This window comes from Mauremys reevesii, linkage group 1, assembly GCF_016161935.1.
Source record: "Mauremys reevesii isolate NIE-2019 linkage group 1, ASM1616193v1, whole genome shotgun sequence".
Lineage (NCBI taxonomy): Eukaryota > Metazoa > Chordata > Testudines > Geoemydidae > Mauremys > Mauremys reevesii.
The window spans coordinates 221,153,649-221,297,827 of NC_052623.1; the positions used below are offsets into that span (position 1 = coordinate 221,153,649).

Below are 144,179 nucleotides of genomic sequence, written 5' to 3' on the forward strand. Positions count from 1 at the left end.
CCAGATTCTCAAAAGGAGTTAGACATCTCAATTCCCTTGAGGCTTGGGGCTTAAGTGCCTAAATCACTTAGGTGCTTTTGAAAAATTTACCTACAGTGTTTAAATACATGATTACCTATTATTTATTATGCATGTCTACAACCTCACTGAATGTGCAGGGTGGACATAATTTGTGGCAGAGGATTCTGAGAATAGAGAGGATTTTCTCTTCTGAGTTAGGGACTCTGCATTGGGACTCGGGAGAGCTTAATGTTAGTCCTAAATCTACCCCAGATTGCCTACATGATGTTGGGTAAAATGTCAAAATGCATATGCACAATGGGGCCAAGTTTGTACAGGCAACCATAATTGGGGCCTTTCCTAATGCTTGAGTGCTTGACTTTGTAATCTTAATTTTTTTTAGCATGGTTCATTTTATATTAATATGTATACAAGACTTTTTGTAGTCCATGATTCTGTGACTGTTTCATATACGCTGGAATCCACACCTTGCCTTCCCCTTACTGCTGAACTGTGCTCCAGAATGAAAGCTTTCATTTAAAAGAATGCTTCTAGCTCTGTGGGTTGTGCAGATGATCTTCAAACTGTGAAATGAATGCATCCAGTTCAATATGATATTCCTGAGGTAGCAGACCACATTCAGCAATAGCTTTAAGATGTGTTAACTGCCCATTCATCTCAATAGGCTGTTGACTCTAAATCCTAATGTGACAGTTGTGGGTTGTTGAAAATTTTTCATCAGATCTTTTTTCCAATAGGAAAATTGGTAGTTGGTGAAATATATTTTATTGACGTTCCAGCTTTCCTTAAAAAGTTTTGATTTTTATCAGCAAACCTAACATCCCAAATCCAAATATGTTTAGCTAAAAACCAAGAATTTTTCACTTTTTGTCTGGTTTGCTTCTGAGACAAAGATACTTAAATAGTGAATAAAGCATTTAAATATTCTAAACATCAGACTTTGGTGATACCATGATATGCTTCATTATTGTCATCTTAATCCATCAAGATGAAAAATCATTTGTGCTGGAGCCGTGCACCTTTAACATGAGAACTTTCTTCGCGATTTCAGCTAGTATATTGCAGAGTGAATCATTGGCTCTCAACTTGCACTCACCCTCTAACAGATGAGTCAGACTATTTATTTCTCTCTCCATACCATCATGCTAAGATTTTTTGTGCAGAACAAGGTTAATAAGAATATAAGAATGAACATATTCAGACAGTGGTCCATCTAGCCCAGTATCCTGTCTTCTGACAGTGGCCATTGCCAGATGCTTACAAGGGAATGAACAGGGAAATTATCAAGTTATTGATACAACTCTTAACATTCTATTCCACCACTCCAGCTCATGGACCTCAAGACATCTGCACAAGTATCATCACTTGCTGGGACTTTGATCATTACTGTACATTAAAGGATTACCTGTCTAATTCAGGAAAGGAGTGACAAATTTATATATTTCAAAAGATCTCATATTCAACTATAGCTTTTGTATTTTTATTTGTTTTGTAACATTTAGTACAAGTGTCAAATCAGATATTTGCAATCCATTATTTAGTATTTTACACTGTAGCATAAGGTTCTACATTTGTAACTGTGTCTGCTTTTCATCATTATGTCTAACAAGATAATCACTAATGAGAGAAGGCAGAAGATGGGATTAAACTTGATATTAGTAAAAACAACGAGGAGTCTGGTGGCATCTTAAAGACTAGGGATATGTCTTCACTACCGGCCGGATTGTATTTGGTTAGGTGCTGTAGGATTCAGGCACCTTCTTATAGAATCATAGGACTGGAAGGGACCTCAAAAGGTCATCTAGTCCAGTCCCCTGCACTTATGGCAGGACTAAATATTATCTAGACCAGTGGTCCTCAACCTTTTCGTCTGGCGGGCGCCAGACGAAGGACCACTGCGGCGGTGCAGCACCGGCTGAAATGCCGCCGAATTTTGGTGGCATTTCGGCGGCAACGCCTCTCGATGACGCCACTTGCCATCGGCAAGTGGCATCATCAAGAGGCGTCACCGCAGAAATTCAGGAGCAACGCCTCTCGATGACATCACTTGTTGGCGACAAGCGTCCTCATAGAGAGGCGTCCCCACTGAAATGCCACTGAAATTCGGCGGCATTTCGGCGAGTGCTCTCCCGAGGGCCAGGACGTGGGCTCATTAAAATGCCCCCGCGGGCATCATGGCTAGACCATCCCTGACAGATGTTTGTCTAATATGCTCTTAAAAACCTCCAATGATGGAGATTCCAGAACCTCCCAAGGCAATTTATTCCAGTGCTTAACCACCATGACAGTTAGAAAGTTTTTCCTAATGACCAAATTAAACCTCCCTTGCTGCAATTTAAGCCCTTTGCTTCTTGTCCTATCCTCACAGGTTAAGAAGAACAATTCTTCTCCCTCCTCCTTGTAACAACCTTTTGTGTACTTGAAACTATCATGTCCCCTCTCAGTCTTATCTTTTCCAGACTAAACAAACCCAGTTTTTTTCAATCTTTCCTCATATGTCATGTTTTCTAGAATTTTAATCATTTTTGTTGCTCTTCTCTGGACTTTCTCCAATTTGTCCACATCTTTCCTGAAATGTGAAGCCCACAACTGGACACAATACTCCAGTTGAGGCCTAATCAGTGCAGAGTAGAGTCGAAGAATTACCTCTCATGTCTACACTCCTGCTATTGCTAATACATCCCAGAATTATGTTCGCTTTATTTGCAACAGTGTTACACTGTTGACTGATATTTAGCTTGTGGTCCACTATGACGCCCAAACCCCTTTCTGAGGTACTTCCTAGGCAGTCATTTCCCATCTTGTATGTTTAGTGGATTCACATGAAAAGTTTCTTCCATTTTTAAATATACAACTGGTTTGAGCAACCATATTTCCAAATGGAAGACTCTTTTTAAGTGTGGCCACTGTACTTAACATAGAATCATACAATATTAGGGTTGGAAGAAATCTCAGGAGGTCATCTAGTCCAGTCCCCTGCTCAAAGCAGGACCAGCACCAACTAAATCATCCCAGCCAAGCCTTTGTCAAGCCGGGCCTTAAAAACCTCCAAGGATGGAGATTCCACCACCTCCCTAGGTAACCCATTCCAGTGCTTCACCATCATCCCAATAAAACAGTGTTTCTTGATATCCAACCTAGACCTCCCCTACTGCAACTTGAGACCATTGCTTCTTGTTCTGTCATCTGCCACCACTGAAAAAAGCCTAGCCCATCCTCTTTGGAACCCTCCTTCTGGTAGTTGAAGGCTGTTATCAAATCCCCCCTCACTCTGCTCTTCTGCAGATTAAATAAGCCCAGTTCCCTCAATCTCTCCTCATAAGTCATGTGCCCAGCCCCCTAATGATTTTTGTTGCCCTCCGCTGGACTCTCTCCAATTTCTCTACATCCCTTCTGTAGTGGGGGGACCAAAACTGAATGCTATACTCCAGGTGTGGCCTCATCAGTGCTGAATAAAGGGGAATAATAACTTCCCTCAATCTGCTGACAATGTTCCTACTAATACAGTCCAATATGGCAACAAGGGCAACAAGGGGACACAGCAGACTTATATCCAGCTTCTCATCCACTGTAATCCCCAGTCCTTTTCTGCAGAACTTCTGCTTAGCCAGTTAGTTCCCAGCCTGTAGCGTTGCATGGGATTCTTCCTTCCTAAGTGCAGGACTCTTCACTTGACCTTGTGGAACCTCATCAAATTTCTTTTGCACTTGTGATCTGGAAGCGAGTGTAAGCAACATGTTAATAAAATTTGAAATGATTCTTAATAGTTCTGAATCCTAGCAAAGTGAGGGAAATAATTCAAAAGGACAAAGAGATGTTAGCAATATGCATGGGCAATAACCAAATGAAATGTAGACAAATGTATCATCCTTATGCAACATGCCCATAGCTCAGATCAGCTGCATTCAATCTGTTAATGGTACTTAGTTATAATCTCCTGGGGATGCTAGGCAGGCCAATTTCAGTAGAGAGTCCTCAACTCTAAGTTGCTAACCTTGTTGTTCTGCTAGAGCCTGAGTTTATTGACCATTGGGGCATGGTGCAGAGCTAATTTTGTTACTCATGTTTTAGCTTGAGGGGAGTCTTCTACAAGAAAGGGCCTGAGACAGTGTTTCTCTCTATTGCACCACTGTGAGGAATAAAGCTGTCTCAAAATGGGGAAACTTTTGCTTAAACTTTCATAATACATTTGTTATTTTTGGGGAGAAAAAGGTGAAAATTTACAGCCACATCTGTATTTTTTTTTAACCCACTGCTTTAACAAGTACATTTTACTGAAAAAAATGGTCTCTGTTTTTCATAGAAAAATCAAACATTTCAATAGTTGACTAACTCTAGATATTAGTTGAGAAAGGAATTGTCTATTGGTAATGCCAGCTGCGAGGATATTTTTATGTTTTTGTCTTTATTGGGTTTGCAGTGTAACCAATTAGAACTTAATAAAAAATTCTGATGATGATGATTGATGATGAAGGACAAAAAAATTCAGATCAACCATTCTTAGTTGTATCAGCACTATAGTGCAAACAGGGCTAAAGCACAATAAGAATTTATTTTATCCAGTAAGGTTAAATATTAAGACTATGAATATAAATTGCAATCATATATGCTATGCAGGAAGTAGCCATATTTCCAGTGTCATTTTTCATAGTTCAATTATACTTTACATGTCTGGAGAATCTTCTCTCTGTAGTAGAAATTGTGTTTTGTTTTGTTTTGCTTTTTGTTTGAAGCTTTCCTTAAAATTAGAAAATCTTTCTAAGGTTGGCTTTCATACAATTTATTCCTTTAAGGTTATTTGTTCTTCTTTTTGCTTAGTTTCACATATAAATATAATCTTAATACCAAATTAGCTAGCTCTCAGACTCATGACTTTAATTCAACCTGTTATGCCATAAAACAAGTCATATTCTCCTTTCCTTGTCATACTAAATTCATATATCTGGCATGTCAGTTATTTATCGTCTCCCTTCATCCATCTTGCTCCATGAAAACACAATATAAACCTCCTATTCTGTGAACCGCCAATAAGAAGCAAGCAGATGGTTGTGAGGGGTTCAGTCACAGACACCCCCTTGGCACTGTCACCTGATGTGCTGAGACTACCTCTGAGCCCATTTTCTCTGCCAGTTTGGGACTCCAGAACCCTGTCTTGTTGAGCCAGACACTCAAGCCTGCTGCAACACAGATCCAGGGTCTGAACCATTGCCCCAAAGCTGCAGACTTAACTGAAAACAGCTCAGCAAGTACTCCTATCTCCAGCACCCAGACACCCAGCTCCCAATGGGATCCAAACCCCAAATAAATCCATTTTACTTGTATAAAGCTTATACAGGGTAAAGTCATAAATTGTCTGCCCTCTACAACACTGATAGAGAGATATGCACAGATGTTTGCTCCCCCAGGTATTAATCACTTACTCTGAGTTAATTAATAAACAAAAGTGAATTTATTAAATATAAAAAGTAGGCTTTAAGTGGTTCCAAGTAATTACAGACAGAATAAAGTAAGTTACCAAGCAAAATAAAACAAAACACACAAGTCTAAGCCTAATACATTAAGAGACTGATTACATGTAAATCTCACCCTTAGAGATGGTCCAATAAGCTTCTTTCACAGACTAGACGCCTTCCTAGTCTGGGCCCAATCCTTTCCCCTGGTACAGTCCTTGTTCCAGCTCAGGTGGTAACTAGAGGATTTCTCATGACTGGAATCTCTTTGTTCTGTTCCGCCCCCTTATATATTTTAGGCACAAGGCGGAAATCCTTTGTCCCTCTCTGGGTTCCCACCCCTCCTTCTCAATGGAAAAGCACCAGGTTAAAGATGGATTCCAGTTCAGGTGACATGATCACATGTCACTGTAAGACTTTATTACCCACTTGCCAGAACACAGGTATACAGAAAGACTTACAAGTAAACAGAGCCATTTACAACCAATTGTCCTGATTAATGGGAGCCATCAAAATTCCATGCTACCATTAACTGCCAACACGTTGCATAATTACAATAGGACCCCAGAGTTATATTTCATATTCATAGTTTCAGATAAAAGAATTATATTCATACAAATAGAATGATCACACTTAGTAGATTATAAGCTTTGTAATGATACCTCACAAGATACCTTTTGCATAAAGCATATTCCAGTTATGTCATATTTACATTCATAAGCATATTTCTATAAAGCATTATGGAGTGCAGCATCACTGAGGAGTTGTAATAGATGTTTATAAAACAATGAATGGGACAGAGGAAGCGATTCTGCAGTTCCTAATTACCCTTTCCTTGGAAACAAAAAAAAATGGGGTTCACAGTGAAATTTAAAATGCAATACATTGTAAATGGATAAAATAAAATATTCCATGACATGACATAAAATTAACCTGTGGAACTCAGAACTCCATGATATTCTTTGGTAATCCACTGCTGAGAAGTAACCCCTCTAGCTCACTGAGATTAAAATAAGAATTAGACATTTATGGGCTAATTCTCCTCGCATTTACACTGACCTCAGTGGAGTTATACCTGATTTACATCTGAGTAAGGCCCTTTCAACAATGAACTGCATCTTCAGTGAAATTAGAGTTTAAATTTCCATGATCATCCATCTCCATTTTTCAGGACATCAATTTATTAACAGCTGGGCTGGTACAAGGCAGTGTCAGGGAGAAATTTCTCCATGGGATAGTAGTTCATAATAAAGTACAAAGTGAGTGATGTAAGACACAGTTGTAGGTATTAAACAGTTTTATTTCAGCCCAATGGAGGGATTAATTTACAATAAACACCCCTTGAGTCCAAGACAGAGTAGGTGCAGCCTCTTGTACTGTGTGCCTTTTAGTGTAAGGCCCTCTAGGCAGAGTGTTTCTTAGGCAGGGATCCAGGCAGAGCATGCTCCTCTCTAGACAGAGGGGGTCTTTCCCATACTCCAAACATGTCCCTTTAAAAGGCTTAACTCTCTAAAGAGTCCCAGCTCATACCCTTCCATCCAGGACGGACAGCTCATGCACTTAATTTAGGGCAGAGCAGACACTTTTTCTTCCCTACAAGAAGTTCAGTAACTCCTGGAGCTATGATATTATATAGATGTGTAATCATGAGTTTATCTTTTCGCTGTTTATAGCTAAGTACAAGCAGTAGGAATGGTGTATTTAAAGATTTACAAGTGACACAGTCCAGGTGACATGTATTTCTCTGTTAATAATTTTGTGATTTACTCCTCCTTGGGGTAAAATGCATTAGATATAGAGCAGAGATGGGTCCAATCTAAAATTCATCTCATCATGCTCCCTATGATAAAAGAACAAAGTTACTGCTTCACTCCATGTCACGTTTAAGCTATGTCTGCGCCACAAGGTAGGTGTATGATTCCCCTGCTTGTGTACACATACTCGCAATGGCATTCATCAACCTAGCACAAGAGTAAATAGCAGTGTAGCTGCAATAGCAAGGATAGCTGCAGTGTAGGGATGGCTTAGCTGTGCCGAGTACATACCCACTGGTATGTACTCGTACTGGTATTTCAGGTGGCTGTGTACTTGGCACGGCATAGCCATGCCTCTGCAGCCACTCTCCATGCTACCATGGCTACACTCACACCCCAGCTCATAGTGTAGACATAGACTTAGGCACCACAACCCTGAAACTGTCCATTGATCTGCCTCAGAGGCTGACCCTCTTCTCTCTGTTTCCATTCTCCTTGACTCTGTTTGTTATATCCTTGGGGGCAGCTGGTTTAGGAAGGAATCACTTGAGGCCAGAGAGCAGACAGCTAACAAAACTACCATTTTATTTACAGACACAGAGCTCAACCAACCAGCCGAAACAGGCTGAGCTATCCCCTAATAATCTAACTCAGTTGCCATAGCAACAAAAACCATGACAACCAAATACAAAACATATTCCTCCCCCCCTAAAGAACATCCCCTAAATAAAACACACACTAGACTAGAGAAGGAGGGTAGACTGCCTCCATTCCCGGCTAAACCCTGGGGATTATTTTGCCCCATAACTGTGGGTTCGCCCTAGCTAAAGATCCAGCCGATGAGGAGGCCTTCTGTCTCTAGGTGGATTACGGCAAACTTCTGGTGTTGTTGCACCCGAAAGTACCATGGGCTCAGGGTCCGCAGCACGAACAGGTGAGGAGGTGGTATCAACTCGTGCTGGTCAAAGGGGTATCTCAGCCGCCGGCAGTAAAGGAGGAGAACAGTCAGGAATAGGTGATTCGTGATTCGGTGTCTCACCGGAAGAGGTGAAGTCAGACCCCTCAACTGCAGATGTGTCCTGAGGACTGGCATGACCTGGCAACAGCTGATCTACATGTCGTCGCCAGGTAAGATTCTCTGCAGTCCGGACTGTGTAGGAAACAGGTCCTGTTTGAGTGATGATTGTGGCAGGGACCCATTTAGCTCTGGAAGTATAATTCCAAGCCAAAACTGGCTGTCCCAGGCTAAAGGTTCGCTCTTTTGCTCTGGGTGCCTGTCTGATGACTTGATATTGCTGCTGATGTTGCACAATTTGTCGGGGTTCAGAAGGTTTCAGCAGATCAAAGCAAGTGCGCAGCTGTCGTCCCATCATTAGAAAGGCCGGGGATGCCTGGGTCGTAGCATGAGGTGTGTTTCTGTAGGAAAGTAAGAAGGTATCCAGATGCTTTTGAATGGAGTGTTGTCCCCTTGCTGATGTCAAAGCGTTTTTCATTGTCTGCACAAATCTTTCAGCTAATCCGTTGGTGGATAGATGATATGGTGCTGACGTGATGTGGTGTATCCCGTTTGCCTTCATAAAATTTTGAAATTCCTGAGAGACGAACTGCGGTCCGTTGTCGCTCACAAGTTGTTCTGGCAGACCAAAACGACTAAAGAGTCCTCGTAGTTTTGGGATAGTACTCTCTGCAGTAATGGACTGCATTATAGAGACTTCTGGCCATTTAGAATGGGCATCTACTGCCACCAAGAACATGCTTCCTTAAGGGGCCAGCAAAGTCAACGTGAATACGTTGCCACGGGTTTTCAGGCCAGTCCCATGGGTGTAGAGGTGCCCACTGGGGTGCATTCCTCACACCCTGACATGACATACAAGCTTTTGCCTTCTCTTCAATAGCACTGTCCAATCCAGGCCACCAAAAATAACCGTGCTTCTAATTTCCTTCATGCGCACTATTCCACAGTGACCGGAATGTAGCTGTTCTAACATTTGTGATCTCAATGGTGGTGGAATAATGACACGTCTCCCCCACAACAAACAACCAGATTGGACCGATAACTCCGTCCTCCTGGACATGTAGGTAACAAGGTCGGGTGAGACTGGAGAGGTTTGTCGAGATTTTCCATGCATCACCAGGTCCATAACTTGGGACAATACTGGGTCAACGCGAGTTGCCTTCTTTATCTGAGTAGCAGTGATGGTTGTATTCTCTACCTGTTCAAAGTAGAAGATTTCCTTTTGGGCACTATCTTGATGTTTGACTGATAAAGGCAATCTTGAGAGGCCATCTGCATTGCCGTGCAGAGTGGATTTCCGATATTTGATTTCATATGTGTGTGCTGAGAGTAACAATGCCCAACGTTGCATACGACTAGCAGCTAATGGGGGAATGCCTGTTTAGGGTCCAAAAATTGACGTCAGAGGTCGATGGTCTGTGAGAAGAATAAACTTTCGCCCAAACAGGTACTGATGAAACTTCCGAATTCCAAAAACAATTCCTAATGCCTCACGTTCGATTTGGGCGTAGTTAGTTTCTGGTTTGCTTAGAGTGAGTGAAGCAAAAGCAATAGGTCTCTCTTCTCCCGAAGGCATAATGTGTGACACGACTGCTCCCACTCCATAAGGGGAGGCATCGCAGGCCAATTGCAGGAGTAAGGATGGATCAAAGTGCGTTAGAACTTTAGAATTTAACAATGCATCCTTAGCTTTGTTAAATGCAACATCACAGGCTTCAGTCCACTTCCAGGCCTTGTTCTGCCCAAAATGCTCATGAAGTGTTTTTAGCAGTGTGGCTAACTGAGATGAACTTTCCATAATAGTTCAGCAGTCCTAGAAACGAGTGCAGCTGGCTTACATTTCGAGGTGGGGGAGCCTCCACAATAGCCTTAACTTTTGCAGGGGCCTTATGAAGACCTGCAGCATCAATGATGTGTCCCAAATATTCAACAGAGGGCTGGAAGAATTCACACTTGTCTTTGCGAACTCGTAGGCCATACTCTTCCAGTCTTTGTAGGGTAGCCTCTAAATTCTTTAAGTGATCCTCTTCATTCCTTCCAGTGACCAGGATATCATCCAGATAGCACTGAACTCCTGACAAGCCACACAAGATCTGGTCCATAGCCCCCTGGAACAGGGCAGGAGCAGATGTTATTCCGAAGGGTAGGCGACAGTATCGATAAAGCCCCTTATGAGTCACAATAGTCAACAGCTCTTGGGACTTTTCATCGACATGCATCTGTAAATATGCTTGACTCAGATCAATCTTACTGAACTTTTGTCCCCCAGCCAGGCCTGCGAAGAGGTCATCGATGCGGGGAAGCGGGTATTGCTCTGCACACAACACAGGGTTGACAGTAACTTTAAAATCACCGCAAATCCGGAGAAAGCCATCTTTCTTCACTATTGGAACAATAGGAGTGGCCCATGAGCTATGGGTAACTGGTATTAGGACTCCATTGGTGACCAGGCACTCCAGGTCTGCTTCAACTTTTGGCCTGATGGCATATGGCACAGTTCGGACTTTTAGATATTTTGGTGGACTGTCAGGTTTAATGTTCAATGTCACAGTGATTCCCTTCATACTTCCCAAATCATCCCCAAAAACAGCAGCATGTTTCCTTAGAATAGGGGTTAGACTGGTTTCTTCTTTAATCATCCAGTGCACTTCTGCCCAGTTCAGTTGAATCTTCCCAAGCCAAGACCTACCCATTAAGGCTGGGTAGTTACCTCTCACCACAAACAGTGGCAATTTAGCAGCCTGTCCATTGAGCTCCACCTTAACATCAATAGTGCCCAACATGGGCACAGCTTCTCCCGTATACATCTTCAGAACAGTTTTTGTTGCCTTAAGTGGAAGATGCTGTAGCTTTTCTTTATACACAGTCTCGGAGACCAGCGAGACGGCTGCACCGGTGTCCAGTTCCATGCGTATAGGTTTGCCATCCAACAACGGGGTTACCCAGTATTCATGTGAGCCCACTGCCAAAGACAAAACATGCAGTGGCACTTCCTCTTGCGATGAGGTGTCACCTTGATCATCCTGGGTCTGCTCTAGGGTATGCAGGGTTCCTCTTTTTGTCGGCCAGACCACAGGCCTCTTTTTCTTTTGTTTACAGGCACACTCAATGTGTCCCTTTTTGCCACAGTGTCGACACACCAGGTCTTTACACCAGCATTCTGATGCCTGGTGACCCAGCTTACCACAGCGGTAACATTCTTGACTCTGCACAGTTTTGTGGGTTGGTTCTTGTGACACTTTTTGCACCCTAGGGGATGCACCGATGTATTGCGCCTCCCTTGTAGCCAGTTCCATGGAGACAGCAATATCAACAGCCTTCTGTAATGTAAGCTGAGCCTCTGTCAGTAGGCGCTTCCGTATAGTTTCACTGTAGAGGCCACACACTAACCTGTCACGCAGGGCATCATTTAACATCTCTTTAAATTCACAGTGTTCTGCTAGCTTTTTTAAAATTGCTACAAATTGTACAACTGTTTCATCTTCCTTTTGGTCTCTTTTGTGGAACCTATATCTTTCAGCAATTACCAGTTGTTTGGGGGGAAAATGGGACTGCAGGATTTCCACCATGTCACTGTAAGATTTAGTCTCAGGCTTAACAGGGTTTAGTAAGCTGTGTAGCAGGGAGAAGGTTTTAGCCCCTACAACACTTAAGAATATTGGCACCTTCTTCGCTTCTGTAATGTCATTTGCAATACCTAAAAGCTCAAAACGCTCAGTATACACATGCCATTGCTCTATATTCTCATCAAAAGGTTCCAGTGGCCTGGTCAGAGTAGCCATGATTTTTAGTTTCACTTTCACAGTCAATGCAAACAAGCAGGTTTTTTTGTTTGTTTGTTCCTTACGTTAACTTCTCTTCCTTCTATTACTGGAGCAGCACCGGGATCCCATCCATCATCGACACTTGTTATATCCTTGGGGGCAGCCAGTTTAGGAAGGAATCACTTGAGGCCAGAGAGCAGACAGCTAACAAAACTACCATTTTATTTACAGACACAGAGCTCAACCAACCGGCCGAAACAGGCTGAGCTATCCCCTAATAATCTAACTCAGTTGCCATAGCAACAAAAACCATGACAACCAAATACACAACACTGGTGTCACATGATCTGGGCAGAGAAGAGACTGAAAATGATGATGGAGTTGGTGTTGGCCCTACTGGTGCGGTGATGTTTTGCTGGGGCTCTGGGCACACCTGTTGGTGACACTGAAGCAGCAAGTGCCGAGCCTGGTGATCAGACAGTCAGAGAAGTTAGAAATGAGACAATCTTGGATCATCAGCCTATATCCCGGGGGCAATGCAGGATGTTTCCCTGTAGCACTTTCCTAGTGCTGTCCTGTCACTTTAAATATCCAAAAGTCTGGGGCTTCAAGTACTTCCCTAGTGGAGACTCTTCCAAGAGATTGAGAACCTAGGAGCATGTAGTGGGGTGACCACTTGCTCCAGCCTGGAAAGAGTTAGAAAAGCCCTGCAGAGGGCTGGGACTGGGCAAGGTAAAACCCTGGCTGATTGGGGGAAGTGGCTGCAGCTGGGCCCATGCCCCAAACTGAGCAACAGGGCCTTATAAGAAGACCAGGGAAGCCAGGAGCAGAAGTCTTCCTCTGCCTGTAGAGGGAGATGGGCCTGGCTGCAGGGAGTTAGAGACAAAGTACCTGAGGGGATCAGGGCTGGGGAAAGGTGGAGGAGTTCGGGAGCTCTAGCCTGGAAAGCTCCAGGCTGTGGCCTAGCAAAAGGCCAAGGGGTACTAGGGGTTGCAGAGGGCAGCCCAGGGGTAGGCCAAGGCAGCAGGTCTAAACCCTCCTTGCCAGTGATGAGTAGGCTGATACTGCAGTCTGCCCCAGGGCGTGGGGCTAGACGATGACTGGCAGTAGCCTTATACTGAGGCAAAGTGAAGATAGTGGGTTGGGGGTTCCCCAGGGGAGGGGAGACCCAGATTGGTGGGGTACTGCCAGGGGGCAGCACCCCAGTTAAAAGGCACCGGGGTCCAGGGAGGGACACGGGGACCAAGAGGACAGGTGGATCACCAGACTGCAGAGGGCGCTCTGGATGCTGGAATGAGCTAATTCCCTGAGAGAGCAGCAGGAGGCGTCGCAGGGGTGAGTCCGCTCCTCTACAGAGCACAAAGTGTAACACATTGTTTGGCCCAGCTACTGTGTGTGTCATAGGGTAGGTCTACACTTACCTGCTGGGTCGATGGGCGGCATTCGACTTCTTGGAGTTCGAACTATCGCGTCTAGATTAGATGCGATAGTTCGAACTCCGGACGCGCTCCTGTCGACTCCGGAACTCCACCAGAGCGAGTGGCGGTGGCGGAGTCGACGGGGGAGCCATGGACTTCATTCCCATGGCGTCTGGACAGGTGAGTAGCCCGAACTAAGGTACTTCGACTTCAGCTACGCTATTCACGTAGCTGAAGTCGCGTACCTTAGTTCGACCCCCCCCTTAGTGTAGACCAGGCCATAGATACTATTGCTTACTAACTTCAGCATTTAAAAAGCTGTAAATTAACTTTGAAGTTAACATCATGGGCCTAGTCACATCACTGTAACTCAGGATGAAAGCCCCTTTATTCTGAGCACTTTGGACTGGGGGAGATCTTCTCAAATCAGCAGCCAATGAATTTCCTGTGCGGTTTCAGATATAACATCATAGAGTAACTAAAACTTCCTCTTTTGGCTTGCATTCTCCATCTTCTGTCAGGACAGCCAGAGGGACCCATAATTACTTCTGGATATTCATATAGAGAGGACCAGATCAGACACAGAACAGAAAAGTCTATTCCAGCTCTCCTGCATCTTCCCAAACAACGAGAGGTGCCCCCCCCCCAAAAAAGTAGGTAACATTCACTTGTGTTTACTAATTCAAGAAATGAGTGAAAGTGTTTACCATGAAAGATATTATATTGATGTGTAACTTTGATTTTTATTTTTTCTTTCATTATAGTTCAGTACAAGCAGTAGGAATGTAATATTTAAAGACTGACTGGTGATATAGTCCAGGTGACATATAGTTCTATGTTTATAATTCAGTGATCTACTCCTCCTTGAAATAACATGCATTAGATATAAAGCAGAGAAAAGTCTGATCTAAAATTCTGGATTTGTATGCCATTTCTAGTTATTTTTACCATGAAAACCAAAAGCTACAAGGTCAGCATCAGACACAAAAGGTGGTAGATGGGATATAAGTAGTTGAAAGCATTTGATATAGTCTTTCAAGAAAACATATTTGAAAAAAGAGTTCATATTAACTTGGCTTGGAGTGAAATCATTTGTCCTGAAAACTGTTGAAGGCTGTTACCAAAGGGGAAAGATAAAAGGCAATAATATGAACTTGTGAAGGAGGTGACTGGTGGGGTATCACAAAGGACTTTGTTGGGTCTGGGTTTACCTAATGTATTTATTCTTAATTTGTAAAAATGAATAAGTAACACAATAATGAAATATTAAATCCCCAGATGTGGGCCCCTTGCTGAATGAGGGAGGGAACCTAGTGACAGAGGATGTGGAGAAAGCTAGTGTACTCAATGCTTTTTTTGCCTCTGTCTTCACAGACAAGGTCAGCTCCCAGACAGCTGCATTCTGCAGCACGGTATGGGGAGGAGGTGACAACTCTGTGGAGAAAGAAGTAGTTCGGGACTATTTAGAAAAGCTGGACAAGCACAAGTCCATGGGGCCGGATGCGCTGCATCCGAGGTTGCTAAAGGAGTTGGCCGATGAGATTGCAGAGCCATTGGCCATTATCTTTGAAAAATCATGGCGATCGGGGGAGGTCACAGTTTCTAACAGTGAGTGACTATGCAATAGCTTTCTGAATGAGTTGCTGAGAACACAATCACTTGATATACACCTGTAGCCCAATATGATGCTGTCCTCGGGAGCCAAAAAAATCTTACCACTTTATAGGTGAAACCACATTATATTGAACTTGCTTTGATCTGCGGGAGAGCGCAGCCCCGCCTCCCCAGAGCACTGTTTTACCATGTTATATCTGAATTTGTGTTATATTGGGTCACGTTATTTCATGGTAGAGGTATATTTAAAAATGGAAAGGATGAGTCCTGATATCACAAAACACTGAGTGACCTCAAATTCTATTAATATCAGTGGTATTCAGCAATATAAAAAAGTTTACTCAGCAAATTGTAGGAGCAAGCAGAACAGTATATATATATGTACTGGCATTATATGGATCTCTGAATAGGGACTTGGGCTGCATTGGTGAAAAGGAACGCATTATGCAAAAGAAAAAAGAATACCGACCTATAACTAATATTGCTAAAAAGGCCAAAAACTCTTGGTCTAAGTGCAATAGACAACAGGAGTTGAAATGTTTCCCTTTTTCTATATATTAGTCAGTATCTTTTAGGCTTGGTCTACACTGGGGGGGGAGGGTTCGAACTAAGGTACGCAAGTTCAGCTACGCGAATAGCGTAGCTGAACTCGAAGTACCTTAGTTCGAAGTACTTACTCATCCTCACGGCGCGGGATCGAAGTCCGCGGCTCCCCCGTCGACTCCGCCACCACCGTTCGCGGTGGTGGAGTTCCGGAGTCGACGGGAGCGCGTTTGGAGTTCGATATATCGCGTCTAGATGAGATGCGATATATCGAACTCTGAGAAGTCGATCGCTACCCGCCGACCCGGGCAGGTAGTATGAACGTACCCTTAGAGACTAAATGTGAATGAGGTCTTTTATTTGACCAACTTCTGATGGTGAGAGAGACACGTTTTCAAGCTTACACTGAGCTCTTCTGACCTGAAGAAGAGCTCTGTGCAAGTGTGCTTGTCTCTCTCACCAATGGAAGTTGGCCCAATAAAAATTATTACCTCTCCTAGCTTGTCTATCTAATATCCTTGGACCAACACGACTACAACAACACTGCATAGTATCTTTTAGAGACAGACCATGCAGGTGACGCTTTTATATGACTAATTATCATTAATTAACTTTACTGAAATACTGAATTGAGAAAAGACCTACAGAACAAGGCTATCTTGACCATTATCCCTTGCGCACATAAACACATCCCTCAGACTACTGGATTGTCTCCCCAAAGTATTTTTTTTTACATTCCATCTTAAACAGACTCATGCAATGGGGTTTCCAGCACCAATTTTTTTTTATCCAGTACCCTTTTGACTGTCTCCTTCAAGCCTCTTATAACCTGACCCTAACTCTTAATGATAGCCTCTCACTTTTTCTGCTGATGGGTAGCACTTTGGAGTGCAAAATATTAGATTTAGAATCATTATAACTATTTAATATTTGTATTACAGTAGATCTTAGAGGCAACACCCAAGCTATGAGCACCATTGTGCTAGACACTATGTGAACACATAGTGAGAGACAGTCCCAGCCCTGAAGTGTTTGCTATCTAAACCACTGTGAATAGTATTAAAGGTGGTCTAGGTTAATCCATTTGAATATCCAGTTTTCTGAGACTCAGAGGTAACCAGAATATATTGTGATTATAAAGTTAAACAGAGGGCAAATAATAGAAAAAGATGATAGGATGCATGTACTGAACTCAGTATGCCATTTAATCCTGCATTTCTTTTCCTCTTACTACAGACTGTTGTAATGGAGTAAATTATAACCAATCATTGCAATATCTTATTATTTTTTACCTGATATTTCTAGATCCATTCGTTTTTCATCAAATGCCATCATCCATCGTAGGCCACTAAAGGAAAGTCTACAGTTTCCACACTCACCATCCTCTAGAAATGAGCGAGCAGGAAGTGACTTACACAGAAGTGAAATGTCACACGTCTGAGCAGCAGAGGAGCCAAAGACCCAGGAACTCTGAGAGCAAAGGTATTGTATGTTAACTAGCTGGTAACATATTTTCTGTTTTACTGTCTATGGTCAAACATCTACCCTTATCTCTGGAACTGACACAGGATTTTTGGAATAGTAAAGTTAGAATGCTCATTTGGTATGTTGCCCAATGCCATGCTACTAAGACCATAATAGCATCTACAACCAATCAGGTTGATGGTCATTGGGATTTGAGAAAAAGACTCACAGCTCTGGCAGTCATGAACAGTACTCAGGAGCACAAGAACCTTTTTTTCACAGTTCTTTCAAAATGGATAATCTGTTGAAACTGACTCTTTCCCATGAACAGTTTCAGGTGTGATGACTTGACATTTTCCAACCAAAAATGTTTTGATGAAAAATTCACAACCTACTCTAATTAAGAGTCCAAAGTCCCATCCATCCCCAGTCTCTTTGTTCCAAATAAGGTGCTTTCTGCTCCTTGTGCTGGTCATTGGTGCTTGGCTGTGGTACAAGCTCAGGGAATCAATCCCTGCCTCTGCTGCTCTGCCTGGCAGCCAGCTCCGTGTGCTAGTGAGAACTCCTGGGTTGGATCTAAGGTGTGCCTCCAGCCTGCTCCTTGGGGCAATCACCTAGTCCAGGGGTAGGCATGGCACACGTGCCAAAGGCAGCACGTGAGCTGATTTTCAGTGGCACTCACATTGCCTGGGTCCTGGCCACTGGTCCAGGGGGCTCTGCATTTTAATTTAATTTTAAATGAAGCTTCTTAAACATTTTAAAAACCTTATTTACTTTACATACAACAATAGTTTAGTTATATATCATAGACTTATAGAAAGAGACCTTCTAAAAATGTTAAGATGTATTACTGGCACGCGAAACCTTAAATTAGAGTGACTAAAGGAAGACTCGGCACACCACTTCTGAAAGGTTGCCAACCACTGACCTAGTCCCATGTCCAGTGAGAGGTGGGCTGGCAGCAGGGAGTCAGGGCAGAGTTTTATTCCTATTCATCTAGCCAACATCTCTCTGTGGTGAGCTCTCCTCCACATATCCCCTCATCAGTTGCAGCTCATGGGGATGGGACTGGCCTTTTCTCACAGCTGCTGCTCTGTGGAGTTGGGGTTCCACCCTGTACTCTCTGCTGGAGATTTCAGTTTTGTGCTTTTTTGTTTGTTCTTTCTCTAAAATAAAAATCATTTTAGACTAAATTTATGGCTGGTCTTTGTGTTTGGAAAAAATATATAAAAAATATAAAATAAGCAACTACCAATCAGTTGCTTAAACTATCAGTGAAACATTATTTTAAGAGGCCAGTTAGTGTGCTATCAAGTTAATTAATATGGTACTTATATAACTGTAACCCTATTTGGAGGGGGTACTCCTCAAATACCACACAGAGTGTCTAGGGTACTCCACTCTGGACTACAGCAGCAATGGTGGCAGAAGTTCAGGATGCTGTTTCCCACATTGCCAACAGTCCAGAGCAGAGAGAGAACTGGGGAGCAACACAACCAGAATCAATCATAAACCAGAACTCGGAGACAAGGGGTTTGGTTTTACTTTTGTTTTTGGCTCTATTTGGAGTGCAACAGGGAAAGAAGCATCACAGGGAGGACCCTTCTACCCTCCACATTCCTACCCCAGGGAAGACATTGAGTCCTTTTGGGAGTTCTGGGACATTGAACAGTGTCATCTCAGCAGACACCAGAAATCAGGGAGTCAGAGGAGAGTCACATCCAGGCTACCAAGAGCCAAGCTAACTATACAGCACAGAGAGCCACAGGGACGATCTTACCATCCTTGGTGTGAATACTTTTAAGAAATGTCTATTTATTTTTCTATTTTATTTTAAGATGGACACTGACTTCAGTTCTGCACCACCCGTCAAAGACTGAGCCTAAATTCACTATCTACTTAGGCAAGTGCTGGAAGGGAGCACATGGTGGTTTTTAGCATCTGTGAATGGTTGGAGGGGTATAGTTTATGTATTGTTGTTTTTGTCTTTTATTATCCTTATCCCCTTTTCTACTGTCCCTTACCCTGAGTTCCAAATACCTAATAAAGCCCCAGAGAAAAGTGTTGCATTGTAGAACTGCTGTCAATATTTTTCAGAATTGCTGGTTATTTATGACAGTCAATGCTGGGACTGTAAACTCGAATCTTTGGATTAGTACAAGCCAAACTGTTAAATTGGATTGGTTTATTAGTACTGAGGACTAAATCAAACCATGCAAATGTTAAGATAAGGAATCTTGGCTGCTAGAATATTTAACCTGGTAAATAAAATATGGATTATCACAGTTGTCTTGCAAAAGGGTAAACCAGTCCATACTGGGTTTAGTGGGACATTATCACTTAGAATCATAGAATATCAGGGTTGGAAGGGACCTCAGGAGGTCATCTAGTCCAACCCCCTGCTCAAAGCAGGACCAAACCCAACTAAATCATCCCAGCCAGGGCTTTCTCAAGCCTGACCTTAAAAACCTCTAAGGAAGGAGATTCCACCACCTCCCTAGGTAACCCATTCCAGTGCTTCACCACCCTCCTAGTGAAAAGGTTTTTCCTAATATCCAAGCTAAACCTCCCCCACTGCAACTTGAGACCATTACTCCTTGTTCTGACATCAGGTACAACTGAGAACAGCCTAGCTCCATCCTCTTTGGAACCCTCTTTCAGGTAGTTGAAAGCAGCTATCAAATCCCCCCTCATTCTTCTCTTCTGCAGACAAAACAATCCCAGTTCCCTCAGCCTCTCCTTATAAGTCATGTGCTCCAGCCCCCTAATCATTTTTGTTGCCTTTTGCTGGACTCTTTCCAATTTTTCCACATCCTTCTTGTAGTGTGGGGCCCAAACCTGGACACAGTACTCCAGATGAGGCCTCACCAATGTCGAATAGAGAGGAATGATTACGTCCCTCAATCTGCTGGCAATGCCCCTACTTATACACCGAAAATGCTGTTAGCCTTCTTGGCAACAAGGGTACACTGTTGACTCATATCCAGCTTCTCGTCGACTATGACCCCTAGGTCCTTTTCTGCAGAACTGCTTCCTAGCCAGTCGGTCCCTAGTCTGTAACAGTGAATGAGATTCCTCTGACCTAAGTGCAGGACTCTGCGCTTGTTCTTGTGGAACCTCATCAGGTTTCTTTTGTCCCAATCCTCTAATACGAATGAATGATATAAGCTTTTTCATAGAAACATAATCATTAGAGGGACATTTCTAGAATTGTAAGGGGGGTATTCCAGAATTGTAAGGGGGTATAAGGATAGAGGAATCAGGGTGGGGGTGGGGTGAAGACAGGATCACTCGCTGACTCTCTGGCCCAATGACCCATTATTTAGTCAGAGTGAAACAAATTTGACAGGAGAGATTGAGGCTAAGCTGCTGCTCCTTAGTGGGAGGCAATTTTCTGCAGGGTGGTGTGAAGTGGTCAACAGGGCCTATTACACTGTGAAAATTCTGCACTGCAGAAACTGTGAGAAATGACTGATTATTGGAGATGGAAACAGAAAGTCCATTCAGTTGGGGGAAAACTACTGAAAGACACTAAAACACAAGGGTGTAATGATCTCTTCCCAACTATGATTCTCCAGTACCAAAGATTTTAAGCATACATAAAAAGATCATGCATGGTGGAAGTAGATAAGAGAGGAGTAAGAAAAGCCTGATAATTATATCTGAGTCATCTTAACTCTTAGAGTCAAATATTGCTTTGTTCTGAGCGCTCTGTGTAAAGGCAGGTTATCTCAAAATAGCAGCACAAGTCTGGCACTTCCTGTGCGGTTTTAACCAGAATATTAAAACAAAATTAATATTTCACCTATAGGCTACTGCTGTGCTTCTTGTAACAGGACTGTCAGACTTTAGTCCTCCCACAACAAGGTCTCTTTAAGTCAGACCTGGTTGTGGGCGGATTAAAGGAGGTAATGACTGAATTCTACTCTCCTTTCTGAAACCTACTCATACCAGAATAAAGTACAATTTTCTCTCTGCTTTGTCTGATTGTGATAGCCAACATCATGAAGTCATGACTGATCCTTAACTGTCCGTATTTATTTACCATCCCAGAGCCTTAAAATCTTTCCTGTGCAGTGGAGGAATGCCACTGAGCATCAAAGTAGTTGAGCAGTTAGTATTTGAGAAGATGACATTTAAAAAGGCTTTTTTAAAAAAAACAGAAATAAAACACAGTCCCCATCTAGAAGAGTGTAATGCATAGTATCTTGCTTCCACTGAAGTCAACTGAACTACAGATATTGACTTCAATGGGAGAAGGAGCAGGCTTTATATTAACGAAATAGCCCTGGATATGTCAAATGAGTTCATAAATATGTGTTGTGCATCGCAGTTCAATTTGTTTTGAAGTATGTAAAGTGAAATTTTACATTTCAAGATTGTCAGAAGCAGAATGTTTGAGTCATACAGGTAATTGAGTAGATGCACTATCTGAACTGGTTAACTAGTGATTTCCACAACTTGGCTTTTTTAACTGTAGTTTTCTGATTACAGAGCATACACAAAGGGTTATATTAGTCACTTGAACATCTTTCAGTGTAACTTAACATTTTGAGGTAGGACTATAAAGAGGATTCAGAGATCGGAGGGAAAAAAGTGATAAGATGCATGTGCTTAATTCACAGTTGCTGGTTGATTCTGGTACACTGACAGGCTTCTGCAGACCATTGTACTGTGAGACTAAATTTTTTAGTACAAAAGTCTTGCCATGCCCTATGTACTGAAGCAGCAGTCTCATAGCTCTATTGGGTGTTAATCAGAACCCGCTACTTTGTCAGTGCACTGAATGGAATTCTCTGTTTCTATGCCATAACTCACTAGAATGAAGCAAGGGGGTGGTGACCTACACAGAACTGAAATACCATAAGGCTTATGAGCAGCAAAGGAGACAAAGGACTATGAACCCGCACCCATCAGTGCTGAGGCAGGGCCAAGTAAATCTAGACCATACCTGACAGGTGTTTGTCCAAACTGTTCTTAAAAACCTCCATTGGTGGAGATTCCACTACATCCCTTGGAAGCCTATTCCAATTTTTTCCTAATAACTAATGCAAATCTTTCTTGCTTCAAAGCTCTCTTGATTACTTGTCCTACCTTCAGTGGACTGGAGAACAATTGATCACCATCCTCTTTATAACAGCCCTTAACATATTCGAAGACTGTTATCAAGTCCCCACTCAGCCTTCTCTTCTCTAGACTGAACATGCCCAGTCTTTTCAACCTTTTCTCATAGGTCAAGTTTTCTAAATTTATCATTGTTGCTGTTCTCCCCTGGACTCTCTCCAGTATGTCTACATCTTTCCTAAACGTGGCACCCATAAACGGACTCGGGACTCCAGCTGAGGCCTCATCAGTGCTGAATAGAAAAAGGGCAATTACCTCCTCAGTCTTACATACAACACCCCTGTTAATATATCCGTAAATGATATTAGACTTTTTTGCCACTGCATCACATTGTTGACTCATATGCAATTTATTATCCATGATAAGCCCGCAGATCCTTTTCAGCTATCCTACCACCTACCAATTATTTCCCATTCTGTAGCTATGCATTTGATATTTTCTTCCTAATTATAGTAATTTGCACTTGTTTTTACTGAATTTCATCTTGTTGATTTCAGACCCATTCTCCAATTTGTCAAGGTAATGTTGAATTGTAACCCTGTCCTTCAAAGTGCTATCAACCCCTCCCAGCTTGTTGTCATCCATAAGTATACTCTTCACTCCTTATCCACATCACTAATGAAAATATTGAATAGTACTGGACCCAGGAGATTGAAGCATTGAAAACTACTTTTTGAGTATGGTCTTGCAACCAATTTTGCATGCACATTGTACTAATTTAATCTAAACCATGTTACCTTAGTTTCCTTATAATTAACATGGGACTGTGTCAAAAGCTTTACCAAAATCAAAATATATCACATTTACAGCTTCCCTCCTATCCAGTAGGTCAGTAGCCCCATCAAAGAAAGAATTTATTTTGGTTTGGTATAATTTTTTGTCTTGACAAATGTTGTCTGTTATTTATCACCCTATTATGCTCTAGGTGCTTACAAATTGATTGTTTAATAATTTGTTCCAGTATCTTTCCAGGTATCCAACTTAGGCTGCCTGTTCTATAATTCCCCAGGTCCTCTTTGCTCCCCTTTTTAAAGATTGGTACTGTGTTTGCCTTTCTCCAGTCCTATAGACTCCTCCAAGAGTTCTCAAAAATAATTCTTTATGGTTCCGAGACTGCTTTAATGAATTTCTTAAGTACTCAAGGGTGAATTTCAGCAGGCCTCACTGACTTGAATACATCTAACTTATCTAACTAATATTTATTTTGCTCTTTCCCTGTTTTGGCTTTTGTTTCTTTCCTTTTGTTGTTAATTGCATTTAAGTATCTGGTCAAAAATTACCTGTTTAATGAAGACTGAGGCAAAATAGGCATTAAACACCTCCGCATTCTTCATATCATCTGTTATTAGCTCTCCTTTGTGCTAAGGACCTACACTTTCTTTCATCTTTCTCTTGCACCTAATGTATTTACTATAGAACCACTTCTTATTGCCTTTGCTAGGTGTAACTCATTTTGTGTCATAGCCTTTTCTGATTTTGTCCCTACGTGCTTGGGCTATTCTTTTGTACTCATCCTTAGCAATGTCCATGTTTCTAGTTTTTGTAGGTTTCCTTTTTTGATTTTTAGGTCATTAAAGAGCTCCTGATAAAGCCATATTAGCCTCTTCCTATCTTTCCTTGACATTGGGATAGTTTGCTGTTGCACCTTTAATACTGTCTCTTTGAGATACTGCCAGCTCTTCTGAACTCCCTTTGCTCTCTGACTTTCTTCCCATGGTATCTTACCTACCAGTTCTCTGAGTTTGTTAAAATCTACATTTTTAAGTCCATTGTCCTTTTCTGTTGCCTTCACTCCTTCCTTTTCTTAGAGTCCTGAAATGTATTATTTCATGGTCACGGTCACCCAAGTTACCTGTCACCTTCAGATTCACAACAAATTCCTTCCCGGTACTCAGAATTAAATATAAAATGTCTGTCTTCCTGGATACTTGCAGTTAATGCTGTTGGTCTGCCACCAGTTTCCTGTAAGATGGGGTGATCAGGTTAGCAGCACTGGCTACACAGTGAAGCCCTGAACAGTAGAAACAACTATAAACTATCATGCTGAAAGCCTTGGCTGGCTGGCTGGCTGGCTGGTTGGTTGGTTGGGTAGTTTTTTTTTTCTTTTGTTTCTTGCTTATATTTGAAGATTCAGAAGTTGAAGAATGCAAAAAACACTGCAGAAGGGCCCTCCTAACTGATTTTTTGCACCTGCAATTTTCTAATGTTTGCTGTTACATGTACACAAACACACACACATTAAAACATTGGATTGATTTTTGTAAACAAACATGAGTTAATATGGAAGTATTAAACTGTAGAATTTTACTCCTCTTCACCTTTCATTTTTAACTAGCTCTAAGTGCTCTGGTTAGTGTGCAGAGCTTCTCACTTTCAATGTGGCTTAAGCCAGTGCTTTTGCAAGACATTCTCATTTCTTCTGTTGGCTGCTACTACCCTACAAAAGAGGCCAGACAGACGCTCTCTCTCCCTTGGGGATTTATATACAAGGAAAGAGTAGCAGAGCAGAACCAGAATTGTTTTCAACATGAGAGAGAGAGACAACATTTGTTCACTTTGACATTTTTCAATTTTCTCACCAAATACTAGCTCAAGGGGCACGGTCCCCACTTTGTAACAATGTTGCATCATGATGATTCAAACATCCAGGCTCTTTTCAGAACTTCAGGCTGTTTCCCTTGTTAAGATTCAGGAAATGCATGTTGGTCTGAGGCGTGTTGTCTGTGGAGTGGATCCACATCTTTCCTGGACAGTGAAAGCTAGTGGGAGGTTTCCATTCTAATACTGAGGAAAACACTCAGTGCCTCAGTCGGAGAGGGAAGGACCCCACCATCATTATGTGTGTGCAGGTTTGTCTTAAAATAACCTTCTCATCATGTGAACAACTTGAGTAAGTACCAATTTGTTTTAAACCTTCCTTTTGTTGGAGTAGGCAATATGACCTTCATCTCCCTTCAGCTTGCTTCTGGGATCCCACTGATCTTTCATTTGCACTCCTGGTCTCACACATCTGAGCCTCAATAACTCTGGCAGCCAAAGAGTATTTTTGGAGGCAATAGGTACTTGTTGTACCTGCCAGTGGTGTGAGCTCCCATCTTGAAACCTCCATGAACATCAACCCTATTTGTCACCTTCCCCCCACCCCCATAACTTGATGCTGTGTGACATACAGAGGGACATTTTAAAGTATAAAGTCAGAGGCTTATTAAGACAGTACCTTTGCTCTTGGTTTCCTTGGGTCTTTATTTCCTTTGCTTTTTAGAAAGAGTGTGACATTCCAAATTTGTGTTGCTCAGCTCCCAATGGCTCATTTCTGGTGGTTTATAATGGTGGAAATTTTAAAGTGGATTTTAGAGTTGTGGCTAGCTAGAGTCTGGATTGGATCTGAACTCCCTGAAATTCAATAGAGTTTGCTGCCAAGTTTTTGGATTGGAACCATTTCTAAAGACAAAGTATAAATTCACTAGAGGAAAATGACACACAAAGCTTCAAGGAAGCAATTGTGTGCTGCATGAGCTGCTTGAAATAACAAATCCTTTAATATGCCTTTCCTTGTGCTTGGGCTAAACTTCATCCTTTTAAAATTAAAAGTTACACATCTATATAATCTTTTTCACTGTAAGAATTGTCATTTATTCCTGAATTATACAGCACAAGTAACTTTTATCTACAGCAATGAACAACTGCTTTAAAAATAAAAATCTGATAAGCATTTGATTATGCAACCATTAACTGTACCCATAGGTCTTTGGAAAGAACCTGAAGTCCTAGGTGTATGAAATGGCAAATCTGTCCTGGTCCTATAGGTGAATATCAAGGGAAGAACAAGTCTGATAGCACCATCAGATTACCCTGATAGAAGCAAGAAAGCTAATACAGGAAGAACTATTTGCTGTGTGATGTTTCAGCTGAAACTGCACAGGAAGTTTGTACCCCAACCCAAAGAGCTGAGAGCAAAGGGGCTTTTATCTGTAAGAGTTAAAATGGTGTTAATCCCAAAGCCTGGTTGGAACATACTGTATTTATTGAGTACCAGAGTCTGTAAAATACACAGTCAATGGCACTACACAAGCTCCAAGAATATCCTTTTTAAGTTTTATGGTCCTATTGCCTTTCTGTTTACCACCCAGAATGGGCTTTCTGTCATCTGTTCACTGCTATGAATTCACTTTCTAATCAAAGCAGTTGGAGGGGAGGTATAGTGGGTTCACTTAAAAAGTTCATTCATGTTTTAGAGAGATCATTGGTTCTATCTTAAATGGAGAATACAACTAGAAACAGCAATAACTCTAGACCTGCACAGAGAGCTTTTTGAGTATGCCTATCACAATTGATGATCTCTCTTCATTCCTGAAAATTTTCCATTTGATTGATAAACTTGGTCCAAAAATGGAGCCAGTTTTTTGAAAAATTACAGAACTGTTTTAATTTAGCAGGTTTTGAGATGGACTCATTTGGGATTTTTTCAATTATTTTTTTTAAATCTTTATTTCCATATTTTTATTCATCAGAATTTGTTTTTTTCCTTTTCTTCTTTCCTTTTCATCTTCTTCCACCTTTCATTCTCTTCCCTTTTTTCCAATCATTTTTAAAAATGACAGAAAGAAAGAAAGAAAGATTATAAATCATACTGGACAGTGTAATGGGCACATGCCTCCTGTGGCTCATCTTAAGAATTAGCTCACTACTGTCTGCACCCCGTCCAGCAGTCACTCAGCCTGTTATCTCAGTCACTCCCTCAGTGGCCTCTCTCTTGCTAATCAGGAGCTACAATGCTTCTCTTTTGTGCCTTAGCCCTCTGGCCAAATCACATTTGTTCTCAGCTTCTGAGGTCTCACCAGAGTCTCCCTTCACACAGTCTCAGGCAGTCTCTATATCCACTCTGCTGACTGAACCACTCCCACAGTGCCTTGTAGGGAGACCCAGGTCCACCCTCTACATCAGGTTTTAATCTAGGGGCCCTCGAACCAGAAATTCAGGTTTATTCTTTCAGTCCTTACTGCTCCTTCCCTGGACTGCATTCTACACTCCTATTACAGGTTCCTAATCTCCTCCTTTTATCAGGGAATGTCACTGCAGGCTTCCTCAATGCAGCCCTCTTCTCTGTTGCTAGCTCCCTGTCTTTACAGAAGCCCTACTAGTTTCTGCCCAGGTAAGCTTCACCCCCAATTAAGCCTCATTGCATCTTGGCTCCCTCCAGGTGCAGGCTGTAACTAACTGGCCTCTCTTCCTTCTATTAACCCTTCCAGGGCTATTGTGGGATGAACGCCCCATCACAGGTAGGGTCTGTCTTTTTGTTCTGTGTTTGTACAGTGGCTAGCACAATGGGATCCTGGTCCATTAGTAGGGTTTGTAAACACTATGACAATACAAATAATACATAAGAATAAGAAAAAAACCAAATGTTTTTGGTCAAAAAATGTGTTCTCCTTTTCATTGGACTTGAAACATTCAGTTCTGTGCTTCTCCCCAGAAAGATATTGACAAACTGGAGGGAGCTCAGAGGTCAGCAACAAAACTGATCAGCTGCATTGGAAGAACTGACTTAACAGGAACATTTTAAATGAGCTAAATGTATACAGCCCAATTTTCCTCCCATTTACTGGGGCAACTCCATGGTAGCTGAGTTTAGCTAGACAATGATTGCACATACTTTACTAAGGTTTAATAAACATAGACACCAATGAGGGGGATGAATTATTTAGGGTGGTTCACAGGCATATAACTAAGAGTAATTAGTTAAATTAAGAAAGGGAAAATTAAGACTAAATGGACGAGATACAGGGTTCCACAGGAGCTGCTTTGTTATGCTCCATGGGGATCCCTAAATCCCAGCAGTCACTGACTGCCAGAATAGGTCGTCGCAGTCAGTGTTCAGATCTGACTTCAAGTTGCTCCAACTTGCACCAGGCTCTAGACCCATGCAGATCTGTTCTATTATTCAAGGGATAAATGGTGTCCTAAAACCTTATTGGTTTCCAACCCATCCCCCCATTCAGTTTCATGCCAAGTGCAGCTCAGCTAGACCAGAGGATCTATTCCAAAATCAAGGGAAACTTCCTGACACTAAGAATATGTCTACACAGCAACTAGACACCTGTGGCTGGTGTGTGCCAGCTGACTCAGGCTGGTAAGGCTCAGGCTACAGGGCTATTTTATTGCTGTGTAGACTTGCAGGCTTGGGATGGAGCCTGAGGTCTAGGACCCTGTGAGGTGGAAGGGACCCAGAGCTTGGGCTCCAGCCTGAGCCTGGAAGTCTATCCAGTTATATAACAGCCCCACGGCCCAAGCCCTGCAAGCCCAAATCAGCTGGCACTGGCAAGCAGCAAGTTTTTCTTAGCTGCATAGACATATCCTAAGATGCAGTATGCTGCAGAATTATTGCCCAAGGGAAACGCGGGAGGTTCCATGGCTTTGGGCATTTAAAATGAGATTGGAAGCACACTAGAAAATGTAGTTTCATGAGTAATCCCACACTGGTAGGGTTATGGGCAGAATAAACTAACAGGCTTTATTCCATCTGTAATGTCTGTGACTCTGTAGCCACCAGAATCAGAACTAACAGTCCTAATGCAGCCATTAATAGAAATCCTGTGACGATGCTGTGTAAGTCATGAGCACTTACCATTCAGTCCATAGCAATGATAATAATGTTTTACAATTAGATAGCTTCTTTCATCCCAAAGGATTTCAGAGTGCTTTATAACATATATATGAGGTCCTGTATACTCCTCAGTGAGCTTGACTTAATTTCTACAACAAAACCCCTGGATTCTCCACCACTCTGGTGAGGCAGACTAGAAATTCTGGGAAAAGTCCTGTGGCACCTTATAGACTAACAGACATATTGGAGCATGAGCTTTCATGCATCTGATGAAGTGGGTATTCACCCATGAAAGCTCATGCTCCAATACGTCTGTTAGTCTATAAGGTGCCACAGGACTCTTTGCTGCTTTTACAGATCCAGACTAACATGGTTACCTCTCTGATCCTAGAAATACTGGGGCAGCTTCAGTACAAATTCTGACCAGGCATGACCTTATCAAGTAAAGGAAATTATCAGGAGTTTGACATGGATTATACAAGACTGGACAGTGTGCACCAGCAGTGAGGCTCCCCGACTAACAGTTGAAATCACTGAGAGCTGTGTTAAGTGGTGGGACCTGAGGACATCCTGGCGGATCTGTGAGCAGGGCAGGTGGTGAAGAGGAGCAGCAAGCTGCTATCAGAGAGGAGCAGTGAGTACCTGGGCAACAGAGTGAGTAAGGTGCCTTCTTACCACCCCTCTCCACCCATGGTGGGAGGTGAACTCTGCAGATGCACCTCTGAACTCTGGGCCTGCAATGACCCAGGACAACAACTGTGAGTTGGGTGTGCAGAAGGGATGGTCATGTTAAAGGGACTTTTTGTTGCTGTACTTAAGAACCTGAGGGGAAAGGACTCTGCCCAACTTACTTGGAGGGATGGGTCTTTTACTCATGGTTTATGTTTACGAACTCTCTTTGCGGTGTTTTCCCAAATTAATGCCAGGTTACTTCCCTCCTTTTATTAAAAGATTTGGGGGTTTTGCTACACTCAGACTCTGTGCTTGCAAGAGGGGAAGTATTGCCTCTTAGAGGCACCTGGGTGGTGGTGGTATGTAATTGTCCCAGGTCACTGGGTGGGTGCTTGAGCCGGTTTTGTGTTGTGTTGTTGAAAAGGAACCTCTAGATACTGAACCTGACCCTTGTTTCTGCCAACTCTGACTGGCAGAAAGGCTACATGTGTAATGAGGAACTATAACCTGCTTTTGTTATCCATCAGGGACATTGCTTGATTCAACTCTTTCTTTGACTAAAAGCTTAGGATTTAGAATGCATGTTTACTGTTTTATTTTCATAAGGTAACTATCTCTGACCATTATGCCTACCATTTATAATCACTTAAAATCTATCTTTTTGTAGTTAATAAACTTGCTTTATACTTTACCTAAAACAGTGTGTTTTGGTTGAAGTGCTTCAGAAATCTTTTAGTTCAGTTTACAATGGCCAGTGTGTATCCATTCCACACTGAGGAGTAGTGAGCCACTTAATGAAGTTGCACTGCCCAAGGGGGTCTTGAGCAGTGTAAGACAGTGGGGTATAGGTCTGGAGCTGGGTGGAATTGGCTGGAGCATCTCTATTGATGGTTCATGAGTGGCTGGGAGATCATTCATGTAACTCAGTTGGGTGTGTCCCTGTCTGTGTATGTCTGTGTAAGTGCAGTGCAAGGGGCGCTGGAACAAGTTGTATAGTGGGGGTGCTGAGAGCCATTGAACCAAACTGTATATAATGGAAACCACATCAAGGCAGGGGGGTGCAGCAGCACCCCCACCACCCCGACTTCCATCACCTATGGTTTAGTGCCTATCAGAGGTTTGTAGCTTGATTTTGGCATCACAGTGTGAGAGGCAGTCCAAATTGGTGCATTTGAAAGGCTCAGTGGTCCCACAGCCCAGGTTGCACCCCTGGGACTCCACCGCAGGTAGTTAATCAGGTTGCTCAGAACAGGTGAAGGTTGTTTAAAGCAATGGACAAATCTCCACACACTCAATTAAGTGAGGGACTTCACTGAGGGACTTCCTTCAGTATTAGAGTTAGGATCACTCACTGGCTCCAGGTGGGATATCAATGCACGCCATATGTACTTCTGTGTTGTCTGAGAGCAACATGTACAGCTAGAGTCCTGCTTATGAAACAGTGTTAAATTCAACCAAGAGAGGCTGGCTGTTTACCCCACTAAACAGCAACACTGTTATAAAGGTCTGTGATGGGATGTTAGATGGGTTGGGATCTGAGTTACTACAGAGAATTCTTTCCTGGGTGCTGGCTGGTGAGTCTTGCCCAAATGCTCAGGGTTTAACTGATCGCCATATTTGGGGTCGGGAAGGAATTTTCCTCCAGGGCAGATTGGCAGAGGCCCTGGAGGTTTTTCGCCTTCCTCTGCAGCATGGGGCATGGGTCACTTGCTGGAAGATTCTCTGCACCTTGAGGTCTTTAAACCATGATTTGAGGACTTCAATAACTGAGACTTAGGTTAGGGGTTTGTCACTGGAGTGGGTGGGTGAGATTCTGTGGCCTGCATTGTTCAGGAGGTCAGACTAGATGATCATAATGGTCCCTTCTGAGCTTACAGTCTATGAATCTATAAAGGTGAGGACCATGCTTTCCAAATTGGTGAGAAGGTTAAAAAGAGAAAGATGTCACAGACAGCAAATGCTGGCTCCATGTTAGGTTGCAAACAATTTGGTTACATGTGGCTTCTCTTTCCTGTTAAATGAGGCTCTCTGGCTATCCTCATATTAAAGGGTCAATAACAGCGAACCCAGGAAATATGAATATCTATTCAAGGCACTGGTTTATACCACACAGGAAGCATCAGACTCACATTGCTAGTGAGAAACAGTGCACTTGACAAGAGAACTCAGAGCATGGAAACTTTTAGAGTTAAAGACAAATCATCTAAGAAAAGTAAAATTCTTGCAGATTAATTTATCTTTTCAAAGTGTGTGTGTGTTTGTGTGTGTGTGTTTGTAGACAATAGAAATCTGCAAGAGTAAAAAAATCAAAATCCCTCAGTTTCTAGGGCCTTTCTGTGGTGTTTTTGCTGCTACTTTAGGTTCTGAGCCTTCAAAGAGAAACACACAGCAAACAAACACCCACGGGGGCCCTACTAGAGTAGTTTATATCTTCCATGGTGCAAAGCTTTCATAACATAAATAACACCACTAATATGTTTACTTCACCTTGTGGTCAAATATCAACAACTGAGAAGCAGCTCAGTTATGCACATACAAAGTCTCTCAAATTTCAGGCAGCTCTAGCTTGCACCAAGCTGTTTGCAGGCTAGAGAGCTGAATTGTTTTTTTACTGAGTGAATCCTCTCTAGCCATCCTGATTCATTTTAAAAACAATTGCAAGTTTGCCCTGCATCCACAATAGCTCTGTTATAAACCCTTCCAATTACAATGGTTTCTCGGTGCCTTGCTCAACACTGTATTTTTGGAGGTTTTTGAAATGCCACCATTGACGAATGGTTGAACCATTACCACTCACACTGATACTAAAATAGTTCAGATGTAAATGGATTAAGAGAACCACACAGCATTTAAACCTGAAAGCAAGTCTACTCCAAATGGAATTTGTCATGCATTTGGAGTGCTTTGGTGAGTGGACACAAGATAATAAATATACTAGGGGACCACAGGGTTCCTAACCATGGTACATTTCTCCAGAGTAGACAAGGATGAGGGGCCTGGGTCATGAGCAGTGGGACCATGTTGTGGAGCAAGGACAGCTTTGTCCCAAGCACAAGGTGCTGGAAGTACAGTATTGGACAAATTCCTCACAGTGGATTGTGACAGCTCAGCCTTAGGCCTCAGGGCCTTCCCAGATGCTTGTGTCAGAGACACTTTGTCTTCAACCCTGGAAAGATGGACAGATGGAATTCTTGCTGGTGGGCAGGTTTTCCTTATGCTTTTGCTTCCTCTGTCTTACTACATATTGTAACGGGGATCATTCACAGATGATGTTAAGAATCTTTGCATCTCTTTAGATCATACCATGGACATCCTTGTATTAAATATGGTACAAAAGCGGGTTTTCCTCTCCCCAATGCACAGTTTTGTAGTTTGTATATGTGCACCCTTAATTATGCTATTATGACAACAACAAACTCTATTCTTGTAAGAATAAGGGTTCATAGCAGGACTTCTCCCTAGCTCTGAACTTGTTCTCAATGCACCTGTAGTTCTGCTTACTGGTTTGAGAAGTTGGGATCATATTTCATCTTTCATTACATTTTTTACATCGGCTCCTTATTGTGTAGGAGGCTGTTATTAAACTGGCCCCATTGAAGTTGAAGCTCTGGTTATTTTTGAGTGCTTCTCCTATCTTTGAGGACCAGGGCCTGAGTGTCTAATCAATGAGAGACCAGTTGGGTGAGGTAATATATTTTAATGGACCAACCTCTGTTGGTGAGAGAGGGAAGCTTACGAGTCACACAGAGCTCTTCTTCAGGTCTGGGAGTGTCACAGGAGACATTAAATAGGTTGCACTGACCAGTCTGTCAGTAAATCCTCGAACTTTCTTATCCAAATTAGAATAGGAAGATTATCCACCTGGTTACTTTTGAGCAGGTTGTTACTATAACCTAGTGAGAAGGAATCCTGAGCTATCTGATTGGCTCATTATCTAATAGGAGAAGTGCAAACAGTGCACTGGGCCTAGGATGCTACTGCAGATGACAGTACTGTACAGGCTGGTAATGAGGACAGATGGGGGACTTTGGAGAAACATACTGGCAGAGATTGTGAAATGAGCCACACGTCTATGGAGTACAGCTACACACCTTTGTCCAGCAGGTATTTCATTGATACGCAGCTGAGACCCAGATAGCATTGGAATCAATTAATATACTAATATGCCCACATTGAGGGAAATAATCTGATATAACGCATATTTCAGGCTAAACAGATTCAGCAGTCTTTCTTTTTTTAAGTCTCCTTCAATCATTGTTAACCATACTTGTGTATTTTCCCCTATCATGTTTTTAAAAAGAGAAGTCTAAGAGAAGATGTGATACAGGGTTATAAAACAGTGAATAAGACAGGGGAGGCCGTTCAGGAGATCCAGACCCTTTCCTTTGAAACAAAAGAACGTAGTGGTTCAGAGTAAAATTAAAAATTCAGTACATAGTAAATGGCTAGAATGAACTATTCCATTGATGTGACATAAATTAACCTGTGGAACTCCAAACTCCATGATATTTCTTGGTAACCTGCTGCTGAGAAGTAACTCCACACGTTCATTGAGATTAAAATAAGAATTAGACCTGAATCTCCTCTCATTTACACTGATTTCAGTGGAGTTACACCTGAGTTACATCTGAGTCAGGGAAGAATCAGGCACTTCCAGCAATGAACTATCTTCAGTGAGCACTTTGCATCGAGGGAGGTCTTTTCATATTAACAGCCAATAACCTTCCTGTGCGGTTTCAGCTGGAACATCATGAAGTGAGTAAGCCATTGTCTTTTGGCTTGCATGGTTGATCTTCTATCAGGACAGCCAGAGTGAAATATCATCTTTTCTCCCCTGGGGATTCATATATACGGGACCAGAAAAGATCGAGCACAAATTATCTACCCTAACTCTTCAGCCTCTTCATAAATAATTACAGGTACAGACAAAGGTATCATGGCCAAATACATATAAAGCTTTTATTATTAGAGTAGAACATTAATGTTGGTAAAATGTACTTGTGTTTTCTAATTCAAGAAATGAGTGAAAGTGTTTCCATTAAAAATATTATACAGACATGTAACTTTGATTTTATGTTTTTCTCTTTAGGGAGTATGTATTTAAAGATTTATAGTTGTGAGAGTCTCTGTGACATATAGTCCTTTGTTTATAGTTCTGTGATCTCCTCCTCTTTAGGGTAACATTAGTTAGATATAGAGATGAGTCTGATCTAAATTCCTGAGTCTCACAATTTTGAACTTTCAGGAAATCATCTGACCCCATCTTTAATTATTTTACCCTTAAAGGCAAAATCTACAAGTTCAGCATCTGACAAGGAAGGTGGTAGAAGTAACATATAGGGGTAGTAGGAAAACATTTGATATAGAATCTCAAGAAAACATACTTGAGAAAACAGTTTACATTGGTTTGCCTATGAATCAAGAAATTTCACCTGAAAATTGTTGAAGATTGTAAGCAAAGGGAGAAGGAGAATGACAACATATGATCTTACGAAGGGGTACCACATAGGACTGTGTTGGGCTGCATTTATTTAACATGTTTATGCATAATCTGTAAAAGTGAGTAAATAACACAATAATGAAATATTCAATGGGGTAAGTGCTATCACTATCATTAAGGACAGTGAAATAATATAAATCACCCTAGATAAGTGAGAAATATTGACAGGTAATAAAATAAGAATCAAGATGGACAAAGTGAAAGATACTACATTTGGGGAAAATAATCTGAAACAATGGAATTTAATAGTTACTAAGGGCAGAATGCTCAAAAGGAGTCAGGTACCTAAGACCCTATTTCAGGTGCTTAAATCCATCGTGATGTAAAAAACCCCATGACAAATCCTGTAAGCACCTAAAATCACTCAATGTCTAAGTTTTTACAATAAAATTTCCCCAGGTGCCTGAATTTCTGCCTTTGGGCATGCACATGGCCAAAATGGGGTAAAGGAGGGTGTGACGGGTTGGATCACAGAAACCCCCCTGGGAGCTGCCAACCAATGTGCCAAGACCACTTCTATCTCTGTTTTCCCTGCCAGCTCAGGACTTCAGCACCATGTCCTGCTAAGCCAGACACACTTGTCTACTTCAACAAAGACCCAGAGTATGAATTACCTGCCCCAAAGCTATAGGTTTACCTGAAAACAGCCCACAGAAGTGTGCTTGTCTTTAGCACCCAGATGCACAGCTCCCAATGGGGTCTAAACCCAAATAAATCCGTTTTACTCTGCAGCCCATACCTGTAAAAAGCAGCAAAAGCATAACAGGCCCATGCTGCTGTGTAGAAGAGGAAACTGAGGCACACTGCCTCATGGCATTGGTGGCTAAATGCCAAGACACCTCCCCTTTAACAGATATTGCTGCCTGCATTCTGTTAGCAATACTACACCCCCAACCTGTTTTCAGGCATCTGGAGACCAGGAACCCCAAAACGGGCTAGAACTCCTAGGAATTACATCACATGGTTTCAAGGTACTGAAAAGGAGTGTGACCAAAAACAAACAGAAATTTTACAGGTACTGCCTCCGCCATGGACAGTGTCCAAGTCTCTGGCAGTAAGTTCAGGGGGAGGGTGTGACAGGGTACCCCATAAGGCTTTATGGGGTGGGGGTGATTATAAATGTATGTATGATATAACTGGAATAGAGTTTTGCTACATATGCCATGTAACATATCTATGTAAAGGTTATGATCTACTGGTTATGTTCATCCTAGTTGTATGCAGGCACCATTTGTGTGTTCAAAGTTATATCCATTGGATGTACAATTGCTTGATTTCTAAGTAACCTTAGTTAGAACATTTGGTCACTTCTTGGGAAAGGAATGTACTCAATCAAGAAGCATTTAACAGACAAAAGAGCTTGGAAGACTCCAATCCACATAAGAAGTCTACCTGCGGACATTCAACGTAGCATGTGAGTAATGACTGCTGCCTGCAAGTCCTGAGTCATGCATGGGCATGTGACTTGCCCATGTGATTCCAAATCTCCATTTTGTGACTGGATTCTACACAGGGTAAGGAGGGGGTCTCCAGCCACAAGGGGTCTATTTAAACCCCTGGGAGACCCCTCCATTTTTTCTTCAGCTGGCTAAAGAAGGAGCCTCTCCCCACCACAGGATACTTAAAGGAAACTGGAACCAGAGGTGGCTCCAGGCACCAGCATGCCAAGTGTGTGGGGACACACACAATCAACTGTATAAAAACGATTTCTGAAAAAACGACTTCTATAAATTCAACCTAATTTCGTAGTGTAGACATACCCATAGCCTCTAAGGATAGAACAAGAAGCAATCTGCTTAAACTGCAGCAAGGGAAGTTTAGGTTGGACATTAGGAAAAAGTTCCTAACTGTCAGGGTGGTTAAACACTGGAATAAATTGCCTAGGGTGGTTGCGGAATCTCCATCACTGGAGATATTTAAGAGTAGGTTAGATAAATGTCTGTCAGGGATGGTCTAGATAGTATTTGGTCCTGCCATGAGGGCGGGGACTGGACTCGATGACCTCTCGAGGTCCCTTCCAGCCCTACAATCTATGAATCTATGAATAGATCAAATTCTATTGCTTTCTCTAGATCTCCCTTGACTTCATTCATCATTCCTTTGAGATATTTATATGCTTCTCCAAAATTATTCTCTTATTACTAAAATAATTTGGCATTGTTATATACCACAGCTTTTAGGTTCCAGAAAAAGCAGCAAAGAATCCTGTGGCACCTTATAGACTAACAGACGTTTTGCAGCATGAGCTTTCGTGGGTGAATACCCACTTCTTCGGATGCAAGTGGTGGAAATTTCCTGGGGCAGGTATATATAAGCAAGCAAGCAAGCTAGAGATAACGAGGTCAGATCAATCAGGGAGGATGAGGCCCTGTTCTAGCAGTTGAAGTGTGAAAACCAAGGGAGGAGAAACTGGTTCTGTAATTGGCAAGCCATTCACAGTCTTTGTTTAGTCCTGAGCTGATGGTGTCAAATTTGCAGATGAACTGGAGCTCAGCAGTTTCTCTTTGAAGTCTGGTCCTAAAGTTTTTTTGCTGTAGGATGGCCACCTTAAGATCTGCTATAGTGTGGCCAGGGAGGTTGAAGTGTTCTCCTACAGGTTTTTGTATATTGCCATTCCTAATGTCTGATTTGTGTCCATTTATCCTTTTCCTTAGAGACTGTCCAGTTTGACCGATGTACATAGCAGAGGGGCATTGCTGGCATATGATGGCATATATTACATTGGTGGAAGTGCAGGTGAATGAACCGGTGATGTTGTGGCTGATCTGGTTTGGTCCTGTGATGGTGTTGCTGGTGTAGATATGTGGGCAGAGTTGGCATCGAGGTTTGTTGCATGGATTGGTTCCTGAGCTAGAGTTACTATGGTGCGGTGTGCAGTTGCTGGTGAGAATATGTTTCAGGTTGGCAGGTTTCTCTACACAAACATCCCACACACTGATGGAATACAAGCTGTCAGGAACAGTATCCCTGATGATGCCACAGCACAACTGGTTGCTGAGCTCTGTGGCTTTATCCTCACACACAACTATTTCAAATTTGCTGACAATATATATCTCCAGACCAGTGGCACCGCTATGGGCACCCGTATGGCCCCACAATATGCCAATATTTTTATGGCCGACCTGGAACAACGCTTCCTCAGCTCCCGTCCACTCACACCCCTTCTCTACCTACGCTACATCGATGACATCTTCATCATCTGGACCCATGGGAAGGAGACTCTGGAAAAATTCCACCACGATTTCAACAGCTTCCACCCCTCCATCAACCTCAGCCTGGACCAATCTACACGGGAGGTCCACTTCCTAGACACCACGGTGCAAATAAGTGATGGTCACATCAACACCACCCTATACCGAAAACCTACCGACCGCTATGCCTATCTTCATGCCTCCAGCTTCCATCCCGGACACACCACAAGATCCATTGTCTACAGCCAAGCACTGAGGTACAACCGTATCTGCTCTAACCCCGCAGACAGAGACCAACACCTAGAAAATCTCCACCAAGCATTCTCAGGACTACAGTACCCACACGAGGAAATAAGGAAACAGATCAACAGAGCCAGACGTGTACCCAGAAGCCTCCTACTGGAAGACAAACCCAAGAAAGAAACCAACAGGACTCCACTGGCCATCACATACAGTCCCCAGCTAAAACCCCTACAACGCATCATCAGGGATCTACAACCCATCCTGGACAATGATCCCACACTTTCACAGGCCTTGGGTGGCAGACCAGTCCTCGCCCACAGACAACCTGCCAAGCTGAAACATATTCTCACCAGCAACTGCACACCGCACCATAGTAACTCTAGCTCAGGAACCAATCCATGCAACAAACCTTGATGCCAACTCTGCCCACATATCTACACCAGCAACACCATCACAGGACCAAACCAGATCAGCCACAACATCACCGGTTCATTCACCTGCACTTCCACCAGTGTAATATATGCCATCATATGCCAGCAATGCCCCTCTGCTATGTACATCGGTCAAACTGGACAGTCTCTAAGGAAAAGGATAAATGGACACAAATCAGACATTAGGAATGGCAATGTACAAAAACCTGTAGGAGAACACTTCAACCTCCCTGGCCACACTATAGCAGATCTTAAGGTGGCCATCCTATAGCAAAAAAACTTTAGGACCAGACTTCAAAGAGAAACTGCTGAGCTCCAGTTCATCTGCAAATTTGACACCATCAGCTCAGGACTAAACAAAGACTGTGAATGGCTTGCCAATTACAGAACCAGTTTCTCCTCCCTTGGTTTTCACACTTCAACTGCTAGAACAGGGCCTCATCCTCCCTGATTGATCTGACCTCGTTATCTCTAGCTTGCTTCTTGCTTGCTTATATATACCTGCCCCAGGAAATTTCCACCACTTGCATCCGAAGAAGTGGGTATTCACCCACGAAAGCTCATGCTGCAAAACGTCTGTTAGTCTATAAGGTGCCACAGGATTCTTTGCTGCTTTTACAGAACCAGACTAACATGGCTACCCCTCTGATACTAGGTTCCAGAGCGATTAGACACCTTCAGAAAACTGAGATAGTGATGTTGAAATAAGTACTACATTTAGGAAAGAAAAGTCAAATGGGACATAACTGCCTGGGCAGTACTACTGCAGAAAAGGATCTAGAAGTTACAGCAGATCATAAATTTAATATGAATCAACAGTGTCACACCACGGCAGAAAAGCAGATGCCATTCGGGGATGTATTAACAGGAGTGTCATATGTAAGGCACAGGAGGTAATTGTTCCACTATACTCTGCCCTGATGAGGCCTAAGGTGGAGTAATGTCTCTGCTTTGTGGCCACACACTATAAGAAAGATGTGGATAAATTGAAGTCCAGAGGAGAGCAACGAAATTGATAAAATGTTTAGAAAACCTGACCTACGAGGAAAGGGTAAAGAAAATGGGCCTGTTTAGTCTTGGGAACCTGATAACAGTCTTCAAATATGTTAAGGGCTGTTATAAAGAGGATGAGGATCAATTGTTTTCCCTGTCCACCAAAGGTAGGACAAGAAGTAATAGGCTTAATTTGCAGAAAGGGATATTTAGGCTAGATATTAGAAAAAACTTTCTAACTACACCCCAGAATTATTAGCCTTTTTTGCAACTGCATCATATTATTGCCTCATATGCAGTTTGTGATCGACTATAACTTCTACATCCTTTTCTGCCTAGCCAGCTATTCCACAGTTTGTATTTGTGCATTTGATCTAACCTTCCTATGTGTAGAACTTTGCACTTTCCTTTATTGCATTTCATGTTACTGATTTCAGACCAATTCTCAGATTTGTCTAAGTCATTTTGAATACTAATCCTTTCCTGCAAAGCACTTGCAGTCTCTCCCAGCTTAGTGTCAATTGCACATTTGACAAGTGTACTCTCCACTTTCTTATCCAAGTCATTAATGAAAATATTGACTAGTACCAAACGCAGGACAGACCCCTGTGGGACTCCCTAGATACATCTAGTTTGACAGTGAATCATGGATAACTACACTTTGAGTACAGTTTTTCCACTACTTTATAGTAGTTTAATCTAGAACACATTTCCCTAGCTTGCATATGAGACTGTCATGCGCAAGTGAGTCAAAAACCTTCCTAAAAGAATGTATATCATGCCTACTGCTTTCCTCCTATCCACAAGGCCAGTAATTCTATCAAAGAAGGAAATTAGATTGGTCTGGAATGATTTGTTCTTGACAAATCCATGTTGGTTATTACTTTTATTACTGTATTATCCTCTTGGTTCTCACAAATTGCTTATTTAATAATTTGTTGCAGTATCTTTCCAGCTATTGAAGTTAGGCTGATTGGTCTATAATTGCTCTTTGTTCCCCCTTTTAAAGATAAGGAATTATGTTTTCCCTTGCCCACACTCTGGGACCTCATCCATGCCCCCTGAGTTTCTAATATTGCTTCATCTAGTTCCTTTCGTACCCTAGGACAAATTTTGGCAGACCCTGATGACATGATAACAGTCTTCAAATACATAAAATATTGTCATAAAGATGATGGTGATCAATTGATTTGCATGTCCACAAAGGATAGTCAGCTTAGTTTGCAGGAAGGGGGAGTCAGGTTAGATATTAGAAAAAAACTTTATAACTCTAAGTATAGTTAGGCGTGGGAACGGATTACCTGGCAAGGTTCTAGGAACTGGAAGTTTCTAAAAACAAGTTAGACAAACCTTTGTCAGAGTTGGTTTAGGTATACTTAAACCTGACTCGGTATGAGGGGATGGACTAGATGATTTCATGAAGTCCCTTCCAGCCCGACAATTGTATGATTCCATAACTAGAATGACTGGAAGTAACATTTCTTTTTCTATTATAAGAAAGGGTACATTGATGGGGACTGTGCAGTTGTCACAGGTGAAGAGGTATTCTCTGGCAACTGCATGGATGAAGAGTGCTATATTTATGAGTAGTCAGTTCTTTCATCAAAAACTGACACATTGGTACAAGGAGGAACATGAAAACCATGACACCTGTATCTTACACTGTGAGTTAGTGAGCAGAAGTCAAGGTGTGAATCTACTGCATACTGACTCACTATGTAGACAAGACTTAAGACAACACCAAAAGGAGCTTGGCCGGAATAAGAAGCAGATGCTTAAATCTGCTAAACCACAAACCATTCAGGATTTTAACCAGCCAATCAGAGCACTCACAGCATCCCAACTGTCTGTCTTTCCATTGCCAATCAATTGTAGTTTATTGTGAAAGGGTACGTAGTTCAAAAGTAAATACATTTTCAAAAGCATTTTACTACGTGTGTCACTAACAGAGCTGGAAATGGTCAATGTTATGAATTTGGTTTTTTTTTCATCAAGGAGATCAAAATAAAAACATATTTCTAATTAATAATTTAAGTGAAATGAATTTTCTCATTTCAAAATGTCAGTTTTAAATGATTTTTTCTACATTGCTTCTGAGAGTTGAACTGGGAAGTATCAGATAGGTACCCAGAGAGCACTGTGACTGGAATGGTTGATAACAGTGGTAGCATGGATGCAGGGCAAATTTGCAATGATTCTTAATATTAATCACCATGGGAAGTGAGGTCACACAATCATTTGTGCTTAAACCATGTTTATTCTACTTTTTAAATAACAAACAGTTCCATTCTCTGGTGGAGAAACAGCCTGTGTGTTTGGGAGATGAAGTGTGGGAGTACCTGAGCTGTTTTTCTCAGATATTGATGTTGGTTGCAGACAGTTTCCTGTAAAATTGGGTGATCAGGTTAGCAGCATTGGTTACTCTGTGAAAGCTCTGAAGCATGGAAACAGCTGTAAATTGCTGTGTAGTGGGGGAAGGAGTGAAAGTGGGGCCTGCTGTTTGTATGAGAAGGCTCAGAATGTGAGGAAAGCAGAAAATAGAAAGACTCTAAATATTATGGGGCTGTGCAGCGGTGTTGTAGCCATGTTGGTCCCAGGATGTTAGAGAGAGTAGGTGGGTGAGGTGATATCTTTTATTGAACCAACTTCTGTTGGTAAAAGAGCTGAAGAAGAGCTCCATGTAGGTTGGAAGCTTGTCTCTTCCCAGCTACACCTCACCCACCTTGTTTCTCTAATTATGGGACTTTTTTTTTTTGCATTTGCCGCTTTATATTGTCTGTACATACACACACATAAACAATAAAATTTCCTAATATGTGTTAATCTGAAAGTAAAACTGTAATGTTTAACTTCCACACTAACTCATATTTATTCTCAATTAAGTAACGAGGAAGTAAAACATTACAGTTTTACTCCTCGTTACTAACTGGTATTTAACTCTAAAAGTCTCCTTGTTCCAAGTGCTCTGGGTAGGGTGCAGGGATTCTTATGAGTAATGTGAGTAAGCTACTTCCCCATGTATAAAGTATAAGCCTTCAAAAGACATTCATATTTCCTCTGTTGGCTGCTGTGATCTTCTAATAAAAGGACAGCCAGACAATCTCTCTCATGTAACAATAAAGAATATGTAAACTCAGCTTGAGACAGAACCAGTAATTGCTCACTGTGAATTTTGTCCTTATTTGATATTTTTTTAAAATTTGTAATATGTTTTAAATGTAAATGAAGTTGCCACAAAATGTGCAGTCTGCTGCACCAGAATGCTGGAGAATCCAAGGAACTTGCTGCAAACTTTAATCTCAGCTTGTCAAGGAGTATATGGGTCCTTGTTAATACTTCTTAAACCTCTGTGAGAACTTTTGGGATGAAAAGAGCCACATGTGATTTTATGGGACCTGGTTGACATTTTTTGTTTGTTATGTTTACAATAAAAAATGACTTTTTTAAAAAAACATAACCTTTTGGGGGAAAGATTTTCTTTAAGCATCTATTTGCTAATTGAAAAAACAATTTTTAAATTTTTAAATATTAATATTTTCATACTCCCCTCTTGATCCTCCTCTTTTCCAATTTGCCACTGAATACAATATAATGTATCATGTCTAGATTTTTCCCACATTTTCCTTTTTCTTCTGTTCCTTTTTCCTTTGACCACTCTAGCTTTTGAAAACTTCCTCAACTATGGAAAAGTTGCAGAGTGGCAAAAGGAAAAATTAAACGCCATACTGCAGCTCTTCCAAATTTGTGGAAGTTTTGCAAAGTTACAAAGTAATGTAAGGAAAAAGGAAAACATGAAAAAAGTGAAGGGAAAAAACCCAGGACATCATTCATTTCATTGCATTCTATGGCAAAAAGGAAAACTAGGATAGAAAGAAAATCAAAATTTTAAAATTCAATTTAAAAAAACAATTCTAAGAAAATATTTCATGGACAATTTTATAAAAGTGAAAAAATGATCAATTTAAAACCCCGCAAAATGGAAATAATTTCAAAATATTGGGAAAAAATTGCTTAAAACTCATAATTTTGCACCACTGTGAATTTAAATTGATCAAAATTTAAAAACTTAAAAATAAATATAAATATTATCCATTGAAATTATTTTAAAAAAATTGCATTCTTCCAAGCCTATCTATAGAACACTGGGGAAAGGTTCCTATTTCATCACAATGTCACTTAAGCACCATCACCCAGAAGCTGCCTATTGAGCTGTATACAAATTTGTTTTCTTGTCTCATATAGTAGCTAATTACTTCACCATTTAAATCAGGGGTGGGCAAACTTTTTGGCCCGAGGGCCACATCTGGGTGAGGAAATTGCATGCACGGCCATGAATTTTTGGACTGGGGCAGGGGATTGGCGTGCAGGAGGGAGTATGAGGTGTGGGAGTGGTGCGGTGTGCAGGAAAGGGCTCAGGGCAAGGGGTTGGGGTACAGCAGGGGTGCAAAGTGAAGCAGGGGGCTCAGGGAAGGGGGCTGAGGGCTCAGGGAAGGGGGTTAGGGTACAGGAGGGGGTGTGGAGTGAAGGAGGGGGCAAAGGGAAGGGGGTTGGGGTGCAGGAGTGGTGCAGGGGGCTCAAGGCAGAGGGTTAGGATTCTCAGAGCAGGGGATTGGGGTGCAGGAAGGGCTCAGGGTGCAGGCTCTGGCCCGGTGCTGCTTATCTCGAGCAGCTCTAGGGTGGCAGCAGCACACAGTGAGGCTAAGGCAAGCTCCCAGCCTGCCCTGGCCCCATGCTGCTCCCATAAGTGGGCAGCATGTCCAGCAGTGGCTCCTGGGGGTGGGGTAGGGCAGGCAACTCCACCGCGTGCTGCCCTCACCGGTGCGTGTCACCTCCGAAGCTCCCATTGGGAAGTTCCCCGTTCTGGCCAATTGGAGCTGCGGGGGGAAAGGGGTGTCTGCAGGTGAGGGCAGTGCACAGAGCCCTCTGCCCCTCCCCCCCTACCAGGGGCTGCAGGGATGTGGTGCCAGCTGCTTCTGGGAGCGGTCTGGGGCCAGGGCAGGCAGGGAGCCTGCGTTAGACCGACTGTGCCACAGGGCTGGCAATTCCTCAGGCTGCATTGAAAGCCCTGCTGGGTCAGATCCGGCCCGTGGGCCGTAGTTTGCCCTCCATTGATTTAAATGGTTCCAGCTAGAATTTGAAGTTAACATCATGAGCATAATGAGTGTCATGTGAATTCTGAGAGGATAGGCCCTTTGTGCTGAATTGTTTGCGTTGGAATAGAGTTGTACACATTTCCTGTGTCATTACAACTGGTATTGTTCATTGCAGAGTTAATAACTCTTCATTTCTCCACTGTCATGCTTATATCAGGTTACTCAAAAGTGTACTCAGGTTACTTCTTCTCTAGGAATACAGGACAAGGACAGATACACCACATAAATATGTGTTCCAAATTTTCAGCTTCTTCCTAAGGATCTACAGATGCAAAGATATCCTTCCTGGCCAAATGCTCCTGGTGCTTTTATCATTAGAGAAGAATATCACTGCCATAAGTCAAATGCACTTGTGCTGTAAATTCAGAAAGGTGTGATGATACTTATGATGAATGAGATTATATACATGTGTAACTTTTTAATTCTTCTGTGGTACAGTTTAGTACAAGCAGCAAGAAAAAAGTATATTAAATAAATTATTTTTGGGGGGCAACTCATGTGACACACAGTGTATTATGATCTGTCTTTAGAGAGAAACCCAAAATGAAAAACTTGATCCAAAAGCCAACCAACTTTGGGGAAGTTCACATCCATATCAGATTTTGCAGCTAGTCACCTCTCTACTAATTTCTTATCTTAGCCCAGTAAAATACAGTCTTCAATTTCCACTCTTATAACCCACTAGAAATGAGAAAGGAAGAGAGGATCTACATGAATACAAAATGTCTCAATCTTCCTAAGCAGCAGTTGAATCAAAGACCTGAAAATGCAGAAATCAAAGGTACAGTAAACTATCAAGCAGCTGATATTCTACCTTTTCTTGTACTGCCTTTAGTTAAACTTACTACTTCCTCTGCCCCAAGAGAGATATTAAGGATATTAAAATAAGATTGTTCCTCTATTATATCAATCAACACCATATTAGCGGAGAGATAAAAAGCAGCACCTAGCAGAGAAGCAGGGTGGTTTGCAAGTGAGGGGCTCTGACAGATAAGACAAATTTGTTTCAAGCACTCTCATTAGCTGCCAGAATTACTTTGCATCTAGGTTTTCAGATATGGTTATGTGTTATCTGACTTCAGATACTCAGGACAGTGGCTCATTCTGCCCATACTTATGTTTCCTATTTTCTTGTTAGGTTTCCCTGTTCCAGCTCCTCCCTGGAAGATCATTGCAGTGATTCTGGGGATCTTCTGCCTGATATTGTTAGGAGTCTCAGTGGCCTTGGCTATCAAGTGTAAGTATTTTCAGGAAAGACAAAGTCTCAAACCTGAGCCATTATAAGTAATTTATGGCTCCTTTACAGATCATTCCTGTCCGGGATGCCCTGACCAGTGGGTACGATATAGAGACAGCTGTTACTACTTCTCCAACGTGAAGAAAGATTGGAATTCTAGCCGGAATTTCTGCTCTGCCCAAGACTCAGGACTCTTGGTAATCAGCGACACCAGGGAAAAGGTATATGCCAGAAATGCTGCCAAATCTGTAGCAATCCAATTGGCAGATGCGATAGTTTGGATCTCTGAGGTAGGGCTGGTTGAAAATTTTTCATCAAAACTTTTTTGACAGAAAATGGGTGTTCTGACTAAATGAAAATTTTCATAACAGGTGTCTGTTTCCTCACAATTTTTAGATTTTGGAAAATTGAACACCCCAAAACTTAAAATTTTGGGAGTTTGACTGAAATGTTTTGGTTTTAATCTGACCATTTTCAGTTTTAAGTTTCTGAAAATCAAAATATTTCTAGTTTCTGGTGGTTGGAGTTTTAGATGGTGTAGCCGGTGGTCACCCCGCTCCTGCCCAGAAGAGTTAAAAGCAGCCCTGGGGAGGGCTGTGGCTGGGGAAAGGCTGATTGGGGAAGCAGCCTCAGCTGTGGCCATGCCCCAATCAGGGCTCAGCTGGCCCTTATAAGAGGGCAGTGGACCAGGAGCAGACAGAGTCTCTCTCTAGCTTGCTGAGGGAGAAGGTCCTGGCTGCTGAACAGAGTACCTAAAGTGGAGCAGGGCTGGGGGAAGGCTAGAGGAGTTGGGGGAGCTCCAGCCTGGAACCCACTCAGGCTGCAGGCCTTGTTAAAGGCTGGAAAGGGTACTGGGGTTGCAGAGGGCAGCCCAATAGTAGGCAGAGGCAGCAGGTCCAAACCCCCCTTGCCAACAATGAGTGGCATTTACACTGCAGTCTGCCCCAGTGAACATGGGCTAGATCAAGACTGGCAGTAGCCAAAGTCTGAGGTGAGGTGGGGATAGAGGGTGGGGGTTCCCTGGGGAGGGGAAACCCAGATCTGTGGGGATAGTGCCAGGGGGCAGCACCCTGGCCTGAAAGGGGCACTGGGGCAGAGGAGGGACTTGGGCCCAGCAGGACAGTGGGACACCAACCTGCAGAGGGCGCTCCAGAGGCTGGAGAGCTAATTCCCTGGTCGACCAGCAAGAGGCGTGGCAGGGGTGAGTCCTGCCCCGTGACAGGTGGATAGTCAGAATTTTCCATTTTGGTAGAAATTTTCCACAGAAAATAATACCATCTTTGGACTAACTCTACCTGTGAGATTATGGGAGACTGACATTTGATGTACAGTCCCATATGATTATAGGAGTACAAGCATCAGAAATGGAGACCTGTAAGATTATGGGATGAATGACATTTGGTAAAGAATTGTTTAGCCTCTTTTGTTTCTAGTTAACAGGCATGTAAAATGACATGAGTGAGTGCTGGGACATGCTGCTGCTCCTCTACATGCACCCTGCAGGTGTGAGGGCTTTGCTCCCCTTCACCACCAGTTGGGATCAACACTAGTTCCCAAATTCTCAATTCTTGTGAGTCTTTCCCACAAGTACTATGACTCAATTGCTGACTGAATATGACTGAAATTGCTTGGCTCATAGAGCAGGTCTTAGTTGACAGGAATCACAGTGGTCTTTCTGAAAGGTTGGAATATTTTACTCCCTTACATTATGTTGATGTTTTTGCCCAGGGTGATTCTGTTCAACTCCTCTGTCCCTTCTATCCTTCTTCCCCTTGTAGAACCTGTTCCTGGGGATCCATACAGAAGAACACTGGATTGGATTGACAAATTTCAATGGCTCTGGCTGGGCCTGGGAAGATCGCTCAACATTCAGCGATATAAAGTTGGTTTGATTCAATTTTTAGTTCTGGGGTTTTTGGCTGTTTTTAAGTCCATAAGACGGATCCTGAGCACCTTACTTAGTGTTTACTCACAAAAAAACCTCCCTCTGAAGTCATTAACCAGACTATGGGTGGAGTAAAACAGGAGCCTGTTTCTCTTTTGGCAGGGAATCTTTCATTATTCTTCCTTGACCCCATCTGTGTTCCTTTTATGTCTTTTGCAGGGTCACCTCTAACAGCCCCTTGCAACACTGTGCTGTCCTACTGAAGGGTGCCTTCCAGGCCTCCAGCTGTGCAGTTCCTTTCCCATGCATCTGTGAGAAATCCTCCAAGTAACCTCCTGCTGCACTTTCCCACCGAATAGTCTTCACTCAAACTCAGCCAATGGACCTGAATCATGAATCCATTAAAGATGCTCTAGCTTTGTTCATGTGGGATAGGTTTGATAGTGTTCCTCGGTGGTTAGCAGCATACACTGCTTTGTGGGAGACCAAAGTTTGATTCCAGCTGTAATGTAGGTATACGATTGTGTCTAAGCACCTAGTTAATGCAGCATCAACTAAAAAAGCTAAAGTTCTTGTTAATGCACATATTGTTGATGATCTTTGTATTTGTATTTTCAGCACAGTGACTCAGACTACCAGAAATTAAAATTTGTTTTAAAAACTCCATAAAGGAAAATAATGGGACAATATTAAGTATTTCTCCTCACTGTTAAATTTGGAGTGAAGTAAGCAGCAAGAGTAGGATTAAACTGGATTTTTTATTCATTCACAAAATGTTACAGTTACACGGTATGTCTTTTCCTCTTTCTTTAGCAGGCTTGCTCTAGTGTTCTCAAGTAATTATTACATTTACTCACTCCTACTCTACTCAATTAACCTTTAGATACAATACTTTCCCCAAATGGAGGGAAATACTCTGGCATGTTTCATATTTCAAACTAAATAGATTTAACATTTACTCTCCTTTTTTTCTAACACTTACTCCCTTCAGCAATTATTACCTATAATAGAAGACTCAGAGGAGATGTGATAGTAATCTGTAAAACAAAGAATGGGACAGGGGAAGCCCTTCAAAAGCATCTCTTAGCTTGCTCCGATGATGTAATAGAACCAGAAGATTCTCAATGAAATTAAAAATATTGTAAATGGATAATATGTACTATTTCATTAACAAAATGTAAAATTAACCTGTGGAATTCAATGCTTCAGGATATTCCTGAGTAACATATTGTGAAGCAATAACCCCACTAGCTCGGTAATATTAGAACAAGGATGAGAATTCTCTTCTCACACTGGTTTTACTCTGGAGTAATTCCACTGAATTCAAAGGAGTTATTTCTGACTTACACCTGATTCTCTCCTTATTTTGGTGTAACAGTTTGAGTGTGCTGAGGTAATATTATGTGTAACTAATACACTCCCTTTTTATCTGTGCCTCAGCCTATCTGTCTGTTGAAGCATAGGCCAGAGCTCAGTCTTTTCAGGACTTAGAAAAAAAGGATTACACAGATTTAAACCACTGAAAGAGTGTCATAGAATTTTTTAAGGATGAACATTTAATATCGATACAAACATCTGCATCCAGCCTTTGGAATACTTTTCAAACTTTTCCTTATACAAAAAAAACTAGTAAGCAGTAACTCAGTTGGCATTTTCCCACACAACATGAATTATAGTGCCAACTGCACACCTTAGCATGCACACATGCATACACTCTGACTTCTCAGTCTCTGCAGTAGTGCCATCAATAGTGCATGTGTCACCTGAACTCCACAGAACCAGATGACAATGGAAGCTCCACAGTTTTCCATGAAACTCCTCATGGCCAACTCCACTTCTGGCATCAACAGTTGGCATCTGCTCAGCTTCCAGCAAGATAGGGCATCTGTAATCTGGATCCAAAGTGGCACAAGCCTCTGGGATGGAGCTTTCTCAGCAGACATTTCTTAGTGGTGCATGGTTCAGCTGCTGAGGCCACAGGTCAGTCTCTTGCTCCTTCTGTTCATACCATTTCCCCCACTCTGCTCTTGGTGGATGTGTGGAACCTGGCAGACAGTTTGGCCTTAATGGAAACCCTCTGTACAACTTCAGAAGCAGTTACTAAGCATACATACCCAGAGATTACTATACCTCCCCACCACCTCCTCTAGATGGTTCTGGGGCTGGGCCCTTCTAACTAAGTGTCTTGTCCTGCTCTCTGCATGTGTGTAGAGTAGAGATATGTAGGATTCAACAAAAGTCCATGTCTCCTCCCCACTGCTCTCTCCTTTACATTAGACTTTAAAAGAATTGCTGCAATATGAGCCTGTGGGTTACAGTGACATTTACAGTATATGGACTGCATCTGCAGGGAAAACAGAGTGAAAGATAGCAGGACTATAAGGTTCTCATTCTTCAGGGCATTAGTTTATTACCCACGGGCGTGGTGGATTGCAGTGTCTGGGTAAGGAGGGCTAAAAATGCTGACAGGACTGGTGTTGGTGCTACACGTGATTTAATTGTTTTTCTGGTTTTCATTGATTTTCTCCCCAGTCCTTGTCTTAAATGCTTCAGCACTGGGCCTTCAGACACTTAACTTGGGAAGACTACTTCCCCTCTAACAGATCCTCAATGTCAGGATTTTTTTTCTGATGTCTAGCCTGAAGTTTTTCTTTATTCATTCATCCCATTATTCTTAATCATAACTCAGTGTCCCCACATAAATAATGCTTTCCCCTCCTCAGGATTCACAACTTTAAACTCTTTGTACACTCTTATCATATCTCCACTTATTCATCACTTAGCCAATCTTGCTAATTTAGTAGACCTGAAACATTTTCCACAGGAAAATGAGTTTCTCAAAATCAAAACTTTCCCTGGGCAACATATCAATTTTGACAATTTTGTTTTGAAAAAAAAAATGAAAGAAATTAAGCATTACAGATGTTTGTTTCCAAGTGAATTTTCATTTAAAAATTTATTTCACTTAAAATTTAAAAATATAAAAAACTTGAAACTGGAAAAAATGTTTTTTATCAAAATATAACATTTCAAGCTACATAAAAATTTCCTCAAATTAATTTGATAAGAAACTTTGAAATTTCTTGGTTTTGTTCTTATTCAGAACAAAGATAAATTTCAGAACATCAGGATTTCCTGCAGAATGGAAATTCCAAGTTTCAACCACCTCTAATATTTAGTTATTTTAATCTTTCCTCAGAATTCCATCCCTTTAGACACCTAATCATTTTCATTGTTCTTCTCTGAACTCCCACTAATTTGTCAATATCTTTCCAAATTCCAGGAGTAGCCAAATGAGGAATGGAAAAATAAGGAAAAATTGAAAGGATAAAAGTGCAGAGAGAGCTTCAATTATTTACAGTCCAGGGATTATGGGTACATCTACACTGCAGTGGGGCAGCGTGTCTGAGAGCGTGGGTCAACTAACTCATGCTCATGGGGCTCACACTATAAAGTGTGGCAAAGTTCCTCCTCTCCTCTAGTAGGTCCTGCGCTTATTGGCGGATTTCTTCCCCTCAGTGGTTTTCCCCTTGGATGAAACCCATAGATTGGATCAACTACTCCTATGTCTGATTAGGAGTAGCGAGGCTAGGGGGGAACCTGGGCCCGCCCTCTACTCCGGGTTCCAGCCCAGGGCCCTGTGAATTGCAGCAGTCTCTATAGTGCTACTTGTAACTGCTGCTTGACCGCTACAGCTCCCTGGGCTACTTCCCCATAGCCTCCTTCAAGCACCTTCTTTATCCTCACCACAGGATCCTCCTGGTGTCTGATGCTGCTTGATTGTATGGTGTTTTCCTCAATCCTCCAGTAGTACCCCCTCTCAGTTCTTAGTTCCTTGTGTCTCTTGCTCCCAGCTCCTCATGTGCACTTCTTTCCTCTGGCTCCTCCTCCCTAGACTGGAGTGAGCTCCCCTTTTTATACCAGGTGCCTTGATTAGCCTGTCCTGATTGGCTGCAGGTGCTCCAATCAATGTAGCTCTCTCCGGTGCCTTCTAGAAAGTTCTTAATTGGCCCCAGGTGCCTTGATTAGCCTAGAGCAACTGCCATTTTGGTTCCCATGGTACTAGGGATTTGCTTAGCCTGAAGCTAACATACCTGCTCCTCAATACTTTCCTGTAGCCATCCGGCCTTGCTCCATCACAAAAGCTAAAAAAGCCTCACCAGGTTTCAGAGCCCAGGTTCCAGCCTGAATGGGAACGTCCACAGTGCTATTTTTAGACCCATGATCCAGATTCAATTGATACAGGCCTCTGAGACTTGCTGCTGTGAGGTTTTGTGTGTGTGTATGTATCCTATGAGTTGTAAAACCTGTGTTGTAGAATAGATAGCAAAAGACCTGTCCTGGATGGTTAAAAATGCAAGGTAAAATGAGCCTGATTCAAACTTCTATGTGCTTTTGATCAGGTTATATGAACATTAAGTGTCACAGATTGTTTAGTCTGCATTGTTGCTTAATAAATTCTGTATTTAACTAGTTGCAGCGAGATATTGAAGTTAATACCGTAGCCTTAGGTAGCATCATTTTAACTCTCATAGGTGTAAGCCCCTTTGCTCTGAGCTATTTGGATTGGTGTAGAACATCTCACTTCAATTTGAAAACTTCCTGTGAGGTCTGAGACGGAAAATTGCAGAGTGAATACATCTTCCTTTCTTGGGTCATGCTCTCCATCTTCTAACAGGACAGTCTGCTGGTGATACCACAATTTCTCTGCTGTGACAAGACCAAATACAGCTCAGAAAGTTCAATTCCAGTTTTCCAGCCTCTTCCTAAGGACCTACAGGTACAAACAAAGGTGTCATACCCAAATGCTTCCAGGGCTTTTAATGTGACAGTATTAGATAAATGTACATAAATAAAATATACCTAATTCAGAAAATGGTGGCTTTATTACACCAAAAGGGATTATATAGATGTGTAACTTTGATTTTATTTCTTTTCTGTTAAAGTTCAGTACAAGCAGTAGGCATGGTGTACTTAAGAATTCATTGTTAGGGTTGTCCATGTGGCATAGTTTTCTGTTTTTAGGTTTGTGCTCTATTCATCTTTTCTGAGTTGGGTTCAAGCTAAAATCCTGAATCTGAACAGCTTTTAAATTGAGGCAGTTATCTGGCTCCAGTTTTAGTTATTTTTACCTTTATATTTAAAATCTCCAAGACCAGCACCAGCCAAGGAAGTCTATATATGTACTATAGCTGGAGTTTAGTAAAGTATTTGATTCAGTGTCTCAAGCAAACATGCTTGAAAATAAATCACATTCGTTTGAATATGAACATGTCATTGCTACTGAAAATTGTCTGAAGGTGTAAAAAATTATAAATTGACGTATATTGGGTCTCCACTTTCTGACATCAGTGTCATTCTTCTGCTGAGTGGTAGCAGATATCAGCGGCTTTGCAGGTCAGTTTCCTAGTACAGGAAAAATTAGTGTAACTTGCTTAATTGACACATAAACAGCAGTCCTGGAACAGAGGTTGTCACATAGCATGCAAGCCGATCCCTACTTCCAGTAATCTCAGTCCAGCAAAAATGCCCAGTTCCCAGACGGGAACTCTGACTTAGGAATTTAAGCAGAGAGCAAACTCTCCTGCCACTCATACAGTCCCCCTCTACCCAGACCCTTGTGTAATCAAGAACACTGGTGTTTCTTCCAATATTAAAAACTTGCTCTCATGGTAACAAAAGGTACTTGAAAGACTATGTGTAACAGCACCACCTTTCATAACAATATGAAGCTGAGAAAGAAGTGTCTAGAGGGGTATCACAGCAATCTGTTAAATCTCGGTTTATCTGTCATATACATTAATAAGCTGTAAGGGTGGGTAAACAGCAAAGTAATTAAATACTAAATTGGAAGGGGTTGTAGACATCATTGACAGAGAAATAATTCAAAGGTTCTTAGAGAGGCTAGAAATATTAGCAGGCAATAAAAACACGAGATTTTAACAGGGCAAAAAAAGTTAATTTGGCTGGGGAAAAGTCATCTGAAACACAGGAATTTAAGGAACAAAAGACGTCACAAAATCATCAATGCCAAGAGATGTAGGGGTGAAAATGGACCAAACAATATGAGCTTGTAGTAGTAGATTTGTCTACAAATTGGTATCTTGTCACAAAACTGAGACATCTCACCTAGAACACTGTGTTCTGTATTCTGGGCACCTGGAGGATAGCAGAGAGATGCAGATAAATTGGCAAATACTCAGAGAAGAGGAAAAAGCAGTGATTAAAAGGAGTGATTGACAAATATGGTATGAAAAATCTGAAAAGAACTAATTAAGTGTATATATAAACCATCTTAGTTAAACAATGAGGAAGTAGTGAGTTATAAAGGTCATGAAGCAGTTTACATGCACTGTAATCTTATAAATACTGAAGAAAGAATAAGAGAGGAAGATTAATCTGGATAGTCCAGAATATCAATAATCTTTAAGAATAAATAATAAATACAACCTGAGGTGTCCCCTTCCCCCTCACAAGGCTGTTGGCTGATGCTGAAACCCCGAGGAGGGCCCCCTCAGGAGCCTGACACCTGTCATTGGAACCCCCTGTCCCTGCTGTTGCCTGTTGCTGGAACCTGCCAGCTCCAGAGTCCCGCAGCCCCTGGGACTGAAGCAGAAATGTCACAGAGGTCTCTGTAAGTCACAGATTTCATTACTTCCATGACCTCCATGACATAAAAGTAGCCTTGGTGATTGGCACAGGATTCTCCTGGCAGTCCTTAGTCACAACTCTGCACAAAGGCAGCCATAGGGTGATGGTCATTCTCCACAGATGAGGGCAGATATGGAGTTTGTGTCCGCCTGAGGTGACAGAGCACAGAGCTGCTTTTTAGGCACAGAGCTGCTTTCCCCAGGGTACGTCTACACTACGGGACTATTCCGAATTTGCATAAACCGGTTTTGTAAAACAGATTTTATAAAATCGAGTGTGCGTGGCCACACTAAACACATTAAATCGGTGGTGTGCGTCCACGGTCCGAGGCTAGCGTCGATTTCTGGAGCATTGCACTGTGGGTAGCTACTCCGTAGCTATCCCATAGTTCCCGCAGCCTCCCCCGCCCCTTGGCATTTCCGGGTTGAGATCCCAGTGCCTGATGGGGCAAAAATCATTTTCGCGGGTGGTTCTGGGTACAGCCTCACCCCTCCCTCCCTCCCTGACAGCGGCAGACAACCGTTCGCGCCTTTGCTTGGTGAACTGCAGACGCCATAGCACAGCAAGCATGGACCCTGCTCAGCTCCATACCGCAATCGTGGATGTTTTAAACACCTCGCGCACTCGTGCAGTATATGCTGAACCAGGACCTTCGAACCGAGGCGAGTAAGAGGCGGATACGGCAGCGGCGATGACAGTGATGAGGACGTGGACACAGAATTATCTCAAACCGCCCCGGCGCTTTGGAGATCCTGATGGTAATGGGGCAGATTCTATCCATTGAACGCCGATTTTGGGCCCGGAAACAAGCACTGACTGGTGGGACCGCATTGTGTTGCAGGTGGGACGATTCCCAGTGGCTGCGAAACTTTCGCATGCGTGGGCACTTTCATGGAACTTTGTGACTTGCTTGCCCCTGCCCTGAAACGCCATAATACCAAGATGAGAGCAGCCCTCACAGTAGAGAAGCGAGAGCCGATAGCCCTGTGGAAGCTTGCAACACCAGACAGCTACCGGTCAGTCGGGAATCAAGTTGGTGGTGGAAAATCTACTGTGGGGCTGCTGTGATGCAAGTAGCCAAAGCAATCACTAAGCTGCTGCTACGAAGGTTGTGACTCTGGGAAACGTGCAGGCCATAGTGGATGGCTTTGCTGCAATGGGATTCCCTAACTGTGGGGGGGCGATAGATGGAACCCATATCCCTATCTTGGCACCGCAGCACCAGGGCACCCAGTACGTAAACCGGAAGGGTACTTTTCAATGGTGCTGCAAGCACTGGTGGATCACAAGGGACGTTTCACAAACATCCACGTGGGATGGCCAGGAGGGTTCATGATGCTCGCGTATTCAGAAGCACTACTCTGTTTAAACGGCTGCAGCAAGGGACTTACTTCCCAGACCAGAAAATAACAGTTGGGGATGTTGAAATGCCTGTCGTTATCCTGGGGACCCAGCCTACCCTTGATGCCATGGCTCATGAAGCCATACACAGGCAGCCTGGACAGTGGTCAGGATCTGTTCAATTACAGGCTGAGCAAGTGCAGAATGGTGGTGGAATGTGCATTTGGCCGTTTAAAGGCTCGCTGGCGCACATTACTGACTCGCTCAGACCTCAGCCAAACCAATGTCCCCTATGTTATTGCTGCTTGCTGTATTCTCCACAATCTCTGTGAGAGGGGGGAGACCTTTATGGCGGGGTGGGAGGCTGAGGCAAATCACCTGGCCGCTGATTACGCGCAGCCAGACACCAGGAGATTAGAAGAGCACACCAGGAAGCGGCGCATCAGAGAAGCTTTGAAAACGAGCTTCATCAATGGCCAGGGTACAGTGTGACTGCTGTGTTTGTTGATGAACACCCAACCCCTTGATTGACTCAGTCCCTGTAAGCAACTCCTCCCCTTCGAGTACAGCTTACTTATGCAAATAAAGTCACTCTCATTTAAAAGCATTAATTCTTTATTTTTCATTATAAAAAGAGGGAGAGAAGTAAGGGTGTGCTTTGGGAGGAGGAAAGGAGGGATGGAGAAGGCCATTAAAAAAAAATTCAGAGTAACGGCATCCTTCTGGTTGGGCTGTCCACGGGGGTGGAGTGGGCGGGTGCACGGAGCCTCCCCACGCGTTCTTACACGTCTGGGTGAGGAGGCTAAGGAACATGGTGAGGGGAGGGTGGTTATACAGGGCTGCAGCGGCACTCTGTGATCCTGCTGCCGTTCCTGAAGCTCCACAAGACGCCGGAGCATGTCAGTTTGATCACGCAGCAGCCCCAGAGTTGCATCCCGCCACCGCTGATCTTCCTGCCGCCACCGCTGATTTTCCTGCCGGTCTTCCTGCCGCCACCTCTCATCTCGGTTGTCCCTCCTGTCCTCACGTTCATCCCTCCTGTCCTCACGTTCACTGGCCTCTTTCCTGTAATTTGAAACCACGTCCTTCCACTCATTCAGATGAGCTCTTTCATTGCGTGTAACTTCCATAATATCTGAGAACATCTCATCTCGCGTCTTCCTTTTCCTCCGCCTTATCTGTGCTAGCCTTTGGGATGGAGGAGGGACGCTTGAAAAATTTGCAGCTGCATGAGGGAGATAAATATTTAGAAAGATACATTTTACAGAACAATGGTTATACTCTTTCACAGTGAAAAGCACTATTCACCTTACATAGCACATGTGATTTCCTACAAGGTCGCATTTTTCATCTTAATAGTGACTGCTTGCATCTCTGGGGTTACAGATCTCACAGACACAGGTCCAGGCATCAGGATTCAGCTTGCATGCGGCCATGGTAAGCCACTGTCTCAGTGATTTACCCTCCCCAACGCATGGCTAATACCACGCTAGCTCCTGCTAATCAACAACCTTCCCCTCCCCACCCACTGCTTGTCCGGTAGCTTGGGAAGCTCGCCGTGACCAAACAGAAAAGATCATCGGCATTTCACCCTCCTCCCCGCTCGCTACGTGCAGGAAAGTGTTTTTTTTAAGCTGCTGCATTCCACGAACCCAGTAGAAAAATGGCCACCCCCCTTACTTAAATTCCTGATTTTTAACCAGGTTATCCTGAACGATATCACTTTGCTGAGGATAACAGAACAAGATAAAGAGCGGATGCTTCTTGAATGCCAGCAGTCCCCGGGACCATACGCTGCGATGCTTTGCCACGCAATGATACCTGATTACTTGCTACATGCATGGCATGGTAAAGTGTCCTACCACGGTGGGCAGAACAAGGATGCCTTGCCCAGAAACCTTCTGCAAAGGCTTCTGGAGTACCTACAGGAGCGCTTCATCGAGATGTCCCTGGAGGATTTCCTCTCAATCCCGGACATGTTAACAAACTTTTCTAAGTAACTATACTGTCTGCGAATGCATCCCAAGTCCTCAGGGCAAATCAATCATTAAAAAAGGCTTGCTTAAAAAACACTGTTTGCTATTTGCAAAGGTACACTCACCAGAGCTCCCTTCCAGGGCGTCATTCTCTGCAATAGTTGCTTGCGAGGGCTGGGAGCAGGGTAATTCCGTCAGGGTGATAAAAAGCTCCTGGCTGCTGGGGGTCACGGAGTGCTGTGTGCTCTCTGCGAGGTCTTCCTCTTCTTCTTCCTCTTCATCTTCCCCGTCTGCATAATCCTCAGACATGGCAGAGATTACAACCCCCACCTCGGAATCCACAGTCAGTGTGGGGTACTTGTGGCGCAGCCCCCTAAAATTGCATGCAGCTCAGCATAGAAGCGGCATGTTTTTCGACCTGCCCCGGACCTTCCGTTTGCTTCTTTGGTTTTCTGGTAGGCTTGTCTGAGCTCCTTAACTTTCACTCTGCACTGCACGGAGTCCCTGCTGTGGCCTTTAGCAGTCATAGCCTTAGAAATTCTTTCAAATACTTTTTCATTTCGTCTTTTGGAACGCAGTTCTGTTAGCACTGAATCATCTCCCCATATAGCGATCAGATCCATTACCTCCCGAGCGGTCCATGCTGGGGCTCTTTTTCGATTCTCAGGAGACTGCATTGTTAACTGTGCTGATGAGCTGTGCGTGGTCACCTGTGATGATGAGCTCTCCACGCTGTCGAAGCAGGAAATGAATTTCAAAAGTTCCCGGGGCTTTTCCTGTCTACCTGGCCAGTGCATCCGAGTTGAGAATGCTGTCCAGAGCGGTCAGTGGTGCACTGTGGGATAGCTCCCGGAGGCCAATACCGTCGATTGCGGCCACACTAACCCTATTCCGATATGTTAATACCGATATTAGCGCTACTCCTCTCGTCGGGCAGGAGTACAGAAACCGATTTAAAGAGCCATTAAAATCGATATAAGGTGCCTCCTAGTGTGGACGGTTGTGGCGTTAAATCGGTTTTACACTCGTAAAACCGATTTAAACGCCTAGTGTAGACCAGGCCCCAGTCTGGGAAAAGGGGACTGAAAAGGAACACTAAACACAGCCTGCCTTTTGTCAGGATCCCACTCCTGGCTGGTAATCCAACTCAGTGGTCAAAATAAAACAAAGATTGACAGACTGATTTTGAGGTCATGGAATCTCAGAACCCTTCTTTACAATGACCAAGACCAGAATGAAGAACACACATGCAACCATGTTAGCAAATCCCATGTGAGAAGCCATAAAAACAAATAAATCCAGAACTTGTTAGTGCTAGCTGAACACTTGTCCATCAAAGCAATGGGAGAATCCATCCATCCATCTAGTCCAGATTTAAAAGCATTTGTCATTTCCCTTAGTATATTTTTAACTTTACAACTGATCTCCTCACTCATCAATGTTCCCTAATAATCAGCTGAAAATGTCCTTTATGCCCATTTTCAGGTTATTACACTATCAGATCTCCTTACACAATTTCTCACCTCCATTTCCATTTCAATTCTTCAAATACCTGTAGCATAACTCGTTAAATCCCCAGCAACACGTTTGTTGAAGTTGCACGCATTTCTTTCTTTCAATCTTTCCACATAAAACAATCTCTGATTTTATTTATTCATTATTTCCTGATTTACCTTCAAATTGTTGACACCCTTTTGATACTGAGGTGCCTGCAGATCCGTAGGTAACAGGTTCTGTCAGAAGAAGGAATATTCTGAGATTAACTCATGGCTGAATTTTAATTGTTCCGGCTCCAGATTTTTATCCTATCTCCTCTCAAATGTCTCCTGTAAGCCCCCAAGCAACTGGATTTATCTAGTGGCAGTATCACCAAAATTCCCCAAGATGGGTGGTGCTGAAGAGTAAAAAGTTGGACTTAAAGTTTTTCATTGTTTATATAACTATAGCTGGACAGGCATCAGAAGGAGGTGTTTATATATATATACACCTCCTTCTGATGCCTGTATATATATATATGAACAAAATGCCTTATGTCAACATTTCTGTTCATTTCACCACCAAACATTTTGATATAGGAGAGCCTATCAGTGCTGAGTTGCTGTGATGAATGTCCCATAGATTCATCAGTTTTTCATCAAATGCCATCACTCACACTAGGCCACTAAAAAAAGAGCCTAAACTTCCCACCATTATACCCAACAGAAATGAGCGAGCAAGAAGTGACCTACACAGAACTGAAATTTCACACTCCTTCCAAGCAGCAGAGAATACAGAGACCTAAGACCATCAAAAACAAAGGTACTGTATATGACAGGCTGCTGAGTCACCACTTTCTATTTCAAACCCCTCCCCCTCTTTCACCTGCCCTGACAATATGTTCTGAAATAGTAAAGTTTAAATATTCCTGTAATCTGTCACCTGCTGCTATGTTGCTGGGGCTATGATAGCTTCTTATGGGTTAGACAGGGGTGAAAGGAGGTAGCTCTCACACAGGAGTGACAATACAGAATTCTCTGTTCTAGCAGGAATTAGAAGTACCTGTCTGTTCCAAGCACTGTCAGTGGATGCCAGAGTTACTGAGCATGTAATCAATGTCAGTTATACTGGAGCTGGTTTTCAGACCTGCCCAGGTGGGAGCTGACTCTGGGATCTAGTTGCTGCCCATATTAACTACAGTCTGACACAGATACTCAGAACACAGGCTCGCTCTGCCCATGTTTATGCTCATTTTCTTCCTGTCAGACCCATCAGTTCCAGCTCCTCCCTGGCGAATCATTGCAGTGATTCTGGGGATCTTCTGCCTGGTGTCACTGGGAGCAGTGGTGGCCTTGGTTGCCAAGTGTAAGTAATTGTAGGAGAGACACTAAGGATCTGACCTCAGCCTCTATAAATATTTTGAAGACTCCATTCTGCTGATGAATCCATGGTATTTTATTGAGAAGTGTATACACATATTGTGTATCTAAATTTGCTTGCACCTCAGCTACATAAACTAGCAACATTATGCTCAGCAGATTTTTTGTTTTCTCCAAAGTTTTTATGATGCCCCCAAATCACAATATTTACAGCCAGATCAGGGATTTAAACACCCCAAAGTTCAAAGTTGTTTGTATTCCATTTTTGGTTCGGCCTCTTACAGGGACTATTTGTGAAATGTAGATCCAAACTGAGGTTTTGAACAGCTCAGACTTGGACAGCAAATTCTGTATCTGAGAATTTTGTTCAGCCTGTTATTATGGTATGGGTCCTTTGCAAAATTTGGATGTCAGAGCTGGATTTTTAATCCCCTCCAAAAATCTACTGTTCAAATGTAGAGATTTGATTTAATCCCATCCCTTCTAGTAAGTACAGTAAAATATTTCCTTGAATATTTCTTAGTTGCTCATCATGTTTCCTGTAGTCTGCACGCTGATGAAAGGGTCAGTCAGATCTATTCTGCTCAGTTTTGCAGTATATTTTCTTTTACTTTTTTGTGGGCTGTGGATTTCTCTCTCTCACACACACACCAGGTACCATGTAATAAGATAGTTAGCAGTCATGCTATGTACAGCAAAATACTTCAAAATCCTGAGCTCTGACAAACAATTGGAGCATCCACTTAGTGATTGCACTATTAACTTTCAACACAGCAAAGCTCTTTATATTTCCAAGCCTAATAGCAATGGCAGGATTTGTCTCATAGGAATCCCTCTTATGGAGATGGAACAGATCTATATCTGAGGGTCAGAACCTTATTCACACTCTGGTTGCTTTCTGAAGTCCTCTGGTGGCATGGAGTTTCCCATATTGACTCCTACAATCTCCTCCCTCCTGCTCCCAGCACACGGATGTTGCCATGGGTGTGGCCAGGGCATCCCTGCAGCTGGCCCCAGGACTGGATGAGCATAAAGGAGACTTAAAACCACCTTTCCCTCCTTACTAGTCTTGTGCCAAGTTGCACAAGACTGAAGGATTTGGCCACGCAATTTTAAAATAAATTTTCCAAAATATGCAAACATAAATAAATAGAAGTTTTGAGAGAAATAATACTACAAAAAAGTTCAGAAATAACAAAGCCAATTCCTTCAAATGTAAAGGAAAATTCATTTGTCTCAGCTGTAGCTTAATTTGAAGTAGCATAATTCATTATGCTCTCATTGTCAATTTAAGTTTTCCAGGCATCCCATCCATCAGGAAATTTCACCCACAAGCAAATGGTTACACACCCCAGCCAAGAAACATACAAGGAAACTGGAGGTACGTAGTCTGGTGGGTTCTGCGTTGTCTCCTCTCGGTAGCTTCCTATTTGTTGATTTTAAAATGATGCAAATATTGCATATAATCATCAATGTATCCAATAACATTTCAGTTTATAATAACAGAGCCAAGTGTAACCAAATCAAAATGTCGAACGACCAGTCTGAGGAAGTTGTAAAAGCACATGGGCGCAGCCATGATTGGAATGAACAGGACTAGAGCACATCTGTTGCTTATGTATCCAATGTTTCCTTAATGGCTCAAGCAGGAATTAATGTGGGGTAAAATCTGTAAATTTCATTGAAAATCAGTGGCACTTAGGGCCAGATTTTTAAAGGTATTTAGGTGCCCAAAATGCATTAAGTTGCTTCTGAAAATTTTGTTTGTGATCCTTGTCACATTTACTCTGCTCCCTTAGGCCCTAGGGAAAGAGGACATGCAGAGAACATTGGGTCCTCTAGTGTTCTGATATTATGCACAATGATAATGTCATATTATTAATTCAGTGGGAGGGATTCACTTTAACTGGAACATCAGCCTTTGGCCGCTGGAAACACCACAGCAGGGAAAGAGCAAGTAAAGTTGAAGTTACTGTAAATATACATCCCAGGATATAACCTGTCATTTACACACAGTGTTTCATTTACTGGTGATCTGATGGGAAATGGTGAATAATCCAATGTGAACTGGGTGAAAAACTATGTGTCATTTCCAACACAGATGCTGTGAGAGGTACAGTATGAGCAGGCCAGCAATAATACATGTAGATTTTGAGGTGGTTTGTATGGTCTGCCGATAATACGCTCCCCCACAGAGAAAGGCAACATGACTCAGTAGATAAACCAAACATATACTGTATCTGGAATAGGAATCGTAGCCTTCAGTTTAGAAATCACAGGTCTCTGTCACTTGAGCAGTGCTTAATTTGTGCCAGGGCTGAGTCCCAGTACCTCTAGGTTTGGCAGCTCATAGCCCCAGCATCTAATTGCTTGAGCCCTCGCATCTTTTTCATTACAAATTAAACACTGCACTTGAACGTATAGTGTATTTTCAGGCCTCCAGTCACTAGGGCATGAGACAAATCGTTGAGTAGGCTTCATTCTATACACTAGAGCAACAGTGAGGCACATGCCAAGTCAGTACATTACCAGATTCAATCTCTACCTACATCACAGCCATCAACACAGAAACATGTGGAGTGTATAAATGTGTTTGTTTTTTCTTCAAGGACATAAATTCAGCCCTTGCCCAGAGGACTGGAGGCAACATGGAAATTCCTGTTACCACTATTCTACAAACTGGATGACTTGGCAAAGGAGTAAAGATTACTGCACTTCTTTGGGCTCCAACCTCCTTAAAATTGACAGCAGGGAAGAATGGGTAATTTATTTCCCTTCAGTTCCCAGTACTATCCTTAGTATTTCCGGATGGGTCTACAAAACAGTTTTTTTTTGCTACAACCCTCTTCCCAAATGCAGCTTATTCCTGTCCATCACCAACACACTGTAATGCATGTGGCAGCCTCAGAATTTGGGGAGGAATTATGCAAAGTCAATTGGGGAGCACACCCAAATGTAACTATACCTAGAATATGTGTGTGTGTGTGTGTGTGCGTGTGCACGTGCGTAGATCAATAGGTCCTTCCCACACCAAACATCCTGAAAAAGTGTAGCCCAATGATTTGTTCCTTTCACCCGATCAATCTGTATACTGGTACTGTGTATCCTTTCAAATGGAAAAGGGATGATAATAACAAATCCCTTATCTCAGGGGTTTCAGACTACAATCAAACCTGTCATGAAACACTTCATCTAGAAATGACCCAAAAACCCACATTCCTGCAATTTAAAGTACATTTACCTGGCCCCTCAGAGAGTTTCCCCTTTTTATCTGGTTTAACAAATGTAGCTTTTAAAGTTCAACAATGAAGTTTCTTCTGGGGACATATTATCCCGTTACATTTCACTTCATTTCTCTGTTGCCATTATTCCATGAGCTTTTCTCCCACTGTGGGGAAGAATATATTGAACACCTGTTTATAACAAGACTTTGGACATATTTTAGAGGAAAGTGTGAATAGACATTCTAGTCCCCATGAAATGTATTGAAAGAAATATGATGGGGATGGTTTACTTCCCTAAGGTTTAGGGCTCTTCACTGCTATACAAGATGGTTGGGTTATACTCCCTATTCTAGTCTCTTGCACTCCAGGTCTGGTATCAGCTGGGCATCCTAGAGGAATGGGCCATTGATCTCCAGAGAAGTATGTGTCTCACATTGCACAATACCACCTCCTGTGGATGACTATGAAGCAGCAGTGACAGGCTCTCAAGAGAATCTCATCCAGTCTCCTAAGCTGGAAGGATGGTGTCTGTGAAATGGCCCTGGAAGTAAATGAGCTCTAGCCAGAACTCCCCAGCCATGGTCCCTTCCCTGCAGTCTATTCATTGATAAGATGGCAGAATAATTTGTATTGTTATTAAATTATTTGATTTTCTTTCCATGCAGGATTTTATAAATTCACAAACACATTCTTATCACTGGATCGGACTATCTCATAATGCAGTTTATGATTCCTGGGTGTGGGAGGATGGCACAGCTCCTTCCAGCGACCTGTAAGTGCTGCCCGGTGGTGGAAACCATTCGGTTCCGTTTCATCTGCTTGTACATTTCTGACATATTATGGATCAGGCCCATTGCAAAGCATCCTACACAGATACAACTCTAGTGATATTCAGTTGTTCTCCATACTTCTCTCCCTCTAATTCATTATTACTGTGGGGAATTTGAATAATATTAGAATATCCATTTCCTTGGAGCTTCTTATTTATTATGTTCCCTAAGGGATGGGAAGGATCTGATGAGAGACAGTCAAATGAAAAAGAGTCCCATTCAATTACATCATGTAATGGCAGAAAGCTGAAAAGTGACAATTTTAAGTGCTTATATACAAATGCTAGAAGTCCAAATAATAAGACGGGTGAACTAGAGTGACTCATATTAAATGAGGATATTGATATAACAGGCATCATAGAAACTTGATGGAATGAAGATAATCAATCAGACACAGTAATGGTCCCTTCCCTGCAGTCTATTCATTGATAAGATGGCAGAATAATTTGTATTGTTATTAAATTATTTGATTTTCTTTCCATGCAGGATTTTATAAATTCACAAACACATTCTTATCACTGGATCGGACTATCTCATAATGCAGTTTATGATTCCTGGGTGTGGGAGGATGGCACAGCTCCTTCCAGCGACCTGTAAGTGCTGCCCGGTGGTGGAAACCATTCGGTTCCGTTTCATCTGCTTGTACATTTCTGACATATTATGGATCAGGCCCATTGCAAAGCATCCTACACAGATACAACTCTAGTGATATTCAGTTGTTCTCCATACTTCTCTCCCTCTAATTCATTATTACTGTGGGGAATTTGAATAATATTAGAATATCCATTTCCTTGGAGCTTCTTATTTATTATGTTCCCTAAGGGATGGGAAGGATCTGATGAGAGACAGTCAAATGAAAAAGAGTCCCATTCAATTACATCATGTAATGGCAGAAAGCTGAAAAGTGACAATTTTAAGTGCTTATATACAAATGCTAGAAGTCCAAATAATAAGACGGGTGAACTAGAGTGACTCATATTAAATGAGGATATTGATATAACAGGCATCATAGAAACTTGATGGAATGAAGATAATCAATCAGACACAGTAATACCAGGGTACAAAATATATTGGCAGGACAGAACAGGTTGTGCTGGTGGGGGAGTGGCACTATATGTGAAAGAAAGCATAGGATCAAATGAAGTAAAAATCTTAAATGAACCAAACTGTACCACAGAATCTTTATAGATAATAATTCCATGCTTCAATAATAAGAATATAGCAGTAGGGATATATTACTGACCACCTGACCAGGATGGTTATAGTGACTGTGAAATGCTCAGGGAGATTAGAGAGGCTATAAAAATAAAAAAAAACCCTCAATAATAATTTCAACCATTCCCATATCGACTGGGTACATGTCACTTCAGGACAAGATGCAGAGATAAAGTTTCTTGACACCTTAAATGACTGCTTCTTGGAGCAGCTAGTCCTGGAACCTACAAGCAGAGATGCAATTCTTAATTTAGTCCTCAGTGAAGCACAGGATCTGCTACAAGAGGTAAATATAGCTGGACCGCTTGGTAATAATGACCATCATATAATTAAATTTAACATCCATATGGTGGGGAAGACACCACAGCAGCCCAATGTGGTAGCATTTAATTTCAGAAAGGGGAACTACACAAAAATGAGGAAGTTAGTTACACAGAAATTAAAAGGTACAGTGCCAAAAGGGAAATCCCTGAAAGCTTCATAGAAACTTTTTAAAGACACCATATTAGAGGCTCAACTTAAATGTATACTCCAAATTAGAAAACAGTAAGAAAACCAAAAAAGTGCCACCATGGCTACACAACACAGTAAAAGAAGCAGCGAGAGTCAAAATGTCATCCTTTAAAAAGTGGAAGTTAAATCCTCGTGAGGAAAATAGACAGGCGCATAAACTCTGGAAAGTGAAGTATAAACATATAATTAGGAAGGTCAAAAAAGGATTTGAAGAACATCAGAAGTAGGAAGCCTGCTAAACAGCCACTGAGGCCACTGGACGATCGAGATGCTAAAGGAGCACTCAAGGATGATAAGGCCATTGCAGATAAACTAAATTAATTCTTTGTATTGGTCTTCACAGCTGAGGATGTGAGGGAAATTCCCAAACCTGAGCCATTATTTTTAGGTGACAGATTTGAGGAACTATCCCAGACTGAGGTGACATTAGAGGAGGTTTTGGAACAAATTGATAAATTAAACAGTAATAAGTCACCAGGACCAGATAGTATTCACCCAAGAGCTCAGAAGGAACTTAATATGAAACTGTAGAACTACTAACTGTGGTTTGTAACCTATCATTTAAATCAGCTTCTGTACCAAATGACTGGAGAACAGGTAACACAACACCAATTTTTAAAAAGGGCTCCAGAGGTGATCCCGGCAATTACAGGCCGGTAAGACTGACTTCAGTACTGGACAAACTGGTTGAAACTATAGTAAAGAACATAATTGTCAGAGAAATAGATGAACATAATTTGCTGGGGAAGAGTCAACATGTTTTTTTGTAAAGCGAAATCATGCCTCGCCAATCTACTAGAATTCTTTGAGGGGATCAATAAGCACATGGACAAGGCAATTCCAGTATAGTGTAATTAGATTTTCAGGAAGCCTTTGACAAGATCCCTCACCAAAGGCTCTTAATCAAAGTAAGTTGTCATGGGATAAGAAGGATGGTCCTCTTGTGGATCTATAACTGGTTAAAAAATAGGCAACAAAGGGTAGGAATTAATGGTGAGTTTTCAGAATGGAGAGAGGTAAATAGTGGTTTCCCCCTCTATTAGTATATTATTGGTCCCCCGTTGGTCTGTAAAGGGACCAATACTATTCAACATATTCATAAATGATCTGGAAAAAGGGGTAAACTGAGGTGGCAAAATTTTCAGATGATACAAAACTACTCAAGATACTCAAGCCAAAAGCAGACTGGGAAGAGTTACAAAGGGATCTCATGAAACTGGGTGCCTTGGCACCAAGTGGCTGTGAAATACAATGTTGATAAATGAAAAGTAATGCACATTGAAAAACATAATCTCAAATATACATATAAAATGATGGGGTCTACACTGGCTGTTACCATTCAAGAAAGAGATCTTGGAGTCATGGATACTTCTCTGAAAACATCCATTCAGTGTGCAGTGGCAGTCAAAAAAGTGAACAGAATGTTGGGAATTGTTAAGAAAGAGACAGAAAATAAGACAGAAAATATTGTAAATAAGGAAGTGTTTCTCACTCCTTCTCATAGCACAGGAACTAGGGGTCACCAAATGAAATTAATAGGCAACAGATTTAAAACAAAAGGAAGTATTTTTTCCACACAACACAGAGTCAACCTATGGAATGCCTTTCTAGAGTGTGTTGTGAAGGTCAAGACTATAACAGGGTTCAAAAAAAACTAGCTAAATTCACGGAGGATAGGTCCATCAATGGTTATTAGCCAGGATGGTCAGGAATGGTGTCCCTAGCCTCTGTTTGCCAGAAACTGGGAATGGGCGACACGGGATGGATCACTTGATGATTACCTGTTCTATTCATTCCCTCTAGGGCACCTGGCATTGGCCACTGTTGGAAGACAATATAGTGGGCTAGATGGATTGTTAGTCCAACTCATTATGGCCATTCTTATGTTCTTATGTCTTTTTGTTCTAAACCTAGCATGACTGAGATCTTTCTGCTCAAGAGCTACTAGAAGATTGGAATAGCAAGGAGGCTACAAGTTAGGAATGAGGTTGATTATTAGGTTGATTCAAAAATAGTTTAAAATCGATACCCATCCCCCTACTCTCCTCTTCTACTACTTCCATAATGTGTAACACTGTATGATTGGCAAGGCTGGCAGTAATTTGTCTCTTTCCTTCTCAGGTTTACAGTAACCCAACTTTACCCTCCATGGGGCTGTGTACTCTTTGTCCAAAGAGAAGCCAAGTCTTATAATTGTGAAGATGAAAACCGCTGTATTTGTGAGAAGGCTGTTCACCCAGGACAGAAAGAGACACATAGAACCATGAGAGTCATTTCTTGGCACATCCTGACTTCTGAGTATAACGAAAGCATGGAATAATTCTTGCCCCTCCGTTTATTGCATTATCATTTACTATTAATGAAGTTCACAAATATTTTGCCGCAGTGACAGAAAATGTTGAAGAGTTTGTGTTGGAAGAAGCTGCCACTTGCCCATTCAGACAGAGAAGTAGCATTTTGAATTTTGCTTGTCCCCTCTTTTACTGCTGACATTGTCCCCTGGCAATTTTTGTTCAAAATCTTTATTAATGATCAGGATGATGGGATTAATTACACCCTCAGCAAGTTCGCAGATGACACTAAGCTTGGAGGAGTGGTAGATATGCTGGAGGGTAGGGATAGGGTCCAGAGTGACCTAGACAAATTGGAGGATTGGGCCAAAAGAAATCTCATGAGGTTCAACAAGGACAAGTGCAGAGTCCTGCACTTACGAAGGAAGAACCCCATGCACCGCTACAGTCTGGGGACCGACTGGCTAAACAACAGTTGTTCAGAAAAGGACCTGGGGATTACAGTGGATGAGAAGCTGCATACGAGTCAGCAGTGTGCCCTCATTGCCAAGAAGGCCAATGGCATATTGGGCTGTATTAGTAGGAGCATTGCCAGCAGATCGAGGGAAGTCATTATTCTCCTCTATTCAGCACTGGTGAGGCCACATCTGGAGTATTGCGTCCAGTTTTGGTCCCCCCGCTACAGAAGGGATGTCATAGGTTTCACCCCCACTCTGAACCTTAGAGTATAGATGTGGGGACCTGCATGAGAAGCCCTAAGCTTAATTACCAACTTAGATCAATATGCTGCTACCATCCAAATATTTGAGTCATTTGGAAAACTCTGTCTTCCCCTCAAAAACCTTCCCCTCCCCAGGTAGCCTTGAGAGATTCCCTGGTGAACATCGATCCAAACTCCTTGGATCTTAAAACAAGGAAGAATTACTCATTCCCCCTCCCTTTTTCCCCTCACCAATCCCTGGTGAGTCCAGATCCAATCCCCTTGGATCTCAAAAACAGGGAAAAAATCAATCAGGTTCTTAAAAAGAAGGCTTTTAATTAAAGAAAAGAAAGGTAAAAGGAAAAAAAACCTCTGGGAGATAGCATACAAGCTGATCTCACAGACAACAGATTTAAAACACAGGATGTTCCCCTGGGCAAAAACCTTAGTACACACAAGAATACCCAAATTTGATTATTCCCGTAATGTGAAGACAAGTTACAAAAAGAAAATAAGCATAAACCTATTTATTTCCTTCCTTAAGACTCACTACTCTGATAAGAGGCTGATTCCTTGATCTTTTCCACTCCGGCTGAAACTGAAACTGACTCTAAACAAAGGAAACTTCCCTCCTTCCTTTTGAAACATCTTGTTCCCCCATTGGTTCCTCTGGTCAGGTGTCAGCTAGGCTAGGTGAACTTCTTAACCCTTTACAGGTAAAAGAGGCATTAACCCTTAACTATCTGTTTATGACAAGGGATGTGGACAAATTGGAGAGAGTCCAGCGGAGGGCAACGGAAATGATTGCGGGGGCTGGGGCAAATGACTTATGAGGAGAGGCTGATGGAACTGAGGTAATTTAGTCTGCAGAAGAGAAGAATGAGGGGGGATTTGATAGCAGCCTTCAACTACCTGAAAGGAGGTTCCAAAGAGGATGGAGCTCAGCTGTTCTCAGTGGTGGCAGATGACAGAACAAGAAACAATGGTCTCAAGTTGCAGTGGGGGAGGTCTAGTTTGGATATTAGGAAACACTATTTCACTAGGAGGGTGATGAAGCACTGGAATGGATTACCTAGGAAGGTGGTGGAATCTCCATCCTTAGAGGTTTTTAAGGCCTGTCTTGACAAAGCCCTGGCTGGGATGATTTAGTTGGTGTTGATCCTGCTTTGAGCAGGGGATTGGACTAGGTGACCTCCTGAGTTCTCTTCCAACCCAAACATTCTATGATTCTGTGATTCTCAATCTAGCTAATAAGAGTTGATTGATCTCTTCTGTACATCACAGCAGCAGTAGTTCTGGTAGAGGGATTTGGAGGAGGGAAGGGTTATTGCATTGATGGATCAGTTCAGGCAGGGCATCAGTCCAGCGAGCGTGTGACTAGTGATGTGGAGTAAAGTGTGACGACTGGGGTTCACACTAGCATCTTTGCTGGAAAGGAGGGGATGAGGAGAAACAACATGATAAAAAATAAGAGATGATGAGTATAGAAGGACAGAACTGGTCTGATTCTCCATCACTTGAACTCTTTAAATAAAGACTGGATATCTTTTTTTAAAAATATATGCTTTAGCTCCAACAGAAATTATGAGCTTAATGCAGAAATTACTGGGTGAGATTCTTTGGTCTGTGGTATGCCGGAGGTCAGACTAAAATATTGCCATGGTCCCATCTGGCCTTAATATGTGTAAATCTCTGAGTTGCTACAGATCTTAAATGATAAGAATCTTGAATTTTATGCAATGGAAAAGGGGACCCAAAGCTGGGGTTCAAAGAAGGGTTGACATGGTTAGAAGAACGGGCAAGGAAGATGCCCTTAGCATTACGGTTATTTCCAGAAGTCACTGCATCATAAATCTCTCTCTCCAGGTCCACAGTAAACAAAATGTTGGTACATTTCTATCACTCAGACCCTATCACTTTCATACCGTAGTCTGGCAGTTGAGCTCGGCCTTTCTACATTAGGAACCTGAAAAGCTTGAAATGTTCTTCTTAGCTCCTCCCTTCTTCCCTGGACATTTCTTAGCAGTTTGAAAATTGACATCAGATATATTTCTTCTTTTCTTTTAATTTAAAAAATAATATATGCCCTAGTCTAAGGGAATATGAACAAGTGTGGCTCTCAAGAATTGTCTTCTTCGAATTCTTTCCTAAGCGCTCTATTCTCCACCTGTTTTATTCCTTATCACTTTCATGGTTATGAATTCTATGGAGATGGCACCTGCATCACTTATGACATCAATAGTTTCAAGATTGGAGGCAGTTATTTGACTTATCTCTTTGAGATCATGGCACAAAACTCCAAAATTACATGATATTCAAATAATTACAATGAGAATTTCATTATAACCAAATTAAAGAAAATCGGGACAAGATTTCAAACCTTTTGTAAGAAAGTGTTTACATTGTTATGTGATATTTTATCTCCCATTTTATTCTCTTCAATTCATTTCTATTATTGCAAACAAAGCTCCCAATTTTGCAATCAGATATATGCGGTTGAACCACTGCACCTACACCGACCTCCATTAACTTCAGCACTGATGGGAATTTTCTAGTGAAACTGTTTCTGTTGTGACAGAACCATTAGATAATTTGGCTATGTGGCTGGCGGCAGAGAAGCATCTCAGGTTGCTGGTATTGCCATCCAATGCTGTTGTTGTTGGGATGCTGCATTAACTGTTTGGGAGCAGAGACCAGGAAATAAAACGGGAAAATTCCGAAGAGAGTGCCCCAATTTTCTATTCTCGTAAGTAGAGTAAGAAGCAAGTCCTGCTCCGGAGAGCAGCTGTATAAATATGAATTTTAAGACCTTTTTAAGTGTCTGGTGTCCAATGGAGCCTTTATCTCCTAGATACAGTTGTTTAATATACTTCAGCATCTAAATGACCCCACCTAGACTTTCAAGTTACTGTATTAGGTCTTGTCAGTGTCAGTACAGCCCATATAGATGAAAGTCTCCTTTCTCTGAGCACCTTGTGTAGGGACAGCTCATCTCAGCTTGAGCACTTCCTATGCCGTTTCATCTGGATCATCACAAAGCAAATAGTTCTTCCTCTCCTCACAATTTGCACTGTCTAACAGGACAGACAGTGCTATAGGACTGTTTTTTCTCTCCCTTGGGGATCTGAATACAGGATGATAACTAATACAACACTTCAAATCAGATACCAGAATTCCAGTGTGTGGACTACCAGATGCAAAGGTAACACAAATGCCAAACACTCCCATTGTTTCCACCTTAGAAAACATAAATACCATTGATGGGTTTTCTTCTCTTGAACACAGGTGTCAAGTAAGGAAAAAGGGCTTTTCAAGAGGAATGGTGAACTAAAGCTGTGGTGGACAGCAAATTAGATAGGAGCCTATTGTGCTACAAGGAAACAAAAAAGCTGATTTGGTTAAGTTCCTCGTATATCAGTCAACAGTGCTATGCCATGGCAAAAAAAAGTAAATGTCATTCCGGGGTGTATTCACGGGATTGTTATATGTATGACACAGGACATTATTTAATTTGATGATAAATTTTTGCATGAGCCAACACAGTAATGTTGTATTTATCAGATAGAGGCATAAATCAAAATACTGGATTCAAACTCACCCAAACTTTATGGAGTAGGGAGTTTCAGAATCAAGTCCCAATTATGAATCTAAATTTTCCTGGAGAGCTGAAGGGCTTAAGTTTGCCAAAATACTGATGAATCTACAGTATCACCAACCCACACAAGATCTGTAAGAGCAGTGATTCCCTCCAGCTCACAACTTATAGCAGTAGTGCTGCCAATAGTCTCCATAGCTTCTCTAGAATCTGCAGGAATGGAGCCTTTCGCCTGCACATCTCTTTATCCAAGCCAGCTGTGAAAGGGGCACTTGAAGAGTCGTTGGTCTAACACAACAGGCCTTGTAATCCATATTCTGAGTCTAAGAACTTGTTTACATTGTCTCAGGATACCGATGCAATTGTTGGTGCATGGGATCATTGTGCAGGGAATAGAATTATTGTCTCCAGTATTCTATATCTAATCAGGAATTGGTAAATCATGCCTTTTCTTCTGCCCTCTGTATGAATATATAGGCTAATTCAGTTCATCCTCCATATAATTAAGATTAAGATATTCTAATTTTGTGGTCACCTTTGTTATGGGTGGAGCTTTAAATATACAGTAAATCCAAACATTTGCAAAGTTGGGTGGATAAGGTTCTTTTGTGATTTCTGCTTGTGGTATGGCAGAGTGAAGGTTGTTAGGCAGCCTTAACTGTGTTTTTTACTATCTGGCTTCCTTTTACAGTATGCTATTTCTGACTTGTTGGGTTTCCATTTTTTATTTCCTATGCACACACTCCTGGCAATAGATAATGAGATAGTCAACAGTCATGCATGTGCTGTACAGAAAATAAGTGCTGAGAAACATGCAGATTGCACTATAATTTTTAGGCATCATGAAAACCTTTCTGCCTCCAAACCTAGAATAATGGCAAACCCTTTCACAGAAATATTCTTAATGGAGATGGACTGTAGAGTCTAGCTCCAGATGTAAATGTTCTCAAAGTTCATAGGCATTTGATTCTTGGATTTTGGTTCCAGCCACTATAGGGACAGGAACAGGGCAATTAACGCCGTGGTGGACAGCAAATTAGATAGAATCCTATTGTGCTATAGGCAAGTCACAAAGATCATATTGTGATAGACCCAGGTCAGTTGTGAACAGCACAGTAGTCCTATTAGTATCCAGGAAGTGGGTGGGCGAAGCAGCCGGGCTGATGGAAGACCCCATGGGACCCTCAGAGGCGGGAGCAGAGGCAGAAGTCAGGGGAAGGGAACACAGGGACAGGGGGACCGAGGTGAGGTCACTCAGATCGAGGCCCGCTGGCAAAGGGTCATGCTCCCCCTGCGTAACCGGGGTCAGACCCAGGGCCTCGATCTCCTCGTAGATGGAGGGGAGATCGCTGTCCGCAACCCTGGGGCCCTCCCCGCCAACACCCGAAGCGACGCCCACCTCAGCGCTCGCGGGGGCTTCAGATGGCAAGGGGGCGAGAGGGGCTCCCTTGGGGGCTTCCATGGGAAGGGACCCCGGAGGATGGGCGATGTTACCTTCTGGTGTTGCCACGGTGTCCCCAGCTGGCACCACAAAACGGGCGTCGTCAGGGGGCAAGGCAGAAGGCTCGACATTGGTGCCCCTCTTCCTGCTCTTCCGAGGGGCCTCCAAATCCGAAGAATGTAACGGGGCCTGAGCCTTCCGCTTGCCCCGTTTGCCCTGCACTAAGGACCAGCCCTCCATGGCATCATCTGGGGGCTGGCTAACAGGGGTCGGGTTGGGGGGCAAGGGCAACAGCTCAGGGATTCGGGGAGGCAATGGAGGGACAGCAGGAACGAGGGAGGAGTCTCCCTGGGGTGGGCCCTCTCCCACGCCCAGCGATATCTCTGCCACACCCTTCCCCACAGCGGTGGACCGAGAAGGAGGAGGAGCAGCTCCGGGTGCCGCGCAGCCAGGGGCGTCGGCGGTGACAGGGCCGGCACCTTGCCGGGGCTCGGGGGTCCCGGACACTCCTCCGTGCCGGGCCAAGGGGCAGTCCCTCCAGACGTGCCCCATCACCTCGCAGAGGTAGCACCGGGCCTCCCCCATCGAGTAATGCACCCGGTAGCAGGCTCCCTGGTAGGGGACCAGAAAGGACCCCTCAAGCGCCTCTCCGTCATGCACCGCCGGCGGTAGTTGAAGCTGCACTTGCCGGTGGAACGAGAGGACGTGGCAGAGGGCGGGGTCCTTGAAGCCCAACAGGAGAGGGCTGATGACGGAGATAGGGCACCCCAGGGCAGAAAGGGCAGGCAGCAGGGCGGCATTGGGCAGGAAGGGAGGGACGGAGGTCAGGATCAAGTGGACCCCCAGGTCTTCCAATGGCTCCAGGGGGACGAACACGCCCCCCACCGCCAGACCCATCTCTACCACCTCCTGGGCGGCGGCCTCCAAAGCCAGGAAGAAAACTACCCTCCCGTACATTTTGGAGGCCGCCACGATGGCCGTGGGCCCCACCACCCTCGCCAACGCCTGCACGTAGGTCTCCACGTGGGGCGAGGCGGGCACCAGGAGGCAATGGACGCCGTGCTTCCTGGTCAAGGTGGGGAAGAGGCCCCGGCTGCTATAGATGGTAGTGGAAGCGTCGGTGGAAGGAGCAGTGGCAGGTGGGGGGGCCGCCGCCGCCACCTGGGCGTATGCCCTGGGGGCCGGGGGAGGGACACCCATGGAACTGGTGGAGGGAGCAGCGGGGAGGGATGCCGCGGCCGGTAGCGGGGCTGTGGCAGCGGGGGCAGTCCCCGGCATGGAGGGCTTGGTCCGTTTAGCAGGGCCCGTACCCTTCTCCCCACCCTGACCTTTCCCACCAGCTGGGGGGGCTCCCCCCGAATTGGAAGGGGCGAGGGACATAGCAGCAGCGGAGGTCTCCCCGGTACTGGCCGCTGCCAGTGCCCCAGTGGGGGTGGTGGCAGGTGGACCAGCAGCGGCGGTCGAGGTAGAGGCTTGGGGAATGGACATGGGGGATTCTGGAGGAGGGGTGGCAGGAGCATCGCGAGGGGTATCCCCCGCCGTGTCCCCCCGCCATAACGAGAGCGAGGAGGGGGACAAACAGCGAGGGGAGGGGAGGGAGAGGAGGCGACCACCCCTCCCCGCTAGGCTGCAGGCAGGGGAGGAGGGTGCCAGAAAGGGAAAGCTAAAGGGGTGTGGGGAGCAATCAAGCACCTAGAGGCGGGAGGGTGTCAGGTCACCAACTCATAGGGGAATTCCGGCTCCTCTAGTTGCACTAGGGGATCAGGGGGGCTAACAGCATAGGGGGGTGCAGTGAACAAGGGCAAACTCAAACGGGGGAAGGACACAAGTGCATGGGAGGGGACATGGGTGCACGAGGGGAGGGGCCAATCAGGGCTGGGGGATCACAGGGTGGTGGGAGCGGAAAAAGGTCAAGCTAGGAATGGGGCAGAGGGCCCACGGGGTAGCTGCAGGGCTGCGGCAGGACAAGCAGGGCCGCAGAGGGAAATGGGCGGGGCAGACAAATGTGGCAAAAAAGAGGGGGCTAGGCCAAGGGGGTGGGGGTGGGGGGTGTGCCCACGGGCACTTGTGCAAAAAGTCAATTGTAGCTGGCTGCTGCTGCAGGCCCAAATGATAGAAATGGGCGTGGCAAGCCAGGTGAGCAGCTCAGTCCCAGAGGCAGGAGATTGAGGTAGAGAGAAAAGAGCCAGCTGGGGTGGTGGAAGGGGCAACGATGGTGGTGGGGGCGAAGGGAGACACGGATGGACCGGGGGCAGGCTCCACACCACACCCCCAGTGTCCCAACAGACACAGTCCAAACCCCCACCACAAGAGCACAGTTCGAAAAAATACCCAGTCCTTAAGCGTCCCCTCCATGGTGATCTTCAGAGTCTCTACGAGGTCCCCCAGCAGCAGGTGGTCCCCTCCTTCTCCTCCTCCTCCTTGGGGCTCCAGCAGCTCCCCAGTAGCAAACACAGCAGCTCCAGCAGCTCCAAGTGGTGGTCTGGTGGCCAGGCAGGAGGGACCCTGCTCAGAAGATGGTGATGGTGGAGCCCTCAGCAACAAGGGCTGGAGCTGGGGTCCCTCACTCCCCTCCTCTGGGGAGCAGGCCAGCAGCTCCCCCCGCCCCCTCCCCCTGTCAAGGGGCCGTAGGTGGAGTAACAGCAGCAACTGAGGTGGGGGGGGGGAAATCTACTAGCCAGCCAGCAAGCAGATAGCAGAGAAAGGGGGTGGGTGGTGGTGTCTAGCCCAGCCAGGGGAGCAGCTGGAGCAGTAACAGCAGCAGCAGCAGCAGCGAGGACCCAGTGACCAGCAGGAACAGCAGCAGCAGCAGCCCTCTCCCTCCTACCCTCTACAGCTGAGTAGTCCTATTAGTATCCAGGAAGTGGGCGGGCAAAGCCCGCCCACTGCGAAAGGACCTCCCGCCAGCCTAAGGAGAGGATCCACAGGTCTGGGATACTAACTAATTACGTGGGACAACCAATGAAAAAAACAGGATCGGGAGTGAGGTCATAGGGCTAAACGAAGAGAACCTGATGGGGACACCGAGTAGAGAACCCCAGACAACGCCCACTGCTCCTCGAAGGCGTCAGGGGAGCCAGTGGACGCCGTCCAGAGGAACTCTGCCCGGATGCGTGAACGGACGGAGGAGCGGAAATAGGCCCCACAGTCGCAGGAAATCCCGTCCTCCTCTCTCTGGTCTTGTAGATGGCTAGTTTGGCCAGGGCCAAGAGGAGTTTGACAAGGAGGTCCCGCGACTTTGTGGGGCCACGGATGGGGAGTGCATAGATAAACAGGTGAGGGGAAAAGTGCAACCAAAAACGCAATAGGAGATCCAAGAGGAGCCGGAACAGGGGCTGCAACCTGGCACACTCTAAATAACCGTGCACCAGGGTCACCTTCATGCCGCAAAAGGGGCAGGTGTTGGGGACAGGGGTAAACCGCTCCAAGTACACGCCCGTGCTCACGGCCCCGTGACATCCCCGGCGGGCCTCGGGACCAGGGCAGAATACAAGCTGGCCCACCGGGGCTCCTCACCCTCGAGAGGTGGCAGGAGGTCCCGCTATTTTGTATCGGGGCGGGACGCGAGGGTGAGGTAGTGAAGAGTGTGGACCATGAGCATGTACAGATGTTTCCTTGGCGCGGTCTGGAACAGAACCGGCTGCAGATCGGGCAGCCGGCTTGCAGCAAAAGGTCGAGGGGGCTGATTGGGTCCACGGGGCAGGGGCCCGATAAAAAGGTCCACGGGGCCCGGGGTGGAAGGTGGGTGGGGCGTGCCCTCTCGCAGGACCCGGTCGAGGTAGGCCCGAGCAGCGGGCAGTAAAGCGGCCTTCACCTCCTCAAGTACGCGCCGGGGAGTACGAGGTCTTGAGAGCCCCATGCACTGAGTGAGCGTCAGGGGATCCAGCCAGTCTCCCCGGTCGTAGCCCAGGAGGTCTCCAACCCCGGTGACTCCCTTCAAGACCAGCCTCTGGTGCACCGCGGGGGACTCTGCCACCTGCACACGAAGCTGGGGGTTGTGTAGCAGGGGCTCCACGAGGAGATCAACCCCCAAGGTGGCCGCCACGGACCTGGTCGTAGAAAAGAGCTTCCAGGTCCGGAGGAGGTCTCGGTAGAAGACCGACAACCCAGAGAGGTCTCGCGGAAGACCTCTCAGATGGAGATAAAAGAGCTGCCGGTCGTATCGGAGCTCTCGGAAGCGGCGGAGGAAGGCATGCACCAATACGCTGCACGCCAGACTACCAGCACCATACAGGAGCCTCTGCAGGGCCTGGAGGCGGAAGACATGGACCTGAGTGCGCAGGCACTTCAGGCCCTGCCCCCCCTCCTCCAGGGGCAGGTGGAGGACCCCCGCAGAGACCCAGTGCGTTCCTGGCCAAAAGAACTCCAGAACCACCGTCCGGAGGTTGTGGAATCTCCTTCCTTAGAGGTGTTTAAGGTCAGGCTTGACGAAGCCCTGGCTGGGATGAATTTGTTGGGGATTGGTCCTGCTTTGAGCAAGGGGTTGGACTAGATGACCTCCTGAGGTCCCTTCAAACCCTGATATTCTATGAATACATGACAAGAACCCATCTCCAATTGCAAACACACACATCAAACCAGAAATAAGATGCATCTTTAAATATGTTTTCTTTTCAAGGATTTAAATGCATCCCTTGCACAGAGAACTGGAAGCAGCATGGACAGTCCTGTTACCACTTTTATATTAAATGGAAAACTTGGCCAGGGAGTATAGATTATTTTACTTCTTCGGGCTCCAAACTCCTTAAAATAGAAAACAAGGAAGAACTGGTGATTTCTTTCCCTTCAATTCCCAGAATCAACCTAGACAGTTTTGGTGGGGCTGCAAAACAATGTTTTGCCACAACTGTGTCCTCAAATGTAACCGATTCCTGTCCATCATGATCACACCACTGTGCAAAGGGCCAGTCAAAGTATTTGGGGGAGTTAGTGAAATGATCTGTGAGATACACCGAAACTTAGCTGACTTACTTCTGTAAAACATATTATAACTCTGGAAATCCTTGATATCCATATAAATATTGTCTCCCAATCTTCCTATGTTCTTGGCCTAAATGACTTCTTGTGGCAATGAGTTCCACAATCTAATTACACAATATTTGGGAAAGTATTTCCTTTTAGCAATTCTGAGTTTGCCAGTTTTTAATTTCATTGAATGTCCCCTTGTTCTTGTGTTATGAAACAGGGACAATAGAAGTTTTCAGTCTACTTTCTGTAGGCCATTCATTATTTCATGTGCAGTATAATTGTAGTCGTCAGTCCCAGGATATTAGAAAGACAAGGTAATATCTTTTATTGGTCCAACTTCTGTTGGTGAGAGAGACACACATTTTGAGCAACAGAGAGCTCTTCACCACACAGAGCTCTGTCTCTGTCACCAACATAAGTTGGTCCAATAAAAGATATTACCTCAGCCACCTTGTCTCATTATTTTATTCATTTTTATCATGTCCTCTCTTATTCATCTCCTTTCCCAAGTAAGCAGTCAGTCTTTTCAATCACTCTTGATATGAGATTTTTTCTATGGCCTTGATCATTCTTGCCCTCTTCTCTTAACCCCCATAGTAGTGCTCACAATATCCAAATGAAGCTACACCACTGATTTGTGTAAAGGCATTAGAAAATTCTCCATATTGCATACCACCGACTCCCTTGTGCATCCTAACTTGCTTCTGTATCCACAGCTGCACATTGAGCAAAGGTTTTCATTGAGTCATCTATAATGACACCCTTTCATGAGCTGATACAGTTAATTTCAGGTATCTATACTGTAATTAGACAAGTGCCAGTGGCATTGGGTTTGTGGGACTCAGGCTATTTTGCTGTTTAATTGCTGTGTAGACATTTGGCTCAGGCTGCAGCCTTATCTCTGGGAAGGTCTTTGAGTCTGGGCTCCAATCCAAGTCTATTTTTAGCCCTGCAGTGCTAGCCCCACAAGCCTGAGTCAGTTGACCTGGGCCTTACATTTCCATGCCTCATTTCCCCATCTGTAAAAGGTGAATAACAATACTGCTATTCTCCCACCCTTTCTCTGGGTTGGCTATTTAGATTGTAACAGAGGTTGTCTCTCACACTGTGTTTATACAGTGTCTAGCACAGTGGGGTCCCAATCCAGGAAGGATCTCTAGATGCTACTGTAATAAAACTAATTAATAAAAAGAATGTAAAATATTTTATTCACATCAAATTGATGTTCTTTATATGTCTGCACTGGGAATCATAGAATCATAGGACTGGAAGGGACATTGAGAGGTCATCTAGTCCAGTCCCCTGCACTCATGGCAGGGCTAACTATTATCTAGACCATCCCTGACAGGTGTTTGTCTAACCTGCTCTTTAAAATCTCCAGTGATGGAGATTCCACAACCTCCCTAGGCAATTTATTCCAGTGGTAAACCTTCCTTGCTGCAATTTAAGCCCATTGTTTCTTGTCCTATCCTTAGAGGTTAAGAAGAATATTTTTCTTGCTCCTTCTTGTAACAATCTTTTTATGTACTTGAAAACTGTTATGTCCTCTCTCAGTCTTCTCTTTTCCAGACTAAACAAAACCAATGTTTTTCAATCTTCCCTCATAGGTCATCTTTTCTAGACCTTTAATCATTTTTGTTGCTTTTCTCTGGACTTTCTCCAATTTGTCCACATCTTTCCTGAAATGTGGCGCCTAGAACTGGACACAATACTCTAGTTGAGGCCTAATCACCGCGGAGTAGAGGGGAAGGATTACTTCTTGTGCCTTGCTAACAACATTCCTGCTAATACTTCCCAGAATGATGTTTGCTTTTTTTGTCTCACTGTTGACTTATATTTAGCTTGTGGTCCACTATGACCCCCAGATCCCTTTCCACAGTACTCCTTCCTAGGCAGTCATTTCCCATTTTGTATATGTGCAACTGACTGTTCCTTCTTAAATGGAGCACTTTGCATTTGTCCTTATTGAATTTCATCCTATTTACTTCAGACCATTTCTCCAGTTTGTCCAGATCATTTTGAATTTTAATCCTATCCTCCAAAGCACTTGGCAATCCCTCCCATCTTGGTATCGTCCACAAACTTTATAAGTCTACTCTCTATGCCATTATCTAAATCACTGATGAAGATATTGAGGAGAACTGGACCCAGAACTGATCCCCACTCATTATGCCCTTCCAGCATGACTGTGAACCACTGATAACTACTCTCTGGGAATGGTTTTCCAACTGGTTTTGCACCCATCTTATAGTAGCTCCATCTAGATTGCATTTCCCTAGTTAGTTTATGAGAAGCTCATGTGAGACAGTATCAAAAGCTTTACTAAAGTCAAGATATATCACGTCTACTGCTTCCCCACTATCTACAAGGCTTGTTAGCTTTCTTTGACAGGGTATCAGGTTGGTTTGACATGATTTGTTCTTGACAAATCCATGCTGACTGTTACTTATCACCTTATTATTTTCTAGGTGTTTGCAAATAGATTGCTTAATTATTTGCTCCATTATAAGAACATAAGAACATAAGAAAGGCCGTACCGGGTCAGACCAAAGGTCCATCTACCCCAGTATCTGTCTACCGACAGTGGCCAATGCCAGGTGCCCCTGAGGGAGTGAACCTAACAGGCAATGATCAAGTGATCTCTCTCCTGCCATCCATCTCCATCCTCTGACGAACAGAGGCTAGGGACACCATTCTTACCCATCCTGGCTAATAGCTAATAGCCACCATGAATTTATCCACTCCCCTTTTAAACATTGTTATAGTCCTAGCCTTCACAACCTCCTCAGGTAAGGAGTTCCACACGTTGACTGTGTGCTGCGTGAAGAAGAACTTCCTTTTATTTGTTTTAAACCTGCTGCCTATTAATTTCATTTGGTGACCCCTAGTTCTTGTATTATGGGAATAAGTAAATAACTTTTCCTTATCCACTTTCTCAACATCACTCATGATTTTATATACCTCTATCATGTCCCCCCTTAGTCTTCTCTTTTCCAAACTGAAGAGTCCTAGCCTCTTTAATCTTTCCTCATATGGGACCCTCTCTAAACCCCTAATCATTTTAGTTGCTCTTTTCTGAACCTTTTCTAGTGCTAGAATATCTTTTTTGAGGTGAGGAGACCACATCTGTACACAGTATTCGAGATGTGGGCGTACCATGGATTTATATAAGGGCAATAATATATTCTCAGTCTTATTCTCTATCCCCTTTTTAATGATTCCTAACATCCTGTTTCCTTTTTTGACCACCTCTGCACACTGCGTGGACATCTTCAGAGAACTATCCACGATAACGCCAAGATCTTTTTCCTGACTCGTTGTAGCTAAATTAGCCCCCATCGTGTTGTATGTATAGTTGGGGTTATTTTTCCAATGTGCATTACTTTACATTTATCCACATTAAATTTCATTTGCCATTTTGTTGCCCAATCACTTAGTTTTGTGAGATCTTTTTGAAGTTCTTCACAATCTGCTTTGGTCTTAACTATCTTGAGTAGTTTAGTATCATCTGCAAACTTTGCCACCTCACTGTTTACCCCTTTCTCCAGATCATTTATGAATAAATTGAATAGGATTGGTCCCAGGACTGACCCTTGGGGAACACCACTAGTTACCCCTCTCCATTCTGAGAATTTACCATTAATTCCTACCCTTTGTTCCCTGTCCTTTAACCAGTTCTCAATCCATGAAAGGACCTTTCCTTTTATCCCATGACAGCTTAATTTACCTAAGAGCCTTTGGTGAGGGACCTTGTCAAAGGCTTTCTGGAAATCTAAGTACACTATGTCCACCGGATCCCCCTTGTCCACATGTTAGTTGACCCCTTCAAAGAACTCTAATAGATTAGTAAGACACGATTTCCCTTTACAGAAACCATGTTGACTATTGCTCAAGAGTTTATGTTTTTCTATGTGTCTGACAATTTTATTCTTTACTATTGTTTCAACTAATTTGCCCGGTACCGACGTTAGACTTACCGGTCTGTAATTGCCGGGATCACCCCTAGAGCCCTTTTTAAATATTGGTGTTACATTAGCTAACTTCCAGTTATTGGGTACCGAAGCCGATTTAAAGGACAGGTTACAAACCTTAGTTAATAGTTCCGCAACTTCAAATTATCTTTCTGGGTACAGAAGTTAAGATGGCTGGTCTGTAATTCCAGTGTCTGAGGAATGTCCACACCTTGAATACTGCATGCACTTCTGGTCGCCCCAATTAAAAATATATATTAAAGAATTGGAAAAAGTACAGAAAGGTCAAAAAAATAATTAGGGGTATAGAACAGCTTTCATATGAGAGAGATTAAAATGTTTGGAAAAGAGATGACTAAGGGGGGATCTGGTAGAGGTCTATAAAATCATGACTGGTGTGGAGAAAGTGAATAAGAAAGTGTTTTTTAACCCTTCACATAACACAAGAACCGGGTTACCCAATGAAATTAATAAGCAGTGATATGGTCAGAGATGCAACCCATGCTCTGGGTATCCCAAAACCTCTGTTTGCCAGAAGCTGGGACTGGATGACATGGGTGGATCACTCGATAATTATCCTGTTCTGTTCATTCCCTCTGAAGCATCTGGCATTGGCCAGTGGCAGAGGCACAATACTGGGCTAGATGGACTATTGGTCTGATCCAGTAAGGCTTTTCTTATGTCTGTTAACCTTTGGGCAGGATGGAAATTGACCATTGAAGCCATTCTTTGCTTCTGTCTCCTAGCCAGTTTTTGATTCGCAACAACACAGTGCTTCTCACCCTATGACGACTTAGCTTCTTAACTCTTGTGAGGGACCTTGTCAAAATCCATTAAAAATTCTAAATGAATGATGTCAGCTGGTTCTCCTTGTTCTTGTGGTTTCTATAAAATGTCTGGGCAAATTAGCCTGGAGAAAGAAACATTGTACCTTTCAAGTGAAAGCACTCGAAGGCAGGTCAGCACATGGGCTCCCCAAATACATCTCTGTCCTACACTGATAGAATGGCAGAAGAGGGTACATTGGGTTTAAATGATTGGGTTTTGTTCCCATGCAGGATTTTATAAAATCACTGACACATACCTATCACTGAATTGGACTATCCCGTAAGACAGCAATGATCCCTGGGTGTGGAAGGATGGCACAGCTCTTCCAGTGACCTGTAAGTGCCTCTCAGTGGCAGAAACTGTTCACTACTTATTACACCTACTTGTTTATTTCCTGCAGACAGTGGGCTAGCTTGTGGCTTTTATGACACAGTCCTGTGTAGGAGGTGGTGTGCAGCTGCACTGCCCAGGATGTCACAATCTTTCTCAGGGCTTGTCTGTGTTTATGAGGCGGGAGCTCTGCTATGATGGAACAGATTGTTCCCCCTGGTGGGCTGCCCTGCTCCATAAGCAAGTGGAAAGGTAGGGGGAATGACCCACTTTTCTGAGTTGTGCTCCCCGGGGGATGGGGGGATCAGAACCAAGCAGCCTTTCCACTCATTAGAGTGCAGGGACTGTTGTGGGAAGTCCCTGCTCAGCTATTGAGTGGAGAAGGCAGGTTTATTCTGCTCCTTGCTTGGCTGAGCAGAAGCCATCACCCTCTGTCCCACAGAGAGGAGAATGAGTTCAGAAATGTCTGTGGCACTGTATGTGTCTGGTACACAGTAGAATCCAAAATGGTTCATATGGTGTTAGTGACAGGAAAACACTAAAATGCTTCATTAGATACAGTTCTGTTGATATATCACTTGTTCTCTGTGGTCTGCCTGTATACATCTCACTTTCAGCAACACTAGATTCATTCAAAAGTTGCTTTTAGAAACTAAACCCACTCCTGTCCCCTGCTCCTCTACCAAGGCCACAATGAGTACCACTGTTGAGGATGGTTACTATTAATGGCAAGGCAGGCACTAAGATGTATCTTTCCATCTTAGGTTTACACTTACACAACTTTACATGCCAGGGGACTGTGTGCTTCTTGCCATCAGAGCAGTCAAATTCTATTCTTGTGAAGAACAACACCCCTGTATTTGTGAGAAGAAGGCCGTTCACTCAGAACTTACTGCACTGGCAGCAAGAGGAAAGTAGAAATGATGTGAATTGTTTCCTGCCATAACCTGACTCCTGAACACAAAGACAAACTCTGGAATAATCCCTGCCTCTAGAGGTAGTATGTTGCATTTATTATGTTGTAGATTACAGTAATTTTCAAATACTTCCTGCAATCGCAGAAAAGGCTGAGCAATTTGTAATGGAAGGAGACTGGCCTTAGCCATTCACAGTGAGTAGTACCATATTCACTTGATAAACCACACCCCCTTGGACAGATAAACAGCCAGTCAGAACATTCTTATTAACCTGAATTATAGTGTATTTAACTACAAAGCTGTAATACCTTTTTCACTACAGCATCTTTAAATATTGAGGAAGGTTTCCTTGATGCAGAGACAGCAGCCACTTTGTTTTCAGAGCTGCTGAAACTTGTTGCAGAACAGACACAGCAACTGTACTCTGTCACAGACTTTCCTTTTCTTCTTTCTTGTTTTTCCTTTATCCAAAATAAAAGTCATTTTTAGACTGATGGCTCTAACATGAGCATCCCATTCCTATTCAATACAACTTTATTTTAAGGAGCCAGTTAGTTCACTATCAGGTCAAGAAATGATTTGCTAATTCTGTAAATGGTTTATCATTGACTATATCTTTAATAATAGTTCACCCAAAAAGATAAGTGGCAACACTAAACACTTCAATATAACACTCCTCCCCCAGATCCTCTTCTCAGCCTGACACCCAGGGCCAGCTCCAGGCACCAGCACAGGAAGCAGGTGCTTGAGGTGGCCAATGGAAAGGGGCGGGTCTTCGGTGGCAATTAAGCGGTGGATCCATCAGTACCTCTTGGAGGGAAGGACCGGCCGCCGAATTGCAGTTGAAGAATGAAGCTTTTTTTTTTCTCTTCGCCGCTTGAGGCAGCAAAAAAGCTGGAGCCGGCCCTGCTGACACCAGTGAGAGTATAAGTGGCCCCTCTCACCCGAGGAAGCCCTCTTGTCAGAATGCAAGTTTCACTCTCCAAGGAGAGAAGGGCTGCATGTGCCTGGGGAAAGCTAGTTCAGCCTGATACGAGATTTTGTGTCTCTTGAACGTAGCTCCTCTCTTCCTATCCTCACAGGAGTGGAGTTAGAGGGGCAATGTCAGAATCAGGGAAGGGATTGGCTCTTGTGTTCTGCAGTACATGGCCATTAGGTCAATGCAAAAAGAAATCAGAGAAAATCTCTGACCAATTGTATCAGGGGTTGTGGAGTGGGTTGTAAGGTCCCTCCACAGTCCAAACTGATGACTATGGTCAGCAAAGAGGACAGACCCAGCGAAATGTACCCCAACACTCAGGGTATGTCTACTCTGCAGTAAAAGATTGCGGCTGGCCCGGGTCAGCTGACTCGGGCTAACAGAGCATGGGCTGCAGGGCTGTAATATTGCAATGTAGATGTTTGGGCTCAGGCTGGAGCTCAGGCTCTGAGACTCCACGAGAGCTCCACCCAGAGCTGGAACATTGAAACTGAAATTTTATAGCCTTGAAACCCAAGTCCTGTTAACATGAGTCAGCTGACCCGGGCTAGCTGTGGCTGTGCCGTGGGCTTTTTATTGCAGTGTAGACACACCATCATTGACCCATTCTGGGATAGTTGTGTGCAGTGAGATTCCCGCTGACTCCTGCAGCATTGCAGTGAGAAGCTCAGAGGGAAGGGAAGAAAGAAGCCAATCAACAGTGACTACAGGCTATTATACGTGACTGGGGATTGTCAATGAGTTGGCCCAAATGGGAAGGTTCTGGAACTTACATGGGGAGAAAGGGAGACAATGGTGTATCTAGTTTGCCAGAGACAGAAAGCCAGTTTTCCTCCAGCTTTAAAATGGCTTTAGCTGTCCAGAAAAGAACTGCATAAGAACACAGTTTATCTGGAAATTGTCTTCTGGTAAGAAAGAAACTCTCTGGACTTGTAATTGCCATGGCCATGAAAGTGCTACCAATATTTTAACAAGGAACTCCCACCAAAATTTCCTCCTCAGCATGTGATAAGGCCCATGTCCTAGAGACCATTTGCTTTCACGCAGGAGGGATGAGATAATAGGAAAATAATAAAAGGTCTATACATTTTGTCTGCATCACTTTACCTCTTAGAGACAAAAGTCTTTTTACTCTGAGGTCTTTGTGTAAAGGCAGCACATCTCAAAATAGCAGTACAAGTCTGACACTTCCTGTGTGGTTTCAGTCAGAAACTTGAAACAAAATCGATATATCCTCTGTAGGCTGCTGCAGTGTTTTTTATAACAGGACAGTCAGGCCTCCTCTCTCCAGGGCATTCATATACCTAATGAAGATGAGATGAGAACTTTTGCTGCTCTTATCACTATGCCGAACAAAGACAGAGACATCATTTAAACCTCAATTCCAGTAGTCTGCTTATGAACCTGCAAGTGCAAACAAAAGCTCTCACCTTCTCATGCTCCCAACACTCTCACTGTTTGTAAAGCTAATTTCTCTAGCTATATTCTGTCCATCCTGTGTTTTTCAGGAAATGAACAATAACATTTAATACTGAATGCTTTCATGTACCTACTATGACACAGTAAGTCATATAAAAGACACTCCTGCTTCCAGGCCTTCTTGCCTGCTTCTGGCACTCTCAGTGACGCAGTCTCACAAGTCTTCACTTTGACTTTCCTCCTCATACGGAGCCATGAAGCTGCAATGTCTTTTATGCTGCACCTCTAAATTCCTAAGAACTCCACTGGTATGCAGAGATGGGATACGTGTTGTTCTGAAAATTGCTTCAGGCTGTTGCAGAGGATACATACACTCACTATGGTCTCTCCTGAGGTTTGTCTAGATTAGGAAAAGAGATTGAGGTGAGTAAGGGTTAGTTAAAATATGTTTCTGACCTAATCACAACCTTTTTCCTCATGTAGATGCAGAACATGTCAGCTAACCCCAAACTTACCTTCACCTCTTTTCCTAATCTAGACAAACCCATGGAGACTTTGCTTTTGTTCTATTTTATTGTTTTTGTTTCCCTTAATGTATAATAAATAAGGCTGCGAGTTTGTCATGGAGGTCACAGAAGTCACGGATTCCGTGACTTTCCGTGACTTCTGCAGCAGCCAGTGCGCCTGGCCCAAGTACTGCCTGAGCAGCTGGGGCAGTCCCTGAGCCAGTCGCACCAGCAGCTGCTGGGGCAGTCTCAGGTCACTGCGCCTGCTCCCCCAGCAGCAACAGGAGTTTAGGTGGGGGTAGGGGCACAGGATGGGGTGAGGTGGGCTCTGGGCAGTGCTTACCTCAGGAGGCTCTCCGGAAGCAGAGACATCCTTCTCCCTTGGATCCTAGGCAGAGATGTGGCCAGGCACTGCCTCTGCAGTGATCAATGGGAGCTGCGGAGCTGGAGCTTGGGACAGAGTTCAGCGTGAAGAACTGCCTGGCTTACCTGCCTAGGAGCAGAGAGAGGGGGATGTTGGCACTTCTGGGGAGGCACAGAGCCAGGTAGAGAGCCTGATGGCCCTGCCAACTCCCTTCCCACCCCAGCACCAGTGGGGGTCCCAGGCTGTGCCCCCCAGCACCTGCAGCACCCCCCCCCTCAGGCTTAGTCAGGGTATATAGTAGAAGTCATGGGCTGTGAATTTTTGTTTACTGCCTGTGACCTGTCCATGACTTTTACTAAAAATGCCCGTGACATCTGAAGAAGTGGGGTTTTTTACCCACGAAAGCTTATGCCCAAATAAATCTGTTAGTCTTTAAGGTGCCATCAGACTCCTCATTGTTTTCGTGGATACAGACTAACATGGCTACCCCTCTAATACGTGACTAAAATGTAAGCTTAATAATAAAGCTTATTCTTATCAGAAGTATGTGGTCGAGCTTTGTGCAATCACAAAAATAAACATCTACTTTACTTTCCGCTGCAAGGAAAGAATCTTAAGTCCCTTTCAAATAATAAAATCAATGATTGTTATGTCTGCTATACAACAACAACAACAACCAACAACAATAGTGGTAATGCAGTGTAGCTACACTGTAAAGCTGTGCCTCCAGTTCCATATTCAGCACAATTGTATAACAATTCTATCCTTCATTTTGTATCAGTTTTGCACCATGCTGTGGCAGCTGGACCAGATCTATACACAATGGGAAAATGAAAAACTTGAAACTTTCCTCTTCACCCACTCAGCTGCCTGGTTTTCTCTCAGCCATGGCAGTTGTGAATTTTACCCCTCTCCTCTGTTTTCTCCTTATTTATTTCTATTATATTTTTCCTTTTCCATTTTACTCCCTCTCTCCTGGTTCCCTTCTCTACTGATTGAAGTTTGTGTTATATTAAATTGATCCAAACAAATAATTGTTGCAACTGACAGTTTGAAAACAGATAAAAACCTCTTGCTGTATTTTGTACTGGTTATATTTACGAAGACAAAACATAACTTTATAGATCTGTGATTTGTACCATTTAACAGCAAAAAAACCCAACATTTTTTAGACAAGAACAACTAGAATCAAATACATGTTGCAGACAGAATTTTGGACTGAGATGAATGACTTGATTCAGACTGAAACGTTTCCTGGTTCAGACAAAGGTCTGACTGCTTCATTGGGGTGCAGCCCATCTCCAGGTGAGTTACCACAGCAAGCATTTCCTGTGCAGTCAGATGAAGGTCTGTTGTGGTGTGATTGTTCCTCCCACAGCTTGTGCTATGTTCCCAGCTCAAGACATACAAGGGACAGTCACTTGCATTTTTCTCTCCTCTAGCTAGTCCCCAAATAGTAGAAAATGAGCAGACTAAGGAAGAAAATCTCAGGTACAGAAAGTGCTATTGTTATCATATTCAGACAAGGAAAATTCTTTCAGTGCATGTCAAGAGAGAAAAATTCAGAATGATACTGAAAAAGAGCCCTGAAAGTGCCTGTACTGTGGTGCAGGCATTAGTACTCTGCACTAGTTTGTAGGATTCATGGGTTTTGGTCATGGTTCTGACTTGGGATGGCAAAGGATGAGACTGATACAAAACTAATAATACTGCTATTGGCTGCTTTTCATGTAGCTCTGTTCTCATTTTAGAGAGACGGAAACTGAACCAGAGAAAGCTTAAGTAACTAATTCAAGGTCAAACTGCATACCACTAGCCAGGGCTTCCTGAGTCTGAGCCTTATGTGCTATCCAGTTCCAAAGAGAACCAGCTGACATCATTCATTTAGAATATATATAGTCATCTGCGTGCATCGCATAAAAAGCACAAACAGAAAAGGCTGCTTTTGTTTTTAAAGAACAGTATAGGCAGGTTATGATGGATTTGCTATCTAGCCCTTCTGAACTAGAAGAGTTGTATCCATGACACAGGCCCTGTGGAAGAGGGTGAAAGGAAGGCTTCACTGCACTATATGGAATTGTACATTACTCCCCAGGGAAAAGAACCACATTGACTGTTATCAGGCTAGAGAGTGTTCAAGTAATGATGAAGCACAACTGCTAGGATACAGGAGTAGGTATAGGGTGACCAGATAGAAAGCATGAAAAATCAGAATGAGGTGGGGGGGGTTATAGGTACCTATAACATAGAATTGTGGCAGGGACCTTGAGAGATCATCTAGTCCTGTCCCCTGCACTCATGGCAGGACTAACTATTATCTAGACCATCCCTGACAGGTATTTGTCTAACCTGCTCTTAAAAATCTCCAATGATGGAGATTCCACAACATCCCCACTGAATTTATTCTAGTGCTAAACCTCTCTTGCTGCAATTTAAGCTCATTGCTTCTTGTCCTATCTCAGAGGTTAAGGAGAATAATTTTTCTCCCTCCTCCTTGTAACAACCTTTTATGTACTTGAGAACTGTTATATCCCCTCTCAGTCTTATCTTCTCCAAACCCAATTTTTTCAATATTCCCTCACTGGTCATGTTTTCTAGACCTTTAATCATTTTTGTGGCTCTTCTCTGGACTTTCTCCAGTTTGTCCACATCTTTCCTGGAATACTCTAGTTGAGGCCTAATCAGCGTGGAGTAGAGCAGAAGAATTACTTCTCATGGCTTGCTTACAACAGTCCTGCTAATACATTCCAGAATGTTAACTTTTTTGCAACTGTTTTACACTGTTGACTCATATTTAGCTTGTGGTCCACTATGACCTCCAGATCCCTTTTCGCAGTACTCCCTCCTAGGCAGTCATTTCCCATTTTGTATGTGTGCAACTGATTGTTCCTTCCTAAATGGAGAACTTTGCATTTGTCCTTATTGAATTTCATCCTATTTTTTTCAAACCATTTCTTCAGTTTGTCCAGAATTTTAATCCTATCCTTCAAAGCATTTGAAGCCTCTCCTAGCTTGGTATCATCTGCAAGCTTTATAAGTTTACTCTTTATGCCATTACCTAAGTCATTGATGACAATATTTAACAGAACTGGACCCAGAACTGATCTCTGTGGGACCCCCACTCTATATGCCCTTCCAGCTTGACTGTGAACCACTGATAACTACTCTCTGGGAATGGTTTTCCAACCAGTTATCACCCATCTTATAATACCTCCATCTAAGTGGTATTTTCCTAGTTTGTTTATGAGAAGGTCATGCGAGACAATATCAAAAGCCTTACTAAAGTCAAGATATACCACATCTGCTTCTCCCCATCCACAAGGCTTGTAACCCTGCCAAAGAAAGGTATTAGGTTGGTTTGACATGATTTGTTCTTAACAAATGCATACTGACTGTTACTTATCACCTTATTATATTCTAGTTGTTTGCAAATAGATTGCTTAATTATTTGCTTCATTATCTTTCTAGGTACTGAAGTTATGATGACTGATCTGTAATTCCCTGGGTTGTCCTTATTTCCTTTTTTAATAGATGGGCACTATATTTGCCCTTTTCCAGTCCACTGGAATCTCTCCCATCTTCCATGACTTTTCCAAGATAATCGCTAATGGCTCAGATACATCCTCAGTCAGCTCCTGTAGTATTCTAGGATGTATTGCATCAGGCCCTGGTGACTTGAAGTCATCTAACTTGTCTAAGCAATTTTTAACTTGTTCTTTCCCTATTTTAGCCCCTGATCCTACTTCATTGTCACTGGCATTCACTATGTTAGATGTCCAATCGCTACTAACCTTTTTGGTGAAAACTGAAACAAAAAAGTCATTTAACACTTCTGCCATTTCCACATTTTCCATTTATAAGACAAAACTCTGAACAGCGGGACTGTTCCTATAAAATTGAGACATCTGGTGACCCTAAGTAGGAGAAAGGTGTCAAATACAGTTTTAGACAATAATACAGGATAGTGCAGGGAGAACTTCTATAGTGTTTGTTTGTATTCCCATTGCAAAAATTTGATCTGGAAATCATCACCTCCTAGTGTCTACCTTGTCAGAAATGCCTCCAGAAGAAAGGTATCTTGATCTATTTCTACTTCCTATGCTGGTGGAAAATAAAAAAACTGCAAAAATTCAACAGAAACAATACAGGGATTTTTTTTTCTTAGCTCACAAAGATGTTTGGAATTCATTTAAAGCTTTGGGTAAAGGTTTGCATGAATTATTAAAATACCCAAACCGGATCACCCTTTCCTAATCTCAATGTGCCTAAAATCCATTCTTGTCCCATTTTTCCTTTTCACAGCTCACCTCTGAATTTCTCTCACAAGTTCCCAGAAGTAAGCAACAAGGCTTAGGACACCAATCGTCCCCTCAAAGAGCCCCTTAAATACCATTTGCAAGAGACCTGGGAAGAGTGCTCCTCAAAGCCTACCTTTATATGGGTAAGATTTGGCTTTTGGCTTGATAACAGTGTTGTTTTTAGGCAGCACAATACAGAGTGCCATTTGATCAAGTCAGATTGTCTTTCCACCCTTCAGTGTGGAATCACACTCTTTGGCTAACGGGGTATAGAAATGCTTGTGAATCTGATCAGATTGTTGCTGTTGATGATGATGATGATTGTGCAGATGTCGCCAGTTCTGTTGTTGATGTTGAGGCTTATAGTGCTCCCACCTCAGGAATGCCCCTAACAAGAGTTATAACACCAAGGGTTGTAGAGTAGAGATACCCAGGCACTGGGAAGTTTAGGTAGGAAACAGAAAGACCCCAAGAATTGGTAAAATAGATAAGATAAGCTCTGACCAGTGAATTTATGCTGACCATCTGCACAAACAAAATCAGAAATAAGTTACAATTTCGGCATGAGACATAAAATGTAAAAAAGATTTGAGCAGGGAGGAGGAAACATAGGTGCCAGTGCGTGATTGGTTAAATGTTGTTACCTAAGTGTATCAAATAATATGGTAGGTTTAGTGAAATTAAAGGAGGTGGCTAGTTTTACTTATATAATGTAAATAAAAAATAGTGCTAATTGGGAATTATCTCTGGACTGCAGTTCAACATCAAGAGGCTGGAACTCTGACCCCTCTGTACAACTGTGACATGAGAAAGCATCGCTGGAAACCCCCAGAAAAGTGGATCTTGACTGGCCATCAGGTGAAATTTGTCTGTATTGGGAGTGGTGAGCATAGGAGATTTGCTTGGCCTATGTATTCTGTGTGTGTTGCTAATAAATCAATGTTTAGAGCACAGCTGTGTAAGGCTCTTTCACTGGGAAAAGTTTCCACAGACCCATAGATCCCTGAGCCCTGTGGAAAAGGGTGGATACATAAACTGAACATGTTTTTACCTGAGTCCTATGAGTAAGGGTACATGCTTTACACCTCGAACCCTCAGTAGGGAAAGGATGGGGGTTTCTAAATTAACCAGGTCATGCCTTGAGCCCTGGATGGGGTGCCCTAGATTTTTATAGGTAACAGGCTGGGTAAATAAAGCAGAAGGGAGAATATCATCAATGGAAGATCAGGTACAAGGGCTCCCTGCCCAGATGCAGAGAAACCTCACAGATTTATCTTCTCCTAAATCTGAAGTGGCAGACCTTGTGGGCAGGTCTTGCAGTAATAATTTGAGAATTATAGGAGTACCCGAAGGAACAGAGAGAAGCAACACCTTAGAACAGTAGTCGCCGATCTTTTTACCTCGCACCCCCTCTTACCCTGTCAGCACCTCCCCGCCACACCTCTCTGCACACACACACACCAGAGCTGTGGCTGGAAGCCAGGGCCGGGGCTGGGGTCTGAGCCATGGCTGGGCCGAGGCTGGGTTTGCGGTTGGCAGAGGGGCCAGGGCTGGGACCGGAGGGGGCCCACAGCTGTTGGCAGGGTTGCGGCTGTGGCCATGGCTAGGAGCAGAGCCGCAGCTGGGTGTAGAGCCATGGGTGGGCTAGGAGCCAGGGACTGAGGCCATGGCTACAGCTGGGGAAGGGTTTGTGGCCGGGGCAGGGTCAGGGCTAGGAGCAAAGGGGGCCAGAGTCTGGTGGCAGGGCTGGGAATGGAGCAGCAGCCGGGAGCTGGAGCCGGAGTAGAGTTGGGGGTGGTGCTGGGCTGAGTGGCATTCCTTCCCAGCCCCTCTGGGGGCTGGCTTGGCCCCTGTCATGCCCCCCATAACATTCCTCCTTGCCCCCCCTAGGGGGGACATGCACCACAGCATGGGGACCACTGTCTGAGAATCTTTTCCCTGAATCCTTTCACAAAATCCTGCCAGATTATTTTAAATTTGATTTAGAGACAGCACATAGGTCCCCCTGGCTCAAATGCCAAAACTCATGCACTGACTGCCAAATTTCTCAGATTCACTGTGAAAGAACAAATAATTCAGCTAGCTCATGGAACGAGAAAAAAAAAAGAACTGTTTTAGGGGTAACCACAAAATAAGATAATGATTTTTCAAGATTTTGCAAAAGATGTGGTTGAAAAGAGATCAGCCTTTATAAGAGCAAGGGAGCTTAGTAAGAAGAGAGGCTCAAATATTTTATATGTCAGGGTTGGTGAGGAAGTGAATCTGTTCCAAAAGCTACAAGAAGCAGACCATTTTTTTTTTAAATGCCTGCAGTGGATTAAATCTGTTCTGTTTTACACTAAATTTACTTTCCAGTTGTTATGTCTGCCCTACCTTACCTCCTATTACAACTAATGATACCATTGTGTTGATAAGGCAGTGTCTCAGGCCCAGCAAGAGAAGATGTCAATAAAACCTTTGTTCACTGTTACCACATTAAATGGTTAAGTGTGATCCATTTCCATGTCCATTGATGTCTCCCACTGTAACAATCACCATTAAAAATCTTTTTCACCTTCTATTCAAAGCATTTGAAATGTAAAATTTTTAATAAGTCTTTCATTTTAACAATATCACTTTTTTCCATTTAGCTGTACAGTGTCTTTTCTAGGGAAAACCTGTTTGAGGTTTTTTGGTTTTGGAAGGGTTTTTCTTAGATTGTATTGAAAGATTGTATTAGCTGTCTTTTTGAGGGAAAAGAGAAAAGCTTAATTTAGGTAGCCTGGAGCTGTTGCTTGTTAAAGTCTAATCCTGTTTTCTTTAAGACAATACAAGACATACATATATGAAGGGGAGAGTAAAGAACAGCAAAGAGAGGAAATGCAGTTTCTATCTCCAGTGCTGACTTTTACTTGCAGCCTTGCTGCTGAAGTTACACAGGCCCAGCACATGGTATGGTTTGGCCACTGTAAGACCTGGCAAGATCTGGACTGTTAAGATGTTGCTTTTAGTTGCCTCTCGTGTGAGACTCACAGCAGTGTTACACGAGGTGGAGTTATCTGTGCAGGTTGAGCCAGACTTTTATGAGACAAGCAAAAAGAAAGAGCTAGGAAAGAAGAGAAATAAAGTGGGAAAGGAAAATGACATGTGAGGGAACAGAAGACAGCAGAAACCCATGTCTCACATCCCAGATGCTGTTTGGCCTTTACCTGGAGCTGGTGGAGGTAGAGATATCTGGTTCTCTGTCTCTGGTCCAATCTAGTAAGGACCTCTCTCAGGAGGGCGACAATAAAGGCCTTTCTGTGTCATGATGGATCCTGGGGTCCGGGAGATGGTGGGGCTGAAAGCCATCCTAGGAAAGCTCACTACTTCCAATCTGTGTGTCCCACTGCTCGTCTTTAGTGATACCCAGATAAACAATGTCCAAAAAGGGGTGACAATCTCACCTCATTAACAGGCCAAATACACTCTGGTGATTTGAATGATAAACATTTCTTCCCATTGCTGGAATCTTTTAGCTTGTTCTCATGCCAAGCTTTACCAAGTCCATTGAACGTAGCTCTTATAATGTAGTCAATCCAATTTGTGTCGGTCATTCCGCCTACAACTTTGGCTGACTATTATGAACAATTTTGTGTACAAACCGAGTTAGACTTTTGTTTCCTTAGGCAACTTAGAGTACAGGACTCTGCACTACAATACCCCAAGCTGGTCTACACTAAAAACTTGTACCAGCACAGCTACATCTCTCAGGGGTGTGAAAAATCCACATCCCTGAGAAGTGTAGCTATGTCAACCTAACCCCCAGTATACACAGCACTGGGTCCATGGGAGAATTCTTCTATCAACCTAGCTACCACCTCTTGAAGAGGTGGATAAACTACAGTGATGGGACAGCCCCTTCTGTAACTGCAGTGAGTGTCTACGATGAAGCACTACAGTGGTGCAGCTGTAGCATTTTCAGTGTAGACATACCTCCCCTAAAACCACCTATAATGATGTGGGAATCACCCCTGTGGCACTTCCTGCTGGTACCTTCTGGGAATTAGCTCTGCAACCATCAAAGCACCCTCTGCAGGCCGATGTCCTGCTTGCTGCTGGGCCCGAGTCCCTCCTGGACCCTGATGCCCCTTTCACACCGGGGTGCTGCCCCCTGGGAGTACACCCCTCAGTCACTGGGTCTCCCCTCGCCGGGGAACCCCCACCCACTATCCTCACTTCACCTCAGTCTATGGTCTTGCTAGTCATCACTGAGCCCCCATTCACTGGGGCAGACTGCAGTGTAAATGCCACTCATCACAGGCAAGGAGGGTTTGGACATGCTGCCTCTGCCTAACCCTGTAGGCTGCCCCCTGTATCCCCAATACCTATTTGGCCTTCTACTAGGCCGCAGCCTGAGGGGTTTCCAGGGCAGAGCTCCCCAGCTCCCTTGGCCTTCCCCCAGCCCTGCTACACCTCAGGTACCTTGGTATGCTCCCAGCAGCCAGGTCCTTCCCTCTCAACAGGTTAGAGAGAGAGAGCTCCTGCTCCTGGCTTCCCTGGCTTTTATAGGGACAGTTGGGTCTGTCTGGGGCATGGCCACAGCTGAGGCTGCCTCCCAATCAGCCCAGCATTTCCCCTACCCCAGCCCTCTCCAAGGGCTGTTTTAAGCCCTTCCAGGCAGGAGTGGGTGATCACCCTGTTGCACCACCCTAAATATATTGTTTGGCATTTACACCCTTCTCACCATCACAAGTCAATCCCTCCTGCTTCTTAGTCATTTGTATTGTTCTCTGAACTCCATCCAGTTTGTTAACATTTTGCTGAAGCCAATATGCCCCGAGACCTACACACCAGACTGTTCTAGGATTACGTGATGACTCCGTGTAAACTGATAGAGCAAATCCATTATTTTATCAGCAAATGAAACAAAATCTCAGTCAGCAAGGTCCTCTCCTCATTATGACTTAAGCTTTTTAAAAAACCTGATCCATGAATATATTTGTGAATAGAAGTGTTGAGTGCAGTTTGCTTTGATTTGTAGCATAATATCATTCATGAGTATTTGGATGACATCCAAGTATTCATGAAAATGTTCATTAATCCCCCAAATTGCACCGATTTTATCATGAATAATTACTTGAAATTTTTTACTAAAATTCATTGTTTTTTATTCACCATACATTAGTTATTCTCTTGTTTAAAATGTTGTAGTCATCCAATTAGAGATCAGAAACAATACCATGAAATTTAAGGGAACAGCCACACAATACGAAAAATAAATAGCAAATAGTTGAGACAAAAAGAGTTCATGAATGACTCATAGGCTGACAATGATTCTTTTCGGCTAGTTGGCAAATGCTTAATGAATAAGAAGTACACTTGAAGAAAGTCAGGATCCATTCACAAACAATTCATTAACTTAAACAAGGGTCTAAGCTCTTAATGAATAGTGTTCATCACTAACAGTATTACCAGTTCTTTGCAGCATTATATTTTTGTGTGTACAACAAGAAAACAAACAATACATAATCATAAAATTCCCCAGTTTAGAGTATTTTAAAGTATTACCAATCTCCTGTGACTACCAGCTGTGAAGCTCTACCTTCTCAAAGGCAATACCTGCTTTTGAATAACAAGAAGTGTTCTTACAAAGTTTATTGAAACCCCATTCTTGCCTTATTATTCCTCCTTGTAAATGTGGGAGAGATTTAAGCAGAGAACTAATTTATACTTGCTGAAAAATAAGCATTGCCTCTGGACCCATCACATTTGGATGTGATTTCTCTGTTGTTATCTTCTCCGCTACAACTGTCATCTTCACATCAAATCCCATCTCTTACCTTAATCCACTAAAACCAAGTCTAAAATGTCTATCCTATACCCCACCAGAAATGAGTCAGCAGACAGTGACTTTTGTAGACCTGCAATGTCAGTCTCCCAAGCAACAGAAGAAAAAAAAATCTAATAAAGCCAGCTGCAAAGATCCTTATTCCATTTCATTATTATTTTGTTCTCCATAGATGAACATCTTCCCTAAACTGTATCACACAGTCTTTGACATTAGTAATCAGGAATCTCACACTTAAATATTGTGGCACTGAGCAAATGAGGGTTAAGCAACCAGCAGGCTGGTTGATCTGAAAGCAACCTTTAAGGACATATTAGAGGAGCATTGAAATGGTTAACAGGGGCATTCCTTGTAGACAGTTAGCAAAACCAAGTTAAACTGACTAGAGTTCTTGAAATGTAGGCCTGTATTGTTAAATAATCAGAAGTAGATACTAATTGTCTATGTTTGCCCTATTCTTTGCAGTTTGCCTTGATTGCTTATTCTCATTATAGTCCCTCAAACAACCACAGTCACAAATATATTAATGTCTGTCTACGGCATTTTAAAAACTTGTCATCTTTCTGACATCTGACCCCATCTGTATGCAGTCTAAAATTTTTAGCCTACAATATATCAGAAATGAGTGAGCAGGCAGTGACCTATATGGACCTGAAATTTCACACTCCTGAGAAGCAGAGGAAATTAAGATGCAGAAACACAAGGAACAAAGGTACCATACTTATAAGCTCCTTGCTTTGTACATACTATTATTATATTCTTCATCATCTGATAGGCATCGAGTCTATGAGTGCTCCGGGGCTGGAGCACCCACAGAAAAAAAAAAGTGGGTATTCAGCACCCACCAGCCACTCGCCGATCAGCTGTTTGGTAGGCCCCACCAATCAGCTCCTGCTGAGGAACAGGGATGGGAAGAGGCAGAGCGAGTGGGGACATGCTCGGGAAGGGGGCGGAGCAGAGTTAGGAAGAGGCAGGCAGAGGCAGAGCCCAGGGGAGGGGGCAGAGCAGGGGAAAAGGCAGAGGGAAAGGTGGGGCAAAGGTGGGGCCTGGGGGGAAGGGATGGAGTGGGGACAGGCCTTTGGGGCGGAGCAGGGTTGGATCACCCCCGGGGAAAGCTGAAAGTCGGTGCCTGTGCATAGTCTGACATCTTCTCTGAACTGTATCACATAATTCTTGAGGTTATAGATCTTAAATGTAGAATTTATGTGAAATTTTAAAAAGTCAATGGAATATGGGCTCCTAAGCCACTATGGGTATGTTTACGCAGTCCACAACAGCAACCTTCAGAGCCCAAGTCTGTTGGGCTCACAGGCTCATGCTAGGGTGCTAAAAATAGCTGCATAGACATTGTGGCCAAGCTGGAGCTCAGACGCTAAAGCCTAGGGATTGTGGTGAACTTCAAAGCCCAATCTCCAGCCTGAGCTGCAATGTAAAAGCACTGTCTACTCAGCTATTTTTAGTGTGGTAGTGCAAGCCCTTGAGCCCAAATCCGTCAACCCCTGCTTGAAGGCTTGCTGCTATAGGCTGCGCCTGGCTGCGGTGCCATACCAGTACTTTTATTTCCTATCAGTCACAAGCACATTACTAATTTGTTGACATCATTCTCAGAGTGAGGTGTCTCCAGTTTGATGCAATGTTCTGAAAGCTTTGCAATGAAGCCATGGAATCCTAAACTCTGGAGTGCTGGTCGGCTACTATTTAGTAAATAAACCCAGAATTCTGACATACAGCAAAAACAGTTTTAGCAGCTATCCAAGAGGCTACCAAGTGTGTTTTAAATTAAAGGTTGGACAAAACTGTATTGGACATATTGGCAGAGCTCTGCTTATTGGAGGGATTTCTTATTGCAGGTTTCAGTGAATGTTGTTTGGATGTTCATGTATTCAATAGGCCCAAACCAGAACCCCAGATCTGAGCACCTTCACACTTTGGAGAGGTCGGGGTTCAAGATATAAGCCTGGACCCAGTTTTGCAAATTGCCAAGATTTCTAAAAACAGGAGCACAAATTTGGTCTAAATTCTCATTTAAGCACCTGGTTGATTTTCAAAGGTGCCGAGCACCCAATAGCTTCCACTCAGGTCAGTGGGAGCTGCTGGGTGCTCAGGTCTTTTGAAAATCTTACAGCTGCCTAAATACAGTTTTAGGAGTCTCACTTTAGGCTCTTATTTGTTTTAAATCTTGGTCTCTGCCTCCTCCTGTCTGTCGCCTCCAACTTTCCTATAAGTTGGGTATAACTAGTTTTCCCTAAAGATTAGCTAAGTTTTGCACAGTGAAACATTGTCAGTAAAACAACTTTTAGATTTTTCTATAAGAAGAACATTAATGATAACTCAGTTCTGAAATCTATTTGTAACCCTGGTAGTTTAATTAAAGTATAAAGAAATAAAGGGCCAGCTATCAGAAAAATAAATTATGAGACATACACACAACAGAATGTCCCATGACTTGATTTAACATAGGACTACAGTTGCTTACGTCTGTTCATCCCAATATTCCAGCCCTTTACAGACCATTGTATTATGGTATAACGCTTCCTTAGTGAAAATTCCTGATATTCCACATTTATTGTTGATAGTTTTTCATAGACTCATCGGTTCTTCATCTAATTTCATCACCCATCCATTTAAGCAAAAGCTAATGTGTCTCTCCTGTCATCCAGCAGAGTCAAGTGAATGGGCCACCTACTCTGTCCTGAAATGTCACACTGCTTCAGAGCAGGAGAGGAGTCAAAAATCTGCAGAACCAGCATCAAAGATATTGTATGTGACAAGCTCCTGACTCTAGGTTCTGGGCTTGGCTGTGTGTGGACAAACCTCATCTTGCACGCCTATGAAGCTTTGCTCATGACAATCACAGCAGTAGCAGGTTTGAATGCACTTGGCTTTATTTTTTTCTTTTTTAATGTAATATGCCTTTGCTAGGCATGATGGCCAACCTGAGTGCCAAAAACTTGGCACCTGAATGCATACTTGGTCTGGATATTTGTATTGTGTCCCATTAATGACAGCTAATATTAAGCAGATTTTCAGTCCAGTTTGGGTGGCCTTAGAATCCTGGAACTACCCAGATAAATTCTGGCCTAATTCAGGGTTTTCGGGATGGGGGCTAAGCCTGACTGTCTTTCTGTATCATTGTTTCCCTTTCCTTTCACTTAGATTCTCCTGTTCCAGGGTGGCTCATTGTGTTGATTCTGGGGATCCTCTGTGGCCAACTGTAAATGCAGGTATCATCAGAGAAAGACAACAAGGGCCTAAATCTACTGTCAGTTACTGTATATCCACATATATCCATAAGGCTAGATTCTGATCCACTCACTCATAGTGAGTAGTACCCTACTCCACAAGTATTCCCATGAATTTCAATGAGTGTAACCAGTGAGTACTCAGTATGAGTAAGGATATCAGAATCTAGCCACCTGCACCTCAGTTTTTCTGTCACAAAATGGGGATAATATTGCTTTGCCTCAAAAGAAGTGTTACAAGGGCAAATTCACTAATGTTTGAGATATGCTTGGATATGACATTAATAAGGGCCATATAAGTATCTAGATACACCAGAATGTAAGTAGATAGAATGTAATTAAATTACCAAAGTTAGAAACAAAAGAATGGCAATAAACATTATGTTTACTGAAGCTACAAAATTATTTATAAAAATCTTTCCAAAGCTTCAGGACCTATCTAGAAAAAGGCCTTCATTATATGGCATCTAACTGCTTCAAAGACTTGTTGGTATGCATAGAATTCTAGTCCTTTCTCTGAGGTTTAAATTGTCATTTAAACAGAAAACTCTTGAATAGAACAATAGTAATGATTAGAACTAACTGAATAATTTAAAAAAAAAACACCTTTATTCACACAAATTTTTGTGAATAGACAGGTCAGGCCTACACTATGGACCAGGTCTACACTACAGGCCAGGTCTACTTCTGCTGGCATAGGAATGTCAATCGAGAGTGTGATGAGGTGTGATTTGTAACCAACATAGCTGTGGGCGGCCAAAGCCCCTAGTATAGCTGATGCAGTTATACCAGCAAAACTGTGCTTTAACCAGTACAGCTTTCTTCCCTCAGGAGAGGGGCGCTAGAAAAATCTTCTGAATGAATGATTATATGAACCATTTTTCCTGACAGGGGAAAATAATCACATAAGGAAAGTGATGTTGACGAAGAACAAGATGATATCTCTTCACATTATGATACCTCCAATACACTTGAAATCACTTTGTCATCGTCTGAAGGACAAAAAGACAGTGATGCAGTGCAATTTATATACCACAGTTCCTGTAATTTTGAAAGGTTAAATTTCATGAACTTTAGGACTTTATGAACTCTTCAGTCTCCATTGGTTCATAAAATAGGGGTTCTGTTGTCCTGGTAAAAGGGCAGCTTTGCAAGTATAGCTGCACCCACTCTAGAAGTACTTTTATGATATAGTATCTCAGTATTCCTAGGTCTGTAAAGCACTCTTAGCATAGACATGACCTGTTATTATTCATAGGGTTATATCATTTTATAAGGACAACTGCTAGGTAGTTGAGAAAATGCTTATGAATCCGCAAAACGTTATTAATTGGAGAATAAATGCATATTCTGCTGTAGCAAGAACCCATTACTAATTATCTCCTAATCACTATTCATTATCAGGTTATTAATTGCTTCTGTTTTTACTGTTGGAAAGAATCTGAATTAAAGGATTTGTAAAACTTCAGTTTATTTTACAGTAACTCATTTTGCTGAGACATTAGTTTGAATGTAAGTTTTCCACTTTTCTTATTCAGTGATCAGAGCAGACAGCAGGCAAACTTCACCCAGCAAAACTAAACTGTGGAAAACGTCACTCAGCAACAGGAAATACTGGAAAACCTCTTCCAGCAGAGAGATTATTTCTGAGCCCTCAGTGAAAACCTCTCGAAGATTCTGCACAGGAAATGTATAGGGTGGTCAGTTGTTTCTATAAGAACACTATGGGCTTGATTCTGCTCTCATTTATGCCTATTTTAACCCAGCACAGGAAATTATAACACTTGATCTTATAAATGATAACACATGGTCCCTGATTTAAAACATATGCTCAGCTGCCACCCTGTGGAATAAAAAAATATTGCATCCGAGCTATAACTCCTACTCTTTCCCTTAAAAGCACTGTTTTCACTTTACTAAAGTTGGTTGAATTGGCCAATTTTTATTTTTATTTTGCACATAATAATTTTAAGATTTTTTTTCTGTAATCAACCAGCTGATAGAGTGCTGTCTTGCTAATAAATTACTCAACAAGAGTATCATGAGATATGACAAGTGTGTTCAAGGACACCAAAGTGTGAATGTAGAGAGGACAAAACATCAGACCAACAGAAAAATGTGGTTGCTTAGAACGCTATTCATATATCTTGATTTTTTTATTTCATAGTTTTTTGGGTGGGGAATCTTTTCAGTATGTTTTGAAGGAGAGAGGGGCTTTTGTTGGTTGGTTGATTTTTTTTAATTGCACAATAAGAATGTAATTGTACTTTTATCTTCAACAATCAATCTTTATACGAATACCATGACTCCTCCAACAACCATGAAGTTCATTCACCTTAGATAATGTACTCCACCCAACATAAAGCTCCCTAAAGATCTTATATTATCTATCTATCTATCTATCCCAGACCCATTGATGATGATGCCAGGGCTGGCTCTAGACCCCAGCGCACCAAGCACACGCTTGGGGCGGCGTCCTGCGGGGAGGGCGGCAGGCGGCTCCTGCGGACCTCCCACGGGCATGCCTGTGGAGGGGCCGCTGGTCCCGCGGCTTCGGTGGAGCATCCGCAGGTGTGCCTGCGGGAGGTCCACCGGAGCCGCGGGACCAGCAGACCCTCCGCAGGCACATCTGCAGGAGGTCCACCGGAGCCGCGGGACCGGCGTCCGCCAGAGCGCCCCCTGCGGTGTGCCGCCCTGCTTGGGGCGGCGCAAATCCTAGAGCCGCCCCTGGGTGCTGCGCCCAGAACTTCAGACAATTCCAAACCTTCCTGCTAAGCTTCCATTCCAGAGGTTTCTTCTCAGGAGGTTTCTGAATAAATATATGAAATCAGTGGTGCTACTCCTGTGTAAACTCTGTAGCTTGAAAGCTTGTACCTTCCACCAACAGAAGATGGGCCAATACAAAATATTACCTTGCCTACCTTGTCTCTAACCAGGGGTGACTCCAGGCACCAGCGCACCAAGCGCGTGCCTGGGGCAGCAAGCTGCGGGGGGCAGCCTGCCGGTCGCCGTGAGGGTGGCAGTCAGGCTGCCTTCGGCGGCATGCCTGCAGGAGGTCCATTGGTCCAACAGCTTCAGCAATAATTCGACGGCGGGTACACCGAAGGCACGGGACCAGTGGACCTCCTGCAGGCATGCCTCCGAAAGCTGCCTGACTGCTGTGCTTGGGGCGGCAAAATACAAAGAGCCGCCCCTGTCTCTAACAGATTTAAAGTCTGATATCTCACCTCCTTGCAAAGCTAATGAGAGCTTTATACCTTTGGGAGACTCCCAGCTTCCCCATGGGGCACACAACACTTCCTTTTAGTCCTAGCAGGTCCTGAGAAATCAGCCTTCGAAGTCATGAAATATTTATCTATGGAAAAGGTTTTTGAAGGGTTTTGAATAGAAATTTAGCTGGCTTCTTCTGAACCCTGCACAGTTGACCTCATGGTAATGAAAGCAAAAGGTTTAAGCAGTCAGAGAGATACATGAAATAATCTCAATAAAGAAAAATAAAATATCCTTAAACATTTCTTCAAGAATATTTCCCTAACATAAAGAAAATACAAGATGATAGTGTGCTTCTTTGCGCTCATCTGGCCACTTATGAATAATGTGGCAGTCCCAAATCATTGCAAAAAAAAAACAAACCCAAAAACCTTTGCTCCCACATCACCCTGTATTATACAAATATCTATGTAGATAGGGCTGAGTTCTAACTTTCATTCTACCTCCCTTTTTTCATTTACTTGTAATGGTCAATTTCTCAATGCATGCATTTTTGAATGCAACAAAAGCACCCATTGCCCAGAGAAATGGATGCAGCAGAGACAGGACTGTTACCACTTTTCAAATGCACAGAAATCTTGGCAGGAGAGAACAGATTATTGCCTTACTCAGGGCTCCCAATTTCTGAAGATAGACAGCAAGAAAGAGCTGGTGAAGTATATTTTGTCATGCTTCCTTTGTTCTATATAATAAATAGTTAATATGTCAGTGACAGGAGTGATGCAGATTTGGCTTTACATGGTACCTCTCCTGCTCTAGGCATGGGCAGTGATATATTACAGTGGATCAATGGCACTCTGATATAGTCTCTGTGAAAAGGATCCAGGGCAGACATCAGTATCTGAGGAATCAAGAATTAAAGGGAACATGATAGACCTGGTCCATGTATGTTGGGATTAGCTAGCACAACTAAGTATGTTCAAAGGGCTGTTGGCAGTGCTTCAGAAGCCAAACACAGTGTCATAGCCATTAGTGCTCTGTTCTGCCAGGCTAGAGAGCTGGGTTCAATGTACCTATGCCAGTTTCTTGTTTTCAGGGGCCCTAAGCCAGCAAGGGATTAGAAATACTGCAGAAGCCAGATCTGATATTCTAGATACTAATGGTCTGTGCCAACATATGGAGGCTCGGTCTTGATTCTCAATTGAAGTTGCTCCTACTGCCGCCAGCAGGAGCTGGGAATGCCACAGGAATGGTGCATTTGACTCCTGGAAGGAGTGTCTCATCTCTCAGTGGTGACCCTGTGAACAGTTTGAAGCAGCATTAATGCACATTTCCCTTTAGCTGGAAAGAAGGTGGCTGTGATGCAGCATCAAAGAAGTAAGGGGGCAGAGGGTAACACAGGAAATGCCATCTTTAAAATTGGTTGTCAAATGTAGTTGAATGTCATTTACCAGTAAGTGATCTCAGCTATATGGGAGCACAAGACCTCTGGCTAGGACTCTTTACTCATATTCCTTTTCTTGGGATTCACAGAACCAAAAGAGGGAATTGAATAAGCTCATTTTTGTTCCTATACAAGATTTCATAAAACCACTGGCATTTACTTATCAGACTATCCCGTAAAGGAGCTGGCAAGGCCTGGGTGTGGGAGGACAGCACAGCTCTCTCCACTGAGCTGAAAGTCTGGAATGGCTAAAAATTCTTGTGCCTTGTGTACAAAATACCTTACAGAATACACACAGTGAAGTAGAGACAGGAGGCTAATGCAGAGAAGGGATTCCTGGAGCCAGAGTTCAGAAATATGACTGTATGGGGCAGGGCATCAGTATCAAGCAAATATCAAGTTGTCTAGGGGCTGTTGCAACAAGGTGCTGAGTACCCTAAGCGCCCACTCGAAACTTAGAATCTCTAAAGAGGTGCACAGCACTTTGTACATCTAGGCCAGGCCCTCGGGCTGTTTTTATCGGGGGGAGCAGGGTCAGAGGCAGCGGGGCCTGGGGCTTGCTGCTCTCCAGCCAGGGAAGTGGGGCCATGGGCTTGCAGCGCTCCAGCTGGGGGAGCGGGGCTGAGGGGCTTGCCACGCTCGAGCAGGGGGAGCAGGGGCTTGCTCTGCTCTGGCTGGGGGAGTGGGGCTGGGGGCTTGCTGTGCTCTGCCCGGCACTCCATCTGGGGGATCGGGACTGTGGGGTTGCTGCTCTTCACCCCAGGCTCCGGTGGAGGGGACCAGGGGCTTGCTGCGTGGAGCGATGAGCAGTCATTTTCAGCCCCATCTTCAGGGAAGATTCTGCATGCAAAATACCACATTCCTCAGGTATGACCTTACCACCCCTACACAGGAGCGTGGCAAATCCCCTCCCTGTTTCCTATGACCCCACCCTCGAGAGCCTGGAGTGGAAGGAAACCACTCAGGGCTGCAGCTGCTCCCATCTGGGTTCCTCTGCACATGGCACAGATGCCTTGGTGTCACACTGCTAGCAGGGCCTGTGGGAGTCTCTGGTATCACCCTATGAAGCCCCCTGTGTGCCACCCCTCATGAGTCCTCTCGCCACACCATGGTAAAATTTCTTAATATACAAACTTTTAATGAACACAACTGTGCAAACAGAAATCAAAGTACAACAGTAAGAACTTGGGGGGGAGGAGGCTGGGGCATAAAGGTACAGGTGAGTTTACACCTGCCTCTTCTTGTCCACATGGATTCTGGGATAGAGTGCCATGGCTCAAAATTGTCAGGGCCACTGACACCCGACAAACCCAGGCTAGAGAGAGGGCCCAGTTTTTTCACAGTGCGTGCCCTCTTGTAAAACAGCAGTTTGAAATAAGGGCAGCAGTTAGGATTTTCTTTTCCCTTTCAAAAAAGGATGCTGCAAAAAAAAAAAAAGTGGGCAATGAGTGTCGGGTTTTCAACAAAGAATGGAATACAAAATATTTTTTCACAAACATGAACTCGAAGGTTATTTGCTTGATTTGTCAGGGGAGCATCACGGTGTTCAAGGAGTACAACTTGAATCACCATTTTTCAACAAAACATCCTAATTATGGCAGCAATTTAACAACTGAGGAAAAGGCAAGAAAAGCTGAGCAGCTCGCCACAAACTTTAAAACTCAGCAAAATATTTATGTGCGACAGTCTGTGTCAGGGTTCCTTCCCCACTCTGAACTCTGGGGTACAGATATGGGGAACCGCATGAAAGACCCCCTCAGCTTATTTTTACCAGCTTAGGTTAAAAACTTCCCCAAGGCACAAATTCCACCTTGCCTTGAACAGTATGCTGCCGCTACCAAGTGATTTAGACAAAGAATCAGGGAAAGGGTCACTTGGAGTCTATTTCCCCAATATATTCCCCCAAGCCCTAAACCCCCTTTCCTGGGGAAAGCTTGAGAATAATATCCTCACCAATTGGTACAGGTGAACACAGACCCAAACCCTTGGATCATAAGAATAATGAAAAATCAATTGGGTTCTTAAAAGAAGAATTTTAATTAAAGAAAAGGTAAAAGAGTCGCCTCTGTAAAATCAGGATGGTAAGTACTTTAGAGAACAACAAAAGATTCAAAAACACAGAGCAATACTTTAAAGTTACAAAAACAGGGATAAACCTCCCTCTCAGCACAGGGAAAATTCACACGCTAAAACAAAAGATAACATAATGCATTTCTTTGCTATTGCTTACTATTTCTGCAATATTAGATGCTTAGTTTAGATATGTTTTAGGGAGATGTGTTTTCCCTGCCCTGGTTCCTTGTTGACACCAGGAGACACAGACAAAACCCTTCCCCCACAGTTTTGAAAGTATCTTCTCCCCTTATTGGTCCTTTTGGTCAAGTGCCACCCAGGTTATCTGAGCTTCTTAATCCTTTACAGGTAAAAGAGGAATTAACCCTTTACAGGGTAAAGAGGGAGTTTATGCTACCCTTAGCTGTATATTTATGACAATCTGCAATTCAGGAAGCCACTACAAAGGCAAGTTACATTCTGGCATTTAAAATTGCTAAACAAAATAAGCCTTTTGCTGAAGGGGAGTTTTTGAAAGATGTTGATGTTTCTGGCATGCTGTGCCTGGAATACCAAAACAAATTTGAGAACATTAGTTTGTCACGGAGAACGTTACTCGCCACATAGAAGCGATTGATGAATATTTGGCTTCTAAGTTGAACAAGAAAGCACAGGGCTTTACATTGTTTTCATTAGCTTTCGATGACAGCACTGACATTAAAGATACAGCACAGTTACTAATTTTTGTCAGCGGAATTGACGACAAATTTGAAATCCCAGAGGAATTTTTATCAATGGAATCAATGAAAGGAACAACTAAGGGATTGGATTTATACGAGAGGGTATCTGGGTGCCTTGAACATCTGAAGCTCCCCGGAGTAAACTGTCAAACGTAACCACATATGAATCACCAAATTTAACAGTAAAAAAGTAGAACTTTTAAAAAGAATTCAGGACAAAGTAAAAGAAGATGACCCTGATAAAGAGGTGATTTTTCTGCATTGTATTATACATCAGGAGGCCCTCTGCAAAAATGTCCTGGACATTGATCATGTTGTTTGCACAGTAGTGAAAATAGTGAACTACATAAGAGCGAGGGGATTTAATCATCAGCAATTCATTTCCCTTCTTGAAGAGGATGCCAAACACCAGGACTTACTTTATCATACAAATGTCCACTAGCTCAGCCTAGGAAAGGTATTGCAGCGAGTGTGGGAGTTGTGAAATGAAATTTGCACTTTTCTGGAGATGCAGGGGAAAGAAAATGATTTCCCTGAATTAAAGAATTCAAACTGGGTGTGCGACCTCACTTTTGGTGTGGATAAACCTGCAAGGAAAGAATGTGTTTGTACACAAATTGTATTTTAGTGTGACAGCTTTCAAAGCCAAGTTAGTCTTGTTTTCAAAACAAATTAAGGACCAAGTTTTCGCTCACTTTCCAACACTGAAATACTTGGAAGTGTCACTAGAGCAGAGAGAAAAGTACAGCACAATGTTGAGTGACTTGCACGGAGAATTTTCTCATCGATTCTCTGACTTTGAGAAGATAGAGAAGACACTGGAGCTGGTGTCATGCCCACTGTCATTTGACTACACCTCTACCCTGATATAATGTGGTCCTTGGGAGCCAAAAAATCTCACCGTGTTATATCAGGGTAGGGAGAGGAACCACTCCCCACCCCAGCTCACCTCCGCTGTGCTTCCGCCTCCTCCCTGAGTGCGCCGCCGTTGCTCTGCTTCTCCCTCTCTCCGTCTCTTCCAGGGGATGGGGCTGCTTTACCGCATTATATCCGAATTTGCATTATATGAGACCGCATTATATCGGGGTAGAGATGTACAAGAAAGCCCCACAAGAAATACAACTGAAGCTCATTGATCTCCAGTGTGATTCCACCTTGAAGGAAAAGTACAATTCAGAAAAATTGGATGAGTTTTATGCCTCCCTAAGTGAAACAAAGTTCCCAAATATCCACCAGGTGGCACAGAAAATCCTTGTTTTGTTTGGATCCACCTATGTGTGTGAACAAACATTTTCCCTGCTGAATTATAACAAATCTCGCTACAGATCCCAGTTAACTGATCAGCATCTCAGCTCAGTATTGCGGATTTCCACAACAAGAATGACACCGGACTTTGATGCCATTGTAAAAAAGGGTGATCAGCTGCATTGTTCACATTAATCAAAGAGGGTGTGGAAAGGGGTAAGTTTGGTTTAATTATTGTAATACATTGTTATGATGTTATATTTATAATAATAAGTAAGGTTTTATGTTTATTTCCACTAAAATGTATCTTTATTAATTAGAGTTTATTTGAATATCTCCAAATTGTTAATTCCGTGAGCGTTCATGGCCCGCCATGAGGCAATCAGGGGGCAGGAAGTGGGAGGGGGCAGGGGCCAGGCTGTTTGGGGAGGCACAGCCTTTCTACCCGGCCCTTCATACAGTTTCACAATGCCGATGTGGCCCTCGGGCCAAAAAGTTTGCCCACCCCTGGTCTAGGCCCTTAGGGATTATTAAAGTGCCATGTGGAAAAATATGAGGAAACCTATTCAGATTTCATTATTACTAAAGGATGTTTGCATTAAAATATGCTCTCCGTTTTGGAGGCACGGAACTACCCCTTAAACTAGTTATTTATCACCTGTTACAAGTCACAGATAGTTTGGGAATCTCTCATTTTTATTCTTATTTATTATTTGTGTCATGGTGGCATCTAGGAGCCAGCCATGGACCAGAACCCCATTGTAATAAGTGCTGTACAAACACAAAACAAAACGTTGGTCCCTGCCCACAAAGAGCTTACAATCTAAGTAGAAGACAAGAGATAACAGGCAGACATAGAGGGCGCTCCATAAATATCTGCAAAACTACCTCATCCTCCGCTTCATAGTACCTCAATAAAGGTCTCCTTTGCCATGAGGCCTACAAAAATCTTGACAATGGTTGGGCCACACGTGTGCTGAAAGCTCTGCTGCTCATGCTGACCAATATTGTCTCATTGTTTCATTCTTGTCTCCTTTGTCCCAATCCCCCACCATTATTGTCTGGATGGACAGGGCTGTAGGCATAGGCGCCAACTTTATCCGGCGCCAGTGGGTGCCCACAGCCCCCAGCCCCTTTCCCCGCCCCAACTCCACCCTTTCCCCGCCCCCATTCCAACCCCATCCCCAAAGTCCCCGCCCTAACTCCACCCCCTCCCTGTCTGTATTGGATCCCTTCCCCAAATCCCTGCCCCGGCTCCGCCTCTTCCCTCAGCGCACCGCATTCCCCCTCCTCCCCCTCCCTCCCTGCCTCATGAATCAGCTGTTTCACGGTGCAAGAACTGGGCAGGAAGGGGGAAAAGCAGGACACGGTGGCGCGCTCGCAGAGGAGGCAGAGGTAAGCTGGAGCAGGGGGGGTGGGACGTGGAGCTGCCAGTGGGTGCTGAGCACCCACTAATTTTTTTCTGTGGGTGCTCCAGCACTGGAGCACCCACAGAGTCAGCGCTTATGTGTGTAGGTCAGGACTGAGGGGTACCAGCTGAGTTATCTAGCTCAAAGCTTGCAGACCACCAGCTCTTTTGCTGAGTAATTGTATAATCTTATTGATGTTGCCTTGCCCTATCTCATCCACCTCTGCCTCTTGTCAGCCCCTCATGGTGTCCTGGCCTCCCTCCCATGCTAAGTTAGAGGAGCCGGTCTTAGTGCAGGGGGTTTTGCTCAGGGAGTGGGGTGATGGGATCCCCTATCTAAGGCTGTGAAGCAGTATTGAAAACACTCCATGGCTGGTACAGCAGTTCCCAGGCTGCGGTACCACCGGCAGCACTGGTCCTCCCTCACCAAGAAAGTAGAAGAATTTCAGGTGGATTCACCTTTGACTTGTTTCCACAGCTGCACAAAGCCCTGTGATTTGCAGGACCTGAATATTCCCTTTAAAGTATTCTCAAATCCTTACACTCCCTTACACAACTGCACCACATGAACTCCACTACCACCAGGGCCATCTGCAAATGCAACGGACAGGCTACTTTCCCCCCATTCTAGGGGATCTTTGCCCTTAGACTGGCATAGATAATAAAATGTTTCTTTTCATTTAAGGTTTCAAGTAAAACAAGACAGCGTAAGGGACAGTGCAGCTTTCAGAACAGGAGACACTCACTCCTATGGCTGTGCACAGCCCAAATCCTATATTTAAGAGCAAAGGGCTCTTTAGCCCAAGCCTGCATGAGCAGCAGCAGGAGGATCATATCCTGGGATGCTGTAGACACAAGAAAAACTAGAATATTTGCTGCCACTCAGCTTAGCACATTACACTGACCAATCTCATTGCCGCGTCCAATCGTTCAAAAATTCTCGCCTGCAATCCCAGAAATTGTCTTTTTTTTTTGTTGCTGGTGCCAGAAGGAGATGGGACTTGACCATTCGGTAAGAATCAGCAGCATTTTCAGCTACCAAATCCCACCCTTTTGGAATGTTCACCACTCAATCAGAAAGCTCCTATGTGACTGTTATTTCCAGTCAGATACAACAGGAGTTTATTTTAAAGGGGCAATTAGTTCACTAACAGATTTAATAAATAACTTTGTAACTGTCACTATTGGTTTGTCATTGGTTTCCTTTAATAACTCCTCACACAAAATTTTTGACACTAACACAATATATATGTGCAAATTATTATTATTAAAAATAAATTATATGAATAAAGGTTTCACAAATACCCTCCTGCTCTGTGGCTCTCTTCCCAGTAGCATATCGCTGAGTATAACTGGCTGCTGGAAACCAGAGAGGGCTTTGGGCATGTAAATTCTTCCCATCAGAGTGCAGTTCCTGAAGAGAGCTCTCCCTCATTAATATGGATGATACTACCTTATGAATATAGGATTCTTTTATCAGTATGTAAAATTTCCTCCCTGTTTTCCCAGTAGGGATTAGCAGCAAGGGGAATGGAGAGCTTTTGTGCAGATTGTGACCATACCCACCAAATCAGATTCACAAATTCTGCTTATTCATTCAGTGACGTGAATAAAAAACGTATCCCATCAGAGGGGAGGAAAAGGGTGGTTTTGTGTTTAGCTATCCAAGGGACCGTGGTGTGGAGCTGTATCATCCTAAGAAGAGCACTGGGGGCATTCTGCCCCAGGATATGCCTACCCCACCGCTGGAAGGTGTTATTTCCGGCTCAAGCAGATCATGCTGAAAATAGAAGTGCAGCCACAGTGGCATGAGAGGAGTATGATCCTATCTGAATCCCTAGACACATACTCAGGTGGCTCTCATGCTGCTACAGACACACTTCTATTTTTAGAGCCCTAGAACTAGTACAGATATGTCTACTTCAGCTGGAATTTCCACATTACAATGTAGCCCATAGAACATCCACCATGGAAAGCTTTAGCATTTATTTTATTCAACAGTAATTCAAGAAACCTACAAGCCTGTATCCTGTAAGGAATTGGCTTCAGCAGTTAGTGTAAGGCTTGAGACCTATGGACTTTGGCACAGATCAATGGCCCAGCAGTCACCCCTAAGTTTTGAGGAACTGGAAATAGAGTGTGTAAGGGAAAAGTTTGTCCATAACGACACCAGCCAACGACAGGAAAATGAGCTAACACCAGCTTTTGGATAGAACATCTGCAGATGTCTGACCACAAGAGTGCTATGGCAACAAATTGATGTAACTGATAATAAGCTGAAATTATTAATATACTAACCTATGGGAGAAGGGCACCTCAACATTAGTAGGGTGAGGAAATACAAATAAGGAAGAAGGGAGAAACCCCTACTGAATATGCATTAGACATAGTGATATCAGTGTAACTGATTATGAAACCTGTATCCCAGTCTGTGTGTGGGAGGCAGAGAGACATGTAGCCTTGGGAGGTCCCAGGATGATGGCAACTGGTGAGGATGAGGAAGATGATGGTGATGAGGAAGATAATGGCTATCATTTCTGGTGGTTCTGCAAGGAAAAGTGTGAGTATATGGATTTCAGATGTACATTTTGTATTATCTCTAGCTACCTTGCTGGGCTAGAGTGTTTGTGACTTTGCTAAATGTATTAATAAACTATTGTAAATACAGAATGGTTCCTAAAGTGTGACTATTTCAACTATGCATGTTGGGGCTCCCAACTAAACAGTAATTTTAATAATACTGGGCCTGACCTTGGGACAAGAACCTGTCAAACCTCAAAGTGATTATTGAAAATTCTTAAGTAATCAATACAATTAATATGTATTCTATAGTTTGGGCTACAACTGCGCCAGTGTAGACATACCCTCAGAGAGAAAGGATGCCTCTTTCAACTCCCCAAGGTCTGAGGAAGCCCACAGATTGCTAGACCCCTCAAAGGGCGCGCACTTAACTGAAGCTAAATTGAGAAAAGGCACTTTCAAACAAAAACAAGAGTGTCCACACAAGGGGGCCTGCACTGATTTCATTAAATTTTAATAAAATTGGTACCATTTGTCTCATGTAGATGAAGGCCTGAGTCAGCCTGGATGCCAAGCCCCTACATGGTGCATATGGGACTTGTGCTACTGTAATTACCACCTCTCCAGGAGTGGTAAAACCAGGCCCCAGCCACATGCTGGCCATTCATGATATACCTTTTGCAAGACCTAGGGTCTTGGCCCTGGTGTTTCTGGCCAAATTCCAAGTTAGGTATTTACATTCTGTCATCCTGAAATTCCCCCTTTCAGTTGCAGCTGGAGAAGCTGTTTTTCACTTTCTGTCCTAAACTGTCATGTGGCATTGCTGATGCGGAATGCATGCTGCATTCCCTCTCCAAAGGCAGTTGCATTTTGTGGATACTTGCAGCAATCCCTCTCCATACATGCTGTCTGAAAATCCCTCTAAGGCTACAGGGTGTGAGACAAAGGAAATAAATTGATATTTTATTTATAATCCAATTTAGCTGATAGCATTCATCAGCCAGTCAGTACACAGAATCCTCCAGGTCCATGTTCCAGTTTCATTGGACTGTCTGGTTTTATTAACATTGTGTGACATCCCTTCGTCATTGAAAGAGAAAAGCTGGGGGCACAGGGGAAAACATCTTGGGGGCTGTTGACAGCCATCACTAGTCTGGTTTTCCGTGAAAATGTTTGAGGAGGGGGGGCTGTGAAAACCGTGACACAGTGACAGATGTCAGATACAGGCAAGTGGCTCATATCTGCTACCTTGCTGTCCAATAGGATCTGCCACGAAATATCATTTGAATCAGACAAGAATTTTTCCATCTAGTTTTCAGCCTCCCTTCTAGATCTTACATCATCTTCCAGCTGAGTCCATTGGCCCCAGGAAAGCAAATAGGCAGTGAGCCCTCTCTCTGTACTCATCCTACTTTGCTGCCACCAGATGGGACTCGCCCTGTTTGAAATCCAACGTTAATCATCTTTCAACAGCATCTTCCAGCCTGACACAAAATGTAGTGGTGCTAAAGGAATACAATGATAAAGCAGGTAGGCAAATGAAGGAAAGCCTGAATGGAATGTGGTACCCTCTGCATATTCAGAAGCAGTGGTGATGCGGATGTAAGCACTGACACAAGAAAGCTTTGTTGAGCTAACATCAGCCTGGATCAAAGAAGAAAGGAATTTCTGCTCAGTTCTTTAAAGAGCTACAGCATTCCTTGGAAGCAAAGAAGCACTTCAGTCCAGTCCAGTCCAGTCTCTCAACCATCTTTTTTTGGTATCAGAAGGGCAAAATAATGAATTCCTTTAGCTCATTTCAGTTCTATTTTGAGGGAGACTTCTCACCTTGTTTTGCACTAGAGAGCACCTGGAAGTGAATGTAACTTTAACCAGCTATATTGAAAAGAAGAAGAAAACATATTTTGGGGGAAAATAATCCTGGGTAATAAACCTCCAATCAAGGCAAGACATGAAACAGCACCTCTCTCCCATCTGTAGGAGTCCTTAGTATTAACTATCACTTTATAGCTCCCAAATGCTTTGCAAACATTAACTCGTTTATTTGAAAGAAGCTTTATATAAAACAGATTTTTTTTTTCACACTTTGGGTTTTTTTTTTTAAATTCTATTTGAAATTTGTTTTCAGTTTTTCTTCATCTGATGTGGCAGAAGGCTAAAATAAATAACATTTGATTTCATTTTAACTCCTGGCCTGGAGTCTCAATTTTCTTCAGAGCACATAAACAGGTGAGCCATAGCAGTTAATTTAAGGTCATTTAATGCTGTTGGTTTCTTATGGATTGCAGATTGGAATTAAATCAGATCATTGTTAAATATATTGTTGTGTACTTGTCAGATGCAAAAGCAGTTGAATATTATTTACAGCTAATGAACATGGTTGACAGAAAAAACCCATCTACAATTATTTAAACATGTTTTGAGAGGCTGGAAAATAAAACAAACAAACAAACCTCTACAATATCCCATTAAGAAAGCATCATTTAAACTTGTAATTTAAAATGGAAACCTGCTTTTTTAAAAAATATTTTTTTTTTCACACAGATAAGGAAGAATAATAGAGTTTGAACTGGTATTTAGAGAAGTGGCAAGATAATTCTGTCATTGCACCCATGCAATTCTACAGAACTCACTTAGGCCCTATGGTGGTACCTGAGAGCAGAATCTAGTCCTTACTTTGGAACGCAGGTCCCAGTCCTGCTTCTTTGCAAGTCATAGCCAAAGCTGTCCATTCATTTCAATGGAAGCAGGACCAAGCCTCTAGTCTCTTTCTTCTAGTGTAAATCCTCTCTCTCCCCCTTAACTCCATTCCCCTCCCTCTACAGACCCATTACTGATGCTTGTCCCCAGGGGAATGTATTTGTTGCTGGCTCTATTGTCTTAGCCCATGATGCTGCTGACATAGCCACAAGAAATGGTGATGTTGTGCTGCTGGCTGCCTGACAGATGGGGACTGGAAGGTGGATAAGGGATTTGCAAGGAGGCAAAGTGGGGCAGGAGGGGGCAATAGAGAGATGCTCTTGTTTTCTTTTGAGAAAACAAAGACTTAGCCCTTGAGGGGTGGAGGTAGAAAGAGGAGATGAAAGGATGAGTGTAATTCTTATGTATTTATTTGTTTTTTACAAAACCAGGACCACAAATATCATGCATTCAAATGCAAACACAGCTACACATGTAAATACACATGAATGCACAGGCAAACAAACCTACAAACATAAACACACATGTAAACACAAATGCATGCGCATGCAAACACAGCTACATATGTAAACACACATAAACACACATGCACGCACATGCACTAGGAAAAGAGCGGGTTAGTCCCTATAAGTCAAATGGAAAAAGATGAATAGATGAGGTCAATATGCTAAATTCAGACTTTGTTTGCACTGGCATAAATCATGGTGCAGAGCCCCATCAGCAGAAATGTGCCAAAGGACTCAGGTGGCAGAGCCATGTGACCCTAAACTATCCTCCTTCTGTGGGTACAGAGGGGGTCAACACTAAACTACAACCGTGCAGTACCAGGAAGGAGGCCTGCTCAGGGTGGCTGAAGGCTGCTTTAATTCAGCATATGCTCTCAATAGCTTCCATTCCTGAGGCTTTTATGGAGCCCTGGCTGTAAGGAGAAGCTGCTCCAGGCTCTCCAGAGTAAACCTGAAGGGGGGATGGTGGTGGTAACATGACCTGACATCCCTTGCAGTGAATCTTCCCTAGGATGCAAGGACTTTGAGTAATTTATATTTCCCTGCGCTAGTTTCACTGTATCTGGCCCAATGCCTGGGTTTGCATTTTGATACTTGCTTTGACTTTGGGTAAAGATAATTCAGTTAATGTTTTTTTCTGCCTCTTGGTAGCATCTTGAGTTGACTTATGGCCCTACCACCCCAGCAGACAGGCAAAGAAACACTTTACATAAAAGGTGCAAGATAGAGAAAATCTGATTGTTCTTAGGGTTCAATTCACATGCACCCTACGTCACTGCTGTCCCCTCTGCATGATATGTCCTCCCAACCCATGTCTGGCAGGCCTCCATCCTCTCTTCATTTAAAAACCACTAAAGGCTCACTTCTCCAGTGATGGCCACAATAATAAGCCCAACAAATAATAAATATATAATATTAAATTTAAAATAATAGAATTATCATACTAGACTTTCACATCTCGGTTCCTGTGGCTTCTCTTTTCTGTCTGTCTTTGGTAGCTGTGCTAGGCAAGGACTTTATATATATATATAAAATTTATCATATAGATTGTCAAGCACTTAATAAATAAATATAACAATTTACCAGCTCTGATTGCTCTGATCTCACAGTTTAAGGAAGATCAGGTCTGCAGCATGCTTAGATGGGAGATCTCCACATTAAACTCAGGATGCTACAAGAAGTGATGACGGTGTTATAAGAGAACAACCCAGTGATACCAGGGGGCACTGTCATGCAGGAACTGGTGTGGCAAACTAAGTAGCAGGCATTTTCCTTGAGTCTATACTGACTCTAATACCCCAGCCTGGAGTCAGTGGGCACTGTGTCTCAGAAGAGACTTAAAATTGATTTTCTGACTTCATGGTCATTATAGCATTCCATTTATATTTTCCACAAGCCTAAAGGTGTCTATGAGAGTGTCCTGGTTGAAGTTTAGTGGAGATAATTGTTTTCACCCTGCTGCAGGGAACTAAAGAAGTTACTTTTGAGGTCCCATCCTGGGTCTGTTCTGTAGTGATGCTGGTGCTGAATGTTTTCTGCAATCCACCCCACAGGACAGCTGCATTTCAGTGTGTGGCACAGTGATTCTATTTCCATTGTCTGTAATTTCCTTTGGTTGGAAAGACATAAGAACGTAAGAATGGCCATACTGGGTCAGACCAAAGGTCCATCTAGCTCAGTATCCTGTCCTCTGACAGTGGCCAATGGCAGGTGTCCCAAAGGGAATGAACAGACAGGTTATCATCAAGTGATCCATTGCCTGTCACCCAATCCCAGCTTCTGGCAAACAGAGGCTAAGGACACCATTCCTCCCCATCCTGGCTAGTCGCCATTAATGGATCTATCTTCCATGAATCTATCTTCCATGAATACCTTTATATTCTGCCATTGACATTTTGTCTTTTCTTTCCTGGTTAAGAACATGATGCTGGACCAGATGGATTTCTCGGACCCTCTCTGGGGTGCAGACTCTGACCAAGAATCCCTCACTGGGAGTGACCTCAGGGGAGACTGCTGCTTCCTGGACAACTCAGCCTTGAAAGCAGAAAATGGAGAAAATGCCAGGCCTGGGGGAGCAGCCAACCTGCAGCGTCTGAGCCGGGAGGAGAAACGACGGAGCCGGCGGGCTACAGCGAACTACCGCTCAGCTCATGCCACCCGGGAGAGAAGCCGGGTGGAGGCATTCAACATGGCCTATGGGGAGCTCCGACAGCTGCTGCCCACTCTGCCCCCGGACAAGAAACTCTCAAAGATTGAGGTCCTCCGGCTGGCCATCTGCTATATCTCCTACCTCAATCATGTTCTGGATATTTAGGGGGTGAGGGAGAAAGAAGAGGGGAGAGAGAGAATGAAAGAGGAAGAAAGAGTGAGTGTGATTATTTCTTTATTCATGCATTTAATTATTAAGATCAGTGCTTAGTGCAGTGCAAAACATAAAAAAGACATGGTCCAGGCCACCTGGAGCTTCTGGTTAAATTCTGGCGTTAGCTGCTCATGCTTAGCTCTCAGTGAATTCAGCTGGAGTTTTCTGTGTATTAGTGAAGGCAGAGTGTGGCCTTTCCAATCTAAGCAAAACAGTACAGTTTAAACACAGCAGAAGATGGGAATCTGAAGAGCCCTCACTCATCACCAGGAGAATCAGAGGATGATCTGCTGAGGGAGAGGGAGCAGACTACAAAGAATATCAGAGGGAATCTGAAAATTGAAGGACAAAGGATAAATTCTGCCTCCTTGAAAGTCCATCTCTTCCTTTTGAAGTCTGCAGGGAGATGATGCTCTCAGTGATATGTTATGAGTCATTAATTATGAAACAAGAGCACAAATCAGAGAGGACTGTTGGGGGACAAAGAGGCAAGGGAAAAGACTCAATGGACACACATCCACACAAGAGTCAGAAGAGACAGGAGCTCTGTAATAGCTTTTAGACCCTGAGTCTTCTGGTTTTTTCCCTCTTGGCTCTGTCTATACTTGTCAACAAGGCCAAGGATATCATAATAAATCACAGTCAAGATCAGAGACAACAGGAAGGAGGAAAGGTTTTGCTTCATAAAATTATCTTGAGGCTGCATTCAAATGGCTCTTATGTAGAATTAACATCATTTATCCTTCGTTTCTATTCAAGCAGAAAAGTGACTCTGTAAAATGACATTGTAGAGATTGCAGAGTCATTCTCTCTGTTGCCACTTAGAAAATTTCCACTGAAACAAAATGTAGATAAATAATGGAAAAGATATGACGTGACTTTTTTTCTGTTTTCCGACCATCTCAAATTTTCTCTCTTTGGGCCTGATTGTCCTCTCAGTTACTTCAGTTCTACACCAGTGAAACTCCATTGACTTCAACTGGGTTACTCCTGATATACACCAGTACTAGAGCAGAATCGCACCCTAGGTTTCCCCATCAAACCTGTTTTAGTTTCTATGTCTCAAAATCCAACTAGCCAATCATTGCAAACCCTCAGCAAGTTCGCAGATGACACTAAGCTGGGGGGAGAGGTAGATATGCTGGAGGGTAGGGTTAGGGACCAGAGCGACCTAGACAAATTGGAGGATTGGGACAAAATAAATATGATGAGGTTAAACAAGGACAAGTGCAGAGTCCTGTGCTTAGGACAGAAGAATCCCAGGCACTGCTACAGGTTGGGGACCGACTGGCTAAGTGGCAGTTCTGCAGAAAAGGACCTGGGGATTACAGTGGACGAGAAGCTGGACATGAGTCAGCAGCATGCCCTTGTTGCCAAGAAGGCTAACAGCATATTGGGCTGCATTAGTAGGAGTATTGCCAGCAGATTGAGGGAAGTGATTATTCACCTCTATTCGGCACTGGTGAGGCCACATCTGGAGTGTTGCATCCAGTTTTAGGTCCCCCACTACAGAAGGGATGTGGACAAATTGGAGAGAGTTCCACAGAGGGCAATGAAAATCATTAGAGGGCTGGCACACATGACTTATCCATATACAGTCAGTTACTATACCTCTTAAAGTACCTTAGTACCTCAGTTACAATACCTCTTAAATCTCGGTATGCCATGATTTACAATTAAAAAGATGATTTTTTTCATTGCCCAAGGCTGCAAGCTTAAACCTCAAACCTGTGAGCTGAAAATCCATGTATGTAATTTCTGCTTCTTTCATTATCACCAGCAGCTGCTATGGCAATTTAGAAGCTTTCACCAAAAATACCACAATCAGAAATTAATTAATTGAATTAGAGGAGACATGAAGCAAAAGATGTTTACTCTCATAGCTGTTTTAACTCTACAGCATTTCTGTTTAAGGAATATGCATGTGTCAGCAGATGGAATCTCAGATGTTTCAGGCACAGATTTGTTGAGTTAGAAGCTGCAATTCTGTTTATTTTCTGAAATTAACATTAATGACAAGATTGGGAGGGGGTGTATGTAAAACAAAATATATTATTTAACTTGTTTAAATAGAAAAAAATGTTGGTAAAAACTGTCGATTGTTGTGGGTTTAAAATCACAATCAGCATTTTTACTGTTACATTTAATTTATTTGTCAAGGAGCAGAAGCAACAGTGCAGTCTTTGCACAAAGTAAAGAAACAAAGGATCAAAGTGTCAGGGCTGGCCTTATGGGCGGGCAATCAGGGAAGTTGCCATGGCCAATTTCCAGAGCCATTTTATTTATTTATTTATTTATTGCTTAGTTGCTTAGGGACCATGGAAAATGTTTTTCATCCTGGCACCCCCCAGCCCTCCTATCTCGCTATGAAGAGAATTTCTGATAAGATCAAAGGGCTTGCAAAATCAGGCCCAAACTGTAAACTCTTAAAGACATCAGAAATAAAACAATATTTTTTTTAAAATGGATCATCACAGTAAACATTAATTAGCCATGTCACTGGTAACCTCAGTACTGAGGATAGGACTGAATTGGCCTTGCACACTGACCTCCCTTCACATCTCTAAAAGTGATTTTTCCATCTCAGATTCAAGGTACATTGGCGGAACAATGTGAGAGTATCTTACAATGCTACTTCCCATGCTATAGCTGTTCTGAGACCTAAACAGGAAACTTCAGTGTTCAAGGGCTGCTAATCTTATATATATATATATATATATATATATAAACACACACACATTAAAAAGAGAGAGAAAAATCTAAAGTAGCAATAAAAATATGATAGTTACTGACTTCTCTCTTGCCATTTCCTTATACAGGGTTCGCAACTTTTATAGCCTTCTTCTAAAACTCATGATTGTACTCCAGGCTGTCATGCAGATTGGTCTCTCTGACGCCCACTGATATCCGGTCGATGTATCAAGTTTTTAATCTTCCCATTGGTCGTCTTCCATTGTAAAATCCATCCTACTGATATAATTCTCCTTTCTCTGCTGAATATGCCCATGCCAGCAGAGCCTAGCTTCCTTCAACTTCTCTTCATTTGTAGCAACCTGCTTTAGGTCCCTCACAATCTCGTTTTGTTTCCTGGCACGGAGCATACAACCATTTGACCATCTCAACATCTTCATTTCCATGGTGGAGAGCAGCTTGATTTCCTTTCTTTTCGCTGGCCAAGTCTCTGTTCCGAATGTTAGGATGGGTCAAATTACAGTTTTATACTCTCCATCTTTTAACTTTATTGGCACCTTTTTGTCACAGGGAACTGGGATCATCTCCTGCCATTTGCACCACACTGCTATAATATGATACCAGGCATCTCTGAAGAGAGCAGCAGCAGCAGCAACCATTAATTCGCGGTATTTAAATTATTTCACTCATCTAAGCTCTCTGCTGTGATATCCTTTATGGTGAGTCCTGTTATCATAGCCTTGGGATTACCAATGTCTACTTTAAGCCCAGCCTGCTCAGAGCTATCTTGCCACTCTTCAAAGGGTCTCGCAATCTCCTGCACTAATCACAATATTGAACTTTTTTTTTTCAAGTTGAAGCATTTCTTGGAATCAATAGTGTATGAAGGGACAGTCAGAGAAATATTGAAAATAAGGGATGGAAATTACCTATTGCAGCCATTCACATTTTGTCGATAGCTGCTCTCATGGCCAAAGAGGGATTGTTCTCTGTAGTACATTCTCCAGGGCATAGTTTTAAAGGACTCCAGCAATGATTTGCATCAGAAGAGCAGTGGACAAAAAAGAGGGGTTTAGGTGAACACAGAAATTTAAAAAAGGAAGGAATAAAAAGAAAGAAGAATTCCATTGCTTATACAGAACATCTTACACCATCTTACAACTATTTCTGCTTTCTTTACCTCCCCATAACAGTTATTTGTGATTTGGTGGCTGACACTGGAAAAAAAATATATTTAATTCAACCTGTATTTTAACTAATCAACCATTAATATGATGTTAATTCATCTCCTGATATTCTAATTCTTGGTCATTTTATTGAAGCCCCCCCTTTTTTTTTAGAGGCAAGGGTCAAAGTTCTGATTGAGAGACACCGTTGTCAAGCCAGAGTAACTCCATTGAAGTCAGTGCACGTATTTCAGATTCTGTGCCAAAGTTTGGCCCCATTGAGTATTAATGAGAATTCTGATACTAATGTTAGTGGGATTATGATTTGACCACCTTGATACCTATTTAACTGAGAGCAGAATCTGGCCCACGTTGTTTAAGCAGCTTTTCTATTTTCTTTTTAGTGCATGTATGCTGTAAATTATAATATTCATGTTCATGGGTGGAAATTTAAGAATAGCAAAAGGGTAAAACATTGTAATTGAAAGATTTTTCCAGCCATGATGTGTGCATTTGTAATTGCTCTGTTTTGTCCTTCGATGTTTTGTGAGTGACATATACTGGTTGTTCCTTTCCAGGGTAGGCTGTGTGTTTGTTTGTACTCGGTGATTGTTCTGTTTCACTGCAGAGAGGGGAGGGGGAGTAAAAGAACTTGCTAAATGATCAAAAGGGAGCATTAGTGGTTTGGTCTCTGGGGAAATGTATTATTTTCCTTAAAGTCTGATTCTTCTATCACACCACTGTAAATCAGCAGTGACTCCCATGCTGTGAGTGAATTAAGTCCAGGCCAGATCCATTCTGAGGGTTAGCTAATTCAATCTCAGCCAACTCCTCCCTTGGTAGCTTTGTGGTCTCTCACAAGTTAAGAGGACCCACTCAGTGCTTGAATATTTTAGTAGGTGGTTGCAAGAATACAGTCTGTAGGTACCATCTGTAAAGCCTTTTTGGATCCTTTGGGATGAAAGGGACTAGAGTAATGTATTGAATTATTATTAGTCATTGCCTCAAAGTCACATTGCAAGTTCCTCAGCAAAACTATACATTCCCATTCCTTTCTTCTTGACAACCCAAACAATACTGTCCAAAAAGGCCATGAGTCAAATTTTCAAAAGCACCTAAGAAACGTAAGAGCCTATGACTCATTTTTAGAAGTGATTTATGCATTTAGGGGCACATTTTTAAAGGCATTTAGGTGGCTAAACTTGCTCATTGGGGCCTCTTGGGATTTTCAAAAGCACCTAGATGCTTAACTACCATTAGGTTCATAAAATGCAGATTTTCAAAGGCATTTAGGAATTGCTCTGCTTACTGTTGCCTAAGTGATTTAGATGGCTAAATCCCATTTTCAAAAGTGACTCAAGAACCTAAGGCCTGGTCTATACTTTAAATTTAGATAAACCTAGCTGCATCGCTCAGCGATGTGAATTTCACATCCCTTAGCACCGTAGTTAAGCTGATCTAAGCCCCAGTGTAGATCTGCCTAGGTTGATGGAAGCATTCTTCCATCAACCTAGCTTCTGCCCCTCAGGGAAGTGGATTACCTGTATCAACGGAAAAACCACTTCTGTAACTGAAGAAAATGTCTATACTGGTAGTATAGCATATCTGTAGATATTCCCCAAATCTCATTGAATGTACATGGCTGAAAATGGGATTTAACCATCTAAGTCACTGAGCTCCAGAGTCTCAAAGATATTTAGGTTCCTAACTTCCATTGAAATCAATGCAAGTTAGGAGCCTGTATACCTCGGAGGATCTGGGCCTTAGGTCTTGCAACACTGAAACAGAGCAAAGTATGTGGCCTATGTACCCAAATCCCTTTTGAAAATGGGATTTAGGATCCTAAATCCCTGATACACATTTGAACATTTTACTCAAACTTTTTCTGTCCTTGGAACCTTGTCAAATAAATCAGCCAATAAAAATATATAGGTGTCAAAAAAAAAAAAAAGACAAGAGAAAAAGACCCCTCTCCTTCATATGTAAGAGGGGAGGAAAATTCAAAACATATTTCCCCAGTCCTGCCTTGACATTTTTAAAAACAGACATATTATATTGAAAAAAGGCACAGTTAAATGCATCATTGAGCCATGAAATAAGCTGTGCTCACAGTAAGCTAATTAACATTCTATTGATATTCTACCAGAGAAGAAGCCACATTAATCTTGTGGGTTCACAGAATGTCAAACAAGGCCAGGTGTTTGTGTAGGTAATGGAAGAGAAGATATATACATACAGATCAATTTTTAGAACCAAGCACCTGATAGTATGTCAGCAGAACATATTAGAGCAAGTAGGACCTGGGTCGACAGCCTTGGGCCAGTGGGGCTCGCACGTGCGCCCCAAAGATAGCTGTATAGACGGTGCTTTGACGTTGTGAGCTCAGCAGGAGCTTGAGTTCTGAAGTCTAGGGAATGAGGTGGGCTTCAAAGCTGCAACGTCAAAGCTCTGTCTATACAACTATTTTTAAAGCACTAGCATGATTCCGGGTCTGTCGAGCTGGTATGAGAGACTTGCTCCTGCTGTCTCCAAAATGCTCTATAGATGTACCCTACATGGGAGTGTCGTCTTGTGATTAGAATGGGGTTCTAGGAGTCAGAATATTCTGGGTTCTATTTCTGACTCTGCCACTGCCTCACTGTGTGGCCTTAGGCAAGTCACATCACCTTTTTGTGCCTCAGTTTCCCCATCAGTAAAATGGGGCTAATAATATTCACCTACCTCACAGGAGTGTTGTGAGGCTAATTCGTCAATATTTCTGAAGTGCTTTTCACATAAACAGTGCCATAGAAGTGTAAAGTAGAAAAACATAAATATGAAAGGCCAGATTCACCATTGCATCAATTTTGTGCCTCTGTAAACACATTGATTCCAATGAATTTACACTGATGCAAAACTAGAATAGTGCAGGGGAAACTCAGGCCTGAAATGTTCACACCTTGCATCTGGACACTAAAACTGAAACTGTAAATGTCTGAAAATTGGGCTCACACTCTGTTATCCAAAGACTTTTTTTTTAGAAAAATCTTTTACAAGGATTTCTCCTGCTGTATCTCAGTTGGTTTTATTTACTGTATTTATATAAAAACACAAGATTTTTGTAGTGAAAAAATACAGCCTGGCTTGTATTGTTTTATTCATCATTTATAAAATACATTTTTAAAAATTACAGTGCAACTTGACTTTTGTTTTTCTGGGTTTGGTTAATTCTGCTGTACTCATTGCATGGACCTAAACTTGATACATTTAATTCATTGCTGCATAATCCCTAGATCTAATCTTATCAATCTGTTTATTTAGATATTTATACCCAGCTCATTACTGTAATATCTGAGTGTGACAGTTCTTGGGGTCTGTGAGTCACCTTCTATCCACTGCCTAGAGTGTGAGGGAGATTTGCTTGTGCTTAACTGGATACCAGTTCCCTGACATCCCTAGTCTGTGCACCATGGAATCACTCTCTTCTGGGCTATGCCAGCCCTTACTTTGCCTTGCAGGTTAATAATAATTTTATCCCAGTCCCCAAGTTCCTTTGAAGCATTCCCCTATAGTGTCCAGTCCTTTATCCATTGAATGCTCACAGAAATACCAAATCTCCTGTCCCCAAAGGAAAAGTGTACACAACAGCTTGAATGATTCAACTCAGGATCAGCACCTGGCATAATATCACAGCACTGAGCTATACTTAGAGTGGAGAAAAGAATAAGTTTATTACCAAAGATTCAAGATTCAAGACATAGTGAGTAAGGATAGTGGAAACAAAGGTTACCACAAAACAAAACCACAACATGGTTTCTAGAGACTAAATTTAATCTAACAGGCTTACCTCCTGTCTAAAGAAGTCTTATGTCACCCACCGCCTTCTGCAGCATTTCTAGCTTATACTGGTTGGGATCCTGTTTTCATGAATGTAAACATACTGCCTACTTACTTCCTACATGCAGGACGACAGAGTGTCTTCATTGTTCCCCAAATATAGTCCAGCAAACCTTTTAAGTGTATTTCAAGATAAGGTTCTCTTCGTCCATTGTATTTCTCTACTTCTTAGTTCCTTTCTGAAATTCTTAAAATCCTTCATCTGCAATCTGCTTAGACAGGAGATGGGGGGCCCATTGTGAATGAGACAGTGCTTAGTTTATGTTTCAACAGAGAGACATGAATAAATATTTCTAGCCTGACAGAAAATCCATTTGTCAACTCTGCCTTGATACAGTCTTTGAAACATTCTTTCAGTATGTATACATAGCTCCTTATATAGTAACTGTACATACCTCTCACAATGATATCAATGATGAGTGTGATCCCAGCTTTAATTTGAGCCCTCTCATGACATTCTTTTGGTGAACCAGAATGTACATACCAAAATCAGGACATTCCTATAGCCCCGTTCTTGGGTCACACTGAGCATCTGGCCCGAGAACACAAGGTGGGGAGAGGAAAGGATGTTAGCCTGGGACTTGGGAGATCTACTTCAAGTCCCTGCTCTGCCACAGACCTTGGGCAAATCACTTAGGGCTAGATTCACAAAAGGATTTAGGTGTCTAAGTCACAAAAATCCTCCTCAGATGTCTCTCAGCACTTAAATTTTTGCAGTAAAAGTTCCTTAGGTGCCTATGTTTCTGATTCTCACCATGTTCACTGCAACCTCATACCATGTGTCTGGGTGCCTAAGCCTCAGAACAATGCTTAACCTGGGGGAAGATAAGTGTTGCTCTGTCTAACTCACCTGCAGCGCCTGGTAGGCAAGGTCTGAACATGCTTACCGGATCAGGCACTGCAGGTGAAATAGGCAGACTTCCCCCATAATCTTTAGCCTGATGGTTAGGGCCAAGGGTGAAAGTAAGGCGGTACGGGCCGGTACGGCATACCGGTAAAAAGTGACTGCCGGTACCGGCCCATACAACTGACTTTAAAGCGCTATCATGGCAGCACTTTAAGGACCCTGCTTAAAGTAGATCTCTAGCGGCAGGGCCACCGACACGGGGGCGCAAAAGGGGCAGCAACATTAAAGCGCTGCCGCAGCAAAGGAACATGCTTAAAGTTTGCCTCTCCCCTCCCCGCCCCCCCGGGCTGCCGACAAGGGGCGGGGGGAAGGAGCAGTTGCCCCAGCCAGAGCCCTGGGCCCTTTAAATCACCACTGGAGCTCTGGGCAGCGTGGGCCAGGCAACGTGGATGCACTGGCTAGGGGACCCTGAGCCCCAGCCCTGCCCCTTCCACACAAGGCCCTGCCCCTTCCGGGCGGGGGGGGGGGGGCAGGGGCAGAGCTGGCCTCTGTACTGGTAAGAGTTCAATTTTACTTTCATCCCTGGTTAGGGCACTCACATGGAATGCAGGACACCCCTGGTTCAAGTTCCTCCTGCACCTGAGGGGGAGAAAGTGTTAAACAGTGACTTGCTACTCTTAGGAGAGTGGTTTAACCACTGGGCAATGGGACATTCTGATGTGGGAGTCCCTCAGTCTCTCCTGTTAAAGCTGTTTCACTTTGGATAATAAATAAAAGGGTCCTAGGAACAGGGGCACTGGATCTCCCACTTCTGAAGGGAGTGTTCCCACCACCAGGTCACAGAATCATTCTCATGCTTGTTTGCTCTCTCTCTCTGGCCCCAGGAGTCTTTCATTCATTATACACTCTCTGTAAGCAAGAAGAGGCTGTGTGTGTGCCTGTGTGTTGTAAGGCAGGTACCCTGTTGTGAGCATGCTGTGTTCTTTTCACCCACCTATTCCTGGTCTTTCCCAAATCCACCTCTGTTCAGTGAGTGTGTGTTGTGTATTTACTTCCCCTGTGTTTCCTAGCTGGTTCACATTCCCCAGCAGCCCCTTTTGCTGCATGGGAGTTGGTATTTGTGTCGATTTGGGTGTGGAGTAGCTAGGGATGTAAAATGTTAACCGACCTTAACTGTTAACCCCCAGCCGTGCTGTGCCGACCAAATCCCAGCCCTGGCTCCCACATCATGCTGGGCCCCGACCGTGTTGACTGGATGCGTCGGCCAGACCCCGGTCCGAGCCCCAGCCATGCCAGTCGGCCCCTGGTACCAGCCCCGGCCGCGCCACTCTGGACTCCTGCCATGCTGGCCCACCCCCGGACCCAGCCCCCGCCTCACTGGCCAGAACAACCCCAGGCCCTCTCCCTTTAATCGGTTAACCATTTAAAGGATAGAATTTTAATGGTTTAAATGGTTAACTTTTTAAGCACTATTTACGTCCCTACTGTGGAGGTTTTTCCCCCTCTTCTTTCCCTACTGCTTACACAGAATCCCTTAAACTGTGTGAGGCAGGTTCAGCATGTGTGTGCGGGGGGAGGGAGCAGGGGGGGTACAGCCCCTACCAATAATTGTTGGCAGCACAGAACTACTCCGGCCCCAAGCTGGTCTGCGATGGCAGAGAGGTGGGTGAGCTGCTCCTCCCGGCCCTGGGTCTGCCAGGGCATGCGGGGGGCAGGAGCCAGGGAAGAGCGAGCTCCTCCCGGGGTGGGGGGGAGGTAGGGAGAGCGACCTCTGCCGGTGGGACTGGGGGGTGGGGAGGAAGAGTGAGCTCCTGCCGGTGGGGCAGTGGGGAACACAGAACATGCTCCCCCCAAAGGGGTCAAAGTAAAATGTCTGCACATGCCCCTGTGTATGCAGGTGTGTGGTGTGCTTTGCTGTGTTGTGTTGTGTGTGTGTTTCCTCCTTTGCTTTCTCACCATTATTCACTTCCCTACAATATTTAGCACTTTTCTATGCTAAATGTGTGTGGTGTGTGCTGCTTTGGGTGTATTGTTTGTGTATTGTCTCCTCCACTGCAGTTACACATTTACCTGTGTTGTGTGAATGGTGCCAGTGTGTTTGTTTGCTGTGGCGAGTGTGCTGTGTGAATGTATGTGTTTGATGTGGGGTGTGTGTAGGTGAACGTGGTGCATGAATGTGTGTCTATTTTATGAGGTGTGTGGGGAATGTGCATATGGTTGATGTGGTGAGTATGGTGTGTGAATGACTGCATGGCTGGTGTGGGGAACGTGTGTATGTCTGATGTGGTGACTGTGGTGTGTGGGTGGGTGTATGTCTGATGTGGTGTGTTTATTTTTTATTTCCACTCACTCCTCACAGCCCTGCATGCTGCACTGCTGGTAATGAAACCCCACTTCCCCTGGGAAAGGAGGCAGGTGCTGCTGCTCCAGGCTGCTGAATGGCAGCAAATCATGGAACCTTCTGTCACCTCCTCAGGGAGACAACAGGAGGGCAGGGGAGGCAGCAATACCAAATGGAAAAGAAACCTCCCTGGGACATGCTGGTCCCCAGAAATCCTGTTGCACATCCCTACCCTCAGTCAAACACCAGCTAGAGAAATAACCAGAGAGAAGAGCCAGAGAGTAAATCTCCTCTCCATACTGACCCTCTAAAATGGGTTTGTGGATGGAAGTGGGCTGAGGGCTTGCATGGTGGGGCGAGATGACACTTTCTGATTCCTCTCCAAACGGCCTTGGAAAATTCTCCAGTCCAACCACTCACAATGTCTCTCACCTGCTGACCGTTCTCTTTGTGGTCCCCTGGGCATATACACCTTCCTAGGCCAACTGGCAGCAGGAGATGGAGGGTATGTCTAAGGGGATCAATCAAGGAAGGCTTCCAGCAGCAGGGAAAAGGACTGCAAGGTGGAATGCACAAAGATTTGGTGGATGCCCTGGCAGCCGGGAGACAGGTTGCATGGGGAGATTATGTTCTGTGATGACAGTGGGGAGAATGGGGATGAGGCAAGATCTCTTGTGTACTAAAGGTGGGAAACACAGCCGTGCTAGTGAGGAACTGATCTGCATGCCCTTGCCCCAGTCACATATTACAGAAGTTACACCTGTCAGGTCACAGAAATCTGTCTTCACTACCTTAGTCTTCACTAAGACTGGCTTTTTCCCCATGGAGCCGAGCAATGTCAGAGGAGAGCAGCGGGGAGGGGTGCTCTAACTCTGGGAAGGCAGGTTGAACCTAAGAGGGGGGTATGGGCAGTAGATCAAGGAGGGTAGTGTAGGAGCACTTATCTAGGGGAGTAGGCATGATTTCTCACCATGAGGTAATTGAGCTGCATGGGGACTGCCTGTACAGAACGGGGCCAGTTTTCCAGCTTCAGAAAAGTCATTTAAGTTGAGAATGCTTGTCCAGTGGATTGTGGAGGGCTTATGGTAGAAAGGGAAGGTAGGCCAATTAATTGTTGTATACAATAGCCCAACCCCCTTCGGCTTCTCTGGTTGTAGTAATACATCCATCTCCAGATTATGGATGCCTATACCTTGGATGGTCATTTACACCCATGGAACATAGGAAATTAATAGGGAGCAGGTTTAAACCAAACAAAAGGAAGTAGCTCTTCACACAAGGGACAGTCAACCTGTGGAACTCATTGCCAGGGGATGTTGTGAAGGCCAAAACAAAGAGTTCAAAAAAGAACTAGATAAGTTCATGGAGGATAGTAGGTCCAACAATGGCTGTTAGCCAGGATGGGTAGGGTTGAGTGTCCCTAGTCTCTGTTTGCCAGAAGCTGGGAGTGGATGACAGGGGTTGGATCACTTGATGATTGCCTGTTCTGTTCATTCCCTTTGAAGCACCTGGCATTGACCACTATTGACCATTAGCATACTGGGCTAGATAGATCTTTGGTCTGATCAAGTATGGCTGTTCTTATGTGTAAAATGCTATAAAACCAGAATGCTCCACTCATTCACATACACTGGTGGTAGCATTTTTACATCTACTTTGCACAGCTGTAAATGACTATCCAAGCAGCATATCCAAGGTGCAATGGTGGGGAGAGAAACAGGCCCCCATTCTCTAGGGGTCATTCACCTGGAAATCACCAGTTCTGCAAAACTTAAATTAACTTATTCCCTTAAGTATGCCTGAGTGTTTCCAGGAGCCAGATGTGCTTTGAAACTCCTTGGGCAAGCAGTATTGCTAACCTCAAAGAGTTAAAAAGTCATGAGTCAGGTCCACAAGAAATCATAAGACTGTCTTAATAAACATGAGATTTAAAAACAAATATTTGCCTTCTGGTTTCAGAGCCTTTATAAGGTGCAGTCACTTCATATTTTCAAGCTTTTCTTTGAAGTCATGAGGGCTAGAAACTCAGCTTTTCCGTGAAATCTGCAACTCTTATGAAATAACAGGACTCCATAAGCTTTAAGGAAAACATCAAATATCATGAGACTTGGGATAAAAATCACAAGAGTTGGCAACACAGGGAAAGATGCTGCAATCCCATGATCCCTCACACTCACTCATGCTTTACCTGTGTCAGTCCTGCAGGTGTCTCCCCATCAGAGAGAAGACTCATCCTAGTTTGTGATTTATTCAGGGAGGAAGGACTATTACAGTCCACCACAACCTGAATGCATGGGAGATTTACACCTGATGCACTCTTTCAGGAGTCAGAATCTTTTCTTTTTCTCAGTACACAAAATGCGCAATTGTCTTTTTTTTTTAAGTGTATTTAAACTAGAATGCCGTTAGTTTCCTTAACATAGTTGAGAAGCTGCTGTGTTGACAGGATTCCATTCACAGTGGGACCAGGTGGGGAGGTAGCAGCCATCAGCCTTGACACAATTTTAATTTCCCCTGGCTCCATGTTGGCCTTTCCCTGCTAGCCCACCTCTTTGTCTGTTTGAAATGAAGCATCAACCCCATGAGAAAAGGGTCCCAGGTGCAGATATATGAGCCAAGGCAGCTTGTTAATTATCCAACCTCTCTTAACCAGAAGGGTCCTCAGCTTCCTTTGGGTCTTTCTCTCTCTAAAGCCAATTTCAATAAATCTATTGGCATGACATGGTAGACAAGTATTCCCAAAGTTAGTAAGTCCAGTACCCATGCTCAGGATGAGATTTTGCATATTTATGAAGCAAATCAGGTTTCTCAAAGGTGTCCATTGTGCATTTTTCTTTGTCTGTCTGGATACATCTATGCTATGGCCTTGACCAGATTGCACTAATCTAAAGAGAAAGTGGGACAGGGACAGACACACAAACATCATCATGTTGCAAATAAGATGCTTTGTGGACCACAACACCCTTCCCCTTTTCTGTTTCAACCATGTCAGAGGAGAATGTTGCAAGCTGGTTAGAAAAATACGGTGTGCTTGTAGACAAAATATGGGTCCATAAAAACAGCTTTGCCATGAACCCAGTTACCACACAGTTCAGAAATGCACTGTTGAGAACATGAGTCCAACTAACAGAGTGAGGAGGATCTAACCCTATTTTAACTGTCCCTGCAGCTTTTCTATGTCCAGAGTCATGATCAAATTCCATTTAGACCACAGGATGGAATTGTGTTTTAATCATGATAGGGGACACTAGAATAGCAACCATTGTGTTATATATGGGCCCTTTGTTTACATTATGGAAGAAGGAGAATTATTTCCAGTCTCAAAAGACATCAGGACAAAAGGCAAAAGCTTAACATTGGTCTGTGTTTCCACTCTGAAAATTACATAAGATTGGCCCCTTCTTACACAGCAGCTCAGTTGCCTGTGTGTATCAGTCACAGCTGCAGACCTTAGTGACCAAAATAAGTTTTTACTCTATTCCTGTTGACCCTGTAGAGTCAGCACAGCTCAGAGGCAAGACCCTGATCCTCAGAGGTATTTAGGTGCCTAAATACCCCTGAGGATCTGGGGCCAAGAGCCTATTCCTTCCTGTGCATCACCAACACAATTTTTACTAAGTTCTTATCAGTTATATCTGTGCAAACCCACTGCTGATTGTGGGCATGCACAGGTGTCACCAAGACCCTAGTTCGGCAGGGAGAGCCTTTATTAGTGGTGATGTTCAAAATAGAAACAGCCCAGTTTCATTTTCAGATCCCAGGCTGAGTGTGCAGGGCCAGCAGTTAAAACAACCTTTTTACTTGTGAATTTATAGAATCAAAGAAGATTAGGGCTGGAAGAGACCCCAGGAGGTCATCTAGTCCAACCCCCTGCTCAAAGCAGGACCAACCCCAACTAAATCATCCCAGCCCCTCAAGCCGGTCCTTAAAAACCTCTAACGATGGAGATTCCACCACTTCCCTAGATAATCCATTCCAGTGCTTCACTACCCTCCACTGAGCATGTTTGATCCAGTTATTGAATGATAATGAACAAGGAGCCCCACAATCCCATTGCCTTACAAACTTCCATTGGGCTTCCTCCCTTCCTGGCTCACCACTGCTCCATACACTTGGCAGGCAGGGAAGAGGAGAGGCCCTGGCCTACCATCACTGCAGGTCCATATTTGCATGGCAAGGCAAAGAGTGGGCCCTAGCCCACCACTGTCTCCACCATTCTTTGGAAAGGTTGAAGCCTCCGACTCAGCCTACCCAAAATCCCAGTCTGTGGTGTATTTGCAGAGAGCTCCCCTGCACTGCTGCTTGATTTGTTTACTACACTTCAAGTAGTAGGGAATGGCCCAGCACATACCACTCTACAAAGTCCTCACACACCGCTTAGGTCCCTTAATGAGTCATAGTTATGCCATAGTGAACAACTAGGTAAGGAGACAGACAAAAATACAATATGTATCATCCAGAGGGGACGGGATACACTCACTCTGTCTCTCACACACACATTTAACATGTGAAGGGAACTCTGGTGTGTTATGAAAGGGAAGTAATGAGCAGCTCTGATATATCCTGTCCAATGGGAGACAGTACCATTTTAAGTGACAAACAAAAGTATTACAGCCAACTACATTTAATATCCAGCCCAGAGCAATCCTCTGATTTTCAAATGTGTCTTTATTGATCGGTTGATTTAGCCCATACAACATGAACTTTATTTTACAAGAACCTGGAGCTGGTTAGAATAACCGAGACAGAAAAAAAAATGACCATCATTGCCTTTTACAATATTAGACTAGAGCGAAAACAGAGGTAAATGCCACAATCCAGTTAAAATAACCTAAAACTAACCCAAACATAAAACCCCACATGTAACAAATGGCCTGAATTATTCCCACAAACATCACGGTGCTAGGGGGAGGTAGGGACACAAAATCAAACACCCCGGGTTGCAGCTGTCTCCCCCTGGGCATGCACGAGCAAGAGCATGCGTGAGTGAGAGCAAACACACATGTAGAGGTAAGTGTGAGCAAGCACAAGCCTGGGGGGAGAGAACTGCAATAGCCGACACTGCCCCCAGCATGCCTTCATCCAAAGGGATTTTCTAACCTTCAGAACATTCAGAGCTTGTGAAATGAAAGGCCAACATGGATTTCCACCCAAAGGACAAGGAAATCCCCAATAAGCAGAGAGGAGTGGAGAAAAGAGGGCTGAGGGAGAATTATGTCATGGCATTCTAGGCAATACCCAAGTGATCTATAATGGTATTTTGAGTGTGAGATCATCCCAGGAGGACTATCCCATGAGGCGTGCAACAGAAGAGCAAACCTGAATTCATGATGCAAATAGGGAACGCTTATCTATATGTTTCTCCTCTTGTTCCCCTTTCTAAAGCAGTGCATCTCAGTCCTCACTGCAGAACCTTCTGCCAATGCCCCTCAAGCCTGTCCTGCAGCCCGCCCTGCTTTTCCAGTCCTGGGCTTCCCAAACCACTCTGCCAATGCCCCTCAATCCTGATCCACAACATGCTCTTCTATTCCTATGCATTTTAGTGGAACAACAATTCAAAAAGTTAGACAGAGAAATCATAGGACAAATTTCACACACGTCACCAGAGGTTAGCTGCTTGTTTATTTCTCTGCTCCAGTGAAGTGCTAACTAAGATTTTTCAGTCCCCATTGTCACCTCCCCAGGAAAATATAGGGAGTTGGGGTAGAATCATCTTATGAAAATAGTGTTTATCATATGTCCCCCACCTTCATCTGGGGTCCATCTGTTCCTCCCCTCCTCCTTGTCTTCTCCCCACCTTTAGGTCCCTCCCTCCAATCCCCATTAATAGAGGAATGTTTACAGTAATTAAACTCAATTATTTTATTATTACTCAAATTCCAACATAAAGGTTCCTCAACATTCAACTCCTTCCCTCCCCCCTGCCCCTCTCGATTTAACTGATAGCAGTTCCAGGAACATCCTCTGTTTGTGCAACTCAAAAGCTGACGGCTTAAGTCCTGCATGGGATGGGATCTCTTGGTACCTTTGTAAGGATAATACTGGCTCAGAAAAAAAACAACATATATCTAAAGTATCTGTTCTGATGATGTTCAAACTACCCACCCCCCCCCCAAAATAAATACCACTACTTGGCCACAGTGTGGAAGTATTGCCCAGCAACAGGAATCCAGGTCAGAATGGGTGCAGGGCCATGAAATATTCTGCTCTTAAAGAACATGCAAGATCTATAGATGAGACATGGAGGGGAAGACTAAATCCAAAGGGTTTGTGTACCAGGCTGGGCTGCAATGGAAGGGGCAGAATAAGTTTTTCTCAACATGTCTGGTCCAGCACTTGAATGCAGTTTAAAAAACAAAAACAAAAAAAAACAAAAAACACCCCACCTCCCTCATATCAGCCTGGGTAATTCCCAACCCTTAGTGAAGGAAAGGTTAACAGAGAAGTAGGGGAACTATTTGTGGGCACCAACTAGAATGCCCAGCATAGGGACTTCATATGGGCACACAGAGCACCAAAGCACTTGAACACCCATGATAGATGGTGAAGGTAAGCATGAGAGGGACAGTACAGTATACTCACTCCCAGGTCCAGAGAATGTGCACTCACATTACTGTCACCCAGCAACCCTTCCCTCCCTCCCCCACTGCTACCTGGAAGGTGTGCGAGTTCGGCTTGCTTACCAAGGCCCTGTTACTAGCTAACAGAATTCCCACGCATGGCAGGGGGCAGAATGCTACAAGGGGAACCTCCCAGTCACATAGCTCAGAACTTTCTGTCAGCCAGTCAGATTACTCCATCGAGCTACGTCTCCTCCCTCCTCCCCCCACCCCGCTGTAAAAGTAACAATAATAGTAATAATAATAATAATCAGATGTGTGAAAATGATGACATTGTGTATGTAGTTCTTTTCCAGTTCTCTCTCCTCAATCTTCCTCCTCTCCGACGTGGATCCCCCCTCCCACCCACCATTCCTGTCAGTCCGTTATGCCTGTGCACCCGGAGACCAGCGCTCACTTGCCGTAGACACTCTCATCGCTGTAGGCCACATAGAGAAAATAGTCCTCCTCGTGGTTATCCTGAGATTGGGAGGGGAGAAAGGAAGAAAGGATGAGACACACTCACCATCTGGGAACATCCCCAACCAGGGTGCACTGTGACAGCAAAAGGAAAGAGCATTTCTCTGTCACGATCTCACTCTCCCCCACCCCCAGGGCCTTATTTCCTTTCTCCACAGAGCACCCTGGACATGGCTGAGTACAGAACAGCAAGGTTCCTTTGTGCATGTTTCTGGTCCACAGAGAGAAATGGTTTTGCCCCAAATGCTTGTGAAATAATAGAAATGGATCCTTCCATTTGCATGCCATTGAGAGGTTGTGAGAAGGGAGTTGGAGGAATGTGGCACTAGATCTACACTGGAAAAGAAACAAAACAAACCCCACAGCAGTGAGCCTCAGAGTCCGGGTCAACTGACTCAGGGTCACAGGGCTTGTGCTCTGGGGCTAAAAATAGCAGAGTAGGCATTCCCACTCTGGCTGGAGGCTGGGCTCTGAGATCCACTCGCTGTCACCAGGTTTTGGAGCCCGGGCTCCAGCCTGAGTCCAAATGTCTACACCGCAATTTTATAGCCCTGTAGCCTGAGCCCGATGGGCCTGAGTCAGCTGACCCATTCTCCAAGACTCACTACTGCACTTTTTTTTTTAATTGGAGTGTTGATGCATCCTCAGTTAGCAGCCTGGCCCTAGGTTTCAGGGTCCTGATCCTGAGAGTTGCAAGTTGTAAACCGGCATTCAGCATCAGGCCCTTAGGTTGTGAAAAGAAAGCTGAGAGGTGTTAAATACATAGTACCCCAGCAATTTACAAACCTTGAAAGTCACCAGTGTTCAGAACACAAGCTGCATAAGCAATTGTTCTCCATGTCCTCTGACGGTAGGACAAGAAATAATGGACTAAGTCTGCAGCCAGGGAGATTTCGGTTGGATATTAGAAAAATTTCCTAACTATCAGAGTAATTAAGCTCTGGAATAGGCTTCCAAGGGAGGCTGTGGAATCCTCATCATTGGAGGGTTTTAAGAACAGGTTGGACAAACGCCTGTCAGGGATGTTGTAGATTTACTTCGCCCTTCCTCAGAGCAAGGGGCCAGATTTAGAATCATAGAAATGCAAAGCTGGAAGAGACCTTGAGAGCTCATCTCTTAACCCCATTTTACAGATAGGAAAGCTGAGACACAGTGAGATTAAGGGATCTGCCTAAATTCACACACAAAACCTGCAGCTAAAACAGGGATAGACCCCAGATCTCTCCAGCCTCAATGATCAGCTCTTACCACTAGACCTATCTTCTTCTTAAGTGTCTAGTTTGAAAATGAGCCTTGGTGTCTTTATCTTCTATCACCTTCATTAAAAAAAAATCCATCCAGGGTTACTGATGGATAATGACTGTACCCAGGACAGTCTGAGGAAGCCCTTTTTAAAATGCCATTATTACAGTGAAGGGAAGATTGAGGAGATTCGCCTGCATTTGATGGAGTCACCCCATCTCAAAAAGCTATAAAGCAGCCCAGCCAGAGATAATGTTCCTTGGGTTCATAAAAGTTTTTCAAAAGGGCAAATTATTTAGAATGGACCAGATGGCACCAATTATCAGGTGTTCTCAAAAAGTGATCACTGGAAGGTGATCCTCAGACCCCCTATAAGGTCTTCATATACAGATTTCAAATTACGCATGCTGGTCCCTGCAGTGTGCTATCAAACTCAGTGTATTTTTCAGCATATGCACTTTTTATGTTTGTTTGCCCACTGGCGTGGTTCCTCTTCCTGGCTAAGAGAAAATGTCTTTGTTTAAACAGGAAAGCAAATGAATAGGTTTTCCAGTCACTCATCTGAGCTATGAACAAACACACCCGCTGGGAAATGGAGCTTAGCGCAGGCAAAAGCCAAATATATGTGTGGAAGCCTTATTAAATTGTTAGCAGCACATCACTGAATAGAACAGGGGAGGCCTGACTCCCAGTCCTGTGCTCTAATCACTAGACCAACATTTCCTCCCAGGATCTGTCTTGGAAGGAATGGGAGGGAGACTGCATTGTATCACAAAAATGTGGACCTGCCAGGAATCTCTGTGACTCCTAATCTAACACCCTTACATTAGCAAAGCAAAATAAATTAAGCATTACATGAACTATTAAAATTCCTGTTTCCTCTGCCAAATTCCTCATGCTCCTTGGTCTAACCATATAATGCAACGTTCCAAAGAGGGCTGATGGAAATCAAGCAAGAGTGGAGGGTTCCATTCAAGGAGGAGCTAGTGTCAAGTAGGAATCATCAAGCATGCAGTGCTTAGCTCTACTGAGTGAGGAGTTCTCATGTGTAAAATTATTCTAGGGTATAAGTTGTTCAAGCCACTACAGCAATATAACAAGGATATGGGCTGGGCTTACCTCATACAGCTGGCCCATGGTAGCACTGGTGGGAGGGATGGTGTTATTGACAAAGAAGAATAGGGCATCCTCTGGCCTCAAGTGGATCCGCTTTCGGATTAAGAAGTAGAACTGGCCAACTGAAGAGGGACAGGAAGGGAAGGGAAACAGTGGAGGGTGGAATGTGATTGATACAGGGATCACAGAGCGAAAGTCAAGAGAATGCTTGATACACACAAACTTCTGCAAATGCAACCGGACATTGATTTGTGTATCTCCTGCTCTTCTGGCCCTAAATCCCAGCTCTATCAGCTACCCTCAGTGCTGCCCTGCAGCCCTTTGCTATTCTAGTCCTGTGCCCCTCAGTCCTGTCCCACAAGCCCCCCTGCTATTCCAGTCCCAGACATCTCTTAAAATGAGGTGATCACACAAAATGTGTGGGATTGTGTGGAGACCTGCAGTACATCTGCAGAGGAGAAAGGGCAATTTATTAGCCAGTTGCACTTCTAAGGTTCCCAACACCTTTTTGCCCTGAAATGTGCCCCGTCCCCACAGTCTGTTCGACACCTTTGCAAGAATAAACCCTAAACAATGATATGGTATTCACAAGAATGACTAGTTCATTCTAGAGATTGGCTCTCCAATGTGAAGTTCAGATCTACACCTGAACTTTCCCAAAGTTCACGGTCATTTGAGTTTGGGATTTTGGTTCAACCTGTTAAAGACACAAAGGTCTGAAATGAAATTTGGATCTAGGCTGGAACTCTGACCCTCTCCACCAAAATACAAATGCACTGGGACCTGGGATTTGATTTTGGGCTATGCCACTCTCAGTTTCACTGTAAGAGACCACAAGTGTTATGTAAAGACTAGGAAAAAATGGGCAATGCAGGAAAGAAAACAGGAACTTAAGGGTCACCACCTACCACTCAGTCCAAAGTCCCATCACCTGTCTACCAGAGCTGGCCAATGTCCTGATTATACCATTATCTCATTTTCTACCATATTGATTCAGACCACTGGACACTCTAGTCCCATATCAAGTCTCTGACAGCGCCTCCACTTCATTCTAGCATGCAGTGCTTTAGTGAAGGGAGACACAAGGATTTCTAACCAGCATATGATCAGCAGACACTTTAAATCTTGAAGCTTGTAGCCCCTTGTAATTTTTACTTTAGCGATTGTCACTGCAGATGCTATTCTCATTCATAAAACACACTCTATCCTCACTAAATATTTGCCTGAACCCTATTCCATGGGAACAAGTTCTGCAGTTAATTATATACTACAGGAAAAATGTATTTCCTTTAATTAATTTTTATAAATGTTTCCTTTGTTCATGTCCCCAAATAAAATCAGATTTAATCATACAGTGACAAACCCTGGGGCATTTGGAAGTGGAACTTCATGACTGTCACTGTGCTACATACTATGGCCACTTAGATGGGAGTATTTTATGATGGGAGTATTTACGAATTCACATCCTCCTGCTTCAAAGATGTAGACGCTAACCACTTGAGCTAAAGGAGAATGGCCACTGGCTATTAGCTGTATTGAGGGCTATGATACACAGCTAAATCATTCCCATTATAATAAAAGGCAGTGGTGACACACACACAGTACCTAGGTCATTAGAATACAGTGCAATAGACAGAGCCATTCATCAAAAGAGCTCAAAGTAATTTACAAACTAATTAAGCTTCACAATCCCCCTTGTGAGATAGATTTGTGCAATAAGTACAGAGAGGAAATTAAGTTAAAGAGAGGTTAAGTGGCTTGTCTAAGGTCATATGGCAAGTCCACAGCAGAACTGAAACTAGAATCCAGGAGTCCTTATTCCTAGTTCCCTGGTTCCAACCACTAGACACACTACTGACTTGGGCCTCCCATCCTCCCGGCAAAGCACATTCTCATTATGATGATATCAGTGCAAAGAATTCCTGATTACTTCCTCACTGGAATGCAGGAAGAAAGGAGTCAGAGTTTGCTACCTGTGAGGTCAGAAGGCACAAGGTACTTCCTCTTGTCCAGGTCAGGTACTCTTGCTTTGGGTGCCTTCTCCACAATAACCTGGAGAGGGAGAAATAGGACGTGAGAATCACCAAAGAGAGTGGACCAAAAAGTATCACTGAAAAATAAGTGGTCCCTTTAGGGAGATGGTTCTTACAGGCCCATGGAAATTCTCTCAAGCTCTGCTGGAGGACCAAAAAGGCAGGGGAATGCAGAACAGGATTGACGGGCAGTGGCAGAGCTGTGGGGGGAAGCTAAGGAATGGAATAGTAAGTGTCAAAGAGTAAAGTAGAGAAGTGAGGAACAGTTGCAAGGTTGGACCACAGGAACTGCAAAATCAGATCAGACTAATGGTCCAAGTAGTTCCATATCTTGCCTCCAACAGTAGTCATTATCACATGCTTCAGAGAAAAGCACAAGAAACCCCATAACAGAATAGCCAACCCACACAGGAAATTTCTTCCTAACCCCAATTACTGAGTGGTTAGCTTATATATAGCAAACATGAAGGTTTACATTCCTTATAATTATTTTATCTAACCTAATGTAACTGTGGATGTTCTAATTATCCACATAAATGTATAAACCACTTTTTAAATCCTACTAAGCTCTTGGCTATCATAATATTTTGTGGAAATGAGTCCCACAGGCTAATTACCTCTATATGTTGCGTAAAAGAATATAGAGAGTAGTAGATATAGAGTCAAACAGACAAAGAGGCCCAGAACTATGGAAGCAATATTTACAGGTACAACTGGACAAATATTTAACGCCAAATCAATAAGTGCTCAAATAGTAGAGAGAGATGTGGTGGTTTGAGCAGCTTCCATGAAAACTTAACGTTCCATTAGAAATTTTTTGCTGAGCCTGGGAAGCCATTCAGAAGTTGGATAGAAATTTTCCTGGCAATACCTGATTCTCTGGAGAAACATGGAGGCAAGCGATTTCATATTTTACTTTGAGCATGATTAGTAGAGACTGGCCACATAGTTTCAAGATGTGACCAATCATTCACCCAACGCCATCTGGACTCATTTTCTTAGAATAAGAAGCGGAATTTTCTGTGCTTGCCCATAGCACATCAGGGCAAGAAAAAACTAGGCCCAAATTTTCAAAAACAGTGTCTATTTTTGAGTACCCACCGTGAAACACCTGCAGCCTGATTTGCTGAGGTGCTAAACTCTCACAGCACCAGCTGACATCAATGGGAGTTGCAGATCCCCAGCAGTTGTGAACAAAATCCAGCCTGACACACTCAATGTTGGTACATGAAATCACAGGCTGGTTTTCAAAATGTGGGTCC

General features: G+C 43.4%; 4 protein-coding genes across 6 annotated transcripts in view; 3 read left to right on the forward strand and 1 right to left on the reverse strand.

The window, feature by feature from the left end:
• The first annotated feature begins 13,307 nt into the window (after positions 1-13,307).
• Positions 13,308-48,799, forward strand: LOC120384180 (killer cell lectin-like receptor subfamily G member 1). 3 transcript variants are annotated; one of them, XM_039502535.1, is made up of 8 exons: positions 13,308-13,339; positions 13,949-14,075; positions 16,885-17,061; positions 45,640-45,735; positions 46,093-46,191; positions 46,261-46,412; positions 47,970-48,073; positions 48,296-48,799. In XM_039502535.1, exons 3-8 carry the CDS (start codon positions 16,971-16,973, stop codon positions 48,405-48,407), a joined length of 654 nt encoding a protein of 217 aa, XP_039358469.1. In that variant the 5' UTR covers positions 13,308-13,339; positions 13,949-14,075; positions 16,885-16,970; the 3' UTR covers positions 48,408-48,799. The 3 variants fall into 3 exon arrangements, with proteins under 3 accessions (XP_039358469.1, XP_039358478.1, XP_039358484.1); XM_039502544.1 differs by having other exon boundaries at positions 46,261-46,388; XM_039502550.1 differs by lacking the exons at positions 13,308-13,339; positions 13,949-14,075; positions 16,885-17,061 and adding exons at positions 44,025-44,108; positions 45,202-45,325.
• Positions 48,800-52,766: 3,967 nt separating this feature from the next.
• Positions 52,767-64,899, forward strand: LOC120370960 (C-type lectin domain family 7 member A-like). The gene is made up of 6 exons (XM_039486373.1): positions 52,767-52,856; positions 60,247-60,342; positions 60,787-60,885; positions 62,194-62,280; positions 63,509-63,660; positions 64,789-64,899. Exons 2-6 carry the CDS (start codon positions 60,249-60,251, stop codon positions 64,897-64,899), a joined length of 543 nt encoding a protein of 180 aa, XP_039342307.1. The 5' UTR covers positions 52,767-52,856; positions 60,247-60,248.
• A 49,986-nt stretch (positions 64,900-114,885) lies between these two features.
• LOC120395374 (helix-loop-helix protein 2-like) lies at positions 114,886-120,764 on the forward strand. Its single transcript, XM_039519726.1, has 2 exons — positions 114,886-114,998; positions 120,083-120,764. The coding sequence occupies exons 1-2, from the start codon at positions 114,933-114,935 to the stop codon at positions 120,476-120,478; spliced, it is 462 nt and encodes a 153-aa protein (XP_039375660.1). The 5' UTR covers positions 114,886-114,932; the 3' UTR covers positions 120,479-120,764.
• A 15,333-nt stretch (positions 120,765-136,097) lies between these two features.
• LOC120381883 (gamma-aminobutyric acid receptor-associated protein-like 1) overlaps positions 136,098-144,179 on the reverse strand; it is an 11,558-nt gene continuing 3,476 nt past the window's right edge. Inside the window, exons 3-5 of the mRNA XM_039500045.1 lie at positions 142,858-142,936; positions 140,888-141,006; positions 136,098-138,526 (exon numbers count right to left, since the gene is read on the reverse strand). Of these exons, the coding sequence (XP_039355979.1) occupies positions 138,461-138,526; positions 140,888-141,006; positions 142,858-142,936 (264 nt within the window). The 3' untranslated portion in view covers positions 136,098-138,460. The remainder of the gene's footprint in view (positions 138,527-140,887; positions 141,007-142,857; positions 142,937-144,179) is intronic.

Excerpts from the sequence above, each read along its gene's own strand:
- LOC120370960 (XM_039486373.1), top strand. The coding sequence starts at position 60,249 with ATGAGCGAGCAAGAAGTGACCTACACAGAACTGAAATTTCACACTCCT. Across the intron at positions 62,281-63,508 it reads AACATACAAGGAAACTGGAG|GACATAAATTCAGCCCTTGC; the intron begins GTACGTAGTCTG and ends TTTTTCTTCAAG. Across the intron at positions 63,661-64,788 it reads TTGACAGCAGGGAAGAATGG|GATTTTATAAATTCACAAAC; the intron begins GTAATTTATTTC and ends CTTTCCATGCAG.
- LOC120395374 (XM_039519726.1), top strand. The coding sequence starts at position 114,933 with ATGAGGAAGATGATGGTGATGAGGAAGATAATGGCTATCATTTCTGGT. Across the intron at positions 114,999-120,082 it reads GTGGTTCTGCAAGGAAAAGT|AACATGATGCTGGACCAGAT; the intron begins GTGAGTATATGG and ends TTCCTGGTTAAG.
- LOC120384180 (XM_039502535.1), top strand. The coding sequence starts at position 16,971 with ATGAGCGAGCAGGAAGTGACTTACACAGAAGTGAAATGTCACACGTCT. Across the intron at positions 17,062-45,639 it reads CAGGAACTCTGAGAGCAAAG|AAATGAGAAAGGAAGAGAGG; the intron begins GTATTGTATGTT and ends ATAACCCACTAG. Across the intron at positions 46,192-46,260 it reads AGTGGCCTTGGCTATCAAGT|ATCATTCCTGTCCGGGATGC; the intron begins GTAAGTATTTTC and ends GCTCCTTTACAG.